At 52.3% G+C, this 106,389-nt stretch overlaps 5 protein-coding genes across 6 annotated transcripts in view; 3 read left to right on the forward strand and 2 right to left on the reverse strand.

The window, feature by feature from the left end:
- Positions 1-3,007, reverse strand: part of BCDIN3D (BCDIN3 domain containing RNA methyltransferase) — an 11,255-nt gene extending 8,248 nt beyond the window's left edge. For both annotated transcript variants that reach the window (XR_009521191.1, XM_060024740.1), the window contains exon 1: positions 2,591-3,007. Coding sequence is in view for 1 of the 2 variants with exons in the window: in XM_060024740.1 (XP_059880723.1) it covers positions 2,591-3,007 (417 nt within the window). In the remaining variant the exon portion in view is untranslated. The remainder of the gene's footprint in view (positions 1-2,590) is intronic.
- A 14,362-nt stretch (positions 3,008-17,369) lies between these two features.
- FAIM2 (Fas apoptotic inhibitory molecule 2) lies at positions 17,370-50,511 on the reverse strand. Its single transcript, XM_060024742.1, has 12 exons — positions 50,346-50,511; positions 46,862-47,057; positions 44,090-44,193; positions 43,608-43,672; positions 43,080-43,133; positions 36,932-36,982; positions 36,563-36,602; positions 36,036-36,073; positions 35,409-35,496; positions 35,039-35,134; positions 33,322-33,375; positions 17,370-20,956 (listed from the first exon to the last, which is right to left on the reverse strand). Exons 1-12 carry the CDS (start codon positions 50,358-50,360, stop codon positions 20,807-20,809), a joined length of 951 nt encoding a protein of 316 aa, XP_059880725.1. The 5' UTR covers positions 50,361-50,511; the 3' UTR covers positions 17,370-20,806.
- Positions 50,512-78,012: 27,501 nt separating this feature from the next.
- On the forward strand, positions 78,013-86,259 carry AQP2 (aquaporin 2). Its single transcript, XM_060024743.1, has 4 exons — positions 78,013-78,450; positions 81,559-81,723; positions 82,114-82,194; positions 82,825-86,259. Exons 1-4 carry the CDS (start codon positions 78,091-78,093, stop codon positions 83,032-83,034), a joined length of 816 nt encoding a protein of 271 aa, XP_059880726.1. The 5' UTR covers positions 78,013-78,090; the 3' UTR covers positions 83,035-86,259.
- Positions 86,260-90,284: 4,025 nt separating this feature from the next.
- Positions 90,285-93,994, forward strand: AQP5 (aquaporin 5). Its single transcript, XM_060024746.2, has 4 exons — positions 90,285-90,782; positions 91,901-92,065; positions 92,431-92,514; positions 93,302-93,994. The coding sequence occupies exons 1-4, from the start codon at positions 90,420-90,422 to the stop codon at positions 93,473-93,475; spliced, it is 786 nt and encodes a 261-aa protein (XP_059880729.1). The 5' UTR covers positions 90,285-90,419; the 3' UTR covers positions 93,476-93,994.
- Positions 93,995-100,447: 6,453 nt separating this feature from the next.
- AQP6 (aquaporin 6) lies at positions 100,448-103,214 on the forward strand. The gene is made up of 4 exons (XM_060024744.1): positions 100,448-101,007; positions 101,793-101,951; positions 102,212-102,292; positions 102,945-103,214. Exons 1-4 carry the CDS (start codon positions 100,615-100,617, stop codon positions 103,155-103,157), a joined length of 846 nt encoding a protein of 281 aa, XP_059880727.1. The 5' UTR covers positions 100,448-100,614; the 3' UTR covers positions 103,158-103,214.
- Positions 103,215-106,389: the final 3,175 nt, after the last annotated feature.

The raw sequence follows: 106,389 nt of genomic DNA on the forward strand, positions 1-106,389 counted from the left end.
ACTCTTAAACAAGTCACTATTTCCTTTCTCTAACTTTGACGTCTATAACCATTATAACTAACTCAAATTCATGTTCTGTTTTTTTAAGGCATTTTTCTATTCACTACCTCATTTGCTCTGCGCAACAATCCTGTGAGGAAAATATTTATGCCCTTTGCGCAGGTGAAGAAAGTGTGGCTGGAAACAATCCAGATGTCCAATAATAGTAGCATGGATTAAGACGGAATACCAGATAGCAATTAAAAAGGAAGGAATTCAGCTCAGTGCAGCAACATGGATGACTCACACAAATACATAATGCCGAGTAAAACAGCAAGACACAAAAGAAAATACATGGCAAGCATCCATTTATATGAAGTTAGAAAATGGACAAAATTAAACTACACTGTTTACGGATACAAAAATAGCAAGCTATAAAGAAAAGAAAGAAACAATAATAGTAAAAGTTGGGCTCTCTGGGTGGAGAGGGGCGTTTATGAGCAGGGAAAGGCATATGGGAGACTTCTTGGGGTGCTGACAATGTTTTATTCTTGATATAGACAGTAGTCATAAAGATGTCTGCTTTATAATAATTCATAAAGTGTGAATTTATGTTTTGTGCACTTTTCTCTATGTGTGGCATAGTTCACAAAAAACCTGTATTTTAAAAATTATGGTTCAGAGGCTAGTGACTTGTCCAATGTCACATGGTTACTACATGGCAGGATTTAGGCAACATTAAGTTCTTTCCTCCATACCAGGCTTCTCATACTTCCATAGGCATACACATCACCTAGGGATCTTATTAAAATAAAGATGTTGATTTAGTAGATCTGGGTTGGGGGCGGAGATCTGTATTTCTAATAAACTTCCAAGTCATGCTGATGCTGTAGCTCAAGGACCACATTTTGAGTAGGAAGATTATGCTGCTTAAAAATTTCTCCCCGTCTTTCTATTTATTTCTCTGCTGTCTTCCTCCTCCTATCTGATCTTGGGTGTGCTCCATGTTTGACCAGTCATTTCATCACATCAGTCCCTCCTCTACCACATCTCTTAATCCTCTCCATCCAATCCTAGAGACCCCTGGAAGCTTAAAAAAGAAAACACAGACTCAAGGGCTCAATCCCCAAGATCCTGATTCAGTAGGTCTAGAGTACAGCCTAGGAGTTTCTAAAATCTAAAATTCTAAAAACAAAGCACCCCAAATTATCACACATCTATATTATGAAGCTGCTAAAAAAGACTGTAGTGACATGAGTGATCTCCAAATTATTAAATGAAAAGCAAGGTGCAAAAGAGTGTGCTATTATTTGTAAGGTGTATACTCAAGAAATTATAAACAGCAGTTCCCATTGTGTAGGAGAAGAGGATTTAGGGTCAGGAGTAGAGACTTGCTTTTTACTATATGCCCCTTTGTATTTTGAATTTTTTTTTTTTTTTTTTGGTCTTATCAAGTGCAAGCATCTTTTCTTAAGTGCAAAATAAAAAACTCCCTAAAGGTACAGCCAGGTTTGGGAACCACTGCCCTAGTTAACTGCAACTATGTCCTGGCCCCCAAGGTACACGTATACTACTTTCAACTTTAAAATCTCCTGTAGTTTCCTAATGCCTTTCATGAAATCCCAAGTCTTAAACCAAGTCTCTTTACCCCTTTGATCTGCTATATCAACACAGTAGAGAAATGTTTGCAAGAGACAGCCAGACACCCACCCATCTGCTCATTCCAGCTTTTTAGCCTGTGTCCAAATGTCTCCCTCCCATTTACCAGCCCTGTGCCTACAGCCCTCAACCCTCTACCAAATTCTCTTCTGCCTAAGGCCAGAAGCACGATAAAATCTCCTCATCCCCTCCCACTCCGGGTCTGGAATGGAGTGAGGGTACTAACTTTTTGAAGCATTTGTAATCATGGGGTCAGAATGCCTGCTCCTCTAGGATATCCTAGTGGCTACAAATAGGTGTCAGAGAGACATTTCGCTATTTTGCTTGTGGTTTGACTATAAGCATTCTTACGCCTAAAAATACTTTGTGGTAAGAAAATGTGGCAATGCCTTCCTCCCACAGAATACTTTATTTTTCTTTCTCGATCTTCTTCCCTGTACTCAGCCAACTGATTGCTTTTAAAATAAATATCCACTTGGCTCCAGGGTCCATTCTGCACCGTTTCACACTAATCTTAATTCCAGGCATGATTCTGTCACCCTTGGCTCCCAGTAAACCAATCCCAACCCCACGCTCCCAAACTTGGGTCTCGGGAAGTCCCCTCTCCCCCAGCCAGGTCGCCAGCCACGCTGGACAGGAGGCAACCGCTGGAAGCCCAGGCACAGTGGCCCTTCCCACCCGGCGTTCTGCCAGGAGGCCGCAAGCGCGGAGGCGGGGACACAGGAATTCGGAACGTAGTTGAAAACGATTCCTCCCCAAGATTCCTAAAAGAGATGGTGCTGGGACCCTAGAGGTGAGGTAGCAGCAGCACGGGGTCGAACACTACGCCTTTAAACTCATTTTGGGAAAGTTGTGAGGGGTCTGGTGCCACGCCCTGGCCGGAACCCCAGAGGATGTGGAGGCTGCCAACCTCTCGGCTCGACCGACGTCCGATCCCTCCCCCGTCACTCACCCCGGAGTTACACCCCACGTCGAGCCCCAGGATCGGCCTTGTCTCTGGACTCTGAGGGAAGAGCCGGCGAAGCAGCTCTGGAGGCAGGAGGCGGAGCCGTTGCTCTGGAGGGTGGAAGCGGGAATAATGAGGGAAATTTCCGAATGGGGCGGCCCCGGGTTCCAGAACTCGCGGTTCCTCTTCCGCCGCGGTCTCTTCAACGCCCCCGGTTGCTTGCTTCATGGACGCCGCCATTAGTCTCAGTCTGGCCTCGGGGTCGCCTCGGAACCGGAAGTCGGGAACCTGCAGGCTCGGCGAGCGCGGTCCGGGCTCCAGCGCGCCTGCGCTGCATGGCAAAGGCGAGTGACTATAAAGGCGGCCTCCCCTGAGCCAGCGCAGAAGTTTGGGGTTTCCGTTGGCGTGAGGAACCCTCGCCATAACCTGGGAGGTGGTTAGTAATATTATCCCGTTTTTCTGGTGAAACAAGCTCAGAGAGGTTGAGTGACTTGCTCAAGCTGACATAGTTTCAACTTGGGCTACCCAGAACAAGGAGTTTGTTGGGATTTGGAAGTCACTTTTGGTCCACCGTCCTTCCTTTACAAATGCATGTGAGATCCAGAGAGTAGGAATTACTTGTCCAGGGTCACACGCGAATCTGTGACGCTGGAACTTCACCTGGTTCATCCTGTGATGCCAGGAACTATGGGTCACTCGAGGTGTCAGAAGACCCAGATGGCCCTGCCTGCCACATGGGTCAGGTGGACAGGGGCAACTGTAGAGTGTGAGCTCTTGAGAAGCAAGGACTATGCCTTAAGAGCCGGTGCTTAAGAGTGCTTACCAGGCGCTAGACACCTTGCTAAGACCTTTACATGTATTTATTTAATTCGCACACCAACCCTGTGAGGGAAGAACAGTAACTAATATCCCTTTTATATAGATGAGGACATTGGGGCACAGCAAAGTTAGTAACTTGCCCAAGGTGTTGCAGTTAGAAATGATAGTACCAGGATTTGACCCAGGCACTTTGGCTCCAGAGGACGTACTTGCAGCCATTGTGTTATTCTCAGCCTGAATCCCTTATACCTGCCATAATGCCTGACCCAAAGATGCTTAATAAGTACATGCTGAATGAAAACTCAATATCTACAAATGGTATTGGGAAAACTGGTTATTCATATGCAAAAGAATGAAAGTAGGCCCTTACACAAAAATCAACTCAAAATGGATTAAATGTAAGACCTGAAACTGTATATCTGCTAGAAAAAAAACCATAGGGGAAAGGCTTCAAGACTGATCTTGGCAATGATTTCATGGATGTGATGCCAAAAGCACAGACAACAAAAGCAAAAATAGACAAGTGGGACTACATCAAACTAAAAAGCTTCTACACAGCAACAGAAACCACTGACAGTAAAAAGGCAACCTGTGGAATGGGTGAAAATATTTGCAAGCCATTTACTGATAAGGGATTAATTTCCAAAATATATAAGGAACTCCTACAACTCAAAAGCACAACAACCAGTAACTTGATTTTTTTTTAGTGGGCAAAGGACTTGAATAGACAGTTTTCCAAAGGAAGGCATACAAATGACCAACAGGTATATGAAAAGATGTTCAGTGTCACTAATTATCAGGGAAATGCAAATCAAAACCACAATGAGATAGCATCTCACACCTGTTAGGGTGGCTATTATGAAAACAAAAACAAAAGACAAGAGGTATTGGCAAGGATGTGGAGAAAGTGGAACGCTTGTGCGTTGTTGGTGGAAATGTAAAATGGTGCAGCCTCTATGACAAACAGTATGGATGTTCCTCAAAAAATTAAAAATAGAACTAGTACATGATCCAGCAATCCCATTTCTGGGTATTATCCAAAAGAATTGAAATCAGGATCTCGGAGAGATATTAGTGCTCACATGTTCATTGTGACACTGTTCACAATAGTCAACATGTGGAAATGACTTAAATGTCCATCTGCAGATGAATAGATAAAAGAAATGTGGTATATACATAAGTAGAATATTATTCATCTTAAAAAAGAAGGAAACCCTACCATATGTGGCAAAATGGATGAACCTTGAGGACATTATGCTAAGTGAAATAAGCCAGTTACAGAAGGACAATTACTGCATGATTCCACTTATATAAGGTATCTAAAATAGTCAAACTCACAGAAGCAAAGACTAGAATGGTAGTTACCAGTGGCTGGGGTGAGGGGAAGGGGGACTTGCTAGTCAACTGGTATAAAGTTTCAGTTATGCAAGATGAATACATTCTAGAGATCTGCTGTACAACATTGTGTCTATAGATAACAGTACTATACTGTACACTTAAAAACTGGTTAAGGGCTTCCCTGGTGGCGCAGTGGTTGAGAGTCCGCCTGCCGATGCAGGGGACACGGGTTCGTGCCCCAGTCCGGGAAGATCCCACATGCCGCAGAGCGGCTGGGCCTGCAACGGGAGAGGCCACAACAGTGAGAGGCCCATGTACCGCAAAAAAAAAAAAAAAAACTGGTTAAGAGGGTAGATCTCATGTTAAGTATTCTTGTTGCAATGAAATAAAATTTTAAAAAAAACCCGAACTCCATACAGGATGCAAGTAGGCAACTAAAGCCAGGTCTGATTTGGGAAAACTGAAAAGGAAGAAAGAAGGGAACTGAACTGAAAGAGACCTGGTGGAGTGGAACTAGGCAAAATGTGGGCTGAGCCAGAGATAAGAAAAAAAACTGAGCTGGTAAGAAACTGTGCCGAGGTGGCAGGATGGGGCATGGCATCGGCCTAGGTAGCAGGTTCAAGTCAGCAGCCGGGATGGGCCAGAATATCCAGCAGCGTCAGCCAGGGGTCTGCAGAGTTGTGCTGACCTCTCCCCACCTGGCCAGCCATCTTCAAGGGGCCTCCAGCTTCATGAGGCCAGCGATTTGCTGAACTTCTTCCAAGGACTGAAGCATGACTCCTGCAGACAGTACCATCAGAAGTTAAAATAGGCCCTGTCCCTTTTCCTCTCAATTTTTACTTCATACTTTCATCTCTGTCTGATCTATCAGACAGAGAGGACATAAGTTAATGACCAAAAGTCACAGTGGGATTGAATTAACCACAATATTCTGCACAACTTCTAGAAAAAGGGGGGCAGGGGAGGGTGGGGGAACAGCAGCACCACCATTTCTCTCTCCAGTGTTTGACAGATTTTGGTGAGCTGAACTTACCCCGTTTTGTCACTAGATGATGCTAACACAAACACTTGGCAACCGTTAATTTCCAAAGAGCAGGAATCACCTTGCTTTTGTAGGCAGTTTTTTCTTTGCCTGTTTAAACACAGTATATATATATTTGCCAGTAAAGAGTTTAATTTCATCAAGGACATGGGCATGGTTTTTGAGTTCTCAAAACACTGTTCACCCGAAAAGAAATAGGCAACAGTCCTAGGTGGTGAATGGCAGGTTCCTCCTGACCCCGGGAGCCTCAAGAAGTAAAGATAGGAGTGGGCCTGGTAATGTTACTGGGGACCTGAAATGCCTTAGAGGTGAGCCCATAAAGAGGCATTAGAGTTTGACTCAGTCCGGGGACTTTTTGAACCTGTGCCCATTTTTCAGAGCCTGATCAGCCCAAGTGACCTGACAGTGCTCAGCTGGAGCCTGGGGCCTGAGTAACCAGCCCCAACACCTCAAATAGCTGTAGTAGCACCTAAGAGCATGCTCTGCACTGCAGTTGGCTAGATTTTGTGAAGCCTGATGCCTATACAATTGTGCGGGTGGGCAGTGCTTTAAAGAAAAAAATTACAAACAAAGATAGGTATGAAAGTGAATATTTACAATGAGAAAATAAATCACAACAAATTACAATTTTTAAAAAGCTGACAAATGCCACAAACATCGCAAAAAATCCCATAATTGATGAATCAAATGCCAGTCACATTTGAATATTACTATTTTCTTACATTTTTTGGCTGCATACGCTTTGATTGCTTCTTCACATGGTAATGATTTGAAAATACCATTTTACTAAGAGGACTAGAAAGATGATTCAGACTTATCAAATTTGCCTTTTTATTATTTAATCATTTAGAAAAGTTTCTTTCAGGTTCACAATTTGCTATTGGCAATGTCATGTAAATGTTTAGGTTTTTTATCAAATTGGGGAAAAACCTTGATCAAGTTTCTTTCATCTAGGAGCTATACAATCTCAGAGCGTTTCAAATTTTCTTGTGCAGGGACTGTGCTCTTCAAATTGACTCGTTTACTAGCCAATTTGTCTTTGAAAACCTCATTATAAATGGTGAATTATGAGTTTTTTATTATTTGCATTGATATCAGTAATTTGTGTCAAGTCATCAAAAGGTGTAAAGATAGGAGTTTTGATAATTTGTGTTTTGAACAGTTCTTATCAAAAGAGAAAAGAATGCATATATAATGATATTTACTGTGTTATTGAGTATATTGCTGACACAACAAAATTTGTTTTGACTGGATGTCAATAAGGACAGGATCCTCTGCTTATGTTTTTGTACAGCTGACAAGTGGAAGAGTTTTCTTCAGACTAGCTTCTGGCCTCATACATTTCTTTTCTTTTCTTTTTTTTTTTTTTAAAGAAAATGTGTTTATTTTTTCAATATATATTCTTTTTTTAAAATTAATTTTTATTGGAGTATAGTTGATTTACAACGTTAGTTTCAGGTGTACAGCAAAGTGAATCAGTTATACAAATACATATATCCACTCTTTTTAGAGTCTATTCCCATATAGGTCATTACAGAGTACTGAGTAGAGTTCCCTGTGCTATACAGTAGGTTCTTATTAGTTATCTATTATATATATAGTAGTGTGTATATGTTAATCCCAATCTCCCAATTTATCCCTCCCCCGCCTTTCCCTCTTGGTAACCATAAATTTGTTTGTTTTCTACATCTGTGACTCTATTTCTGTTTTGTTTAGGTTCATTTGTACCATTTTTGTAGATTCCACGTATAAGCGATATATGATATTTGCCTTTCTCTGTCTGACTTCAGCTTCATATATTTTCAAAACTTGATTTTCTTCTACTCCCATACAATTCTGGTGCCAGGTGCAGAAGGACACATTTAGACCTTGATTTGAACTCTGGCCTTGCACCTTCAGGTCACAACTTCAGGTGAGTCAGCCCGGTGGGCAGATAAGAGATTCCTGGAGCTAGTCCTTCATCTGGGCGTCAGGTAATAGCTGTAATAGGTCAACTATGCATGGAAGTGACTGTAAACCATGTGAATAGATCCCAAACAGAGCGTATCCCCAAGTAAACTTCCCCTTAGCTGGATTCCAAGAATGCCTGTGGCCATTCCAGTGCCATCTAACACAAGGGGAAATGTGAAGGAGGGTAAGTCAAAGTGGAAACAGCAGTCTTTTTTTTTTTTTTTTTTTCCCCCGGTTCGCGGGCCTCTCACTGTTGTGGCCTCTCCCGTTGCGGAGCACAGGCTCCGGACGCGCAGGCTCAGTGGCCATGGCTCACGGGCCCAGCCGCTCCGCGGCACGTGGGATCTTCCCGGACCGGGGCACGAACCCGCGTCCCCTGCATCGGCAGGCGGACTCAACCCCTGCGCCACCAGGGAAGCCCAGGAAACAGCAGTCTTAATCAACTGCAATTAAAATATCTTAACTTTTTCAAATTTTGTAAAATCAAATGACTTTGTAAACACTTAGAAAAATTTCTAAGGCCTTGGAAGGGTCCTGGGTATGAGTGAGGACCCTGAAGGTTGAGTTTCATTAGCTCCATGGTAAATCCATTTCTGTCCTGCACAGAACACGTATCCAAGCACAGTTAAAATGAAGAAGTATATGTAGAATTTGAAATAACCAAGTTAGGAACTATTCACATGCATAATGGCATCTATGGCCTCCCAAGGAACCTTGCGCAGCTGACATCCTGGCCCATGGTCCAGCTCATCCTACCCTCCCATCCTGTCCCTCTCTAATCACACCCCAGAGCCTCTGCTCAGTTCCTGCTCTCCCACCTCACTCACTACCTCCAGCTGGGGTTTGGGGGGGCCTCAGAACTGATGGTTAAGCAGGAATCTATGCATATTTTAAAATATTAAATCTCTTTTCTCCCAGAAACAATGTTCCAATAAGGGACTCATACCTGGACTTTTGGAACACAAACCATCTATAAATGGAGAATTTACTTTTTATTATGGTTGAGAAACTCTGCAATTAATCCTTGTAGATTTTTAAACCACTTGGAAATAATATTCATACAATTTATAAATGTATGGATATGCAAACCTCTCATTTTCAGATGAGGAAACTGAGACCCAGGAGGTAAAGGCAATTTCTCCAAAGCTGGAACCGAATTAGTGAGGGTAGGTTAAGTGCTGTAACAAACAACCCCCAAATCTCAGTGGCTTACCACAATAAAGGTTTATTTCTCCCTCATGTCTCAATTCAATGTGAGTCAAGGGTAGGGTGGAAGGGGCCTCTGCTTCTCAGAGACTTCATGGACCCATCTAGAAGCTTTAAAAAACATATGGAAACATTAAAAAACATCTGGAAACATTTCACTGGAGGCAAATAAACACATGAAGAGTTGTGAAACATCACTAGCCATTAAGGAAATGCAAACTAAAGCCACCATGAGCTATCCCTATATATCTATTAGAACATATTGAAACATATTGAAAATAGAAAATAGAAACATATTGACAACACCAAATGCTTGAATTCTTGGATGCAGAGAAATTAGATCTGTCATGTATTGTCGGTGAGAATGTCAAATGGCACAGGCATTCTGGAAAATAGTTTGGCAGATTGTTAAAAACAAACAAACAACAACTGGAATTGGGAGGAGTGAGGATTAACTGTTCATGGATATAGAGTTTCTTTTGGGGGGACAAAATGTTCTAAAATTAGATTGTGGTGATGGCTTATTCATACCTTCTAAATATACGAAAAAAATATTAAATTGTACCCTTTATTTATTTATGTTTAAATATTTATTTATTTATTGGCTGCGTTGGGTCTTAGTTGTGGTGCGCCGGCTCCAGAGCATGTGGGCTCAGTAGTTGCGGCATGCGAGATCTTAGTTTCCCGACCAGGGATTGACTGGTGTCCCCTGCGTTGCAAGATGGACTCTTAACCACTGGACCACCAGGGAAGTCCCTAAATTGTACACTTTGAATATGTGAATTATATCTCAATAAATCTGTTCTTAAAAAAATGAACATACACTTACCATATGACCCAGCAATCACACTCCTGGGTATTTATCCTAGAGAAATGAAAACTTATATCCACACAAAACCTTTATGAGACTGTTCATAGTGGCTTTATTTGTAGTAGCTAAAAATTGGAAAGAACCAATATGTCCTTCAGTAAGTGAATGGTTAAACAAACTGTGGTACATCTATAGCATGGACTATTACTCAGTGATAATACGGAATGAACTACTGATACCTGCAACAATTTGGATGGATGTTAAAGCATTATGCTGAGTGAAAAAAAATCTCAAAAAATACAAACTATATGGTTCCATTTATATAACATTTTCAAAATGAAAAAATCATAGAAAATGGAAAACAGATCAGTGGTTTGCTAGGGTTAGGGGGGTGGATGTGACCATAACATCGTGGCTTAATAGAGATGTTTGTGGTGGTGGAATGGTTCTGTATCTTGATTATAGCGGTGGCTACATGAATCTATGTGATAAAATGTCACAGAACTATTTACACGCGTTGTACCAATGTTAATTTCCCAGTTTAAGTAGTGTGGTATAATTATATAAGATGTAATCATTGAGGGAAACAGTGAAGGGTACAGGGGACCTCACCATACCTTTTTGTGACTTCCTGTACATCTATAATTGTTTCAAAATAAACAGTTAAAAGAATAAGAGGAATTATTAGAGAATCAATATAGGAAGCAGTTACACCCTCACCCTCTCCACCACCCAATGTAGCCATCTATGCCCCCGCCTGCCTCTAACCCCGGCAGCAAAGTGAACAGGGTAAAATAGAGAATCTCTGGTCTGGGGGACACCAGCCCACTGGAGGAAAGGATAACCTGCTGCAGGCTTAAGTGAAAGTTTACACAGTGAATGTTGAAAACCCCAGATTTCTCGCCCTACCACTTTCCAGATAACTGGCAGCCAGGGTTACACCCTTCAAGTGGGAGGTCTGGAGGACCTGCTTGGGGAAATTTTTTTTTTTAATTAATTTAGTTTTTGGCTGCATTGGGTCTTTGTTGCTGCGTGCAGCTTTCTCTAGTTGTGGGGAGCGGGGGCTCCTCTTCATTGAGGTGCGCGGGCTTCTCATTGCGGTGGCTTCTCTTGTTGCAGAGCACGGGCTCTAGGAGCACGGGCTTCAGTAGTTGTGGTGCACGGGCTCAGTAGTTGTGGCTCGTGGGCTCTAGAGCACAGGCTCAGTAGTTGTGGCACAAGGGCTTAGTTGCTCTGCAGCATGTGGGATCTTCCTTGACTAGGGCTTGAACCCTTGTCTCCTGCATTGACAGGCAGATTCTTAACCACTGTGCCACCAGGGAAGCCCTGCTTGGGGAAACTTACAGACATCTGGGGTTTCTCTAGGGAAACGGCCCAGCCAGAACTAGTGAAGCTCACAGAGACAACCCCACCACCAGCTCAGAGCTTTTTAGTGCCCCAGTCATTTTTTAAAAAAAATTTATTTATTTATTTATCTATTTATTTGGCTGTGTTGGGTCTTACTTGTGGCACATGGGATCTTCATTTACGCATGCGGGACCTTTCACCGCGGTGCGCAGGCTTCTCTCTAGTTGTGGTGTGTGGGTTTTTCTCTCTCTAATTGTGGCGCACGGGCTCCAGAGCGCATGGGCTCTGTAGTTTGCATCTCATGGGCTCTCTTGTTGAGGCGCGTGAGCTCAGTAGTTGTGGTGTGTGGACTCAGTAGTTGTAGCGTGTGGGCTTAGTTGCCCCGTGGCATGTGGGATCCTAGTTCTCTGACCAGGGATCAAACCCCCATTCCCTGCATTGGAAGGCAGATTCTTTACCACTGGACCACCAGGGAAGTCCCCATTCTTTTTTAAATAGATTCCAAGTGTATGTGAAAGTAGAGAGAATGGTATGATTTCCATGTACCTGCTACTCAGCTCCAAAAATTATCAAACATACAGCCAATCTTATTTCTTCCATACCTGTATACTTTCAATCTGTTGGTGCCCACCCTCTTTAAAAAATAAAACAAAACAAAAATAAAAACCTTACAGCTTATTTGTTGAAGAAATTAGATATTTCATCCTGTAGCATTTCCCATATTCTGGATTGTAGAAGTCATGTAATAATTTTCTCAACTTTTGTATTCTATATGAACTCTTGGTTAGCTCTAGAATCTTGTTCAGATTGAGATTTGATTTTTGGCAGGAAAACTACTAGGTGGGGATGTACTTCCTATTGTATCTCATCGGGGGGCCCACTCTTAAAGTAGAACAGATGACCCTAGATCATCAGACATTTGAGGAAAGTCTCTAACATGAAAAATAGAGTTCAAATAGCCTGGAAACAAGTAAGTCAGAGGAGCAAAAACCATGCAGGGAGAAGAAAAATATCCCCAAATCCTAAAATACTAACATTCTCTATGAATTAAGAGAGATATTACAACCATGAAACAAGCTAGAAAAAGAACATTGAATCCAAGTGATGGTTATGTTTATCATAAAATTCTTTCAACTTTTCTATATGTTTGGAAACTTCTCACAGCAAAATATTGGGGAAAAAGAACATTTAAAGAACAAACAGAAGCGTTGGGAATTAAAAATATGATAGCAGAAATGAAATACTCCATAGAGTAGCTGGAAGACAAAATTGAGGCAATCTTCTACAAAGTGGAGCAAAAAAGGCAAAGATGGAAAATAGAAGACAAAAGATATAGTCTGGGGACTTCCCTGGTGGTCCAGTGGTTAAGAGTTTGCCTTCCAATGCAGGGGGTGCAGGTTCAATCCCTGATCAGGGAGCTAGGATCCCACATGCCTTGCGGCCATAAAACAGAAGCAGTATTGTAACAAATTCAATAAAGACTTTAAAAAATTGTCCACATCAAAAAAATCTTTAAAAAAAAAAAAAAAGATATAGTCTGGCTTAGGTGGTCTGATATCCAAATAATAAGAGTTCCAGAAAGAGAAAGCTGAGGGAACTATCAAACTATCTGTCAAAGAATTAGCAAATAAATCAAAGAACTAGCAAAGAAATAATTCAAGAAAATTGCCCAGAACTGAAAGGCCTATCAGTTGTATAATGGATAAAAATAGTTTCCTTTCCATCCTCCCTCCCTTTCTCCTTTTTTCCTCTTATCATCCTTCTCTCCTTCCTTCCTTTTTTTCTCTATTTGTTTTATTTAACTTCCCTTTGCAGGATATTTTATTACACAATTATGTAATTTTTGGTATAGAAAAATTAGTAAATCCAGATAAAACAAATAATAAACAAATACAGGGACTTCCCTGGTGGTCCAGTGGTTAAGAATCCTCCTTCTAATGCAGGGGACGCAGGTTCAATCCCTGGTTGGGGAACTAAGATCCCACATGCTGCAGGGCAACTAAGCCTGCGCACTCTAGAGCCCACGCGCCACAACTAGAGAGAAGCCCATGTGCCACAACAAAAGATCCTGCATGCCACAACAAAGATCCCCCGTGCTGCAACTAAGACCCGACACAGCCCAATAAATAAATGAATATTAAAAGAAAACAAATACAGTAAAGTGACAGGGCACAGAGATCTGTTGTGTCTCTATACATTGACAGTGAGCTAGTAGAAACAGAAATTGAGAAAACAATTTCATTTACAATTGCAACAAAAAGAATAAAATAGCTAGGAATAAACTTAACCTAGGAGGTGAAAGACCTGTACGCTGAACACTGTAAGACGTTGAAAGAAGTTGAAGAAGACACAAACAAATGGAAAGGAATTCATGTTTATGGACTGGAAGAATTAGCATTGTTAAAATGTCCATATTGGGCTTCCCTGGTGGCACAGTGGTTGAGGGTCTGCCTGCCGATGCAGGGGACACGGGTTCGTGCCCTGGTCCGGGAGGATCCCACATGCCGCGGAGCGGCTGGGCCCGTGAGCCATGGCCACTGAGCCTGCGCGTCCGGAGCCTGTGCTCTGCAACAGGAGAGGCCACAACAGTGAGAGGCCCGTGTACAGCAAAAAAAAAAAAAAAAACAGCATGGTATTGGCAGAAAAACAGATACATAGATCAATGTAAGAGAATTGAGAGCCCAGAAATAAACCCATGCATGGGTTTACGGACAATTAATTTATGACAAAGGAGCAAAGACCATACAATGGAGAAAGTATAATCTCTTCAATAAATGGGGTTGAGAAAACTGGGCAGCTTAAACATGAAACTAGACTACTACCTCACACCATACACAAAAATCAACTCAAAGTAGATTTAAAGACTTAAATGTAAAACCTGAAACCATAAAACTCTTAGAAGAAAACGTGTATGTTTTCTGTATTTGTCCCTGTATTTGTTTATTATTTGTTTTATCTAGATTTACTAATTTTTCTATACCAAAAATTACATAAATTGTGTAAAAAGGCAGTATGTTCTTTGACATCAGTCTTAACAATATCTTCCTAGATATGTCTCCTCAGACGAAGGAAACAAAAGCAAAAATAAACAAATGGGACTACATAAAACTAAAAACTTCTGCACCCTCAATAAAACAAAAAGACAACCTATCAAATGGGAGAAGATATTTGCAAATGATATATCCATTAAGGGGTTGATATCCAAAATACATAAAGAACTCATACAACTCAGCAACAAAAAACCAAACAACCTGATTAAAAAATGGGCAGAGGAGCTAAATAGACATTTTTTCAAAGAAGACCTACAGATGGCCAACAGGCACATGAAAAGATGCTCAACATCACTAACTATTGGAGAAACGCAAATCAGAACCACAATGGATATCACTTCATGCCTGTTAGAATAAATAACAAGGCAAGAAATAAGTGTTGGCAAGGAGGAGAAAAGGAAGCCCTTGGGCACTGTTGGTGGGAATGTAAATTGGTGCAGCCACCATGGAAAACAGTATGGCAGTTCCTCAAAATATTAAAACTAGAAATGATCCAGCAATCCCACTTCTGGGTGTTTATCCAAAGAATAAGAAAATGCTAACTTGAAAAGATATAAGTACCCCTATGTTCATCACAGCATTATTTACAATAGCCAAGATATGGAAACAACCTAAGTGCCCACCAGTGGATGAATGGATAAAGATTCCCAGAGTGGAATACTACTCAGCTATAAAAGGATGAAATCTTGCCATTTGTGACAACATGGATGGATCTTGAGTGTGCTATGCTAAGTGAAATAAATCAGATGGAAAAAGAGAACTACCACATGACTTAACTCATATGTGGAATATAAAAAACAAGCAAACTGTTGGTGGGAATGTAAATTGATACAGCCACTATGGAGAACAGTATGGAGGTTCCTTAAAAAACTAAAAATAGAATTACCATATGACCCATCAATCCTGGGCATATACCTTGAGAAAACCATAATTCGAAAAGAGTCATGTACCACAATGTTCATTGCAGCACTATTTACAATAGCCAGGACATGGAAGCAACCTAAGTGTCAATCGACAGATGAATGGATAAAGAAGATGTGGCACATATATACAATGTGTGGGCCTTGGTCATGCTTCCCAGAATCCACTTGTCAAAGCCCTCCTCTTCCTAGGACAGTTTATGCAGAAGTTGGGGATTGAGAAGCTTGAGAAGGAATACAATATTCCTTTTTAGGTTTTCTCTCACTATCTGTTTCTTGTGATAAAAAGCCAAAACAAGCCAACTGACCCTTTCAGCGTTCTACCTGTAAATCATCTTAGCCAGATCCACCAGTTCATTAGGTATTTTTTTCTATTTTTCACATGAGTGTAGATTAAAGTTTTGCTCAACTTTCTACCATGACATAACAAGGGTCTGTGTCCCTCCGGGTTTCAATTCTATTTTCCTCAATTTCCTTTGAACCTTCATATGCAGTCTCCTGGAAGCCCTTCAAGCTTTCCTTAACAGTCTCATTGAGACTTGTCAGGCATCTCCTACCACCTGGTCCCAAAATCAATGCTGTGTGTTTGAAGTTTTGTCATGGCAGTGCCTCACTTCCAGGGAACAGATTCTGTTCCAGTTATCTGTTGCTGCATAGCAAACTACTTCAAACTTAGTGTCATAACACAACAACAATTTTGTTGTCCTCACAGATTCTGTTGATTAGGATTTGAACAGGGGACATAGGGGATGGTTTGTCTCTGCTCTATGATGTCTTGGGCCTCAACTGGGAAGACTCAAATGTCTGGGGGCTGGAGTGAGAGAATCTACTTCCAAATTGGCTTCCTCCCTCACATGGCTGCCACTTGGTGAGCATGGCTGGAAGACCGGGCTCAGCCTGGTCTCTTGGCTAGAGCACCCACACATGCCTCCCTAGCGTGGTGGAAAAAGGAGCTAACAAAGGGGCACAGAGCACCTACTGTGTACAAAGCACTTCCATAGCCGGCAGAAGATAGGAGAGGGAGAAATCACCAGGAGTGTTGCAGAAGAGAAACCATACCCAACAGCTCCGGACCATTTAGCTGCGAGTCCCAAGTGAATGTGCTTTAAAGTGGCCCCAGCAGGAAAGCAAGCGCTGAGGAGCTGTGGAGCTGTGGGAAGGGGAGGCCTCTGAGCGGGGTGGGGCCTCTGAATCGTTTTCTCAGCTTGCTTCCTGTCCACCGAAGTTCAGGAGTCCAAAGTCCTCTTCGTTTTGAGACAGGGTGAGGTTCGCTCCTTTTGGCAGAGTTTTCCCAGAAAAGAAAGCAGAGACCCCAGGAGGGGTTGGGGAGGGTGGGCTGGGGAGAGAGGATCTTAGCCGTCTGTGTGTGGGGATGGGGGTAGGGGACAATCAGTGAGCGGGCAAACACAGGTTCGCTGAGAGTCGCCAGACGTGAGTGAAGAAGATGGCAGGTGTAAGCCAGGTCAGGTCAGCTCAGCCCTGAGTTCCTCAGAGGAACTTGCTCAGAGGAACATGACCCCATGTGCCCTGTAATCCCACCCCTGGTCGCTCACTCGTGTATAAACTTGGACAAGTCACTGCACCCTCTGCTCCGGAGATTCCTCTTAGGTAAAATAAAAGGGTTGGAAGAGGTTCATTCATTAATTCCATTCATTCAAAGGCTGTGTATTGACGCCATTTGCCATAAGACCTATGAATTCAAGGGGGAACAAGACAGAGTTCATGCCTTCAAGCAGCTCAGGTCTTATACTAGGAGACAGAAGGAGAGGTTAAAACGCAGCTAGAGTGGTACAGAGCAGGAGGGGTCCGAGGAGGGAGTGGCCAGGGCACCTGGGGGAAGGATTGAGAAAGGCTTCATAGGAGAGGCAACTCTAAAAGCCGCTGTTCTTGGGGATCCTTCCAGGTATAACACAGGCTTTCCTTCTAGGGAACCAGATTTTGGGTCAAAATAAGGAAGACTCTTCTAACAGAACTGCGCACAAAAGAACAGGCTTCCATGGAAGGCTTCCTGTCGGGAGGAGCCTCTGTCAGGGCTGTCACAGGTGCAAGGATCCAAAGGGCCTCCGCCAAGGGTCTATATATATTGACAGGAGGGCCGGTGTGGAACGTGGAGGTTTAATTCTCACTGAGCTACACTAGGAGCAGCAGCTCTGGCGTGAACCCCTCACACTGCCACACACACACACACACACACACACACACACTCTCTCTCTCTCTCTCTCTCTCTCTCTCTCTCTCTCTCTCTCTCTCCCTGAGCCATCCGAGGGGACGAGCAAAAGGCAGGCAAAGGAGAAGATTCAGGTGTCATTATTACTTTTATTCTTATCTCCTGTCAGTCATGGACCAGGAAGGTGAGGCCAGGGAAAGAAACAGCGCAGATCCCAGGAAACTTGGAGGAGCTGAGGCCTGAAGGGCTTGTTTCTGGGGGTGTGTCTCTGCCCTCGGACACTCGAGAGAAAGCTCTGGGCCTGGGTGGCACAGGGGTGTTTCCAACAGACAGGTAAACAGCGTCTGAGATACGACAGTGGCTGGACTAAAGGGAACAGCAGGAGGCTGAGGCAGAGAGTGGTCTGGGGTGATCCGAGAAGAGCAGGGAATGAAGGCCAGTGGCCAGATCCGGCCCGCAAACCTCAGGCCGCACATCTTTCTGCTTCTCGCCTGCAGAACCAGGCCCTGCTTTTCCTCAGGCAGCCACTGAGGGGCAGCAAAGTGCTTGAGTGAAATCCCAGGTGGGCCAGGGAGGGGAGAGGTGGAGCCTTTTGGAACAAGGGTGTCTGTCTGATCCTGATGCCCCCAGGAGCAAAAGACGAGGATGGCAGAACCAAGATTCCAGGGGCTTCCCCAGGCGATACAGGCGCCACACCTGAGCCTGGGAATCGGTGCTAGAGGCCAGGGACCTGTGTGTACCTCCCTGGCCCCCCCATCTACAATCCCCAGGAGAGGATCTTTTGCTCTGTTTTCCCCTCAGTAAGAGACCTCTGACCTGCATCACAGATGGTCAGATTCTCGGCTGCCTGCAGTTTTATAAAATCCAACCCACCACTTCCTGGGCAGGGAAGCAGGCTCCTCTCCTCCTCGGCAGCTTGTGCCACCTGCCCAGCTTCGGTTTCTCTGTTTCTTGAAATCCTGCATTCCTGTTCCCCACCCTTCCTCCTTCCAAGGCCCATCCAGGTGTCCCTGGGGTGCCTCATGGCTTCAGTGCAGGTGGAACACAGGAGCCTCAGCCCTGGCTCTGCTGCCAGCTCAGCATGTCCTGGACCCCTCTCAGGACCCAGAATAAGGGACTCCGCAGCATACTCTGCTATGCGATGGCCCTGAGTTGCCCTGCCACATTGTATATTGCTGAGTGCTTGCTTTCCCCTTCACGCTTTTGGAGCTCAGCCTTGGAAAAGCTGCGTAAACGCCAAATTCTGCATAAACTGTCCTAGGAAGAGGAGGGCTTTGACAAGTGGATTCTGGGAAGCATGACCAAGGCCCAGGCTGAGAATTACAGGGCAAGGGGTGGGGGAAGTAACCCCTCTAGCACTGGAACTGGAGATTAGGAGAGGAATCGAGGGGACCTCGGAGGAGAGGTGGCAACTGGATAAGGAAGTCAGCGCAAATAAATGTTCTGGTGCCTGTCCCTGCGGCACTCTGGCCACGGTCTTCCATCTTGCTGACAGGAAAACTGAATCACAGTCAGTAAGAAACACTTGCTTAATACCATGAGCCCGTTGGCAATGAGGCTGGAAATCAGACACCAGAATCCTGCTTCCCAGCTTGTGTTTAGAAGGTGGAAACTACAGAGTACAAAATCTGGTGGTGGTAACTGGGGTGGGGTGGGGAGGGAAGGCCAGGGGTGGTAATGAGGACGACGAATCCCCCGAGCTGTCAGGGCCTGACCATCCAGTCTCATTCCAGCCCCCATCCAGTCTGTTAGCCTCTCCATCACCTCAGCTTTCCTCTCTGCAATGGGGATGCACTGAGTACTACCCTCGTAGGGTTGCCGTATGGATTAATTTAGACCAGCACGCGGGGCGCATCCCACCTGTGCTCCCAGTTGCCTTTATCTCACACACCAACACCGCCATCCATTATTGGTTCCCTCTCTCCTCATACCCGAGATGGAACAAAACTTCAAATGCTTCTGCAATATTTCTTACAAGTTGGAAATAGGAAGGGCGGAGAGGGAGGGATCAGGAGCACCTAGATAGCATACCTAGTTATCCCCCCACCCCCAGGGGCAAACAGAGCCACCGGCATATGGGGAGAGAGGCAACCCTGGAGGGAGAGGCCAAGGAAGGGTCCAGGTATCCACTCTGAACCTCCCCGACTCCACACAGTAACTTTCCACTGGCCCAGTTAGCCGCTAGCAAGGGCAGGCTGCACGCTTCCCCCAGGTGTGGCCCCCGGGTCCACTCCCCAGCAGACTTGCAGGGGGCTGGGTGGCTGACGCACACCCTGCGTGAGATCTCAGCCGCCCAGAGGCTGATAAGGAGACCCGACCCCATCACATGGGGACCAGCTGGAGGGACTTGCCCTGGTTGTTAACATCAGCTGGACGCCTTCCAAATTGGAGAGATGAGGAGATAAGGAGTGAAACGGCGACATGGGCACTGCCAATGGAGGCCTCAGGAGGCCTGACTGGGGATAAGCCAGCAACTGGCAGAGGATGGGGGGAGGCTTTAGGAAGTGAGATGGGCAGAAAGACCATGGGGAAGGGCTGGAGGCAGGGCCGGACTCCCTCCTGATGGGGCTGGCTCAGTTGCTAGATAAGCCTCCCTTCCCTAGAACACCCGGTCCTCCAGGGCCCAAGCCCTCACTCGGCCTCAGGTCTGTGGGAGCAGCCTGGGAGTTTAAGAGAAGAGGTGAGCAGATGTTGGTTTCAGTCCTGCCACGCCTCCCAGGAGGATGCAGGTCTGGGTGAGTTAGCGGTGCTGCAGAGCCCAGGCCTCCCAGTTGGTTGGCTGCCTGCTCCCACCTCCCATGGAGCCTCAGGACAGGTCCCCACTCAGTAGCAGGGCCCCTGCCCCCACCTCCTGCCCCAATAGCTCTGTGTCATGACCCAGGAGGGTAAACCAAGGCAAGCACAGATGGTACTGGCTTCCTGCCCCTCTCTCTGCTGCAGGGCTCTGGTGCCTAGAACAAGCCGCTGGTCCCAGAGCTGAGAGAAGATAGGCAGCCTGGAACAGCCATCCTGTTCACCCACTATCCCCATCCCCCCACTGCAGAGCACCCACATCTTGTCTCCCAGTTGTCCTCTCCACCCCTTTCTTACCGAATGTCAAAACCTAACCTGGAAGGAGGGAGAGGAGGCAGGGGGTGGGCACAGGACAGTGTGCCCCATAGTCCTACAGCTGTGGCAACTTCAGGAGGGATCATGGTGGGGCTGCAGGCCTCGGCCAGGCTTCCTGGGATCTTTTTCCCACCTCTGAAATCCTGCTGGGCTTCTCCCACTCATCCCTTGGGTCCTCAAACCCAGAGGAACTTCCAGCCTCGACTGTCTCAGTTTGGGAGATATAACTGGGGGGAAGGGGTGGCACAGGGGATGGTGTGACCTGGGTACCGCAGGGCCCCTGATGGCATGGGTACAAGCTGCAGAAGGTGAGGATGAGGGCTGGCTGAGGGAAGTGAGCAGGCTGGCCAAAGGCTGGGCTGGCAACTAGCTTTATATCTGGGCTGGCAGGAGCACGGGGTGGGGGTGTCAGAGGACCAGCAAGGGGGCATTCTCTGAAGGAAGGCGGGGGTGGGAAGGGCTCCTCATTCCCGGTTGGTGCCAAAAAGCTGCAGGAAGAAGGTGAAGATATAGATGATGTCTAGGTAAATGTTGAGGGCTCCAAAAATATACTCCTCAGGGCTCAGCGAGTGGCGTCGGCTACCCATCAGCAACTGGGTGTCAAATGCCAGGAACTGAGGGAAGGGGGAAGAGAGAGAGAGAGGTCAGAAGGTCTGGTCACTGTGACACTGGCCAAGGGAGCCCAGTGTCCCAGCCCAGGCCCACCCCCAATTTTGTTATCACGGGCTACCTGGCTGCTCAGTGACCCTCCTGTGACAGCCCGGAATATGGCACGTTCCCAACACCTTCCATCCCTAATTCAACACTTATTTACTGAGCACCTACTATGTGCCAGCCACCAATGCAGGAAAGAACAAGACAGACAAGATCCCCGACTTCGTAGAGCTTAGAGTCTAGCGGGAAAGTAACTGTTAGTATGGTGAGTAACAAAGAGAAACACAAAGTGCCACAGGGGGCTGATAACGGGAACCTGACCAATGTGAGTGTGTCAGCGGTCAGGGAAGGCTTCCTGGAGGAGGGGACCTTCAAGCAGAGGCATAGTCTTCTTGCATTCCCTCAGGGCCCTACTCAGAGGATGAACGAATGCTCCATGTAACAGTGAGCAGGGAGCAGGCACTTGTTAGGTGCTTTACAGACATTAGCCTACTTTGTCCTAATAACGTCCCTATTGAGTAGGGATTCTACCTTTCTTAGAGGAAACCAAGGCCCAGAGATGTTCAGTACTTAACCAAGGTTACAGGGCTGGGAAGTGGCAAAGCCAGGATCTGCACCCAAGCAGGCTGGCTCCAGAGCCCCCTCATTTAGCCATTCTGCTCTGCAGCTTATGGGCAGCACCCAGGGTTAATGTGTTTCCTACCAGGAAACAGGCTCCCCCGAGAGCCCCAGTGACTTGCTCAGAGCTGCAGAGACAACGAGGAACACCATGCCATGCCTGCTTTCGGGGGCTCACCACTTAGTGGGGGACACTTACAGATGATTACAATAAAACCTGGCAAATGCCATAATTAGTGCTGATTGGGCAGGAGGAAGGTGGCCCGGGAGAGGTGACACTTTCCCTGGGGCTTGAAGTATGAGTAGGAGTTTGCTAGACTAAGCAGGCCTGGGGAAGCCCTGGAGGTGAGGGTGGTGGTGTGCAGAATGAGGAATTCATTGTGGCAGGAGCAGTGGGGCAAAGGGATGGATGGACAGAGGCTGGAGCCCAGGGGCCAGAGGCTCCAACAGGGAGCAGCTCCAGCATGTGGGACATCAAGGCATCTCACCCTTGAGCGCGGGGAGGTGGGCATGATTACAAGTATGGGCTTGAAAGTCAGACCGACTTGGATTCCAGTCTCAGCTCTGCTACTCACTAGCTCTGGGATCCTGGGCCAGGTTATTTAGTCGTTGTGAGCCCGTGAGTCCACCTTGGCAGAAGGGAGGTGAGTGTGCGTGCCTCCTGAGGATGTTGTGAGAGTGAGATAATGCGTGCAAGGTGCCTGGCAAGGTGCCTGACACACGGTAAGCACTTAATAAATGGTGGCTGTTAGTGGAGTTTTATTGTTATATCTGCAGAAGGAGAGGTGCCCCCTTGAGAACTTGTGTGCGCTGCTGCTGAGACTCAGGTCTCCTGCCACTCAGCAAGGAGGCAGAAATGTCACTAGGGAAGCTGTGTAGCCTTAACAGCAGGCAAATGGAGAACCAGAGCCAGGGCTGAGGGGGCCCTGCTCCGGGCACGAGAACACAGGACCGGAGCCGGAACGCCTGGGTTTGGGCTTCTATAGCTTGGAGCCATCACCCACGTGACCTCAGTGTCCTCACCTGCAAAATGGGACAGTAATGACAACCACACCAGGGTGTGGTTTTGAGGGTAAAGGTATCACAGCATATGTGTCATCAACTATAGTTATTCTTTAGTGTCGTTTTACTCCACTCTACTCTGTTCCTTCTCAGTGTGATTTGGATTGCCAGGTAAAGTTTCCTTCTGTAGCAAGAACAGGCAAGGAGAGGGGCTGACTCAATGCTACCGGCTGCTTCGCAGTCACGGCTGCCAGCATAAGTTAATAAACTGCTGATCTGGCTTACCAATCAGTCACTTGCTTGGTTGATTTCCCAGAGCCCGGTCACCCCTGGGTGAGCTAATGAAATTGAATCTCTCAACTAGAAGGCTTGGACCTGACCCGGTCTGGGGGTGGCCTCTCCAAGGAGCCTCCTAGAACAGCCAGCTGGCTTTTCTCTTGGAGAAAAGAGGAATGAAATGGTTTCTGTCCCTGTCCTGGGCCAAGGGCCATGGACGCTTATCTACATGGGCTATCTGCGAGAGCCTGCCACAAATTTCAACCCACTGCCCAGGAACACCCATCACTGCGACCTCATGCCTGTGAGCCAGCTGAAGGCTTCCCATTCATTTATTCCCAGCAGCATTTGTTGAGCATCTACTATGTTGTAGGGAACATGAAAGCAAAAGACATGATCAGAGATTACATTACGAGCATGCATTCACATAGGGGAAAGTAACTTGATAATCTCCCTGGGTGACGAGCGCTGTTCCCTAACATGTTGGCTGAGAGCAGATATCTTGGTCATAGTTAACATTGTAGTTGGCAGCTAAGATCTCAGTTGAGAGCCAACAACCAGATTGACCACTGACACCTAAAAGGACAGCAGGGGACTTCCCTGGTGGCACAGTGGTTAAGAATCCGCCTGCCAATGTAGGGGACACGGGTTCGAGCCCTGGTCCGGGAAGATCCCACATGCCAAGGAGCAACTAAGTCCGTGCGCCACAACTACTGAGCCCGCACGCCTACAGCCCGTGCTCCGCAACAAGAGAGGCCACCATGATGAGAGGCCCGTGCACCGCAACAAGAGAAGCCACCATGATGAGAGGCCTGTGCACCGCAACCAAGAGTAGCCCCCGGTCGCCGCAACTAGAGAAAGCCCGCGCGCAGCAATGAAGACCCAATGTAGCCAAAAATAAATAAGTAAAATAAATAAATTAAAAAAAAATTCCCCAATCCTGCCAAAGTCATAAAAAAAAAAAAGAGGACAGCAGGTGCTTGAGTTGCGAGGCAACTGGATACAAGACCCTGAAGGAGGGGCACGTGGGTCAGGGGCAAGAGGCAGGAGCTGGGCGAGGATGCTACTAACTTACATCTGAACCGTCTTTTCACACGCTAGTCCTTTATCTCACTTGCCCAATTCACTCTAGGAGGTGGATATTCACCCTTATTATTTTAAATATGAGGAAAGGAGTCTCAGAGCAGGTGAGTGACTTGCTGATGGTCATTTATCTAGCTGGAACCAGATTACCTGTCTCCTACATTCCAACAGAGAAGGGGGGAGGGTGGGCTTGAAGGGAGGGAGGAAGCACGCACAGAGGGCAGAGGAGACAAAGGCAAACTTTCCTGGTTCACCTTATTGGCCAGGGCTGCACCTGGTCAGGGTCCCACGGCCATATACTCGGCCTGACCCTGCCTCGTCCAGGCTTATGTCTGCTGTCCTCCCAGAGATGAGGCTGAGAGGCTCTGGGGGAGCCATGCCATGGAAAGGGTGGCTCAGAGCCACCAACAAACAGGCACTGAATACGAAAAGCTGGGGTTGCAATGTGTTGAATCAGCATAAAAAATATACGTGGACCATGTCCATGCTACAGAAATGCCAGCATAAGGGCTCAAAGCAGCACACCCAAGGCTGTTCACGGCAGCTTAGGTTCTAACAGTGAAACCCTGGAAACAAACCCAAGCTCTATTAACCAGGGGATTGTTAAGTAAACTGTGGGCAGCAGTGCTGAAGCAGAAACATCTCTGATATACACTCTTATGAGAAAAGCACAACTTGCAGAAAAGTCCAAATCACATGAGCCCCTTTATGTAACAAAAAAACCTCACAAAACTATGTTATAGGGGGCCTACATAGCATATATCTATAAAATGCATATAGAGAGGTCTGGAAGGAGAGACAACTGACCACAGCTGTTATACAGCCAAATGACATTTGCTTTATCTATATCATTTAAGATTTAAAAAAATGAAATATATGAATAAGTGTATTCATACATTATATTAGAAAAAACTAAGAGAAGGGTTAAAGTAACACAAAAGAAGAGTTTGTGAACGCTGTCATTTAACTGTCCCCATAATCCCCTGGGACAGGTATTGCATGATCATCTCCATCATGGAGCTGAGACTGAGGCCCAGAGAGTATAAATGACTCGCCCACTTCACACAGCCGAGAGGACAGACAATCCTATTCTGTCTCCACCATGTGACTGACACTGCTTTGGGGTGTGGTGTGGGGGGTGTGTGTGTGTGTGTGTGTGTGTGTGTGTGTGTGTCTGTGTGTGTGTGTGTGTGTGTGTGTGTCTGTGCGACGCGCAGGTTCAGCGGCCATGGCTCATGGGCCCAGCCGCTCTGTGGCATGTGGGATCTTCCCGGACCGGAGCACGAACCCGTGTCCCCTGCATCGGCAGGCGGACTCTCAACCACTGCGCCACCAGGGAAGCCCTAAGCGTGGGCTTTGAGGATTCCAGAGAAAAGAGACTACCAGCTTTAAGCCCTTGTGCCCTCAGTTGGGTGCAGGACAAGGAGAGGGGAGCTGAGTGGAGACTCGTCTGGGGCCCATAGAAGATACTTCTCTTGTCTTCAGCAACCTGGGTGTCAAAAGTTGAAATGGCACAGACGACCTCTGCATGCAGCCCTGGGTCCTGGGGAGCACTCCCAGGTGGGTCACCACCACCAAAGGAACAGGGTCTGGCAGCCGTGTGAGCCAGAAAGTCTGGCCCAAGATAAAAGGGGAGCAGTGTGAAAAGGTATGTGAAAGAGGAAGGGCATGCGTGTGATACAGTGCTTAAGAGCACGGACTGGGAAGTCTCATAGACCTGGGTTCAAAGCTTGCCTATGACCTTAGGCAACTGACTACTACTAACAGGTAATATTGATCACTGATGACACGTCAGGCACTTTCTGACTGCTTTGCACATATTAATTCACTGAAAAGTCACAACCTACGAGGCGGGTACTATTATTATCTGCATTTTACGGATAAGGAAACAGAAGCACAGAGAGGTAACATGACTTGATCAGTCCACACAGCTCGAATGTGGCAGAGAATGGATTTGAACCCAGCTACTGTGCTCCAAAATCTGGTGTTCTGAATTATAAGGTTAACATTTACAATAAGGGTGAAAGCTACCATGGTAGTTGAGAGACTACCATGTTCCAGGTGCTAGGCTGTTTTCTTTTTTCTGTTCATATATTATCTTATAATGCATTACCACAGCCTTGTGAGATAGTTAATATTAGCCTCATTTTAAGATGTGGCACAGAGAGATCAAGTAACTTGCCCAAAGGCCACAGTGGTAAGATGAGCTAGGCCTTGACTGTGGTTTGGGTGGGGTGCACGTGGCCACCAGAAGAGCCCCCCTGGCCCTCCTGATAGCACCTTTCCCGGCTCTGCCCCTGCATGCCTGTGTAGAGGCTCCCCTGCCCTGCTCCCTACGGGGACTCTGAATCACCCCTCCCTCAGTCTACCAGCACTGGGGCTGGGGGCCTTCTTTCACCTTCTCCAGGTCAGGGTGTTGGTTTGAAAGGCTTGGTTTGAGCAGGGCGTTGGTTTCGGAGGATTAGTGTCTCAGGAACTGAGACTGAGGTGAGGTCCAGGAGGGGGACACGAGCGCACTTTCCCCCCGAAGGAGCAAGTACTGGTCAATCCACCCTCCCTCCTGCCACCCTCAGAGGAATCCACTCAATCTCGAGTGGGTTCAGATGAGGCCTCGGGTGGGCATCAGGGCTGTTGTGGTGGCAGAGGGTGGGCGGCAGGACAGAGAAGGTTCTCACTGGATATTTCAGGCTCATGTAAACCACTGAGGCAAAAGAGTCTCTAAACTCTGAATGAAATAAAGATGAGTCTAAAATAAAGTGATACCCCTGCCTTGGGTTTGTGTAGCCGTTTTTACTTTTCAAAGTGTTTCTCTAACTTTGAAGAAGGCAGGGCATCTATCACAGCCCCCGCTAGAAAAGCAGGGTAAGGGGTGGGGTGGGGGCAGACTGGAGTCTCTTCCCCAAATCCCTCACATGCCGTGGGAGGATTCACAGGACACACAGATTCCCTGTTGGGGCTGAATGGAAGTAACGGCCCAAAGCCTAGCCTCAGGGTGACAGAGGCTGAGAAGGCCTCTCTGGGCCCTCCTGCTGTGGGGGGACCTCTCTAGGCCTCTATCTTCCCATCTGTGAAATGGACAGGGAGACAGAGTAGAAAGAATGCTGGGCTGAGAGTCAGGAAAATGGGGCTTTCATCCAGCTTGGCGGCCAACAGTGCATGCAAGTGTGTGTGTGTGTGTGTGTGTGTGTGTGTGTGTGTGGTGTGTATGTAGTGTGTTTGTGATGTGTATATGGTGTGCATGTGTATATGTGTGTGTGATGTGTGTGTGAGTGTGTGGTATGTATGCATGTGTGGTGTGTATGTGTGTGTGGTGTGTATGTAATGTATATGTGATGTGTATATGGTGTGCACGTGTATACGTGTGTGTGGTGTGTGTATGTGGTGTGTGTGTGTATGATGTGTGTATGGTGTGTGTGTGGTGTGTGTGTGTATGATGTGTGTATGGTGTGTGTGTGGTGTGTGTGTGTGGTGTGTATGTGTGACGTGTGTATGGTATGCATGTGTGTGGTGTGTGTGTGGGTGTGTAGTATATATGTGTGTGTGGTGTGTGTGATGTGTATGGTGTCTGTGCGTGGTGTGTATGTGTGTGTGGTGTGTATGTGTGACGTGTGTATGGTATGTATGTGTGTGTGTGGTATGTGTGTAGTATGTATGTGTGTGGTGTGTGTACATGTGTGTGGTGTGTGTGTCTGGGTGTGCTCTCTCTGGGTCTCAGCGCAGGGAGGTCCCTGTCACTCTGAGGGCTCACAGTCTCAGTGTTCCTTTTCTTCTAGGAACTGAGAGCAGACGGTTGTGTGTGTCCCCTCAATGGTGAGAAGTCAATGCCCAGCACTGGAGGCCCAGCACCTCTACAAACAAAGCATCTTCCTATCCAAGCTTCACTCATCCGAACACCACAGGCCCTGATGCATCCAGTACTGACCACACAGGCTCTCCGTGCCACCCCATCCCTGACTCTGGGATACTGCAGTGGCCTCCTAACTAATCATCTCTCAGCCTCTCTCCTATTCATTAATCTGGCTTCTCACTAATCTTCCTTAAAGCATAGAGACTGATGTTTCCTGAGGTCCTCAAACTGGCCAGATGGGGCAGGCAGGAGAGAGTTCTGTTCCCACTGGGCCCATCACCTAGTTTCTAAAGTCCTATTCCTGGTTTCTTCCCTAGGTATCCAGGCTTGGCTTCCTGATTTAATTGGCTGGGAGGCTTAGCTTCCCCAAAGAAGGACCAACCCTGAGGCAGAGCAACCTGCCCAGAGTCATGCAGGCAAAGAGGCTCAGTCCCTGCAGGAAAGCAGCTGGCCAGGCCCTGGGCGCCACCTGTGCTCCCTCGCTCGCTCGCTCTCTCTCTCTCTCCCTCTCCCTGCCTCAACCCTCCTGCTCTGTCCAAACCCCTCCACCTTGCCTCATCACCCAGCCCAGCCCTCATGTTCCTCTGCCTCACTTTCCATGGGCTCCTACAGAAAAGCACTCCAGGAGAGGGCACTAGACGGGAGAGGAGGATGGGGCCAGCCTGAGGCCAGTACCTTTCGGCTGACTCACCCACTTCCGTTGGCATCTGAGTCTAGTGCCTAGAGGGGGGTTACGTGGTAGCGTGAGGGAGAAAACCCAAGCTTCTTGAGAACGTGCCAAGGCCAGTCGGGGTGAGGCCGAGGAGGGGCCCGTTCCTGCAGGCAGGACCACGGCCCTAAGAGGACTTGGCTCCCCACCTCCCCAGTCTCAGACTAGTCCATCTGGGTGGCCCTGCTCTCAAAGATGGCAGGGTCCTTCAGGGGAGGGGCTGAGGTCTCTAGGAGACAATCTTTTGCTGCTCACAGCCCTTCCAAGGCCCAGGCTGCTGGGGGTTGGGGTGGGTCTCACTGGGATCTGGGCCCTCCTCTGACACTTCTCTTCCCCCTTTTCTCACACATCCTCCTCGAGGCAGCAAGGAGGATAGGGATCGCTGAGTGACATTCTTGCCTAGCTGCAGTGCGGGAATGGCCCCTCATGGTGCTGAGAATTCTCCATCGGCTAGGGTAGGAGATGCCGGGATGGGCAGATGGAGAGACCAGGGGTGCTGGGCACTGATTCTGGGGATGGGTTGAAGCTACAGGACCACAGATTCTAAAGGACAGAAGTGATGCTGGAAGCAGGATCAGATTGAGGTCAAGGACCTTCTGACTTGAGCTCAACGGGGAGGAATGGGGACCTTAGTTCTCATGGGGCTGGGCCTCTGTGGGTCTCCATCCATCTGACACTGAGACGAGGGAGGGGAATGAGTCTAGCAGCCCCTCCTGAACTCTCCCCACGCCATGGGACCCAGGGGACGGCCTGCAGGTCGTCCCTCCTTTGAGCCAGGTGGCAGAGGGCAGGAGATGGGACTGGGGCATTGACACCACGTGCTCCCAACCATTGTTTACATAACCTGCAGGATGAGCCCCAAACTGTCAGAGCGTTGCTCTCCTAATGAGACATTAACAGGTAATTAGGCGCAGTGGTTCCTCCCCACCCCCCCGCCCCCCCGCCGTGACTCACAGAAAACTGATGCTTAAGTCAGCTACGCACCCATGCTTTCTTTGCCTCACTCTGACAGCGCCTCAGCCGGACCTGGCCTCTCAGGCATCTGTTCATTCTGCAAACATCCAGGGGTGCCTGCTGTGCGCCACGCACTGTTCTAGGCACCACGGATGCAGCGATGAGCAAGCCAGACCCAAATCCCTGCCTTCAAGGAACTTAAATTCTGCTGGACGGAGACAAACAATAAATAAACCAGAAAAATATGTAGTATGTCAGAGGATGAGACGTGCTATGGAGAAACGGGGGTGTAGGGAGCAACGTGTGTGCGTGCCTGCATGTGCGCGTGTACACACTCAGCACAAGAGATTGTAAATAAAGCAAACACTTGAAGGAGGGGAGAGAGGGAGCTGTGAGCAGATGGGAAGGAACAGACAGAGGCAACCTCGGGTGCAGGGGCCCCGGGCTGGGAGTGAGCCTGCCGTCCTCAGGAGCAGCAAGGATGCCAGCGTGGCTGCCACAGAGTGGGCGACGGGAGGCTGTGAGGTCAGGGAGGGCCTGCAGGCAGTGGAGAGCGATTGCTGGAGGCCAAGCGGAGGAATGACCTGACCTCATCAATGTTTAACAGGATCACTCTAGCTGCTGTGGTGTGGGACACAGACTGTCGGGGCAGCACCCGTGGGAGGCCATTTCAAGAATCCAGGTGGAAGGTGATGGCGACATGGACCAGGAAGTAGCCGTGAAGGTGGAGAGAAGCAATCAGATTCTAGATAGAAGGTGAGGCCAACCGGATTTGCTGCTGGGCCAGTTGTGGGGCGTGGGGAGAGTGAGGAGTCGAGGTGTCATCAAGGCATTTGGCCTGAGTGACTGAAAGGATGGAGCTGCCACTTACAGCACCAAGGAAGGCTGTGGGAGGAGCAGGGGTTCAGGGGAAGAGCAGGAGCTCAACTCTGTGCACATTAAGTTTGAGGTGCCCATTAGATTTCCAAGTGTGGACACGGAGTAGGCAATTGGCAAGTCTAGTGTGGGATTCCCAGCTAGCGATGTAAAATGTAGGGTCATCATCATAAAAGATGGTATTCGAAGTCTTGAGACAGTCTGAGATCCCCTAGGGAGTAAGTGTGGACGGTCCATGGCCCCAGAGTCCTCCAGTGCGACCCGGGAAGCAGGAGGAAAACCAGGAGAGCTGATGCCTAGATACCAAATGAAGAAGATGCTTCTAGGGGGAGGGAATGAGCAATTGTGTCAAATGCTGCTGAGAGTCGAGCAAGACAAGGACTGAGAAATGACAGCTGGATTCAGTCACAGGGAGGCCACTGTGGAGCTCGGAGAGAGCGTTAAGAGGGTAAGAGAGAATGGGAGAAGGACTGAGTAGGAAGAAGGGAGGAAGGGAGGAGAGGAATTGGAGAGAGTGTAGATTCCATTTTAAGGAGCTTTGCTCTAATTAGGGGGGCTAGAGGGAGATATGGGTTAAGAGTGTTTTGTGTGTTGTTGGTTTTTCAGTTGGGAGAAATTGCAGCCTGTTTCTACGCAGATGGAAATAATCCAGTAGCGAGGGCAACACTGATGGTGCGAGAGAGGGAGGGGGAACATTGCTGGAGAGATCACCCCAGCCTCTCCCCACTTCAAGCCAACAGAAGTTGTCCTCTTTGAGAGGGACAATGGGGGTTCTGGCAATGGCACCAGGCTGGGCACAGGACACCTGGGTCCTGTCCTAAATCGGCCCCTTCCTGGAGGTGGGACCCTGTGCCAGCCCCTTAACACCCGGGACTTCGGATGTGGAAAGCGGGTCTTCACATGTAGAAAGCAGGTCTAACAGCAGCACTACCTCCCTCCCTGGGTTGTGATGGAGATCCAGTGAGGTAATAGGTGTGAAAGTGCTTTGTAAAATGTAAAGGGTGGAACAGATGGTTGGGATTATTTTTATTATTCTAATAATGCAAGGGGTTATTAAACGAATTTAAAGGATTACTGTTCATCCAACCCAACTTGTACACACAGCCTCCCCGCATAGCTGACACACGTGCTGTGTCCTGATCGGCGCGAAGCCAAGTAAACTCCCTGACCCTCCATCAGCGCTCGCCCTCCTCCCGCTCTGCCCGGCACGGACCCCTCTTCTTCCATGTGTCCCTGGCAAACGCTGTCCTCTGAGGCCTCCCCAGTCTCCCTCCCCTCAGTCTGACCCTCCTTCCTTTCCTCCTAGCCGACACCCCACCCCCACCCCAACCTTTTCATCAAACTTTGTCTTTAGCAGGTACTGTGTGCAGGAAAGAGTGCTGACCAGGAGCCAGAGAAGTTAGTGCCACAGGATGACCAACCATCCTGGTTTGCCCAACCTTGGAGTTCCTAGGGCGTTCCCCCAAGAAGTGAGCCTTTCAGTGCTAAAACTGGGAAAGTTCTGGGTAAACTGGGATAAGTTGGTCACCCTAGTCTTGACCAAGGTCAATCATACTTAGTTGATTTACCATTATCTTGCAGGGAAACCTTAGAAAAATCACTTAACTTCTTTGGGGTTAAGTTTTCTCATCTCTAAAATGAGAGGCTTGAAGTTTCACTAGACCCCTTTTTCAGTCCTGTCCAGCCCTCAGCTTCTGAGCCTGGAGGCCATTTACTCCATAGGTATTTACTGAGTGCCACTGTGTGCCATGCACTGTGCCCTTCCTGCTGACTGTGGCATCCTGGGCACATAGCACACACCTCACACTTTGTAGGTGCTCAATAAAGACCTGTGGAAATGAATGAATGAATCTACCACACCTCCATTCCTGGCTCGATCCCTATCCACACCCCCACAGTCTCTGCTCATAGTTCTGACCCCCTATTTTCCCCCCATCTCTGCTCCCCCACTCTGTCAGCCATAAGCCTCTGGACCCTGTGATTAAGCCCAGAACTCTGACCAGACTGAGTTGAGCTGAAAACACCAGTGAGGGACAGGAGGGTCTGGTCACTGCTCCCACTGGCAGTGGACGTTTACCTTGGATGCCACCCCACCACATAAGAAGATGTCACCAACACAGGCTTGCCCTGGTGCACCGTCACATTCAGGTGCTGGGAGCCCACTGAGCGAAGGACCTGTGTTGGGCTGCTCTAGGCAGACATCTGCCCCTGGTCACCTGCATCTCCTGGGCATCTGCCTCCAGCCACCCCACTCCCTTCCCCACCTAGCCTCAGACCCTGAGTGGGGCTCTGGAGCCATCTGTGCGGATCCCCAGTCTAACCCTCCACTTCCAGGAGGCTGTCTGCTGTCTGCAAGTCATTTCAAGTCTCTGAGCTTCAGGCTCCTCATCTGAATCTGAGAACAGCAGAACCTAGTTTATAGAGTTATGGTGAGGATTCAGTACGTGTGCAGAGCTTGCTGTGGGAGAAGCAAGTGCTCAAAAAATACCAGCTATCATTGTTACCATAACCATAATCATCATCATTAACACTCTCAGTCTGGTGAGGACGGCCAAGGACAAGCTCAATCTAAGTGCATCTGTCACAGGGTACCTGGAATCTCCCTTCCTCCAAGAAGCCTTCCCAGATTACTCCCAGCAGAGCAAGGACTAACTTAGTCCATGCGGCTGGGACACCCTCACTCTCCCACCCCAACAAGCAGCACTGAACCTCCCCAGGAGTCAGGGGTACCTCTTCCCAGCTCTGTCTAAAGCGTCAATCCTGTTGTTACGACCTTCCTTGCCCCTCTGCCCAGGTCAGCTGGTCTGTCTTAGAGACCTGACAGCACTGAGCCCCTCTGCGCCCACTGGTACTTCACAAGGGTTCAGAGAAGAGGACTATGAGGAAGATGGGGATGGTGGAGGGACCTGAGGACATGGTGGGAGGCTGAGAAGGCAGGGCCCCCGGGAGGCCACACTCACCAACGTAAACACGCCTGCTCCCAGCACGGCATACACTGCATGGAGCCAGGGCACCTGCAGGGCAGACAAAAAGTGGGCTCAAGGATGGCGAGATGGGCAGTGCGGCAGAGGGGCAGGGAGAAGGGATCAGTCCAGGAATGGAGGGTGTGGCACAGACCTCCCCAGTGGGGGCCCTCTCTCACCCCCCCAACCCTGCCCCAGACTGAGAGGTCCTTAATCCCCTGCGTGCTCACGGTGGGTGGGGGAGCCCCAGGGTAACAGTGATCCTGGAGGGCTGGCAGGCGAGGTCCAGACGGGCCAGCACTTCTTTCCTCCACACACAGCCCCAGGCTCAGGCTGGCCCAGGGTGACTCATCCTATGGGGTCCCTGCCATCCTCCCAGCCTGGGTCTGGCCTGAGGCTGTGCCCTTCTCCCAGTGTGGACTCATCCCTGTGCCGTCTGTCCCCATGTCGGGAGCTTCCTGGCTCTGCCTGTGTGGGTAAAGGGGCTCAGGTAGAAGGGGACAAAGACTTAGGCCCAGGGGTTGGGGGGGCATCTGGCATCCCTGCCAGCTGTGCTTGCTGGGATCCCCTGCAGAGGCTGGAACAGCACCCCTTCCCAACCTCTGCTCCCCCCAGGCCTCAGGGGCACCCAGCTGAGTGCGGAAACCTTGCAAGAGGTGCCAAACGAACAGTGCCCTCTGAAGAGCCTTCCCGCAGAAGACTCCTGGAAACACAGGCATTCCATCAGCCTGACCCGGGTCGATAAAGGGTTCTTGGAAGCTCTGAGGCCCCTTCCTGTACCCCTCCCCCCATCCTAGATACACAGAGGGCCCCCAGGCCAGCTCCGGCTCCTCCCTTCGTCAACAGGATCCTGGGAAGAGCCAAGGAAATGCCAGAACCAATCCTGACGTTCTGGACTGGGAGGCAATAACCTGGGGCTGGGCAGGATGGGGTAGGGAGGGGGAGTGAGGAATACTGCTCTCAGCCTGGCAGCAAAGGGGCAGTGGGGGACCCCCGTACTAGAGGTAGCTAAGAGGAGGTAGCGGCAGGTACAAGCCCTGAGCCCTCAGCACGGGTCCAACAGCTGCTCTCTTGGGTTCCCAGGGTTCAAACCCCCTCCTGTGATGCCCTAAGTCCGCCCCTTCTCCACCTGCAGCAGCCTGAGTTCCTGGAATGGGTCACTGAGCCCTGAGCAGTCTTAGTGGGATTTCCCAGGCAGGCCGGACACTTCTTAAAGAGCTGAGATTCAGCTGTCGCCATGGACACCCTCATGGGGCAGGGGTATGCTCGGAGCCCCACTGTCCCATTTCCCGCCTGCCTGGACAGCCAGATCCTGCCTCCCTGCACTTGACTGATCCCCCAAGGGGCCCAGGAAGCCCTTCCTCAGGGCCCCTCTGGGCCTGGTGGCCCCAGGGAGCTCCGGAGCCCCCTCCCCGGCCTAGGGTTTAAATGATCTGAGCCCTCCCCCTCAGCCTCACCTCCCCGCTAGTGGAGAAGATGGGAAAGGTGAAGCGGATGTGGCTTGTGGAGTGGGCAGGTGCCCAGACCCGTCAAGAAAAGCCTCGCTTCATTGTTTGCTTACACTGCCAAGCAGCCCGGGGCAGGACAGGATGGCAGGCTGTGAGCCCTTGGCTCGCGGCCTTCCCTGGAGGGTGTAGGAGGAAACGGCACCCTCGGGCCGGCAGTCCCACCCCCGCCATCCCCACGGGGCCGGCTTGGAGACCTGGAGACTCACATATTGGAAGGGCAGGAGGATGGCCAGGATGAGTCCACTGAAGAAGAGAGTCATGAGCAGCACGAAGAGCACACCTTGGCAGGACGTGAAGTCAAACTGCAGGGGTAGGACGGGCGTCAGCTGCCGGGGCCCTCAGGCCTGCACAGAGCGGCCCAGCATGGCAGTGTGCTGGCCAGAAGGCTGAGGCCGAGGCAGCAGGCCACCTTCCCGTGCTCACCCCAGAACCCGCTGTTCCTCCCCCTCCCATCCCAGGCGGCCCCCCCAGACACTACGCATGCCTTTTACCTCCCCCAGCTGGGGAATCCGAGCTTGCAGCCCACCGCCCCCGCCCCCCACCAACCTTCCCCAGCCCGAAGGCCCCAGGGCTGACCTTGGTCTGGAAGCTAAAGACGGTGACCGAGAGGCAGACGAGGGCCGTGATGCCCAGGCACAGCAGCACAGATGTGGTATTGTAGTAGCTGCAGGACGGGCAGGCCAGGGGGTCGGCTTCAGGGCAGGGCTTCTGGTCTCCCCTTGCCCCCCTCCCAAGTCCTCCCCTTCTGCCAGGACCTGATCCCACGACCTCTGGCTCCCAGCCTCTCCCCTTTCCCAGGCTCCCCCTTCTCTCTGCCTCCTCATCCTTTCTACTGGGACCCACCCTCCCCAACATGCTCACACTCAGAATCCTGTTAGAAGGATCTCGAAGAGGTGGGAGTGGGGGTGGGGAGGGGTTGTGCTGGTGCCTGGAGGTGGCTTATAGAGAACTGTGTGATCATGAACCTGGGGTCTTTTCAGCTGCAGCTTGAGAGGTGTCACCTTGCTCTCCTCCGTCTCCCACCCCCACCCACCAGCCTGGCCAGGTCCTGGAGGCCGAGTGCGGGAGGAGCGCGCTCCAAGCCCACGTCTCCTGCCTGCCTGAACGCCCCACCCCACCCCGTCCAAACGCTCCCTGGAAGGACTGTGCTTGGGGCAGCTCCCCTCAGGGTGTGGCCAGCCCCCTTCACCCTGGCCCCTTTACCTGGACAACATCCCAGTGAGGTAGGCCATGGACAGGGTCTGAAAGGAGAAGCAGGATGAGGGAATGCTGGGGGCCCAGACACCTTCAAGGGCCAGCCTGGGTCTCCACCCCTTGTGTGTACCCCTCAACTCTGAGTCTGCTTTGCTCACACACACATTTACCTCCAGGATTTCTCCCGGTGAAGGAGGTCCCAGCCGTCCCTTTCTTTTTTCTGCAGCCCTGCTCGTCCCCCTTTCTAAGATTCACACCCTCCCCCCACCCCCAGCTCTTGTTATCCATAGCTCTGGGAGTCCCCATACAAACCTCTTAAAAACAAAATCACAACGGAAAGAGGGAGTGGATGGAGTGGGGAGAGAAAGGCTATTTGGAAAGAGAGGGTGGGGTGTCTTTGCAGAAGAAGTGGGGCGAAAATACCCCTGCCACCCCCAGTGACCTCACATCAGCTACCTCCAACTCCTAGCCCTGGAAGCTCACCCTTCACCCTCCTCCCCCCATCCCCACTCAGCATCTGTCCCCACATCACTTACAAAGATGGTCAGGAGGATCAGGTTCCAGGGGAAATGCCTCCTGTAAGGCAAGCCACCGAGTTCAGAGGAGAGAGGGGGCGTGCCTGCAGCACAGGCTGGGTCATGCTGTCCGAGGGCTCCCCCACAGACTCACCCCCACGCCTCGAAGCTTCTTCCTTCAGCCACATCCCCACGTGCCCCCATCTGTGCCTTCACCCTCCCCCCGCCCCGAGGTGCCAAGTAAAGGAGGGAGGGGCAGGCCTTGATGGAGCCCAGAGAAGGATGGGGCCGTCTCAGGGGTGCACTGGCGGCAAGCAGGACTGGGGCCAGGACTTCCAAGGTCCTGCTCACGTTCCCACAGCCATGCTGCTCCTCAAGCCGTCATCATACCTTGGTCCAGAACAGCAGGCCAGGGTCAGGTACGTCGCGAAGAAGACGGCGCTGTGAGAGACAGACGGATGCGAGAGCTGGCCGCCCCTGAAGGCCCTCCGCCCAGGCCCCTGCTCGTCCCACTCTCTGCCACCCCTGCCCACAGGGCACCAAGCAGGCTGCCACGGGCCAGGGGCAGGGGTTGGTTAAGCGCACGATCATCTCAGAACCTTGCAATGGGCAGGGTGATGGTGTAATTCCAAAAGAAAGGAAGGGGAGTAAGATGAGCCTGCTTCTAGAAATACTGAATCTTGGGTGCCATGTGGTAGCTGACCACCCAGTGCAAAGTGGTTCCCCCCAGACAATACCTTATTACTTATATATATTTTGAAAAGCTCATATACAGTGTTCTCCATATGCCAGGCAGAGGGCTACATGCTTTATGAGGATTAGCTAATATAACCCTCCTATCTTCTCTAGGAAGCACGTTCTTCACTTTATAACTGAGGCACAGTGAGGCCAGGTGCGCTGTCCAAGGTCATACAGCTACCACATGGCAGAGGCAGGGTTAGAACACAGGCTTCCTCCTCCAGAGTCCTAGCTTATAACCACTACCCCATACTGCCTCCTTTAGGCCTTTCCCTGGCTCTGTCACTACCTACAATGATCTTGTCTGTCCTGCCAGCACCTGGCACAGCAAGAAGTACCTGTGGCATGAATTTCTGGATCAGGTGGCCGTATCCATTGGGAGACTGGCAGGAAGCTCAGGTGGAACCCAGAGACAGGGGTCGAGGATTAAGGATTTTCTGGAGAGCAGTGGAGGTGGAGGCCAGTCCAGGAGGTGGGACATGAGGGCTGAAGACCCAAGGCTGGGGCATGCTCATGTCTACCTAGATTGGTGCCTACACCAATGCATGGTCTCCAGCTCTCAGTGTGCCCTCAACACACGGCACCTGTCATCCTTCCCCATCTCCCTCCTCGGTTCTCTCACGCATCCCCTACAGCAACAACGCCAACCATCCTCCTTCATCTGCAAACCTCCCAGGCTGCCTCACTCTCCTGCCTGGTCTGGCCTGATGTGTCCCAGAAAGATTCGAGATGAGGTGGGGGGCTCCACTGGCTCCCTGCCTGCCGCCTGCAAACATCGCATCATGCATCTATGTGTCCTTCCTCCTGTCCCTCCTCCCATCCCAGGTGAATCCCCCCAAGCCTCTGGGTCCCACACCCTCAACTGCCCTGCCATCGACTGCTACATCTTCTCCCTCACAAACCTCCTCAGCTGTTCTCCATCTTTAACCAACATCTTTCCCGGCTCCAGCTACTGCCACTTTACCCACCCTCACAGTCAAGCTTCTTCAGAAAGTTGTCTCCACTCACGGCACCTTCTCCAACTCACAATCACTCCTCAACTTAACAAACCAGCCCCTGTCCCACTTAATGAGAGCTGGCTTTGCCACATCACTATGACTTTGTTGAGTCCAACTGACACTTGTCCATCCTTATCTGACCTGGACATGCTGACACCTGATCTCTCTCGTTGTTTCCCTGGTCCCACAATGACACAGCCTTGGGTCCCCTCCTACCTCCCTGGTCACTCCTTCTCCATCTCCTTCAGCACAGGGTCTCCCTTCATGATCCTCCTGGGTGGGCTCACTCATTCCTAGGACTCCCTTTATCAGGCAGATGCTTATGACTCACACACCATATTTCTGATCTAGAATTTCCTTCTCAACCTCAGACCTGAATACCCAACTGCCTGCTGGGCAAACACGGCTGTTATGCAGCAGGTTAGAGCCGAACCTGCCCTCTTCCTTGCTCCTTCTCCTGCATCCCCTGTTGCAGAGGATGTCATGCAGCCTCCGAGTCACCCAACCAGCGACCTCGGTCAGCCTTGACTCTCACCCTGCCATGCCCAGCTAATCACTTGGACCTGCTGATCCTCTACCCAGGCAGTTCTCAAATCTGTCCCCTTCTCTCCATCCCCACGACCACCCTTTTAGGTCGGGTCATCTCTGTCTATCGGGTCCTTCTGCCTCCAGTCCTGCCTTCCACTCTCAAAGCTATAGGCAGATCCCATCATGTGACTCTCCTGTTTAAATTCCAAAGACCTGGTGATGCCCTGCCTGATCCGCCCCCCCCCCCCCCCCGCCTACCTCTGCAGCCCATCCCACACCGCACTCCGCCCCTCCATCTACCCTCATGGCCCTCTGCACCCTCACAGCGTGCCCACCACTCTCTGCCTCTACTGGAAAGGACCGACTGGCGAGGATGCCTGGGGCTGAGGTTGGAGGGGCTTCCTCTGTGCACCACGGGCATAACTCAACCAAAGCCTGCACCCCACACCCCACGGGTCTGCTCATCTGATCCCCACCCAGATGTAGCACCTGGAACAACCTATTGTCCAACCCGGGGCCTGGCACGGCTTAGGCAATCTTTATGTATTTCTGGGTGAAATGTGAAAGCACAGGGAAGGTAGGGGTTGAGACGAGCCTATTGCATTTGGTAAACAGGAGCCCTCCATCCTCACCCTCTCCTATTCTTCAGTGGTTCTCAAATGAGGCATCACTGCTGTCACAGTGATGGAGGGGTTCTCAGTGCCAGGGCCAGGGCTGCAGGCCATCCTGTTCCGTGAGGAACAGTGGAGTCGTCCTGCCCCAGTTGTTAAGAAATACCCCAGCATCTGCTCTCTTTCGGTCTCCCTTGAGTCACCAGTCACTTCGACAACAATAATAATAATAATACCCTTATCTATGTGTATCCTGGTTGTGGGGCCTGTCTCCCTGGCCAGACTGGAAGCTTCCTGAGGGCAGGGCCCAGCCTCCTTTTCTCTCTGGTCCAGAGCTCCTCAACCCTCAAGACGAGTGGTCGGGAGGAAGGGCAGAGGGACGGATGACCTGGAGCGTATGGGGCAGTTTGGGAGCCTGACCCTCATTTCACATCCCAGCTCTGCCACCACCATCGTGTGACCTTGAACAGCTACTTAATTGCAGAGCTCCAGCCTCCTGCTTTGTAAAACGGGAATGCTGGCACCAACTCACTGGGCTGTAGCGAGGACTGAATGAGAGCATGCAGTCCAGCCTTGAGCACAGAGCCTGGCACTGGGTAGGGACCTGAAGATGGGAGTTGTTATTATTATAACTAGAACCTGGCTAACTGACAGCTTCCTGGAGAGGCTCGGACCCACCTCCCCCAAGTCTGGTCTCACACTTTTCCTCCTCTGTCCGGTCCCCCCACCTCCACCCCACAGCCCTCACTCCTCCCCTGCACGGTAGGGAGGCCCGCAGTTCCCGCTGCCAAGGCTCAGAGGGAGCAATCAGACAATAAGGCGAGAGCCCACTGAGGGAGATGATTGCGGCCTGGAGAAAGAGTGGGCGGGGGGAGGGGGTGGTGCTGGAAGGCTGCCATCCCAGGGAGCGAAGAATAAATCACAGAAGAAGTGAAAGACAGACTTGCTTGTCAGAGCCTGGGCCTCAGGGCCTGAGCTAGAGCCGTGGTCTGTTTACAGAATGTCAAGACCAAGGCACGAGGCTCAGGTGGAGGCCAGGGTCCAAACCCAGTGTCCTCCCCCAACTTATGATGCTCCAGGACCAGTCCCAGGCTGTGGGGAGGCAGCAGAGCATGGAGGGGAAGTGCACGAGCTTCTCAATCAGAAAGACAGGGTTCAATCCTGGCTCTGCTGCTTAGGAAGAAACATCTTCTCTCTGAGCCTCAATTTTCTCATGTATAAAATGGGAATAATAGGGCTTCCCTGGTGGCGCAGTGGTTGAGAATCTGCCTGCTAATGCAAGGGACACGGGTTCGAGTCCTGGTCTGGGAGGAACCCACATGCCGCGGAGCAACTAGGCCCGTGAGCCACAACTACTGAGCCTGCGCGACTGGAGCCTGTGCTCTGCAACAAGAGAGGCCGCGATAGTGAGAGGCCCGCACACCGGGATGAAGAGTGGCCCCCGCTTGCCACAACTAGAGAAAGCCCTCGCACAGAAACGAAGACCCAACACAGCAAAAATAAAATAAATTAATTAATAAACTCCTACCCCCAACGTCTTCTTTAAAAAAAAAAAAATGGGGATAATAACTGTATCTGCCTCGTAGGGCTGTTGTTAAGGATCAAATGAAGAATATTTGCAAATCACATGGGACAGTGCTACATACATAGAAAAAGACCTGTTTTATTCTTACTGCTATTAAGGGCTTGGTATTTGGAGGACGTGAGACCCACTAGGTGTCAGACCTGCTAGGTCTCAGACCCAGAGGCAGACTCAGGACTGGATAGCGATGTGGGGAGGGGGCAGGATGGGGCAGAGCAACAGGCTGGCTTTCTAGAGAACAGGGCAGCATCTTGGTGGTGAATTCCCAAGCACCTTTAAGGCTTGGCGACGCTCCATGGAAAGCACACGGTCCATGCCCACTTCCGACTTCTCTCCACACCCACCCACCCCTGAGTCTGGGACAGCATCTGTTTTCTGCCTGGAGATGCTGAGGAGGAAGGACCTCTCACCATTCAGAGGTCAAATTCTCACACCATTCTCAGTGGGGTGGACCCTGCCCTCAATTCTAGAGCCTGCTTATTCTTGGATTGTCCCCCTGCCACCATCTGCTTAGGGCACAGAGTCCCAAAGACCCTCCCGCAGCAGGCCTGACGAGGGGCCTGGGGACCGCATTCCCGAGGTGGCAGGGCGCAGAGGCTGCCAGGCGGTGCTGATGTGCCGGGAGCCATGCCAACCCGCCACGGGGGCTGGCTGGGGTGGCAGTTCCTGGGGCCTCATCAGTTTTAGCCTACAGTGCCCCCCATCCCCCCAAATGCCCACCTCCCTGCCTGATCTGCAGACAGGCCCTCTGTCCTGTGCCCTAAGAAAGGCTCTGGGTGTGAATGTCTCCTCCCCTGGGATCCCCAACTTGGCTGAGCTCCTCCTCCACTCCTCCGGGGAGCCCCAGAGGCCAGGATGTCTCCTTCCTGTCGGGCTTTGGCTGGCTTTTGTTAACTTGAGGCCCACTCTGGGACTGTTCTGGGCTCGGGTGGTCCAGGAGGCTCTGGGCTGAGCCTACGTTCCCACCAGACCCCCATCCAGGAACAGGCCTGGGACAGCTGTAGTGTGCAAGCTCCTTGGGTGGACATTCAGAGCCTCCACCCCGGAAGGCCTCGCTTCTCTCTGGGATGTCCCGATTCCCCTCATGGAGGCTTGCAGTGCTCCGCCAGCCTGGTCCCTAATTTACCCAATGTACCACGTGTGCTCCCACTCCCAAGCTTCTACTTAAGTCACCCCAGTCCCCAGGCCCTTGGCTCATTCTTTGAGGCGCACCCGCTGACATGGACTGAGGGCTCCCCCTCCTCTGAATGCTGCTCTTTCACAGGTTGCCTTGTATGCCCACCACCTTCCCCTGCAGAGGCCTCCTCTCCACCAGCTCCAGTTCTGGCCTGGGCTCACAGTAGGTGCTGAAGGAGACTTTGCTGACAGTAGTTCTGCTTTGAACAGGGTGGTCTGGCCTGGAAGTATCCAGAATGACTCCTTAATTGCCCACATAGGAGGGTCAGAATAACCTCTAAAGTTCCCTGCCATGCTCCTTAAAGAGTAGAGTATATAAGCAGAAGCCAACTGCTCGAGGGGAAGGGAGTCTGCCAAGTAGAGGGGTTAAGAGTACAAGCCTCAACCTGAAGCTTGGGTTTGAATCCCAGCTCTACCACGGCCTACCTGTGTGACCTTGGGCAAATTACTCAACCTCTCTGAGACTTAGTTTTCTGAGGAGTGAATGCAACACTGCATATCAAGCACATAGAACAATGCCCAGCCCTTATTAGGCACTTTATAAGTGGTATCTCTTATGATTAATAATTCACAAGCATTAATAACAACTACGTTAATATTGAGTAGCAACATCATCATTAGTGTGGGCCAAGGTGTCCCAGCCCCCCTTCTCCTCCAGGCCAAGGTCTGGGTCTCCCTAGCCATGACCCCACTTCCACCCTTCCCTCCTTGGGCAGGCACCAGAACCAAGGCCCATCTCCTCCCCTCCCCCTCAGCTCTACACACCCCAGAAGGCCCCTTCTGGCCCTGCTCTTATGAGGCGGTTCCTATGGGATGGGGAGAGGTCATGGGCTGGGATTCTGTCAGTGGAGATTTCCCACCTTGGCTGTGGAGGGTGTTCTGGGAAGGGGCCTGGGTATACTTACTAGGATGCCCAGTACCAGCCTGGGTTGGCCTGGACATAGTCCTTAACGGGGTCACTGCAGAGAAGGGAGGGAGAGAGAATCAGAATTTACCCTCTGTCTCCATTTCTAGTTCAACCTCTGCACCTGCCCCCCCCACCACCCCCACCCCCCGCCCCACCCGCCAGTTCACAGGACTCGAGAGGAAGAAAGGAGAGACCACACCCCTGGTGGGGGAGGGAGCTCCAGCCACAGTCTCCCAGTCTCAGGCTGAGACTTGGGTGCGCCCAGGTGTAGGGCTGCTGCATCTGAGAGGAACAACTGCTTCACAGACACCTGCAGGCCCAGAAAGCACGGGGCCACCCCCAGCTGGACGGAGGACCCCTCCCTGTGCACGGTCTAAGGTTCTTCCCAGCATGAGGTGGGCCGCTGCCCTGCACCAGCATCTTCAGGCAGACGGTTCTAAGAACAGTCTGACTCTGGACCCTCCTCCCCAGGCCGAGACCTGGCGCCACCACCCGTGGAACGTGCTGCTCCACACAGCCAACTCACCAGAAGGTAAAGAGAGCCACGACACCCAAGGTCACCAGCAGCTGGATCAGCAGAATGGTATAGACCTGGGGGTGGGAGGGGGTTCCGCTCAGCTTGGGGGGCCCTGTTGGGGGCCAGAGAGGCTCAGGGCCCCAGCAAGGCTTAGGGAGACCCCAACTTCCCGGCGACTCCATCTACCCTCCAGACCCGCATCCTGGGCCTTCCACCCTCCTTCTTAGGGGGCATCGGAATGAATCCAGGACAAGGCGAAAGGACAGCAAAGACGCTCCAGAGCCCACACCCATGGCATCTGGAGAGAAGAGACCACGTGTTCAGCCGCAGCAGGGGGCAGTGGGCACCCCAACTTCCCAGTAGGTGCCGTCAGTTGGCATCACAAGGATGGGGAGAGGGATGGCCTCTGGGCAGGAGACTGGGCCAGCGGCTTCTCGAGAGGCTCCCCCCACCCAGCTTCCCAGTCTGGGAGAGTTGGGGGAGACAGTTACCTTTCTGATGAAGACTCTGCGAACGTTCTGGTCGTCCCAACTGAAGGTGGTGAAGAGCTCATGGTCTCCAGTGGGGAAACCACTCTCATAGCTAGAGCTGCTGCCTGGATGGGCAGGGGGAGGGCCGTGAGCGCTCCCACACACATAAACACCACCCGCAACGGCTCAGAGCTACCTTTTGTCAGACTGGCTTTCTGGACCAGGCAACGCCCTTCTCTCCGGCCCCATTCTCAAACCTCCTCCTGCCCCACCCCATCCCATCCCACAGAGATCCCAGATCTCTCCCAGGTTGCCCCTCACCTTTCCTGTTCTGAGTGTGAGAAGGAACTGTCATCTCCCCTTCCCACCCCAAGCGGGAGCTCCCTGGGGCCCAAGCTCTGCCATACAAATGTGGCCCTTCCCGCTTGTGCCCCCCCATCCCCCTTCCTGGACAGTCTGGCTCCCTTGTGGCTGAGAATCAGAGAAGGACAGCCACTCCCCCGGGGCTACCTCACACATCCCAGAGTCAAAGGTCCTACCCCGGCTTGCTCTGAGGTCCCGGGGGTGGGAACTGGGGACTCGTAGGTGGGGTGGACCTGCTGGTGCTCCAGCTGGGAACCAGAGCTGGGGGAGGCTGGAGGGGAAACAGAGCCAGGACAAGGGCAAGAAGTGGCATGTGGGTGTGGGTAAAGCTTGGGGGCCTGGTCCCAGAACTCAGGCTTTTGGAAGAGCATGGGCTCTGTAAGCAAACACGTGGATCCCTCCCCAGGACTGACTAGCTGTGCAGCCTTAAGCAAGTCACCAGCCTTCTTTGTCTTTTCCGGGATATGGGTTAGTGATACCCACCTCACGGGGATGAAACGGAGAAAAGTGAAAGCTCTGTGCCTGACGCTGACAACACCACCCTCTCTCTTCCATCCCTCGTCTGGGTCATTCCTAAGGCCTCAGATGTGTCCGCTCTGCTCTCCACCATCCCTGAAAGTTCTCCATGACCTTCCCCTCCACAGCAAGAGCCTGTCTTGGCCTTTCAAATCTGCCCTCGGCACTGTCCCGCTTTAAATTCTTTGATGGCTCCTCACTGCCTTTTACTCAAGTTCAAGTTCCTTAACAAAGCCTCCTCAGCCTCCCACGAGTCCTCCAGCCCCACTGCACACTACTCCCTTCTACTTTTCTCCAGCCTGACTATATTTTTTTCAGCAATGTGCTCTCTTGCCTCTGGGCCCCTGCACATTCTTTCTTTCAGCCTTGGACACTCATTTTCCTACCTCTTCACCAAGTTAATACATGCCATCCTTCAGGACTCCCCTCATGGATACCCCTTCCTCCAGGAAGTCTTCCCTGACTGTCAGGCGGGTTAGTTGAACTGCCAAGGCCTCCATCACTGCCTTTCACCATGTGGTAATCATCCATTTACTTGTCTACACTGTCAGCTCTGTGAGGGAAGGGCTTGCAAATCAATGCATCCCCAGAAATTAGCTCAGTGCCAGACACGGTGCCTGGTGCACGCTTAGTAAATGTTTGTCACGTGCTGACTGAAATGAGCTGCCTTCCTCTGCCCTGACAGTTCGTTGGAAAACATTCCTTAAGGCAGCCAGTCCTGGCAACCAGGATATGGGAAATGAGGAAGGGGGAGGGAGGTGGACCCACTGCCAACCTGGGGCTTGGAGACCCTCAACCTCTTATCCTTCACTCCTTCATGTTCTGTCCACGTCCCCCACCAAAGCCCAAATGGCCAGGCCACAGAGGGGGAGAAAAGGAGAGAAAAAGCAGTCCTGTGGGTGTCAGTGGCAGGAGGAAGGGCTCCCACGAACACCAGACCTTCAAAGGCCCTCCAGTAGATGACGGTGGGGTGGGTCTGCTTGGGTCTGGGCTGAAGGGCTCTGTGGTGGGAGGTGTGGACCATGGTGGCCGCTCCTCCTGAGTAGAGACCGTCTGAGGCATTGTCCCCAGGATCCCTTCTAGAATTCTGCTGGGGGTGGGGGTGGGGTGACAAGGTGGGGGAGGGGGCCGAGGGGGCCGAGGAAGACTTCCTTGCAGCTTGCGGGAGCTGTACATTCCCAGCCCTGAGGCAAAGCTCCCACAGGCTGCCAAACCGAACAGAGGGCCCCCTACCAGCCCGATTCTTAGTGTGCAAGGAGCTGGCGTCAGCCCGGGTGGGTCGGCCTAGGAATCGTGCCTGGCCCTGAGGGATGCTAAGGCTGGCATCCACACACCTTCCCCACATCCTGCTCTCCTGCCCCCAGTTAAGGCCTGGGGAAGGGTAGAGAGACAAGGAGAGTGATGAGTGAAGTGGATCCTCAGGCCCCCGCCCTAAACAACCCTGGGGCCTCCACGGGGACTGGTTTCAGATCAGCCAGCGTGTCAGCAAACTGCACCCACACTCACAGGGAGGCAGCCCCAGCTGAGGCCACAGTTAGCTGTAGCCTCGTACTGCTCCTTCCTGTGTCCACTCTGACCTCCCTCACTCCCTCTCTGCAACCCTTTCTTCTAGGACAGCCCCTGGTTTTTCTCCCCCATCTGTCCCCTCTTTTTGCCCTAGCTTGGTGACTTGAAAAAGCCCCTCTTCCCCATCCAAGGGAATTATGACTGCAGAAACTGTATCAGTCCTTCTTCATGGAGGTCTCCTTGACCTACCCTCAGAACAGTCCTCCAAATCCCAAACCTTTGACATCAGAGCCTCATACAACAACCATACAGTGCGTCTATTTCTGGGCAACTTCTTCCTATGCAGGTTTTCCATCTGGGCCCACCACTCCCCCTGATGCTCCAGCCTCCAGGAACTGAGAGACTTACTAGGGTCCACATAGGCCCAGCTGGGGTGGAGAGGCACAGCCGAGGGGGCTGGCGGGAAGACTCCTGCCTTCAGCCCCTCCCCAGAGGTGGCCTCCTCATAGGAGGGCGGGGCCGAAGGCACTGCTGGAGCCTCCTTCTTCTCACCATTCGCCTGCTGCTGCCCCTCTGTCCCGGGGGCCTTGTTAGCCACAGAGAGCTGTGGAGTAGAGGCAGAGAGAGACAGTCACCAGGGAGAGGGCACCTTCTAAGTCCTCTTCCCCAGCCCCTCAATTTCTGGAACTTCCATGGGTACTTTCTCACCTGCACTAGGAACGGCAGTGGTGCAGACAAGAACCTCCCTATTTTATGTGGGGTATATATACGGTGGAATATTATTCAGCCTTAAAAAAGGAGGAATTCCTGTCATTTGCAACAACATGGGTGAACCTGGAGGACATCATGCTAAGTGAAATAAGCCAGACACAGAAAGACAAAAACTGCAGGATCTCACTTATATGTGGAATCTAAAATTGTCGAAATCGTAGAAGTACAGAGTAGAATGGTGGTTGCCAGGGTCTGGGGGGTGGGGGGAATGGGGAGATACTGGTCAAAAGGGCACAAAGTTTCAGTTATGCACGACGAAAAAGTTCTGGAGATCTAATTGCAGCCTGGTGACTATAGTTAACAATACTGTATTGTGTACTCGAAATTCGCTGAGAGGGTAGATCATAAGTGTTCTTGCCACACACACACACACAGAAGGTAACTATGTGAAGTGATGGATGTGTTAACCAGGCTGATTGTGGTAATCATTCCGCAAGTTATATGTATATCAGAATATCACACACCTTAGATATATACAATTTCTATTTGTCAATTATACCCCAATAAATCTGGAAAAAAAAGAATCTCCCTATTTTACAGATGGGAGAACTGAGCTCCAGGGGGGTCAGGGCTGGCCAGGGGCACACACTGGAGCTGGGATAAGAACTGAGGAAGGAGAAAATTCTTAGGAGAGCCCACCATTGGTGGTCACCGTCCCCCGGGGCAGGGACTGGCGCTATATGGTTCCACCATTTCCCTGGGGTCCAGGGAAGGGCCTGGCACAGAGTAGTAGGCCCTTAAAAGTATTACTGAATGAAAGGTCCTCTCATTGAATCTCCCTGCTACCTTGCTCGTTGTATTTTGATCCCTGTTTTTAAAATGAAGGAACTGAGGATCAGAGAGGAAGAATGACTCAGAGTCACACATGGCCCACTGGGCTGCAGAGCCCAGGTACCGTCCACTGGGGCTGGCCTCCTTCTGCTGGGCTGGAGATGATCAAGGAGGGTGGGGATGGGAGAGCAGGGAAACAGAAAGGGTAGAGGAGAGGGAAAAAAAGAGGAAGAGGAGGACTTCCCTGGCAGTCCAGTGGTGAAGACTCCATGCTTCTACAGCAGGGGGCACGGGTTCAATCCCTGGTCAGGGAACTAAGATCCTGCATGCTGTGGGCAGTGCAGACAAAGAAAAAAAAAAAAAGAGGAAGAGGAATGGGGGGGCTGCAGGGGAGCGGAGGGGCAAGAGGCCCCTGGCTAAGAGTCCATTTTGGCCTCATGCTGTTGGAACCTCAGCCTCTCCCTCAAACCAGAACAGAATCTGACTGTCACTGATGGAAGGGGAAAGCACCTCCTCATTCAGCCCCTTCCTTCATCTTACAGATGAGGAAACTGAGGCCCAGTGGGAAATATCCCATGGCAGGTTGAAAATTCAAGTCTATTTACACTCAGATATGGCCCCGGTTCCACAATGTGCAAGTTTAGCTTTGGTGAGAAAATAGGGGCTGGGAGGGCCCGAATGATGCCGCCAGGGAAGGGAAGATTGGGGATGCGGGGATGGTATGAAAACTGAAACGTCACCAAAAGGACTGAACCTCAAAAAACAAACGGGATTTAGGTCTGGTTCCAAAAAGAATGAGTTAAACCTGCAGGGCCACTGAGGAAGGCTGCAAAGTTCCTTCTCTGCGAGCAGCATCTAGCTGAGGCAGCCCAGAGATGAACAAGCACCGGAACGTTTCTTCTTCCATCCAGCCCTGAGGATGACTGAACTGGAGGGGTCTTTTCCATCATCAGAAAGCCTGGGAGCAAGCTGGGGGTGAGGGGCCGAGGAGGCAGGGGCAATACATTCACCTCAGGACAGGAAGCAGCGTCAGCAAAGTGACTGGCGGAGGTGGAGGTGGGAAATGGAGGAAGAGAATCCGCAGAGCGGGGAGCTCTTCATTTTCACCATGGTGAACCCCACCCCTGCGTCCTTAGGGAAGGGCCTCAAAACCCAGGCCTGTGGGAGTAGGGCCCGGGCTCATCCCTCCCACTCCCCAGCCCCCTTCATCACCCAGATCAGAAGGGTCATGCCCAGGAGAATCCATTTCAGCCCACCGGAACCAAGGTTCTCTGAGCCCAGACCCAGGGCTTGTGCCTGGGAAAAGGATTATCACCTCTGACCTCAGTCCGGTCCAGATTCGTCCTCCTCACCAACAACCACCCTGCTGACCCTAGGCCCTGGACCCCCAATGTCCAGCATTACCAAGTGAAGTCTGTCCAAATGGCACGAGGTGGTATCACCCAATGACATCATTTTGAGGCCTGATGAGCTTAAAAAACAGTGAAAGGAGGGTCTGAGAGCCCAGGAAAGATGCCATTGGCTCTGAGGCTCATCTCTGAGAAAAGAAGGGGAGTGGAAGGGAGGCCCTTCTTCTGTTTTCTCTGCCCAAACCTTAGCACCCCCAAGCAGAGGGCCAGAGGACCCTCCTTCTTTGCCCCAGGCCCTGGTGGTTGTGTAATTCCACAGGCTATTGGTGTTACATAACCCTACTAGGCCAGCCAAGTCTCTGCCCCAGCCCCTCCCCTACACTTCAGGCCTAAAACAGGAATAAAAAGAGAAGATGTTTTATCCGATCCCATTCAGTCCTATGTCTGGCCAAAGCGAAAACAAAAATTAGAACATCCTGAAGCAGGGTTGCCATAGGAACCCCCCAACCACAGGGGCTGTATCCAGATATGGAATAATGACAGGGAGTTTGGTGGTGGTGGGGGGGTTCTGTGGAGGGTGTAAAAGATGAATATATGGTTGGGGTTGGGATTGGACAGAGTGGGGGTGCCCCATAGGGACTGCGCCTCAGGGCTCACCCTGGGGATGCGTGTGCACACACACACACACACACACACACACACACCAGACGCCTAAGCTGACTCCTTAAGGGGACATGGGCGTCTGTGAAGGCTCCTGTGATGCCAAAGCAATTGATGGAATGTAGATGGGAGGAGAGATGAACCTGGTGGGCAGGAAGAGGCCACAACCCATTCCTTGAAACAGGCCTTGTGGGCCTCTGACTTCGGCAAGGACCACGCAGGACCTTCGCATAAGAGCCGAGGGAGGATGCTTACAGTGGTCCTGAGAGTTTGCTTAGGATGACAGGGAGATGGGGGAACCAGAGGATGAAGGATGATGCAGGTGGGGGAGATGCCGATACCTTTCCCTGTGTCATGGTGCCGTCTCTCCGGGAAGGGGTCCCTGAGGCACGGGCGGCCGCTTGGGTCACCGCAGCCTGCCTGCGTCTCTTCCTTCCTCCGCGTGGGTTCTAGCAACATCCACTGCAGCCGGGCCAGGAGGACCGGAGCGTACCATCCAGACGCGGGGAGGGGGGCGGGAGATGGGGGGAGGAGGGGGCCAGGGCGGGCCTGTAGGCTGCGGCGGAGGCCTCTGCGGATTTGCAAGCGGAAGTGGAGGAGGCGGCGCACAGCCCTTTCCTCCCGCCCCCTCCTTCCTGGTATCCTCACCGCTCAGGAACCAGGCAGCGCTGCGCTGCGGAACTGCCCAAGTGGACGGGTCCAAGCGGGCGGGAGGAGGGGCCGGGAGTCCGTGACACCCGACCAGCTGATGCTGCCTGCCTGTAACTGGAGCTGGGTGTCAGGGCCTTATCTCTCCACCATCTTTGCCGCTGACAGGCTCCGTTGTACCTCTGCCTGTTTCCTCTCCCTCTTTGGATGCGGCCCTGCTTTCTCCATCACCACCTCCCCTCTCATCATCTCTATTTCGTCCTTCACGCTGGAGTGGGAAAAGTCTCCGATGTCTTGTCTACCCTACCGGCTTCCAAAAGGCCCCCTGGGCCCTGAGGTCCTGTGGGCCTTTGGGCAAGCCATGTGGGCACCTCTCCTTGCCTCCCTTTTCTCACCTGTGAAATGGGAGCAAGAGGCCCCTCCCTACCTTGTCACAGAGACATGGGGCTGGGAGGATGCAGCTTGTATTTTTTTCAACCCTGCTGGCACATTTTACCAGATCTTTCTGGAGGGGCCTCTAGGTCTGTCTCAAAACCTCTCCAACCCCCTACACTGCTCCCTTTTTGCCTCCATTCTCAGCCTCCACCACCCCTGTATCTGTCATCCTCCCCATTCCAGAGCCTGTCCCACCCCCTTTCCCAGTCTTATCCTTGGGACTCGGCCATCACCCGGCCTTGTTTTCTGCAGTTGCTGCAGTGTTGCCGTGGGATTTGCAATTTCAAGAACTGGGCTCGAGTCCCAACTTAGTCACCCACTGGCCGTGTGACTTTGACAAAGCCTTAACCTCTCTGAGCTGCAGCACCTCCTATGGAAAGGAGGCTAACAGCGGAGCTCTGTCCATCCTAGATTTACTGTGAGACACAGGGGTTATGATGGTGGAAGCACACTGAAGACCACAAAGGGTTGTGAGTATTTGAGTTATTATTATTTGAGGAATCTCCTGGAGCTGCCCCAGGGTGAGGACACAGAGATCTACCTAAAAGAAGGATCTGATCCTTGTAGGATGGGATGAGAAACCAAGATCTGGTGCAGGTGGGGGTGGCCCCCTACCTTCTGCTTCCCTGTCATCTCCCAGGTGGACCCACCTAATTGCCGGTGAGATAGCAGGGTTCTGGACCAGCAGGTAAATTGCTGAAGTCTTTTTATCACCTCTACTCACCTGGTATCTCCCACTCCATAACCACCAACTTCCAACACACTTGCTTAAACTTGGGCCTCCCTGTGCAGGTGCTCTGTCAGTCCCCACACACTCAAGCCCTTCCCCACCCCATCACTTTCCTCCCCAAGCCCTTCTCTTTGACCCCTTCCTCCCACAAGCTGCTCCCTGGCCCTGGCACTGCTGCTGAGGCTCTGCCCAGCATGCCAGGTTCTGGCCTTCCCCTCCCTCTCTGCGTCTGTGTTCTGGAGCATTCTCCTTTTCCTGCTTGGCAGCTCAAGTGCCGTCTCCTCCAGGAAGCCTCCTGGTCCCTAGTGTGGGTTAGATGTGCTCTTCTGTACTTTCATAGTGCCCTGACATAGCACCTGTCACGTGGCACTGTGGCATTTGTCTGTTTCCCCGTTAGACTCTAAGAGATCCTGTCTGTAGCAGTTTTTGTGTTGGCAGGACTGAGGACAGTGCCAGGCGTGTGGAATGAATGAATCCTATTACTGTTACCCAGACGTGCAGTGTTACACAGAGCCTGAATTTATGTAGGCCTTGGCGTTTTCCTGTGTTTGTGACTCTCGCTTACTCCTCTCCCCAGTCCCTCTGCTCCAGCCACGCGGGCTTCTTGGCTGTTCCTAGAATGGGCCAAGCATAGCTCAAGTCCTTTGCACTTGCCGGTCCTCTGCCTGAGATATCTACACGTCGCTGCATGGCTCACTCCCCCACTTACCTCACTGCTCTGCTCAGACTTCACCTTCTTGGGGGCGGGGGGCGGGCCTTCCTGATCCTATACAAGTAGCAGTGCCACCAATGTAACCCCACCCAGCTCACTGGACAGTCCCTTTTTCCTGACTCAGCTTTATTTTTTTCCATGGCAATTGTCACCTCTGACATATAATTTTTTTTTAACATCTTTACTGGAGTATAATTGCTTTACAGTGGTGTGTTAGTTTCTGCTTTATAACAGACTGAATCACCTATACATATACATATATCCCCATATCCCCTCCCTCTTGCGTCTCCCTCCCACCCTCCCTATCCCACCCGTCTAGGCGGTCACAAAGCACCGAGCTGATCTCCCTGTGCTATGCAGCTGCTTCCCACTAGCTAGCTATTTTACATTTGGTAGTGTATATATCTGACATATAATTTTTGTTTAGTTTTTTGGTCTCTCTCTCTCTCTCTCTCTCGCCCCACCGACTATATGAGAGGATGCATTTTTGCACTACGCCCTTGAGTTAAAATGATGCCTGGCATGGATGTAGTGGGTGCTTGGTAAATGTTTGGCTGAGCAAAGGGCAACATTATATACAATCCTTATATTCCTCAGACATTTTGACATTGTCAGTGCTATGATGTTTCTCAGATGTTGGACTCTATGACCTTGACATCACTTATATGTCCCGTTATGTGGTCTTGAGACAGCACCCAGATGTTGGAATGTCTGTCTATCACTTTGCTGGCCTCTGGAGGCAGTGAGGTCTGGTGATCAAGAGCACGGACTTAAGAGTCAGGTAGCCTCAGTTCTGATTCCAGCTTCTCTACTTGAAGGCTGTATGACTCCGGACAAGTTAGTTCCCCTCTCAGAGCCTCAGTTTCCTCATTTATAAAACGGGGGATAGTGATAAGACTGACTTCACAAGGCTGCAGAGAGGTTTAAATGGTAATATATGTGAAGGGCTTCACACAGTGACCAGCACATAATAAGCTCTCAGCGTAAGTGAGCTATTAGCCTTAGGGGTTCCACAAATGTTGTTTAATGAAATAATTAATTTCCACCGTCACAAAGCAGCTTGGCTCCACTGTTATTCATTCGTCACGTGTGTCGTGCCTATCTCTGTGCGACACACTGTGGTAGATGCTCTGGTGGTTCAAAGAGGAATCAGACCTGCAGACTCTCCTCAGGGAAGAACGATCCATCACACATTCAGAACTCACCCCCATGCAGTGCCAGGGTCGGAACCGGTGCCGTCAGGGAGGTTAGAAGACAGGGTGCCTGAGGGGAGCCAGGAACAGTGAGGGACTCCCCAGGGGAGTTGGGAGCTTGTTGGGGTCACATCCTTGAATCCTTAGCCCAGGAATGGGCTTTATTCTGTTAGCATGAAGTAGGGAAAGGGGCTGGGGGAGAAGGGGCCGGTTCCAAGGTTTTTTGAGCAGGGCATGCTCCAGAAAGACCACACTGCTGGAGTCAGCTTTGTCATTAAAGCATTTTCTTTTTTTTTTTTTTTTCTTTTTTTTTTGCGGTACGCGGGCGTCTCACTGTTGTGGCCTCTCCCATTGCGGAGCACAGGCTCCGGACGCGCAGGCTCAGCGGCCATGGCTCACGGGCCCAGCCGCTCCACGGCATGTGGGAACTTCCCGGACCGGGGCACGAACCCGTGTCCCCTGCATCGGCAGGCGGACTCTCAACCCCTGCGCCACCAGGGAAGCCCTAAAGCATTTTCTTAATCGAGAAGGGCAGAAGGATGCATCTGTGAGCAACACGTGGGAGGGACTGAATGAGGAAGAGACTGGAGGTGCAGCGACAAGCAAGGAGACTTCGGGAGAGGTCCCGTGAGGGGTGCTCAGAGCCCAGACTTGAGAGCAGGCTGCCTGGGCTCAAGTCCAGCCGCTGGGTAAAATGCTTCACTTCTCTGTGCCTCAGTTTCCTCTTCTGTGAAATGAAAGTTATGCGTTAGTATTGGTAAAGCACTCAGAACGGGACTCAGCATATAACAAGTGCTCCATATGTGTTTGGTGATTTTAAAGTGAGACAAACAATCCAGGGGCAGAAAAGATGGAGAGAGGCAATCGGCTTGGGGCAGGATTGACAGGACTAGAGAAGAGGCTGGACATAGATAAGGGGTGAAGGGACACCAGAAGAGATGGGGGCTTGGGGGCTGAGTCTCTAGGCGAATGGTGCCGTTATGAGAAGGGAGGAAGGTGCTGATGTGCTCAGATGGGGTCAGGTTGAGTTTGTGGTGCCCGTGTGACATCCAGGTGGAGAAGTCCCGTAGGCAGTCGGCCAGAGGTCCAGGCAGGGCCTTACACAGCTCAGGGGGCAGCATGCACTGGATTCTAGGGGAACACCACTGCCCCTTCTGCCCAGGAGCCCAGCCCTGGGGCCTCACGGAGTCAAGCAATGTGGGTGCCGGGGACTGAGAGGCCACGGGCCATTATTAGAATGTGGGCAGTGGCTGAATCACAGAGTATGTGAGGACATCCCTGGAGAGCGAGGCCAAGGAGGGAAGGGGGGTCGAGCCGGCCTGGAGCAGCACCTGGGGGATGGGGGAGATGGAAGGAAGTTCTTTCCTGCCTCCAGAATCCCCATCACCGTCTTCAACCACCAAGCTGAGGTGGGAGTGGAGAGATTCGGAGACCATGCCTGAGTGTCTTCAGGGCTGCTCCTCGGGCAGGGGAGCATGTGGGCTCCAGCTCACACTGTGGCGGCCCATCCCGATCTTTGTTCTGCTGTGATTGCCAGCTAGCTCCTTTTGGGGCAGGTGCCAGGGGAGGAAGCCGATGGTGTGGACCGAGGCATTGCTTCTCATTTTACAGCCGTAGAAGCAAAAGGCTAAAGAGGGTGAGTGACTAACCCAAAGTTACATGACATGTTGGGGGCCAAGCCAAGGTAAGAGGAATGAACGTACCCCAGCAGGGGACCATCAGCCCAAGAGTGATTCAGTGGCACCACTTAGACTGCGTGAAGGGGAGGAGTTGGGCGTTCCCAGGCTTCCTAGGTGGGCAGAATCAGGGCTAGCCAGTCATCTCTCCCCAGATCCTCCCCCGTGTCCCCCTTACACTCAAGCCTGCACACCCAGCTTGCAGCAGCACCTGCGCCCGAGGGTGAAGAGAGAACCGCAGAGGCAGGGTCTAGAGCCCGGTGGCTCGCAGTAGGCAGATTTCAGGCTGGGCTGCAAGAGGTGGTGGTCCGGGCCAGCTCTGGCGTATCAGTGCACCCCCTGTGTATACCTGGGCCTCAGCCATGGTTGCCTCCCACAGATTTCGAAGCCTGTCACTGCCCTGCAGGTCCCTGGCCCCCTACCCCTCTCATTGCTATCCTTACAGGCCCTTTCTACGTCCCCTCCCCCCTTCCCATCCCCTCCCCAGCCCTACAGCAAAGAGCCCGACATCCTGTCCTGGCCAGTCGTAAGCTGGTTGCACAACCCCTCTGTGCTGGGGTGTCCATTCCTGCCTTCCCCTCCCCTCACCCCAGGACACACTGCCTCCCCAGATACGGTCTCCGAAGCTCAGGGACATGAAATCTTTGGCAAGCACCAACACCCTGAATCACCCTTCTTCCCAGCTGCAAGGGCGGCTTATGGAGTGAAACCGCATTCTTGCTGCTCTCGGCAGTGTTGAGTGCCTTGAGAAGTCATTCCTTCCCCTGAGTCTTGGTGTGGGCGCCCGCCCTCCCTGATTCCTGGGATGGTCACAGGTTGTACAATCACTTGTTGTGTTCCGTGTGCTGCACGTGTGCATTTCTGCTTCTCCACCAGATGGAAAGCTCCTTAAAGGTAGGACTGTGTTATCTCGATCCTTTCAGCACCCAACCCGTCTCTTCCACCTGCTAGAGTTCAGTGGTGAAGAATACAGGTTTTGGATCCAGGTCCATCTGGGCACAAATTCTGACCTTGCCACTTATCACATGAGTGACCTTAGGCAAGTCATTAAACCTCTCGGAGCTTAGTAATGGACATCCATTAATTAATTCACTCATCCAACCAATATTTACTGAGGGCCTACTACATCTCAAGCACTCATGTATATATAGCAACGAACACAAAAGATGCAATTCTCAGCCCTGCGGGGTTTACTTCTTAGTGGGGAATATTAGTGCTTATCTCATAGGGCGATTGTGAGGACTCGATGAGCCGCCATATGGAAAAGCCTTAATTAGCACAGTGCCTGACACAGTAGGCATGACACACGGGAGCTGTTGTTGTGAACATGCATTCAGGACGATTTACCGAGAACTTACTGTGAGCCAGCTCCATGCTGGGTGTCAGGGAGACATAGGTGCAGAACAGCCATCCATGCCCTCGAGGAGCTCATAGTCTAACACACCTACTACGTAACAATGGGCAACGTCTCCATCATTGTTCAGAAGCCTGTAACCAACACCAGCTTATATTGCATACCACAAAGAAAGTTCTAGAATGTCAGGTATAGCGGAGACTGCTGTTTGTCCCCCAATATCCTTCAGACAAAGCCATGCATGACTGATTGTTATCAACACTATGGTTTGGGGAGGTTCAGAAAGAGGTGTGGTTATATTTGGTTGGGAGATCAGAAGGGATTGGAAGAGGTGGCTTTTCAACTGCATCTGGAACAAAAAAGTAAAATTTAATAGACAGAGACCGTGGTGGCAGAAATAGGAAGGGAGGCCCTTCAGCAGAGGAGAATAGCACACAAAGGCATGGAGAAAGGAAAATGTGAGGCACCAATTTTGTGCTAATCCCAAGATGGCCTAGCCTAGGGTGAGGTTGGAGGCTGATCTAGGGAAGGCAGCTGTATTCATTCACAGGCACAGAGACAACTGCCCTAGAGGTGGGGTTTGACGGACCCCCGTCCCAGCCTGCCCTTGGCCAAGAGGACACCAGGCTTAAGATTCCACCATTAGAAATTCATTTCTTTTGGTAAGCATTCAGCCTCCAGGAGGTTGCTAGCAGGAGGCAAATCATCCCCCACAGGAATAACATGGAAAGATGGTTCTGGGCCATGAGAGCAATGGTGGGGAAAAGAGACCTAGGAACAGTGGAGAACAGGGTGATGTGACTGCGGGAATAATAATAATAATAGCTAACTCTTATTGAGCACGTAAATGCTAGGCACTGAGCTAAGTGTGCTACATGGATTGTTTCATTTAGTCCTTGACAACAGAAGTAGCTCCTCTTATCTCCATTTTACAGATGAGGAAACTGAGACTTGGAGAGGTGAAGTGACTTGCCCAAGGTCTCCCACAGCTAGCAGTCAGCAGCCAGACCCCAGAGACCAGCTCTCAGCCACATGGGGTCCTGCCTCAGATACTGGTTTTCTAACCAGTTAGATGGGGTTAGTGGCAGCTCCTCCACTGAGCCAAAAGTAAAGCTCCCTGAGTGGTGTGCCATGCTGTAGGTCTTCACATGTGCCCTGTCCCTTCCCTTTCTCCTGAGTGGAAAGCTCTGTTTCATGAGCCAGGAGTCTCGTAAATATTTCAGTGGTGTCTGTGTGGTCGAGGCTGTGCAGCCTGTTCTCTGCAGCACTTGTGATAGTGAGGTCTGGGAGATGTCCCAGGCCTGCTGCAAGTATTTGATCAGCCTCAGTTAGAAAAAGGAAAAAAAAAAAGACCTTTTCCTGGAACAGCTGACAGAGATGATAGTCACTAGGACAAGACAGATCTGCAGACTTTTTCTGGAAAGAGTCAGGAGCATGAGCCGGCCCAGGGTCCCATTTCCCAAGCAGGGTCCCATTTCCCAGGCTGTCTGGCTGCCAAGCCTGACAGCCATCCGTGGGCCCCTCCTTCCAACCTGGACACTGTGCCGAGGGCTCTGTCACACTTGGGGGAAGGGCTGCAGCGAGCCCAGAAAAGAAAACAAGGGGCACAGGTGGTGCCCCTACAGCAGGGGTGGAAGCTAGAATTGAGGGCAAGTTGACCTGGGTCAGTGCCTCCGGAGCACTTTGACTTCTTTTTTTAAAAAAAAAAAAAAAAACCAAAAAACTTTGTTGTGGTAAGAACACTTAACCTGAGATCTACCTTCTTAACCAATTTTTAAGGGCACAATCCAGTGTTGTTAGCTGTAGGAACAATAGTATATAGGGGATGTCTAGAACTTATTCATCTTGCATAACTGAAACTTGGTACTCATTAAATAGCAACTCTCCACTGCCCCCTTCCCCCAGCTCCTGGCAGCCGCCATTCGACTCTGCTTCTATGAGTCTGACTTTTAGATACCTCACAAAAGGGAATTATGCAGCATTTCTCCTTCTGCAATTGGCTTATTTCATTTAACATAATGTCCTCAAGTTTCATCCATGTTGTCACATATAGCAGAATTTCCTTCTTTTTAAGGTCGAATAATACTTTACTATATATACATCACATTTTCTCTATCCATTTATGCATGGATGGACATTTAGGTTGTTTCCACAACTTGGCTACTGTGAATAATGCTGTAATGAACGTGGGAGTCTAAATATCTCTTTGAGGTCCTAATTTCAATTCTTTTGGATAAACACCCAGAAGTGGGATTGCTGGATCATATGGTAGTTCTAGTTTTAATTTTCTGAGGAATTGCCTTACTGTTTCCATAGTGGCTGCACCGTTTTACATTCCTCCCAACAGTGTACAAGGGTTCCAGGTTCTCAACATCCTAACCAACATTTGTTATCGGGTTTTTTTTTTTTTTAAAATAATAGCCCTCCTGACAGGTGTGATGTGGTATCTCATTGTATTTTTGATTTGCATTTCCCTGATGATTAGTGATATTGAGTATATTTTCATATGCTTTTTGGCCATTTGTATGTCTTCTTTGGAGAAATGTCTATTCAATTCCTCTGCCTATTTTTAAAAATGTTTTATTGAAGTATAGTTGATTTACAATGTTGTGTTATTTTCTGCTGTACAGCAAAGTGAATCAGTTATACATATACATATATCTACTATTTTTTAGATTCTTTTCCCATATAGGTCATTACAGAGTATTGAGTAGAGTTCCCTATGCTATATGGTAGGTTCTTATTAGTTATCTATTTTATATATAGTAGCGTGTATATGTCAATCCCAGTCTCGCAATTTATCCCTCCCCCCCTTTCCCCCCTACCTTTGCCTTTTTTTTTTTTTTTTTTTTTTTTTTTTTGAGGTACGCGGGCCTCTCACTGCTGTGGCCTCTCCGTTGCAGAGCACAGGCTCTGGACGTGCAGGCTCAGCGGCCATGGCTCACGAGCCCAGCCGCTCCGCGGCATGTGGGATCTTCCCAGACCGGGGCACGAACCCGTGTCCCCTGCATCGACAGGCGGACTCTCAACCACTGCGCCACCAGGGAAGCCCAGCAAACCACTTTTGAATCACTTTTGATCCATTGATAATACCTCCCACTGCCCCGGGTTCACTGAATTCTCCCAGGAATAATCAGAAAACTGACAAAATAGGATTTTCTCTCTACCATTTAATGTGAATTAATGTTTATCTTTATTCTTTTAAGTAATACATGTTCTTCATAGAAAAATAATTTTTAAACAGAAAACACAAGACTAAGAAAGTCAAGCTAGGTTTCCCTGGTGGCGCAGTGGTTGAGAGTCTGCCTGCCAATGCAGGGGACGCGGGTTCGTGCCCCGGTCCGGGAGGATCCCATGTGCCGCGGAGCGGCTGGGCCCGTGAGCCATGGCCGCTGAGCCTGCGTGTCCGGAGCCTGTGCTCCGCAACGGGACAGGCCACAACAGTGAGAGACCCGCGTACAGAAAAAAAAAAAAAGTCAAGCTAATTCCACCAATAACATTTTAGCCTATCCATCTCCACTCATATATAAAGAGGGGGGTTATGAGTAACTTTTTTTTTTTAACAAAATCAAGTTCTTATTGTGATTTTTTTTTTTTTTTTCTGCTTAAGGTACTTGGAACGTCTTTCCATGTGACATTCTCTCCCACAGCTGCAGGGACGCAAGTGCTGGACGCGTCCATTTTCTCTCCACTGTAAATAATACTGCCATCCTCATTCGTTACTTACTGTGCACGCACACTGTGCACACTTGCAGATTTACAGCAAATGAAATGAACACATTTTCAGTATTTGGTGGGATGGTGACCATTAATGGAGACTACTTCTTGCCCAGATTCTTACATGGCCTGCTAACTGGGGCCAGCCTGGTCTCCCCAGAACTCTTCATGATTCCTCCTTGTCCTACATGCGGTCTAACCTGGCATTCAGGCCCTCTGAAGGTCTGTGCCAGTCACCCTGGACACTGGCTACACTAACCCCACGCTTTCCCACCTTCTTTGCTGACGGCTCCCCCAGCCTGTGACAGCCTCCAGGTGAGAGTTTGGGGGACATTTTTTTCTTCTTTTTAAAAATATTTGTTTCCACACTTAACTATGACAAGCATGAACTACTTTTTACATTGACATATAATTCATATAACATAAAATTCACCCTTTAAAAAAAGTGTACAATTCAGTGGTTTTTAGTATATTCACAAGGCTGTACCACCATCACCACCATCTAATTCTAGAACGCTTTCATCATCCCCAAAAGAAGTCCCATACACATTAGCAGTCACTCCCCATTCTCCCTCTCCCTGGGCCCTGGCAACCACTAATCTATATACTTATTATCTCTGTGGATTTGCCTATTCAGGAAATTTCATATATGGGGATCATAAAATAGGTGGTCTTTTGTGATTGCCTTTACTTCACTTAGCATAATGACTTCAAGGTTCATCCATATTGTAGCATGTGTCAGAATTTCCTTCCTTTTTAAGGCTGCATGAAATTTCACTGTGTGGATATACCACACTGTGTTTATCAATTCCTCTGTTGATGGACACGTTGGTTGTTTCCACCTTTTGGCTATTGTGAATAATGCTGCTATGAACATTGGTGTACAATCACCTGTTTGAGTCCTTGATTTCAATTCTTTTAGGTATGGAGTGGAATTGCTGGATTGTATAGTAATTCTATGTTTAACGTTTTGAAGAACCACCACACCGTTTTCTACAACAATCTGTAGTCCCACCGGCTAGCTATGAGGATTTCAATTTCTTCACATCACTCTCAACACTTGTTATCGTCTGTGTTTTTTATTATAGTCATCTCAGTGGGTGTGAAGTAGCATCTTACTGTGGTTTTAATTTGCATTTTCCTAATAACTAATGATGTTGAGCACCTTTTCAATTGCTTTTGGCCATTTTCTATATATTTGTAGAGAAGTACCTATTCTCTCTCTCTCTCTCTCCATATTTTTAGAGAACTATCTATTCAAGTCCTCTTCCCATTTTAAATTGGGTTATTTGTCTTTTTATTGTTGAGTCCCAAGTATTCTTTACATATTTTGGATACCAGACTCTTATCAGATACATGATTTGCAAATATTGTCCTCCATTATATCAGTTGTGTTTTCAGTTTCTTGATAGCATCCTTTGCAGCACAAAGGTTTTAATTTTGATGACATCCAATTGATTATTATTTTTTCGTTGCTTGTGCGTTGTATGTCACATCTAAGAAACCATCACTCAATCGAACATCAAAGAGACTTATCCCTATGTTTTCTTCTGATGGTTTTATAGTTTAACTGTTACATTTAGGTCTTTGATCATTTTGACTTAATTTTAGTATAGGGCTCCAAATTCATTCTTTTGCATGTAGATATCCTGTTGTCCCAGCATCATTGGTTGAAAAGATGATTATTTCCTCATTGAATTGTCCTGGCACCTTTGCTGAAAATCAGCTGTTCATAAATATATGGGGTTATTTCTGGACTGTCAAGTCTATTTCATTGATCTATAATATCTCCCTTATGCCAGCCCTACACAGCCTTGATACTTGATACAGAGTGCCACTACAGCTTTGCAGTGAGTTTAAATCAGGAAGTATGACTCCTCCAACTTCTTTGTTCTTCTTTTTCTCAGAAGAAAAATATATATATATATATATTATTATTATTATTAACAAAATCCTACATATTCAGTTCATTCCAACCCAAAAGCCACCTTCTCCAGGGAACTTTTCCCAGACTTTCTATTCAGGATCTGCCTTCCTCTGGACGTTTCCTTTGTACTTGTCTTACAGCATCTTGTACTCTTGTGAGGTTGCTGGGATCACCAATCTCACTGGAAGAAGAGCTCGTTGAAGGCAGGGGTTGTGTCTTATTTACTTGAAAATATACCCCACGCTTCCTGGCATGGAGCCTAAGACTATGGTAGGGCTGAGTACATGCTGAATGAATGAATGAATGAATAAGTGCATAAATAAATGAATGGTATTGAGTCACTCATATAGTTCATATTCTGATCAGAACCTGGGCAAACGTCCTTAACAAAGAAGGGCTTAGGAAATGCATTCATTAAATTCATAGTTACACTTCTATTGACAAGTATAGTCATGTGTGTTTTCACCTGAGGTTTCCTTAGTTTATTATAGTCATTATAATGCTTATTAACGAGAGGAAAATGTGCCTGAATTAGTGGAGGAATTACATGTGAATTGCACACTTAGGCATTTCACAGTCAGGCCCAACCTCAATCAGTACTGTAACACAATGACAGGTCTTGTCAAAGCTTCAGACTTTGCTTAAACTAAAAGATTATTAGCCTTTGAATTAGTACTCCAAACAACTCTCTCAATTAATCTGCTAATGATTTTCTTTCTTTAGCGGGATTAGCCCTAATCGATTCTAATATATACTCCCAGAGCTACATACACACATTGGCCCCTTAAACAGTCCAGCGGAGATCTCAATTTGAGCCCCTGCCTTCAGTTGAGGTGTGGAGACAGCACACATGTGACTCTTCTGAGTCAGGGGGCCAAGTGCCGGGTCACACAGTAGGCCCAGAGCAGCTGGGCGGAACTAATTCTGCTTGGGAGGTAGGGAGGCATCAGGCCACCTCAGACTTTTGAACTGAGCCTGGAATCCTGCCCAGGATTCTGTCAGGTAGAGACAAGGACTAAAGGATTTTGGGCAGGGTGGAAAAGGTGTTCCAGGCAGATAGAACCGCTAGAGCAAAGGTGTGTTCACAGGCATACATCGTACCTATACACACATGTACACTCAGAAGCATCCTTCTCCCAAGAACAGGGCCAGTCAGAAACTGTCTGAAAGATGTCATTGTGTCCACCTGCGTCAGCCCACAGCCCAAAGTCCCACCGGGCTCTGGGTTCCAGCTGTCCTTTCCACCAGAGGTCCCTGAATGTCTGCCATGCCCAGCCTTCCTTCCCATCAGTGCAGGTCCTCTCTCTGGCACCAGGCTGGGCATTCCCCTCGGGGTCCTTACTCACTGCAAACTCCGGCACTAATCCCTGAAGGCCCAGCGTGAACTGGGCCAGAGGTTCTTGGTCCTGATGAAGCTAGGGTGTCACAAGATGCAGACTTTTCCACCCGCCCCTGTTGGGGCCTTTGGCTGCCTGGCGGAGCCATGGGGGCAGAGAGAGCCTCCACAGCACTGTGGACTGGTGATGGGGGTATAGGCTAGTCCACTAATTAAAAGTGCTTCGGAACAGTCCCAATGTACTTTCTTCCGTCAATCAATGGCAAGTATTTATTGATCACATACCTTTTAAATTTCGTAATTGACGTATTACTAACATATATTAAGATATACATGTCATCAGTATATGGCCTGATGCATTTTCACCAACGGAACACACCTGTGTAACCAGACCTGGATCAAGAGACAGAGCATGACCAGCAACCCAGAACTCCTCCCGTTCCCCTGTCATTCCCCACCTCCCCCGAGGATAACCAGCATCCTGACTTGTGATGGCAGAGATGAGTTTTGTCTGATTTTGTACTTTATAGATGGAATCACAGAGTATGGACTCTCTTGGCACTTTTTCTTGAACAAACAGATTGGTCAAAGATCTGAAGAGAGAAAGCAAAAAGAGTGTTTGAAAGACTGATCCTCCTGAGGAATAGGGAGTAAATCTCATGTATGGGGGTCTCTGCAGTCCGTCCGAGGGTAGAGAGGGCAGGTGGCCTGGTGGAAAGTGCTCTGATCTAGGACTCAGGGACTTGCGTTCAGATTTGATATCCGTCCACAGCTTGCTGTGCAACCTTGGAAAAATCTTTCCCTCTCTGGACCTCAGGTGCATCCTCTGCAGGGTTGGAGGGGAGAATAGTGTCCTGCCTTTTCCCCACCAAAGACACATTCTGTTATCTATCCCCACTCCCATCACTGCCATGGAGGACATGCTTTGAAAAATGTTGCTGACGGAGCAGACCACATGTAAGTAATGATTAATTTGTTTCCCCATTTCTTAACAGAAGACCTATGGAGCAGACTCAGATCTACAGCAGATAGCAAGCATGCCAACCAGGGTTGGTAGAATTCCAGAAAGAAGCTCTTTATGGCTCTTTATGGCTGAATTACTTGATGGCAACCTCGTGTCGGGGAAATGTTCAGAGCCTGATGCACCCATTGAATTATAGCGAATTACTTGAGAAGCCCCATCTCCGCCTTCATTCAGCCCTGGGCCCAGGAACCACCGACAAGACACACAGTCGCTAACTTCCCTTCCACCTCTGATAAGCCAAGGGTCTGGGGGTTGGCCAGCTCCCACCTGGAGTGACCACAGAGCTGTGGAGTGTGGACCCCTCCCCTGAGTAGGGCCTCCTTCTCAACCTGACCTCAGCCCCCAACCCCACCGTGTGCCTTTTACTCCAGCAGGCCCCCTGCCCAGCCCCCTGCTGGACAAATCCTCCCGGGCCCAGGGTTGGCTCACGTTGCTCTGGGGGGACTATTTGGGAACTGCTGATGGAACTTGAATTCCTGGAGCACTGTGATAATTGCCCTCTGCCACTCCAGGCAGCCCCCACCAGTGTGGGGACGTAACTCTACTATTCTCTTCAGGGACATGGCTTGAGGCCTCCTTCAGGGTCTGCCTCCTCCTCCAGTCTTGACTACTCAGAGCTCGGGCTCTGGGGTCTCACTCCCCTCCATGCAGCCCCAAGAGCTTTCTGCTTTTCAGCCCTGTCCCCGTTTCTGTCCATGACCAAGGATGGGATGAAGTCTGCTTGAAGAAAGGAATTGTGCTCGCTGTTGGGGAGAAGAACCACACAGAGAATAAGTCAGAATCCATTTAGAGCTGAGGGCAGGGAGGGAATGAGCTTGGGGTGGGGAAGGATTTGGTCAAAGAGAGCTTCTTGGTAAAGGGGACTCATGCATGGATGTGGGGGAGGAGGGGGCAGAGCTATACGGAATGAGGTGTGCTGGGGGGTGGCACACTGCAGACTGGACAGTCTCCATGCAGTGAGACAGTCTCCACGCACGCTCATATTCTGAGCAGTATGAGGGTGTGCGGGACCCCCAAGGGGTCACCTCTAGAGGGATGAAGTAACTGGAAATTCTCTAGGGTGAAGGGTTGGGTTGGGGGGAGAGGGATGGAACTAGGTAGGGGGTGGTGGGGAGTGGTGTGCTGAGAGCTTGGAACCTGATATGAAGACATCTAGAAGCCTTGGTTGGACATCTAGAAGCCTTGCCTGGGACAGATAACTAGATGGCCCATGTAGAACAACCCATCAATCCAGCATATGTTCCATTTCACTGTCTTTGAGACAAGGTGCTGAGCCTTTGTACCATGAGGTGTAGAGGGAATTGAGGTAAGGCCTGAGGTATCACCTTGAGATAAAGAAGTGCTTGCCTGCTAGTCCATCTGGGTAGGCTTCTTCATGTTTTTTTTTTTAATATTTATGTATTTATTTATTTGGCTGTGCCGGGTCTTAGTTGCGGCACGTGGGATCTTCATTGCTGTGTGCAGGATCTTTAGTTGCAGCATGTGGGATCTTTAGTTGCGGCACGTGAACTCTTAGTTGTGGCATGCATGTGGGATCTAGTTCCCTGACCAGGGATCGAAGCCAGGCCCCCTGCATTGAGAGTGTGGAGTCTTAGCCACTGGACCACCAGGGAAATCCCTGGGTAGGCTTTTTGAAAGAGAAGTAATTTCTGGAAGAGCATGACAGATTGTCTTGTTACAGGAAACCATTTGAGCATGTGTTGTGGGCTGGTGCAGCTCTAGGAAATAGGGGTGAATAGCTGTGACCCCTGCCCTCCGGGAGCTGACATTGTTGTGGAGAAGGCAGATCATGGAAAACTCAACCCAGTAAAGATATGGAGCTTGAGAAAGGCTCTGATGGGGGTGGGAGAGTGCCTAGATTCAGCTGTGTCTGAATTGCGCTTTGACAGATGAACAGTTCTCCAAAGGGTGAAGCATGCACATACTCAGAGACTCAAAACATCCCGTGAGAATCTGATGAAAGTTATGGACCTTTTCTCAGAAACATACACACATGCTTCATGGATCTTGGAGTGGAAATCCCCAGAAAAAGCCCTGAGGCCAGCCAGAGCATGGCAGTGATCAAGGACATTGATCTCTGGGGCAGAGATCAATCCCAAGGAGGACCCCAGCCAGGACACAGCCTGCCCTCGGTAGTGGATGCCAAGGCGTGGTTCTGGTAACATGGCCAGACCGCTGGTGGGAGAGGGAGCTGGGCTGCAGCAGGAGCTGGTTCCCTGAGACAGAGCTGTGTTGAGGGTATGGCCCAGGTGGCTGTGGGGTGATGGTGGCGAACACCTGAGAAGGTACTTGCTGGTATTTCGGATCATGAAGGTGGGGGTCATGGTTAGCGCAGCACGGTGTGGAGGTCAAGGGCAGTGCTTTCAGAGTCTAGCCCACCTTTGTTTGAAACCCACGGATGGCCTGGAACTCAGCCTTCAACAGTGGTCTCTGGGGGGCTGGGAGATGTGGAGAGTCAGCATCACCCAGGGAGTTTCTCAAAGTATATGTGGTGCTCCCACTGTCACCACTACATAATTCAGACGATATGACATCTGGGAAGGCTGGCAATTGCATTGTGAAAAGCTTTCCAGGTAATTCTGATCCATCCCTGACATTTTGTCCTTCTCCCCCCAAAAAACTACCCAGAGAGGTCATTGAAAAAAGAACATGACACTGTTCCAACTCCACACCCAGAGTCATTCTGTACCCCTCCCTCCCTTGAGGACACATTCCAGCGCCCACTGAGTCCCCTCCAGGCTCCTCTTTAATATCCTCAGAATCCATCGTTATGCTTCTGCGATGTGCCAGGCTCCTCCCATGCAAGTGCTTGGCCCATGATTCATTCGGGTATTTGCTCAAGACGCATTTCTTGGAAAGCTCATCTTGTGCAGCACTGACTTGACGCAAGTTCCAACTCAGACAGTGGTCCCGTGTGGTACCTGACCCCTGATCCCAATACTAGTAATTGACCTGAACTTCACCCTTTCTGACCAACTCTCTCACCTCCTGAGCTGCCTGAGAGTTTGGCTGCTTCTCCTCATGCTGCCACCCTGTTTCTGGCGACCTCATCCTGCCACCCTGTCAAGTGGCGATTATGATGGGGCATCATGGTGGTTATGAAGGCTCGGTGGTGGCAGTGGCAGTGATGGGAAAACCATCTGAGATGGGGTTGGTGGGGATAGTGACCCTATTAGAATTCCCTTAGGGACATTTACTGATTTATGCGCTCAATAAATATTTATTGAGCATCTACAATGTGCCAGGTACTGAGCTAGGCCCTAGGGATACAGCAAGGAGCAAAAACACATAGGTTCTGCCCTCTCTCCAGGAGCTTACAGTTTAGTGAGGGAGATATTCATCATATAAATGTCACGATTATGACGAAGACAAGTGCCTCACCAGGGTGGCACATGGTGCTCAAGTATGTTATAGGGGGGCTTGGTCCTCTCTGAGGAAGTGATGGTGAAGGTGAGATCTGAAGGATAAAGATGTGTTCACTGGGAGAAGAGAAAAGCGATGAGCAGCCCAGGTAGAAGGACCAGCATGTGCAAAGGCCCTGGGGGGAAGCAGAGACAATGCATGGGACAGGAAGTCCCGCACAGAACACACTTCTGGTTTTTTTTTTGGTTTTTTGTTTTGTTTTTTGCGGTACGCGGGCCTCACTGTTGTGGCTTCTCCCGTTGAGGAGCACAGGCTCCAGACGTGCAGGCCCAGCGGCCATGGCTCACGGGCCTAGCGGCTCCGCGGCATGTGGGATCTTCCCAGACCGGGGCACGAACCCGTGTCCCCTGCATCAGCAGGTGGACTCTCAACCACTGCGCCACCAGGGAAGCTCCACACGTTTGTTTTTTTATTTTTATTTATTTATTTATTTGCTGTATGCGGGCTTCTCACTGTTGTGGCCTCTCCCATTGTGGAGCACAGGAAGCCCCACACTTTTGTTTTTTAATCGTAAAATATTCACCATTCAGACTTCCCTGGTGGCGCAGTGGTTAAGAATCCGCCTACCAAAGCACGGGACGCGGGTTCGAGCCCTGGTCCGGGAAGATCCCACATGTCGCAGAGCAACTAAGCCCGTGTGCCACAACTACTGAGCCTGTGCTCTAGAGCCCACGAGCCACAACTACTGAGCCCGCGTGCCACAACTACTGAAGCCCACGCGCCTAGAGCCCATGCTCTGCAACAAGAGAAGCCACTGCAATGAGAAACCCGCACACCGCAACGGGAGAGTCTCCCCCGCTCACTGCAACTAGAGAAAGCCTGCACGCAGCAGCAGCAGCAGCAGCCGCGAAGACCCAACGCAGCCAAAAATAAATTAATTAATTAGAAAAAAACTCACCATTCGACCGTCTCAAAGTGTACAACTGAGTGGCATTTAGTCGATTCAAAATGTTGTGCAACCACCAGTCTCTCGTTCCAGAACATTCCACCGCCCCAAAAGTAAACCCTGTACCCATTAAGCAATCACTCTCCACTCCGCAGCCCCTGGCAACCACTCATCTACTTTCTGTCTCTGCAGATTTGCCTATTCCGGACATTCCATATAAATGGAATCACATACTTTGTGACCTTTTGTGCCTGGCTTCTTTCACTCAGCGTAACGTGTACAAGTTTCATCCACGTTGCAGCAGGTATCAGTACTTCATTCCTCGCTATGGCTAAATCATATGCCATTGTGTGGATACACTGCATTTTGTTTATCCATTCATCTGTTAATGGCCATGTGGGTCATTTCCCCCTTTTGGCTATTGTGGATCACGTTGCTATGAACATGTGGGTCCAAGTTTCTGTTTGAACACCTGACTCTTCAACTCTTTTGGGTCTAAACCCAGGAGTGGAACGTTGGGGTCATATGGTAACTCTGTGTTTAACTTTTTGAGGAAGAGCACACACTTCTTATTACGTTCGTCTGACGTGACAAATTCAAGCTGTGGTGGTAAGACAGGGGTGAAAGTAACATGGGAGAGTAAGCACTGTTATTTTCCAATATTGACAGTTTCCTTCCATCTCTTTTCAGGTTGCTTAAAGTGGAGGAGAACAGGCAGGGAGGTGCCATCTAATTAACTGCCCATACGGTCAGCCCTGCCAAGTCAAGGATCTCGGTCTGTTTTTTCCCTGACGTATCTCAGAGCCCAAAACACTGCTTGGCACATGACTGGTACTCAATAACTACTTGTTGCATGAATAATTAAATACAGTGAACTGCTTTAACTGCCCTAAAACCCTGAGAAGACAGACATTCATCAGCTAGAACCAAGGATGAGAAGCCCACGTTGCAGCCCAAGGCGGGTGGTTGGGTGAAGAAGGGATTGTCCAGAACCACAAGCCCTCAGACCCTGGGGAAACCTCAGCTGGTATTTTTGAACACTTGCCATGTGCAGGTACTTTTACATTTGTTTACCGAGAAGCTTGGAAAGCCTGAGTGGCTTTGGACTCCACAGACAGGCCACCTACGAGGTGGACCCAGAATCCACCCCAGGCCGCTGGACATAAGGTCTTGCTCCCTTGGTGCGCACAGTGGTCCCTCTGTCCCAAGGCCAACGTTCATCCCTGAGCAGGCCCGGGGCTGTGGTCCGCTGGGGGGACTCCCAAGGGTGTCTCAGGACCGCCACAGAGAGTACTCAGTTCTCCCTTCCCCCCGCTGAGGCTGGAGGGAGGAGGGAAGGATGGCAGCAGAGCGTGTAAATTGAAGACTGATATTGAATTGCAGCAAAATGAGCAGAGGCTTAGGTGCCCCACCTGGACCCACCCCGGGAGAATACCAAGACCTGGACCGGCTCTCACGAGAAGCTGGCAGGCCCAGTACCAGGCAGAATCGTGGTTGGATGAGCAGGAGTCATGAGGCAGGTGGCTGGGCCCACAGGCCGGAAGGTACCATTGGTTTGGCTGAGGCCTTCCTCTCCCGGGTCCTCCACCCCCAGGCTGGGCATCCTGCATTCACAGAGTTCTTCTTGAGTTCTGGGGCAGAGCTGGGGGATCAGAGCCAGGCTGAGATGTTATCCCAGGTCCCTGCCTTCAGGGAGAGCAGGGAGAAGGGGGATAGGAACACACGCAAATACCCAGGATTCTGGGGAGTAGGGTGGAGAAGGTGCCTTGACCGAGTAAGTCTGGGAAGGCTTCCTGGAGGAGGATGAAGGGTGTGGGACTGGGTTGGGATCCAGGAAGATCTGAATTTGAATTATGGCTTAGCTACTTCCTAGCTGTTTGACCTTGGGCAGACAGTTCATTCTACAAACATTTTTATGAGTGTTTACACCAGGCCAATCACGTATTAAGCATTGGGACTACAAAGATGAATTCGATACAGTTCCTGTTCTCGGAGCTTGACCAAATCATCCTGGACAGCATGATCCGTGACGTCACAGAGGTGAAGCAGAGCACTGTGGGGCGGGGGCAGAGGAAGTGGCAGCCAGCTTAATGTTCTTGAACCTCCCTCACTCTATTCTGTACAATGGGGTTGGTGCCCACTTGCTCACATAGCTGAGATGACTGGTTGAGAGAAGCTGTGTGAGCCTAGCTCAGTGCCTCGCACTGGATGGGCGGGTGAGTCCTCGAGGAGAGGTATGAGGCTGACAGAGGCCGAGGTCTGGGAGGGACACGAGGGGGTGTGACGCCAGGGTAGGAGGAAGGCAGGCATGACGACGAGCTGGTGGGGAGAGGGGCCCTGCCCAGAGCCCAAACAGGGCCCTGCAGTTCCCACAATTGCTGGAGCCATGGATGCTGGAGACAGGCACCATGGAGCCAGGGTGGCTTTGCTGCAGCTATTCTGAGTGGGAAGTCAAACAGGTTTGGGTGACCTTTGCAAGCAAGGCACTGCCCACAACACTTTCAGCTCGTTACTACTCCCTAATCTGGCAATGACCCCAGCACAGCCTGTCCCTGGCATTCTCCACTCCTCTCTCTCCCTGTAGGACAGAGACAGCAGCTCTCCTGGGTCTGCTGGCAAACCCTTCCCCCTCTGCCCTCCAGCCCTGCAGGGAGGACCCGCCCGCCCCCCCAGGGAGGGTGGTACCAAGGCACCCTTGGTTCTTTGGGGCCTCCAGCCTGGCCAGCCTTCCCCAGATGTGACGGGGGAGGCAGCCGGGGAGCGGGAGGAATTCAGTCAAGGGAGGAGCAGTAGGTTCTCCTCCTGGCTGGTCTCCCCTCCTGCTAGCGCCCACAGTGGCTCCCAGATGCCCAGCTACGCAGCAGCCTTATCAACATGGCTGCCGGGCTTCTCCATGCGGCAGAGCTGTACGCAACCCCATTCGTCATCTTCTCCAGCCCTCATCCTGGTGCGCCAGCTCCTGCCACAGCTTCCCCGGTGTTTGCTCAGCCTTCATTGGACTCCTCCAAGAGCTCAGGAACTCACTACCTCACCAGGCAGGGCTATTATTAGAAAGGTCTCCCTGCCCCTGTGCCCCTTATTCACACCTGATCCTCTTAAATGAGAATAAGCTGGTTCCTGACCCCTCCTCACCCCACCAATGCTCTCTTCCCCGTTGAGAAAGCTATTTTCAGCCAGGATCGAAAACAGTGTTTTGCAAACTGTGAGTGTCAACCCATTAGCGGGCCATGAAATCAGTTGAGTAGTTGTTACCTAAATGAGTTTTTTTAGTGACATAGAGTAGAGGAATTTAAAACATCACATTTAGGAAATATTGCTTTGTGAAATGTTAGTTTTAGTTATCTGTCTCTTTCTGTCTATTGAGATAATGTTTATGGGTTAGGATATAAAATGTATTTCTTCCTGCAGGTCTACAAAGGTTTGAAAGTCACTTGCCTGGAGGAAGAGTTAGCCACGAGAAAATGGTGGTGACACCTGTCCCAGGCAGAGGGAACAATGCGTCTCAGGGCCCCAAAATGAAGGAGCTGGTCTGGCCTTGTCTTATGGGCAGTGGGAGCCGTAGGGTGGTCAGGTAAGGTCCCATCTTCTTCATCTCTGGGTCCCACCGCACGGGCGCGGAAGACAGGAAGCTGTCTCTGTGTCTCCCCAGGAGCTTGATCCTGTGACCTTCCTGCCTCTAGCTGGGCCTCGGCTGTCAGGACTGCTTGGCCTTTGAGGACGAAGTCTGCCAACCATGGGGGCAAAAGCCTGAATTTCTGAATCAGACAGATATGTATTTATAGCTTGTCTCAGCTCTTTACCAGCTTTGCGATCTCAGGCAACTTTCATAACCTCTCTGTGCCTCAGTTTCCTCCAGTGTTAAATGAGGCTAATGAGACTCATCACCAAAAGTCCTTGTGAGAATTTAGTTGGAAACCCAGATGTTCCCAGGCCTTCAGTCCTCTGGGTTCCCTCTTTGCTTTCGCATAGAATAGGGTTGTCAGATTTAGCAAATAAAAATACAGGATACCCAGTTAGATTTCAATTTTACATAATGAGTAATTTTTCAATATGAGTGTGCTCCAACTATTGCTTTGAATATACTTACGCTAAACAATTCGTTATTTCTCTGAAATTCAAATGTATCCGGGCATCCTGCATTTTATCTGGCAACCCGACATAGAAATCCAAAGGTTCGCATTCCATCCCAGAACTGCGTGGATCTGACACCCTGCAATACTTTTCAGGCTTCCTGAAGCAGGCAGAGCTGCAGTCTCCCAACCCCTCCTGCCAGCTGCTGCCTGGGGTTGCTCGTTTCACTCTGTCCCACTTCGCCCGACTGCAGATCTGCCCTGTCCCTTCTCCCTCCTTCCCCAGAGTTCCAGCCTCACGGGCTGGGGTGTGTGACCCACTTTTACCGACCTCGTGGGGAGAATGGAGGGCACTTGCAGCTCGGCTCAGAGCAGGAAAAACACCTCACGTCATCTGTCAGACAGCACCGGTCCTGAATTCTGTCACTGTGCTCCCACATGGGGCACCCTCACTGGCCCAGCTCCCCACAGACACCCTCCTCCTACCTCTGCTTTTCCAGAGTCTAAGCCCCCTCCTTCAAGCCACCAGCAAACAACACACAAATCACCACTTCTTTAGGATACAGAGTCCTTTAGCCTTCTTTCTCATTTCTTTCCTATCTTGATTATTTCACAGGGTGGGTATGAGGTAGGGATTCACTTTCACAGCTAAAAAGTCCTCTTAGAGTCAGACTCCTGAGACTTCCCTGGCGGTCAAGTGGTTAGGACTGGGTGCTTCCACTGCAGGGGGCACGGGTTCGATCCCTGGTCAGGGAACTAAGATCCGCAAGCCATGTGGCGCAGCCAAAACAAAAACAAAAATAAAAGCAAAAAAAACCCGTCAGACTCCTGGGATTCTAATTCCGCCTCCCCACTTACTAGCTGTGTGGTCTCAGGAAAGTTACTGAACCTTGCTGTCTCATTTTCCTCATCTCATAAAAAATGAGATGATCATTTTACCTCAGGGACTTCCCTGATGGTGCAGTGGTTAAGAATCCACCTGCAAATGCAGGGGACACGGGTTCAATCCCTGGTCCGGGAAGATCTCACGTGCCGTGGAGCAACTAAGCCCATGGGCCACAACTACTGAGCCCGCGCTCTAGAGCCCACAAACCACAACTACTGAGCCCGCACATTGCAACTACTGAAGCCCGCAAGCCTAGAGACTGGGCTCCGCAACAAGAGAAGCCATCACAATGAGAAGCCCGCGCACTGCAACGAAGAGTAGCCCCTGCTCACCACAACTAGAGAAAAGCCCATGCGCAGCAATGAAGACCCAACGCAGCCAAAAAAAAAAAAATTTAGCTCATAGGATTCCTGTGAAGATTAAGAGCATTAATACATGTAGGAATGTCTAAAGCAGTTCATGAGAGAGTGAGCACTAAATGAGCATTTACTATTATAACTGCTATATTTCATCAGTTCTAAGGTGTGCCTTTTTCCCCTCATTCTAACGTCTTAACAATCATGGTGTCTTAACAGCAGCTGGGAGCAGTTGTCATTACCTGTGCATACTTAAACTTGGTCAGGTGAGTTTCATGCCTTCTCATTCCTACATCTGTTCCGTTTAATTGCTACTTAAAATGTCTTCAAAAAGTTACACTGTGGTTTAGCAGTTAAAGTTATTTTGCGTACAGAAGGACATGGAAACAGAGCAGCCTGGCAAGAATTTGACATTAGTGAAGCAAATAGTTCTCACTGAAGGATGACCGCAAGTCTGTCTTTTCTTGTGAAACAACTGCCAAGTGTTTCATGGGACCTAAGAAAGGAAGAGTCCCACAAACAGATGCAATTGTTATGTTTTACTACTGAGAAAAGTGCAAGATGATTGCCAGTCACATATGAAGCAAGAAAACACCTGCAGAAGCTTCCAGAAGGAGTATCAGAGGCTTGGAAAGAAATTCTGGAAACATAGCAAACAATCTTATAAGAAATGGTGGATGACCACACTGCGGAGAGGGCACAGAGGGTGATACTGTGTAGAGAGATATCAAGGACTCGACTCGGAATCGAAAAGGGATTTAGGAAAGTCGGACTCTGAATGTGAAGAAATTTTGGAACTATTTTAGCCAATTTGTTTTGCTTATAATTTCCTTTTTTTATGTGTGCATGAGTGACTTTTGACTAAAAGCTGATATCTACATAAATCCAAAAGACTTCTTTCAATATGTACAAAAACTGGGAAGAAAGAATTTTGGGGGCTGTTTTCCTCCTCTGACTTTTAAAAATTATTTTTAACATAACATAAAACCTACCATCCTAACCACCTGTAAGTGCACAGTTCAGTGGTGTCAGGCACATTCACAGCGCTGTTCAACCATCATCTCACCATCCATCTCCAAGAAAGCGTGTTTGTCACATTCAGTTATTAGTACATCACGCAGTTGACGGCACCTTGTTCCTCATAAGACACTGTGTCATGGTCACTGTAAACAAAATGCAACCTTCCCCCGGGGGAGCTCCTCGCCAGCCAGGAACCACAGCTGGAACCCTCCGGCTTCTCAGGAACACCTTCCACCCCGGCTCAAAGGTAAAGCACAGAGGACTGCCCTGGTGGTGCAGTGGTTAAGAATCCACCGGCCAGGGCTTCCCTTGTGGTGCAGTGGTTGAGAGTCCGCCTGCTGATGCAGGGGACACGGGTTCGTGCCCCGGTCCGGGAAGATCCCACATGCCGCGGACCGGCTGGGCCCGTGAGCCATGGCCGCTGAGCTTGCGCGTCCGGAGCCTGTGCTCTGCAACGGGAGAGGCCACAGCAGTGAGAGGCCCGCATACCACAAAAAAAAAAAAAAAGAATCCACCGGCCAATGCAGGAGACACGGGTCCGAGCCCTGGTCCGGGAAGATCCCACATGCTGCGGAGCAACTAAGTCCGTGCGCCACAACTACTGAGCCTGCGCTCTAGAGCCCGCGAGCCACAACTACAGAGCCCGCGTGCCACAACTACTGAAACCCGCGCGCCTGGAGCCCGTGCTCCGCAACAAGAGAAGCCACCACAATGAGAAGCCTGCGCACCGCAACGAAGAGTAGCCCCCGTTCGCCGCAACTAGACAAAGCCTGCGTGCAGCAACGAAGACCGGACGCAGCCATAAATAAATAAATAAGGGAAAGCACAGCCCAAGCAGGGGCCCAGTCATGGTTGGTGCCCTCCCCTCCTTCCACACTGGGGTCCAGACCAGAACGTGGGCAGGTCACAGTCTCTCTGGACTTCATGCTGTCATCTGTAAAGTGGGATCCATAGGCTAGATGACCTCTAAGATCCTGCTGGGTTCTAAATGTATGACCATGTGACTGAATGACCAACATACACATACACAAATTTGGGCTGGGGGTTAATGGGCTACAGAGAGAAGTCATGACACTGCTTTTGGGTATATCGGGAGGTAAGAGATTTTACACTGGACCAGGTTAGGGGAGATCCTGCCCAGAATCAAGGGTCAGTGGGCCACTTTCTCTCTCAAGATCATGAACACTTTGACCAAAGAGGAAAGACAAGAAAGGCTGTGTGGCCCATCCAAGGGCACACAGCAACACAAGGGGCTCCACTCTTCAGTCTCCAGTCACTCTCAGATTTCCATTCCTGGGACTGTGACTTGTCCAGGGACCTGCTGGACAGGAGATAGAGCAGGGCCCAGAGCCAGTCCTCTTAGTCACACTCTGAGCTTGACCCTGCCTTTGGGTCCCAGGAGAGGGAGCAGGGCTGGCGGGATTAGAGAAGTGCGATGGAATGGGGCAGGGGGGACTCCCAGACCTAAATGTCTCTAGACCTTGGGCCAGAGTGGCATTGATGGCAGGAGGTGGCATTGGCCAGATGCTGAGCTGAGTAGGCTCTGAGGCTGGAGGGTTGCTTATTGCAGCCTCCCTGAGCCTGCACAGCTCACTGCCCCACAGAAAATGTCCTCCCCCTGTGGCCTGGGTGGCTCTGAGCTCCAGGGTGTGCCTACAGCCTGTCACAGCTTCTGGGACCCTGACGTGTGAGTTTGGGGAGTCGTGGTCTCCACCTCAGAGTATTAATAATGTTATTAATAACAGATGATACCGATTGATAGCTTGCTGTGGGCCAGGCGCAGATCTGAGCACTTTCTATGCATGAATTCATTTACTCCAAACCCTAAGCCCATGTACGTTTATTATCCCTTTTAAATCACAGAGATGGACCGCGGAATGGAAGCCCACAGCTTGCTCAGTCGACCCCAGGTTGACTCCATCACCCAAGGCCAGGGTCCCAATGCCTCTGACATCACCCCCAGCCTCCAGGCTATGGGAACCACTCTTTGGCTGGGGTTTCAGGGAGCGAGTGAAGCTTAATGACTTATGGGTGACTGACTGCAAGAAAGCAAGCACAGAAGATACACAAAACATTTATGCCTTGGAAGGTTCACATCACATCAACCAGTTATTTTCCACTCCCTGCAAGAAAGAATAATTGGAGGTCAGACAGCAGGAAGAACTTCCCAATCACCAGAAGGGGTAGCGTTGACACCCTGTCTCATGGTCAGTTTTGTAAGGTGTTGCCCCTGCCTTGGCCAACAGTTTGAATCAGAGAGAGGGGTTTGGCGGTGCAATCCCCTAGAGAATTCCGCTAAGACGGGGGCGGTGGGGGCAGGGGAGGCCCTGGGGCAGCAGCCATGGGGTAACCAAGGGAACAAACATGGAAAACTAGGGGACGTCAGTCCTTATCTGGAGCTCATTAATGGGGAACATTATTCAGCTGTGAAGTCCAAGATGGGGTGATAGGCATGCTGCAGGCAGGGGTGGAGAGGGGGGGCAGGAGGCAGCCATCGGGGAGAAGAGGTATTGGCCCAAAGTCCACCTCCATCTCACGTGTCCAAAACCAGGCTGGAAAAACCCTATAAATGCCCATGACCAGCCTCCCCAGAGACCCTGAGAGAGAAAGACGGAGAGAGAGAGAGAGAGAGAGAGAGCCGCAAGCTTCCTGTCCCTGAGACCACTGGGCTAGCCCACAGAAGTCTTCACAGCATGTGGGAACTCCGGTCCATAGCCTTCTCCAGGGCGGTGTTTGCAGAGTTCCTGGCCACACTCGTCTTCGTCTTCTTTGGCCTCGGCTCAGCCCTCAACTGGCCACAGGCCTTGCCCTCTGTACTGCAGATTGCCATGGCCTTTGGCCTGGCTATCGGTACCCTGGTGCAGGCTCTGGGTCACGTCAGCGGGGCCCACATCAACCCTGCCGTGACCGTGGCCTGCCTGGTGGGCTGCCACATCTCCTTTCTCCGAGCTGCCTTCTACGTGGCTGCCCAGCTGCTGGGGGCCGTGGCCGGGGCCGCCCTGCTCTCTGAGATCACACCACCAGACATCCGGGGGGACCTGGCAGTCAATGCTGTGAGTAGCCAGAACTTTGTCCTTTCCACAGGGGCAGATCCGGGGGAGTCTCTTATAAAGGATGAGAGGGGAGGGACCAGATCAGAGGGTCCGGGTGGGGAGAGAGAGAGAGAGAGAGAGACAGAAAGAGAGGGAGGGTGGCTGTATGGGGGAGGGGCAGAAATTCGAGAGCCAGGAACACAGCTGCCATAGGAGAGTCAGGGTAGAGGGAACAGTCATGTCAGAGCAGAGGCTGGAATACACACGGGTCTCCTGTACTTTCTGTCCTGAGCCTCCTGGAGGAAGAGCAGCATCAAGGTTTCTGTTGACTTGGTACCTGCATTACAGGGAGGGCTGCGCTAGGACCCGGCAGAGGACAGGGTCCCAGAGCAGACATGCTTTACGAGCTGGGAGGAACCTCAGAGGGCTAGTGCCCAGCATCTTCTCGAGGGAAGAAGACCCAACATTTCTTCAGCATCTACTGTGTGCAGGCCTCACAGCAGGGGCTCCTCATGCGCCACAGGTTGATACCTCACACCAGCCTGAGAGGCAGGGGTGAGAAGATCCATTTCTTAAGGTCATGGAAGCTGAGGCTCAAAAAGGGGAAGTACCAGAGCCAGGCTTCAAACCCAGGCTTGACTGCAAAACCCAGGATCTTTCCACCCCACCAACGTCCCCTCCCTGAGCCGCCACTGAAGCCTTGTTTTGCAAACAAGGAAACTGAGGCTCAGAGAAGGGAAGCGACAGTCTAAAAGTCCTACAGTTTGTCAATACCAGAATAAGCACCAGAACCCAGGACAAAGCTAAAGGGGCAAGGTCTCTCCAGACCTCGGAGAAGGTCCCCAGAGCCCACGAGCTAACTGCTGATTCCATGAACAGTGGCTAATCAGGAGCCTTGGGCCCTTTGGGAGCTGAGGGTGACGCCGCAGCCCCTTCCCCCTCCCCACCCTCCCCCTCCCCCGGGTCTGTGAAAGGCCTGGGCATCTGAGGGCATGGGTGGGAAGGGACAGTCTGTGTTCCCTCAACACAGCTTTTGCTCCATCCCCCATCCCAAGCCTCAGTCTCCTGCATTTCTTGGCCTTCTCTATCCCTGGGCCACTGGGTAAGAGCTCTGATGTCTCTGAAGAGTCCTGCACAGTCTCTGTGGCCATCCCCTCCTCGGCACAGGTGGCCTTCCTCATGCAAGGGGCAGGGGTATCCCAACTGGAGAACTCGTCTCTTCTTCAAAATGGAAAATATCATTAGGCTGGGGGCTCAAGGTGGAGAAAAGGCGAGAGTAGCCATGGCGGTGAACAGGCTGAGAAACCTGACCATTTCCATTGAGAATGAAATTAGTTCAGTCTGCAGCAAGATGAGGTATAGTTAGACTGAGAGAGGAACTTCCAGAGAGCATGGCCAAGAAAGTCTCAAGAATGTGTGGTTGGGGAACCTCCTCTAATAGCAGGGCAATGGGAGTGCTAAGGGGCCATGAGGACATGGCCTCCTGCTCTCCCATCATCTCACAGTTGACTAGGGCCCTCAGAAGGGAAGGGTCTGAGGAGGCCCCCCCAAGTTACTGCTCAGCACTTACCATCTTGAGGGACTAGGGAGAACCTTCCTGGCTGGAATGGGGCAGCAGCGGGATTGACTTGTCCTGAGGCTAGTGAGAGCTAGTTGACCCCCATGGGTGTCCCAAGTGTCCTGTGAGGTCACTGGAAAAGCCAGTCTGTCCACCAAGAAGTTACCATTGATGCACATCTGCTTCGTGCTAGGCCAGATTTCATCTCGTTCTAGGTACAACACTGTAAGGTGAATTCTGTGATTCTGTAAACTGAGGTTCAGCATTTAATTGGCTCAAATCACAGAACCAGTGTCAGTACCTGGAAGTGGACCCAGAGCTGTCTGACACCAAACCCACATCCACAGTGTCTCCCTCCCTTAGATCCACTGTTTACCAGTGGGAATGGAGCTGGGGTTCTGCCCTTGTCATTTCTGATTCCCAGACAGTCCTCCAGGATCCATTCTATGATCCCAGTTTTACAGAAAGACAAACTGAGGCTGAAATAAGTAGGGCCCCACAGCAAGTCAAAAGCGCCAAAGTGTCTGCCTTCAAAGCTCTTCACTGCTGCCCACTATAGGCTCTGACATTGGAAGACCTGGAGGGGAGGGGGGAATGGGGGGTGGTTGAAGTTAGACTCTAGAGAGACCCAAGGGTGCCAGCTTGAGGGCTAGGACCCAGGGCTGGGGTTCAGGGCCTGGAGAAGGATCGTGGGAGCTCAGAACTATCACAGCTCCACCCAGTGCAGTGCCCAGAGAGGGCAGGATGTAGGGCATAAGATGACAAAACCCAGAAAGAAATCCAGCACTGGGTGGATGAAATCACCTCTTTGCTCAGCCCCAAGTTCTCTTGTTACCCAACGCAAGGTGTGCTGGGACCATGGGCACCCCACATGGGGTGAGGAGGCACCAAAGTACAGGGCTCCAGCACCCCAACCTCAACCTCTGGAGGATGTGCGGGGAGCCAGTCCACAGGGCAAAATTGAGGCCTGAAATGCAGTATGGAACAGGCAAGGTCAAAGGGGAACAGGCAAAGGTTAGAGGAAAGAGTTGCACAATGCAGTCACAGAGGGAAGGGGCACACTAACGCCATCCCCAGAGCCAAGTCCCTAGATCCTGTTCCTGGGAGCCCCTTGACCACAGGAGGAAAGACCGCAGGCCTCTCGTTACACCAGTATCTTATGGCTTAAATAGAGAGGAAGGTCTTCCTATTACCTGGCCTAAAGCTTCCTGCTGCAATGAAAACCTCTTCCTTCTTTGTTCTCCAGGAAGCAGAAATGATGGATCTCAGTATCCTTTTCCTTTCACACTGCAGGCGCACAACCCCAGCTCCCAAATCTAATGGGCTATGGAGTCAGGTTCCCTACCTCTGGCCTGGGGACCGCAAGCAGTTGTAGGGTCCATCCCCCTGCCTTTGTGCCATGGCCCAGGAAGAAGCCATCAGTAGTCTGGACTAAGGTGGCTGGGGAGCCCTGATGTTCTGGATTGCTGCCCGGAAGCCTATCTGGAGCTGTGACTGCAGGTGGGCAGGAAGAGGGCACCAGTGTGGGGAGCATGCTCAGTGTGTCCCCCCCACCCCCTCTCTGTCCCCAGCTCAGCAACAACTCGACAGCTGGCCAGGCCGTTACTGTGGAGCTTTTCCTGACCCTGCAGCTGGTGCTCTGCATCTTCGCCTCCACGGATGAGCGCCGTGGAGACAACCTGGGTACCCCCGCCCTCTCCATTGGTTTCTCTGTGGTCCTGGGCCATCTCCTCGGGGTAGGTCATGGCCACTGGTTCCAGCCTCCCTGGAGGGACAGACACACAGACCTACTGCAAGGAAACAGACACACAGACCACTCTAGAGACGGACACACAGAACGCCCAAAAGTGAGAGCCACAAAGACCCCAGAGGGACAGATACACAGAACTCCCAAGAGGGAAAGACACATGGACACACCCCAGAGGGTTTGACTCCCATATACCACAAAGGGACAGATATCACTCCAGCTTCAAATGAATAGCGAACCCTGTAAATATAACATGAACTCCATTGTCCATCGCATGGATTCCCTTTAGGCTGAGGTCAAGGACGGCGAGAGGCACAGAGACTCCCCCCCGCCCCTTCCTCACCTCCGTCCCCTCCCTGACCCCTGCCTCCCATTGCAGATCCATTACACTGGCTGCTCCATGAATCCTGCCCGCTCTCTGGCTCCAGCTGTGGTCACTGGCAAGTTTGACAACCACTGGGTAATGGCTGAAACCTCCCTGCCTTCCCCTCCCCCAGAAACCCATCTGGCTGGAAGAGCTTGGGGTGGGATCAGCAAACCCTCCACAGTCCTCCTCTTGGGGCCCCCGTGGAGTCTTGGGTCCACCCTTCAGGTCTGACGCCAAAGACTCTGTTTCCACATCTGTAAATGAGGATAAGAGCAGTGGTTGCTTTGGCTTTTTGTAAAGATTAAGCGAGGTAACTGGTATAAAACAGATGACGCAGTGCCTTAGAACTCGATAAATGGCAATGTTTATACTATGTAACACATTTCTATTATTTAGCACTTATCTAGTACTTAGTATGTGCCAGGACTTCTTCTAAGTGCTTTGCAAATATTGACTCATTTAGTTTTGCACAAGAACTCCAGAAATTACGTCTTATTATAGTGAGGAAACAGGCACAGAGAGGGTAAGTAACTTGACCAAGTTCACCCGGGCAGTCGGCTCCAATTCGCACCATTAGCCCCCATTACCAAGTCTTCCCAATTGCTCACTAGTCGTTGATAACTACATGCATACGCGTTTGATTACCTTCACCGCGTGAGGCTCCCTTTCAACGGGAAGGGGGAGAGGAGCACTCCCGCGAGCCGCCCTCTCGCTCGCCCCCAGGTCTTCTGGGTCGGACCCTTGGTCGGCGCCATCCTGGCCTCCCTCCTCTACAACTACATCCTGTTCCCGCCCGCCAAGAGCCTGTCGGAGCGCCTGGCCGTGCTGAAGGGGCTGGAGCCCGACACTGACTGGGAGGAACGCGAGGTGCGGCGGCGGCAGTCGGTGGAGCTGCACTCGCCGCAGAGCCTGCCTCGGGGCAGCAAGGCCTGAGCGCCTGGGCCGGGCTCGAGGGAGCTCGGGGGAGCGCCCGCCACCCCCGCCGGAGTCCCTCTCCCCAGGTGCAAAGCCGGCCCCCAGTGCAGAGTAGCTGCTTCCAGGACGTGCCGAGGCCAGGGCGGGGATAGCGGTGAGCGTGGCAGATCCCTTGCCTTGAGGCGGCGGGCAGCGAGTAGTCGAGTAGTCGACCCCGTGGCGCCTTGCAGGGAGCTGGGGACTTGGGCACCGAGCAGGGGAGGAAGGGCAGAGGAAGGCTCTGGAGAGCCTGCGCAGTGTACTGGGTGGGCTGCGGGGGACGGGGTCTGGGAATGGGGCATCAGGTTTTGTGCGTTCATCCCCCAGTGCCCCTCTGTCCCCAGGTGCAGGGTTGTTCATGCTCCTGAGTGTAAGCAGGTGTGCCTGTGGTGATGCAAGTGTGCAATGGCTGGCCACCTCTTACTCCCCTCTTGACCCCTCCCTCCCCCACCTGCAATAAATCCACTTCCGCTGCAGTGGATGAGTCCTTCCGGCCATTCATCCCCAGGAGCTCTAAGTGTGCTTCCCAGCAGAAGGGAAGAGGAGGGTATGGAGGCCACTTTGAGAGAGCTGAAGGGGGGCACTGATATCCCCCCCCCGACCCTGCCCCTTCTGGAAAATTTCCCCAAGCGGCAGCACTGGGTCCTAAGACTTGCCAGGACCCATTGCTAGACGTAGTGAGGTATCAACCAGGGAACAGCTCCCGAAGTGGCCTTCGGCCGTCGCCGGTGTGGGGGGGGGGGAGTGGCCAAGGACCTCCTTCCTGCCCTAAGAGGGGACCTCGCCCAGGGAGGCTCGCCCAGGGAGGAAGCAGGCATGTGCGTGTGTGCGTGCCGCACAAGTGTACATGCGTGCGACCTCATCTCCAGGGGGGGCTCCAGACTCCGAGATTAGCCTCCCACTGTGGCAGAGAAAACAAAAGGCCTTTGTAGGCCCCTGGCCTTTGTCTTGGGAGAGGGGGAGATTTGCAACTAGACACTTCTTGAAAGGAGACACTCAGTTTCACAAGTGAGTCCTCTCGCCCAGCACACACCTATGGCTGGCTGGGCAAGGCACTCAGGCACGCAACCACAAGCACCAGGCAACACGCCTCCATCACCCATCTCACCGCCAGCCCGCCTCCCCAGGCAGCGCTCTTCTTCCCCTCTCTCCCTTCCACCCCCCAGCCCTGGTGCTCCCTCCCTTCTGGCTCCCACCAGAACATTACTGTGCAGAGAGCACCCTAGTGCTCTCAGGACCAAAGAAGGGAGATGACTTGTCCAGGCAGAGGCAGGACTGTGTCTAGAGCTGGGCTTCTAAATTTCCAGGTCAATGCAATGGTTCTCAAATGAGATTAACTAGGATTAAGTGACATGATGCCTGTATAGATGCTGAGTGAACTGTATTCCTCATACCATTATCAGGCATTATTGGGATCATTTCATTATTTCTGATTCCTGGGGGGAGAATGCAGAAGGGGTCTGACCTTTGGCCTCCTTTATCTCCTTTAGTTGGTGGTCAAAGCAAAGGAGAGCCCTGGGGCCCCAAGGTGCAGGCAGGAGATGGGTTTGGGGCTGGCCCCATCTGGTCCAGTCCCTTAACCTCTCCCAACCCTGAGCACACACTGGCTGTTCTCCCCTCCCCTCTCCCCACCACCCAGACCGTCCATTCTACCCTCCCTCTCCAGCCTGCTGCATAGCTAACCTAAGAATCACACCTTGAGCCCCCTTCTCCATGCTCTGTTGCCTCCATGCTTTCAAGGGTTTTATCTGTGTCTGTCCCACACTGCACCAAGCACCACTGTGCACCAGTTTCCAGCCCCTTTGGGCCCTCCGCTCCCTTCAGAGACTGACTGTGTATGAGGAACACATCTCTGTAATTATGCCCACTACCTCCTCCATGCTCTTGCCTGTCTTCCTTGACCAAACCTCCCTTCGGGTTAGAAGGTCATAGGTGCTATGGAGATGATTCTCCCAATCCCCGACAGCTGATGACAGTCGCTTAGCCTCACTACCGGGGGAGGGGTTGAGTCAGAGACCAAAGTGACTTCTGGGGCTGTACTCCTGGCAGCTGAGTGTCTTTGCTCTGGAAGTTCAAGGGCAGCACGGCACTGAGCTGTGAGCCAAGGCTGGATGTGTCTCAGGTATTTCATCCTCACCTCACCTCTACCCAACAGATCCCTCTAGAAGTTGCCAAGAATTTCTCTCTAGTCTGTTCTTCTTCCAAGATTGCATCTTCCCCCCAAACTAAATGTGAGATCCCCACCACTTCCAGCCCCGATTGCCCCGTTTGGGGTCACTGAGGTCAGAGGTCAAAGCAGGATTCAAGTGATGGGGGTGGAGGGGAACTGACACCTATTAAGCATCTCTTGTGTCCCAATTTCTGTGCTGGGTGCTTTACCTGTGTTAGCTCATCTAATCCTCCTAAAACTTCAGGCAGGTTAGGGAAGGACAGCAGCCAGCAGTCATGCTGGGTTTTACTTTTTCCAAAGCACTCCCTTATCATCTCCTGTAATTATCTCCCAACCCCTTGGGACAGGGCAAGCAAATACTGTCCTTCCCATTTCAGGCTGAGGCTAAAAGACTGGTCTAAAGTTACACAGCTGTATATAGAGCTAAGACTTGAACTCAGGACTTCTTATGCAAAATCTCATGATCTTTCCACTCGAAAGTCAGACGAGACGAGGTCTGTGCTGAGGCCAATCCCAGGCCCCTCCTGGGAGCCCCTGGCAGAAACCAGCGCACACAACCCGGCCTGTCCAGCCCAGCCTGCTGCCTTGTGGTAGACATGGGGCCCTGGGGAGGGCCATGGCCAGGGAGGGAGAAAATGACAAAGGCACGAGCTGGTTTCTGCCCTTGAAGAGCACCCAGTCTGGAGGAGGGTGGAGGTTAAACACATGCCCAACCAGACAGAGGCAGGGAAGCATGGAGGCAGATGAACAGAACTTCAGGTCCCCAAGCTGGAGACTGAGAGGATTCTGAGCTGAGGGCAGGAGTGTCTGACCACGGGGTCCCAGCTGCCTCCACCTCCGCGCTCCCACTTTGTGCCAGATGACTTTGCACCTGCACATGTTGCTTCCATATTGTTTTGTATCTTTTAAGCTGTGATTCTGTATCTAGGCAGTGCCTCCCAGCTAGACTGTGAGCCCGTTGGGGGCAGGGCTCCTTCCGTTTCTTGGGTGGCACCCGTCTCTCTATCTTCCCTCCGCACACAGTAAACACTCAATAAATGCTCATTTGTCAATAAATGCTGTTTCTTTCACAACTTAGAAATGGTCCGTGCAGTCCAAGGTGCCAGAAGACAGACTGGGGTCTGTGGCATGTCATGAGCTTCCCAGAGCTGCTGCTAGGGACGGTGCAGAGGGGATTTCAGTGCTGAATCAGCTCAGCTAGGAGAACTCTGGTGGCCAGTTCCCACTGTCAGCCTGGCCAAAATGTGCATGTTGGGCTCTGTCACCCAGGTGGTACCACAGGGAGGCCACCAGGACATGGGCCGGCTGTGGGTCCTCCAGAGAGAGCGAAGGACAGCCCCTTTCGGTGCCCTCGTGCTGGCTGTAGCACCGTGTTGGGAAGTCAGGGCAGGGACCCTAGGGCCTAGGACAATGCCTAACACTCAACATGTCCAAAACTGGCCTTCTGCTCGTCTCCCCAAACCTGCTTCTGCCACAGTCCTCCCCATCCCAACTGATGGCAACTCCATCTCTCCAACTGCTCCGGCCAAAAGGCTTGAGTCATCTTTGACTCCTTCTCACACCCAGCCCCGACTCCACCAGGGAACCTTGTCAGTTCTACCTCCAAGGGATCCAGATCCCATCGCTCTCACCTTCAGCACCCGCACTCAGCGCCAGGCCACCGCCTCCCGGCTTCCATTCCTGCCCCTCCCATCTCTTCTCTATACAGCAACAGAGGCGTTTGTGTTAAAACTCTGTCAGCCCATACTAGTCCCCGTGCAATGACTCCCTCACTCTTTCGAGTGAAGCCTGCGGTCCTTCAGGTGACACACAAGGTCTGCCCACTGCCACCACTCTCTGCCCTCCCTTTCTCCTGCTTCAGCAACATGGGCTGCTCCCTCTGCCTGGAAGGTTCTTCCCCAGATACGTGCACAGTTCTTTCCCTCTCCTCTTGAAACCAAGCAGGACCCTGTGGGGCTCCTGGGCACAAAAGCCTTTCTGTGTCCCCTTCTCTGAGTTCCAAAGGGCAGGTTCAAACAGTTGCTAATCAGGGAAGGGAGGGGATATGGAGACAAGGAAGAAGCAGTCAAGAAACAGTAGTACAGCCTTGGGGGCAGGGTCCTGGTTCCCCCTCAAGGGATATATACATAATGTTGTCTTTGAGCTCTTCTGAAGAACTAAAACCCTCACCAAATGGAAGATGTGATGAAGCACTCTTCATTCCAGAGAAGGTCACAGTTCACCCATCATAACCTGACACCAGATGATCTCTGGATTGAAGGAATGCGGTCCCTGCATGTACCCTGATCCTTATCGGCAACCCTGCCCCTGGACTATAAGACTTCTCACAGGCCCCCCCAGGGCGGAACACACAGTTTTGAGGGCATTAGCCTACTGTGTCCCCCTTTACCTGGCAAAACAATAGAGCTATTCTTTTCTACTTCACCCAAAACTCTGTCTCTGAGATTTAATTTGACGTTGGGGTACAGAGGCCAGATTCCGCTTCACTCTTCAAGTCTTTGCTCAGATGTCACCTTCTCAATAAGACCCACATGACAACCATTTAAAATGCAAAGAACCAGTTTCCCATAACATATTCTATTTTTCCATAGCACTTAACCACATTCTATTGTACTATATAATTTCAATATGTCCATTGTTTATTGTCTGTCTCCTTTCACTAGAATATTAGCTCCACAACGCAGAGACATTGTCTGCTGGCTCATGGCTCTATCCCCACTGCCTAGAACAGTGCCTGGTACATAGTAAGTGCTCAGTAAGTCTTTGTGGAATGAATGAATGACCCTCCCCCAAACCTGGGGATATGTGGAGTCCTGGCAGCATCACCCGCTGCCAATTACCTACCATTTCTACCCTCAGCCAGAAACTGCTCCCAAAGAACCAAGGGGGCCCAATATCAGGAGAGGAAGAAGGGGTTCCCCCCGAGAGATTCTAACTTTCTGTGCCACACACGGGAAGATCCATCTCCCGGCCCAGATTGGTCCCAGGGAAGCATTCCTCTGGGTCTGTGGCAGGGAAGGGTCCAAGTGCTCAGGGCAAAGATAATTCCAGCATATAGGCGCTCTTGTGACAGCCTGGGGACAGAGTAACCCTGATGGTTAGAGAGAGGCAGAAGGGCTTTAAGCACAGGCCTAGGAGATATAACCAGCTGCCCTCACTTGAGCAATCTGGACAGATATGGTCTCCTTCTTCAGCCACACCAGGCCACTTCTGACGACGCCGTGGGTCCCATCTCAGGTCACGTGTGACCCTGGGCAAGGCAGAACCTCTCAGTCTGATCTTCCTCACAGGCAGCTCGGAATTTAATCACACAGTGGAGGCCAAAGCCATTTGTTGGCTCTAAAGGACTGGTCTCAAATCCTCAAGCAGGAGCTTCCTTCCCCTGGTGACACTGCCGAGTCCTTCCCACTCCACGTGTGGATTCAACAGTGCCTGAAGAGAGAGGATGAAAAAGAAGGTGGAAGGGGGCAGACTGGAGGCAAGTTCAGCAGTGAAAGGGCTTAGTCCCCAAAGGCCTCTGGGGTCATGAGCGTCATTGTTCCAGTCTGTTCCAGTCTGAACCAGGCCCGCAGAGCCCTGAGCCCTAAGCCCAGATGAAGATCCTGAATACAGCTGCCATGCTCTGCCAGGGGCAGGGCCCCAGGACCCATGGCAGAAGGGACAGATGGGCCTCCTGCCTTAAGAGGAGAGACCTGGGGGAGGAGCTGCTCCAGCAGGAAACCGGGGCAGAGCAGGAACAATAGCGAGGTTTCTTCCTTCCCTGTTTTCTTTGGCATCTTAGCTGCCAGAGCCCACATCCCGCTCCTCCAGGTCCTTGGCTTCCCTCCACGCCCCTCCCTTCAGCCCCCTGACAGAGGAGCACCTGTCCTCTCCCTCTGCTGCACCTTCTCACTTTGCTCCACACAGAGCCCTCAGGGGGGTTTTAACATTACAGTCACAACTTGAGGAAACTTTATTGAGCCTTACTCTGTGCCAAGCACTGTGCTGAGTGTTTCCCAACGACACGTCATGGTAGTGGTGGTGGGGTCATTAGTGCATCTCCACTCCTGGAATCCTGGCGGTGGGTCCCTGCCCCTCTTCCAAGCCCTCAAGGACCCTCCAGCCTCATTCCCCACATGCCTAACCTGGGAGTGGGAAGAGGGAAGGGTGGGAGGGGTGGGTGGAAAGCAGCTGGGAGCTCAGAGGGAAGGGGCAAGGGGGGGGGGCAGCGAGGAATGGGACCGAAAGGAAGTGTCACCGAGTCCAGGGGTAGGAGGACTTGACTTTGGGGGAACTAAAAAAGACCAAATGTAAGAGAGACAGACATGGAAAAGGATGTAGAGACAAAGTCATAGAGACTAAAATCACATAGAGAGGAAAGGTGAAACAGAGTAGATAGGACGGCTGAGTCCCGGCGCAGGCTGGCACGGTGCCCACTTATCTCAAAACGCCCCCTCTCCAACCCTGGAGGCCTGCCGGGCCGAGTTGGGGAGAGGCCCACGATGGCCGCCCGCCCCTGCCACCGGCCGGTAGGGAGCTGGATGGCGGCGGCGCTGTCTTCAAGGAAGCGCATCATTCCAACCTTGCCGGGCGCGAAGCCCGGTCAGGATGCCCAGGTCGCAGGAGGAAAAGGAGGAGCTGGACCCAGCGCCCGAAGAGAAGAAAAGGGGAAGACCAAGGCCAGAGATAAAGGTCCAGCGGAGGCAGACGGCCGGAGGTCGGTAGGACGGGAGAGCCCGGACCCGACAAAGTCTCCCGGGGGGCCCGGGACAGGCAGCGCGGAGTAGAGCACGGGAGCCGCGCGGAGTAGAGCACGGGAGCCGTCCGAAGCGCACCATGCGCGGGTCCCAGGCAGCCCGACGGGTCTACAACCGCCAGCCGGGTCACGTGGCCCGAGCGGGCGGGCTGCTGCCCGGGCGCGGGGGAGGGGAGCGGGGGCCGGGGTCAGCGGCGAGACCGCGGCGGCCTGAAGTTCCCTCCCAGCGCGCAGTGCTGGCCGCCTGGTGCGGGAGCCGCCCACTGCCCCCGCCCTCGCGCCCGCCCGCCCCGCCGCGGGGCGCCCGCCTTGTATATAGCGCGCCCCGCAGGGCCCGCGCCAGGAGACGAGCCACGCCGCGGGCGCCGGAGAGCGCTCGGCGCCGGGGAGCCAGCCCCCGCGGCCCGCTACACTGCCGCCCCGACGTGCGACCCCTGCGGGGGCTGCTGTCTTGAGACCATGAAGAAGGAGGTGTGCTCCGCGGCCTTTCTCAAGGCAGTGTTCGCAGAGTTCCTGGCCACCCTCATCCTCGTCTTCTTCGGCCTCGGCTCGGCCCTCAAGTGGCCGTCGGCGCTGCCCACCATCCTGCAGATCTCGCTGGCCTTCGGCCTGGCCATAGGCACCATGGCCCAGGCCCTGGGGCCCGTGAGCGGTGGCCACATGAACCCCGCCATCACGCTGGCCCTCCTACTGGGCAACCAGATCTCCCTGCTCCGGGCAGCCTTCTACATGGTGGCCCAGCTGGTGGGCGCCATTGCCGGGGCTGGCATCCTCTATGGGGTGGCACCACGCGATGCCCGAGGCAATCTGGCCGTCAACGCGGTGAGTGTCAATGGGGCTGGTTGTGGGGCAGGGACCCTGTGGTGGGCTCTGGACCTGGCCCCCAAACCCCATCTCCAGAATGGGTGCCACAGAGTGGTCCAGTGCACACCTCTGCCAGGAAGGTCACAGCCTCCTAAGGCCGGGAGGATGGATCTCCAGGTGTGCCCCTCAGCCCACTGCTGTGGTTCATATTCGCCTCCTCCGCCTGACGCCCTCATGCTGCCCCATCCTGGCCTCTCTCCTGGTGCCTGCCTGCTGCCCCTCTTTTCTTACCCAAAACTTCTCTCTCTTCTGTCTTACCTCTGAGCTCTTCTGTCCTCTTGGGCGCCTCATTGCTCCTGTGTGCTCCTCAGTGGAGTGCTCTCATGGAACCATCAGAGAGAGGTGGGTTGTGGTACTGTCTTCTGTGGCCCTGGCCTCTCCCGGTCTCGTTTTTCTCACTCACACTACGTGGGAATGGCCATAACAGCAGGGACTATTATGTGGGACTCCTGCATAACAGCAGGAGTCAGGGACTTATGTTTAGAAACCGTGCTTGTGAACTCCCTGATGTGAGGCCAGTGCATACAGTCTCTGATGAGTATTGGTTCCTGCTCCTGGCCCCCTGCTGCCTCCCCCTCACGCAGCCCCAGATTCAGCCTCCATGTCCCATGCAAACTGGGTTCATTAATCAAACACAGAGGAGGATTTTCTCGGCCATTGTCAAGCGGTGAGTCAGCCCCACCAGAGAGACGGGTTTGAGGTTGGAACTGGCAGCGGGTCAGGCACAGGCGGGAGGCTGGCTTGGGGGGGTGCCGTAAGCAAACTGGGCAGCTGCCCATAGGAGGGAGGGTAAATGCCAGCTTGTGGGGACTGGGGACTGGGCAGAACGCGTGACAGGCCTGTGTCCGGGAAGCGCTCCCCTCACACTTGCCCTTTAGCCACAGCTTTGCGCTCCAAGCTTTGTGCTCACTGCGAAGTATGTGCTCTCTTCAGCAGATGACCTCCCTGATGTGACAGGGCTTGGCTTCCAGGTGCTCAGGCTCTAGATGTCCCTGGAGGCCAAAAGCCCATCCCCCCAAGTCCCTGGCCATAGAGCCAGAAGAAAGCAGGGCCCCTAACACACCCTTCCCTTACAGCTCAACAACAACACAACTCCGGGCCAGGCCGTTGTGGTGGAAATGATTCTGACCTTCCAGCTGGCGCTCTGTATCTTCTCCTCCACCGACTGCCGCCGCATCAGCCCTGTGGGCTCCCCAGCCCTGTCTATTGGCTTGTCCGTCACACTGGGCCACCTAGTGGGGGTGAGCAGTGCTGCCCCTTGGGGCAGATAATGGGGAGTACCTTCTGGACCTATGAGCCTGGCAGTTAAGGCCTGGAGTGGAGCTGCTCTACTCTGGCCCAGACTTGATCCCCTCAAACCTTCTCCAGTCCGAGGAAAGATGGAAGTGAGTGGGAGTTGGGATGGGGGCAGGAAGCCAAGCCCAAGCGCAAGACAGAGAGGAGAGGAGGGGTCCGTAGGAACCTGTGGAGGGAGAGGGCACCAGCCTAGGAACTGGGAGACAGTTGGAGACCTGGCTGAGCCCCTGAACTGCTGGGGGACCCGGGGAGACTCCGGGCCGGGTGGGAGTAGACAAGCCCTCCTCACCACCTCCCTCTCTCTGTCCAGATCTACTTCACCGGCTGCTCCATGAACCCGGCCCGCTCTCTGGGCCCCGCAGTGATCATGAAGCAGTTCAGCCCCTCGCACTGGGTGAGTCTGGGCCTCCCCTGGCTCCCTGGCAATGAGGGCCTGGAAACCCGGCCTTAGCAGCTGACAGCTAACAGGACTTCCCGGATGATGGGGGCCTAGGGCTTGGGGGTGGCTGGAGAGAGAAGGGGATACAGCCAGAACAAGGACAGGGGCACGGTAGGTTTTTCAGGCAGGGGACCCTGGAATGAGGGGAGGGGCTGCCTATGTGTGTCTGTCCCTCTAGGGAAGGGAAAAGGATCTGTACTCCAGTGTCACGCTCTGAGGATTTTGCTTCCATCTTTCTGGATGGTGGGGGGCAGGGGGTCCGTGTGTCTGTCCTCTTTGATGTTTTATTTATCTGTCCCTGCTGGGGGAATGGGGAGAGTCTTCCTTCCTGTGGGTCTGTCCCTCTGGACAATCTGTCATCTCCTTTGAGAGCTCTCCAAAGCCTGTCTCTATCCCTGTGTGGAAGAGAGAGGCATTCTGTTCATCTCTCTGAGGATCTCCACGTCTGTTCCCTCTGAAGGTTCATTGGTCTCTCTTTAGGGTGGGGTTGGCGGGGCCCTGTCCCTCTGGAGATGTCTGTCTCCTCTGAGGATCTGGGTGTCTGTGGTCCATGTCCCTGTCATTGGGGAGTGGGGTGTCAGTGTATCTGCCCCTGAAGCGGAGAGAAGTCTTTCCTTCGGGAGGTCTGGAAGTCTGTCTGTCTGTCTCCTCTGAGAGGCCCATGGGTCTGTCCTCTGGAGGGGGAGGTCTTGGTCTCTGAGGCCTGGGGCTCAGCCAACTGACACGGCTCTGTCTCCACCAGGTGTTCTGGGTGGGGCCCATCATGGGGGCTGCTTTGGCTGCTATCCTCTACTTCTACCTGTTCTCCCCCAACTCCCTGAGGCTAAGTGAGCGTGTGGCCATCATCAAGGGCACGTCTGAGCCCGAGGAGGACGGAGAGGAGCGGAGGAAGACCATGGAGCTGACTGCCCAGTGACCAGCATCACGCAGGGGCCAGCCTCTCAGCCCCTGAACCGCAGGGGGAAAAAAGAGAAATACACGATGGCAAAGCTGCCTTCCCCCGCAGCTGGGGAGGAGGTGCTGGCTCCCCAGGCTGAACGGTTAGAGTTGGAGCAGGAACACATGATGGGGCTCTTGAGGTGGGGGCCAGGGGCTGGGGTCTGGTGGGGAAGGGGTGTCTCTGGCACAGGGCAGACTGCTGCAGCGAGGTCAGACCTCAGGGATCGTGAACGCAGTGCTAAGCTTGCAGGCTGCCCCAGGCCACGCCAGGAAGGGGTGGCTGGCAGTCTGTGCCCCCTCCCTCTCCCCAGCCCCTCCTCAAGAGCCAGGGGGATCCCAGCCCCCGGGACAGCAGAGGCTGGCCCTCCCCAGAGCTCTTTAGGAGGGAGGCAACCTGGTTCATTACATGCCACCTTATTTATTTCTGCTCAAGGATGCATGGGGTAGGGCTGCTGGTGTTAGGGGCGGAGGCTTCCCAATAAACCACTGACATTCATGTTCGGCCTCGTTTCTCTCCAGAAGCCTCACCTCAGGGTACTCTGGCTCATCACCTCTCCTCCTCATCATCCCACACCCTCTTCCACCGTCTCCACAATCCTCTGTGGAGAGACAGGGAAGCTGAGGCCAGGGGAGGCTTAGAGAGTCAGAGGGGGGTTGGGAGGAGAGAGAGAAAGAGACCAAATGTAGCCACAGAGCTAGAGGTCAGGAGGGGGCAGTGGGAGCAGAGAAGGAGGGGTCCTCACCGAGCCCAGCCTCTACCAGCCATGGTTCCCACTGTCTTCCCCTCTGGGCCTGTAGCTCTGCCCTTACCTGCCCTTGTCCCCTTGCCACTGACACTCCTTAGGAAACCCCCTTAAACTCACTAAGCCTCCCATCTCTTAAGCTATAAAGTGAGGCTAAAAAATGCTTTCCTCACAGGGTCGTCGTGGGGTCAGATGAAGGGAGGGAGTGAGATTCCTGGGACTGGGCTGCTCTCTGTGGCGAAAGGGGCACACAACAGCTCAGGACACAACTCTTCATCAGAGTTACTCTGACTTTGAGTTCAAACCTGGTTGTGCAACTTTGGATAACACAAGCTCTCTGAGTTTTAATTACCTCATCTGTAAAATGGGGATACTTGTACCCATTTCATGGATTGTTACGGGGATAAAATGAAACAATGGATAAAAGGGAAACACTTGTGCAAACAGGGACAGGCACCTCAGATCGAGGGCTCGATTTGCTAGTGTGAAGAAAAACGTCTACAGCTGGGACCCCAGCCACACCGCAGTTCTGGACCTCTGCTCTCCCGAGAGTGTTTAAACCTGAGCTCGCGCTTCTCTCTGGTGTGGGAACCTCTCCCCCGTGGTTTTCAGTTTTGCCTCAGAAGAGGAGGGCCCAGCAGGGCCAGGAGATGGACTGAGAAGCGATGGGAGAAGCTATAGACAGTGGCTGGCCAGGGTCAGTCCCAGGGGCTGGGGGTGAGGAGGGGCAGACTCCCCAGCCCTCCTCCAAACTTGAGTCTAGTATATGTAAATGGTAGCGGCAGCCGGCACCCTGCCCTGCCTGCCTGGCGGCTTGCAGTTAACACCAAATGGCAGTGTGTGTGAAGCCCCGGTAAAGGAGCAGTCCCCCACCCGCTGCCTCCACCCCTGCCCCTACCCAAGAGACCGGCGCAAGTGCCAGCTCCGACCAGCAGGGGGCGACCTCGTCCACCGAATCCACCGCTGCCGCGCTTCCTCTTCCCCGAGTCCCGGGTCTGGGCCAGATGCGGCGTGGAGGAGAGGGGACCCTGGGGAGTCTTTCAGGTCTGGGTCCCCTGGGCCACCAGGAAGCAGATACCCCAAGCCCCCCCCCGCCACCCCACTGTCTGGGAGTGGGTACAGAAGAGAGGGGATTCCTCTGCCCGCCCCGGGGGCTGCCAGTTTCACCTGGTAGGAAAGTGGACAAGGTAACAGGATGGGGAGATGGAGGAGGACTAGGGGTCAAGGCCAGGAATAGACAGAGGGTTGGCTGCCTAGATGGCTGGGCAGGAGGAGGGGTTGCTGGGAGGGTCGGCTCTCTCAACCCCAATCTGAGCCTCAGCTTCCTCCTCCGGCGGTTGTGGACGAGAATATCAGACCTCCTCGCAAGACTTCCACACAAGACTCAAGTGAGGCACAGCCGTGACTGGGAGGCAGCCCTCTGCATCCAGCCCAGCAACTTGGTTCCTTTCTCCGACGGGCCCCACGGGGAGCATGACGGGGTGAACGGTGGGCCTATGAGGGACAGGCCCTCAGGGATGGGCGGGGCACCCAGTCCGAGGGAGGTACTGGCCAGTCCGAGGGCAAGGGTCCGCCGAGGGCCTGGGGCTGACTAGGTGCCGCGGGCCGGGCAGTTTGGCCAGCAGAGGGCGCTGCGCTCTCTGGTGTCGGATCCTCCCCGCGCGGCTCGAGTCTGGCGCTCACAAAGACCTGCGCACGCACGAGCCCGCACACGCTAGCGCCGCTCCACAAGGCTCTTCGGTTGTACCCAGCGGGCTCCGTGTTTCGGCATAGACCGCTCACTCCGCGTGTGTGCAGAGCCACATCGCCCGTCCCCTATTCCCTGTCACAGGGCCGCTCGGGACCAGACCCAGCTGCCTGGCTCCACGTGTTATCAGCGAGGTATACGTGTGTGTCATATCCAAGCACACACATGCTCAGTCATCCCTCTGACCCTCTGCTCCACCTGAAGACAGAACCCAAAAGAGCTTTGATTCTCCTGTAGGAGGCTTCCTCCCCTTCCCTTCCCCGGGGCTGCCAGTTTCACCAGGTAGGAAGGTGGACATGGTGACATGATGGAAAGATGGAGGAGGACTAGGGGTCATGCAGAGAACAGACAGAGGGTTTGCTGTCTAGATGGATGGACAGGAGGAGGGGTTGCCGGGAGGGTCGGCTCTGTCAGCCTCCCTCTGAGCCTCGGCTTCCTCTTTCCACCATTTTGTGGGGATGGGTGAGGGGATACAAGGGAAACTACCTTGAATCTTTCCCTTTCTGTCATGTTTTTATTGTCCTTTCTCATCTCTTCCAGTTCCCTCCTCCTTCCCCTCCTTCTTGCTCCCCCATCCTCTCCAAGCCCTGAGAGAGAACCTCAATCAGAGCTCACCTTGCCCCTCGGGCCAAGCACACACCACACACACATCTCCCCACAGAGACGCCCACCCCGCTAGTCTGGGGAGCCCAGAGACAGGCCTCTGAGAGGTTCAGAGCACACAGCCACCTGACAGGCAGCTGTAGGCAGCCAGGTGTGGGGCTTGAAAAAAGCTCTTGGACCAAGAGTGACCTCAAAAGCGTACTACTAGGGCCCAGGACTGGCTGGGCCCAGGGACACGCTGGCTGGAGCTGGAGCAAGTCCTGGCCCATGTCCACCTGTCCTCAGGGGGTGAAGGACCTTGTTCCAGGCCAGGCAGGGCCCCAGGAGGTTCTTCTCTAGGCCAGCTAGAGACAAGGGCTGCCACTACCCTTAAGGCTCTCAATCTCCAGGGCCCAGAGCAGGGGCCTCAGGTGCTGCTTGTCCTGGACTCTTCCCACCCCAGCACGGCCCTCACAGCTGTCTCGCTGGAGTGGGAAGGGAGGTGACAGTCCTAATAACCAACATCTTCTGACTGGGGGGTGCTCTCCTAGGGAGGTGGGAATTATCATCTCCACTTTTTTTTTTGGCCATACCACGTGGCTTGCGGGATCTTAGTTCCCCAACCAGGGATCGAACCTGGACTCCTGAGAGTGAAAGCTCAGAATCCTAACCACTGGACCACCATGGAATTCCCAACATCTCCACTTTAAAAGTGGGAAAGCTGAGGTCACAGGAGTTAAGCACTGGTCAGGGGTACAGAATATGTGGCAGTGTTCAAATGCTTTCACTTTCTTTTCAAAGCTTCTCAACAGACAGGCATTACTGCTGTTTGTTGCCTGTGTACAGGTGCAGAAACTGAGGCTAGGTAAGATGTAGGGACTGGCAAGTGTCTGTCCCCAGGTCCTGTATGACCCTGTGTGAGGGGAGGGAAGGAGATAGATGCCCGTGAGATTCCCTGGGACAGCCAGGGAAATCCCCCCACCCTCACCCCCCAACCCCAGGGCCAGAGAGGAATGTCACTCACACTACATTCCTTCAATCTTGAGCATTTCTTGAAAGACTCCTTCATGCCAGACAAGACTGGGAGTCTGCACTGGAACAGTGGAGGCACCGAGGAAGTCAAAGCCGGAAGTAGCCCCTGGCTTTGCCCAAGCCCAGCTTCTCTACAAAGTTTGCCCTGACTCTCCTGGAGGCGAAAATTAGGGCAGGCTTCATAGAGGAATTGAACTTGAGCAAAGTCTTGAAAGAGAAACAAAGAGGAAAGGCATTCCAAACCCATGGTCTCTCCACTACTCCATGATTACCCAGGCACATTATAAAGAAGCAGCCAGGAGAGGGAGAAGTGAAAATCGTAGATGAGGCTGGGAATGGCCAAGAGAGGGCCCCAGTTGCTCAAAGGGAGCCAAGAACACAAGGAGGGGCCCCCTGACGCAGACACAGGAGGAGGGCTGCCTCTTCTTCAGGGCCAAAGGGAAGCTGGTGAGGGCATGGGGCAGCTGCAGGTGAGTTTGCGGCTGGGGGAGGGTGGGGTGGAGGGATGGGAAGAAGTCTTGCCAGCTGGTTTCACTTTCTAGGTAGGACAGGAGGCAAGTAGATCTGCTGGAGGAAAGCCAGAGCAAGGTAGGGTATTTGAAGAGAGTACAGAAGGTTTGAAGTAGGGCTTACAAGAATGGGGAGAGAGCCGCCTGGCGACGGTGTGGTGTAAGGATTGCTGAGCAGAGCTGTGACCCCTACTGTGGCCAGAGACCATGGACTTGTCATGGCGGCAGTCTGCATGGCTGGGCGAGTTTCTCCAGCAGCGCTCAGCAGGGCAGATGGGGGCAGAGGGGTGTGGAGAAGAATGAGGATGGAGGGACACGGCTGGGGGGGGCGGGGTTCAGAGAACAGGGTGCTGGGACAGAGGGCACTGAGGTGAGATGCCAGGGGATCTGGCTGGAGAAGGTAGAGTCAAGCCAGGATGGCTGGATGAACAGAAAGGGGCTGGGGGAGACATTGGGGGAGGAATGTGACTGGGACTGAAATGGGGGAGGGTGGATGGACAGAGCCTGTGGTCAGAGTTGGGATGTTTCACTTGAAGATTTCAGAAGACCCAGCCCCAGGTGAGGACAGGTATAAGGCTATAAGGAGAGCCAGCTGAAATGAAGCAGACATGAAAGTCACCTGCCTCCAGGAGGCCAAGAAGCTTTTATGCACTCATTCGTTCATTCAACAAATATTTATTGAGGACCTTACTGCAGCAGTGAGCAAATAAATCCCTGTGCAAGACGTTACATGTAGGGATGAACAAAACTTGGTTCCTGCCCCCTCACCCAGGAAAGGGGAGGTGACATCAAAGCTGAGCCTTAGGAACAGGACTCACCCAAGCAAAGGGCGTGGGATGGGCTTTCCAGGGAGAGGAGAGAGTATCCCGCAAGGGGAGAGCAGCATGGAGTGTTCTAGAACCATTGGCCTTCTGGTGAGGCCAGAGGGTAAAGGACAAGGCAAAAGGTGGGGAGAGGTGAGGTGGGAGGTGCAGGAGCCAAGAGGACCTTGTAGGCCCAGCACGGAGCTCACAGAGGGGACAGGAGGCTTCAAGTGATTTTAGCAGGGGGCAGCAGCATCCGCTTTGCATTTTCGAGAGATCACTCAGGCTGCAGTGTGGGTAATTGATTGGAGCGGAGCAAGGGAGGAGACAGAGAGAATGGTTAAAGGCTGCAGGGCAGCAGGCCTGGCAGGAAGAGGGCACAGGCAAGAAATATTTAGGATTCAGTATCACTAGGACTCGCTGCCTTCGCTGGATGGGGGCGGGAGGGTGAGGTCAAGGATGCCTCCCAGGTGCCTCCAACTGAGCTGGGACAACAGAAGGAGTGCTTTTGGGGTCACAGGGAGAGACGAGGATCTCGTTGTGGGACAGGTGGCATCTGGGGAGCCTGAGGACACCAGGGGACAACCACTGGGCAGGGAGCTAGGGCGGGGGGTGAGGTCAGGGCACCCAGATGTGGTGAACAGGTGAAGAGTGTACTATTTTAACAGCTCGGCAGGTTCTTCTTAGGGAAGGAACACTTTTATTTGAGAAAATACCTTGGTATATTGCTGGGGGTTAAAGGGCAGAGCCTAGGGCGCAGGTAACCTTAGGGCCAGCATAGCCACAAAAATGGTAAGCTACGCTGTGTGGCATGAGGGATTGTTTTGGCCCCTGAGAAGGAGGAGGTCAGAGAAGTAAGGGGAAGGGCTGAGCTGGGGGAGGGGAGGCAGAAAGAGGCAGAAGTGGGTGAAGGGCCAGCGGAAACTGGTGTGTGGCTGGTGTGTGGCTGGCGGGCAGCAGAGGTGCCCATTGCCACAGGTGTCACTGATCAGCTGTGGAATAAACACCCCCTCCATCTGCCCCCCTGCACCCACACAGGCCCGCGTCCTCAGTAAGGCTGACTCCGTTCACATCAGCTTCCAGTGAGTGGGGTTCTAGGTGGGAATGGAGGACACAGCTCCATTCACATCTGGGTTTATGGGGCTCAGAACAGCATGAGCCCACTTGGAGGCCGAGCCTGCAGGCAAAGGGGGCCGGGGGAACAGGTGCTGCGGAGCGTGCGCAGGGCCCCCCGAAGCAGGCCTTGGACCTGGGGATCTCAGGGATCTTGCTCTAAGCTGACATCGGGGGTGGGAGCGCCCTGGAATCCCATGGCCCGCGCTACTCCGGCACCTGTGGCCCCCAAGGCTGGGCGTCTGCCCGCAGCGGAGTTAGGCCTGTTCAGCTTGGAAAACTCCTGGGAGGTTCCAGCTCAGTGCCCGGGGAGGGCCCCCCTCCTCCGGCCGTCAGGTGAGCTTAGGGTGGAGCGGGCATGTGAGAGCCACCCGTCATGCCACCCCTACTCCCACCCACCCAGACGCACATAACCCTGTCAGCCCGCCCCCTGCCAGTCTGACCACACAGTCCTCAGGGCAGCAGCACTGTGGAAGAGCTGCAGGCTGGGGCCGGAGCAGCCCGGAGACAGGAGACCAGGGGACGCAGAGGAGATCAGAGGGAAGAGAAACAGGCCCCGGGAGCAAAGGCACCAGGACCCGGATGCCATGGAGTCAGGCAGGCGCAGCTTGGCCAAGACGCTGGTGTGCCGGCTCTGCACGACCATCAGCAAGGCTGTGTTTGCCGAGTTCCTGGCCACGGGGCTGTACGTGTTCTTTGGCGTGGGCTCGGCTCTGAGATGGCCCTTGGCGCTTCCCTCTATGCTGCAGGTTGCCATCACCTTCAACCTGGCCACGGCCGTGATCGTGCAGATCACCTGGAAGGCTAGTGGGGCCCACGTCAACCCTGCTGTGACGCTGGCCTTCCTCGTGGGCTCCCAAATCTCCCTGCCCCGTGCTGTGGCCTACGTGGCTGCCCAGCTGGCAGGGGCCACGGTGGGGGCTGCTCTGCTTTACGGGGTCACACCCGGGGACATCCGAGACACCTTTGGGGTCAACGTGGTAGGTGCGGGGAGGGGGAGGGGGCAGGTCCATACAGGTGGAAAGGGGGGAGGGCCAGGCTGGAGGAGAGGGGACAGGGAGGTAACAGAGCAACACCTGCTCTGGACTGGGACCCGGGACCCAGGGGAGTGACTGTGGCCTTAGTGCAGGGAGAGCAGGAATGGGACTGTGGTGCAAGGCACAGGGGGAGCAGGAAGAAGCCACACTAAGGGACAGGAGTCGGAAAAGGACCAGGCATTTAAGGGTGGGGGTAGGTGGGGAGAGGTGGAGCTGTGGGTAGCGGCAGGGGACCCTGCACGCACTTCACCTCCCCGGGTCCACCCCACGTCCCCCGCTCCTCTGTTGTCCCATGTTCCTCCCTCCCCAGCACCCTGAGGCCTGTCTCACTCCCCCAGATTCCTGTAATCATCTGTGTTCCACTTACTTCCCTGAGTCCCCACCTTCCACTCCTACCCAGGGCCCCTCCCAGGCAGCTTGCAGACATGCATCGTGCATCTTAGCTTCCCCAGCCTTCCTGCTCCCACCAGTCCTGAGCCCCCGCCTCCCCTTGAACCACAGGCCCCAACCGAGCCGTGTAGTGGGTGGGGTGCCACTCGCTTCTGCAGGGAGCAAGTGTCTGGGGCTCACCTGAACCCCACCACACAGCTCTCCTCAGCCCATTAGCTCCTTAAGTCCTGGGACTGGCGGTGGTGAGGCCTCTCACCCCTTACAGTGAGGAAATGAGGCCCAAGGGGTCACCAGCCCCGGGCAGAGCCCGCTGGCTCCAGTGTAACCCCCTTGCACAGGTCCAGAGCAGCGTCTCCACGGGCCAGGCGGTGGCAGTGGAGCTAGTCCTGACCCTGCAGCTTGTGCTCTGCGTTTTTGCTTCCACCGACAGCAGACAGACTACTGGCTCCCCAGCTGCCACGATTGGAGCCTCTGTGGCAGTGGGCCACCTCATTGGGGTAAGGGGCAAAGGGGACACCGGGCCCATGTACCCACTGGTCCCTCCCTGGGGAGGCTGCAGGGGCCCTGAAGGCGAGGAGGTGTCCTTCCCTGAGCCCTCGAGTCTTGGGGCCAAGGCTGTGTCCCGCACTCCAGGCCCCGGATAGGGTGCTACAGAGGCCAAGCCCGGGGCTGGGGCTCTGAGCCATGGTGGAGGGCACTGTCCCCTCCCAGGCCTGCCTTCAGCCTCCTCACACCCTGACCTGCACTCACTCCCCAGATCTACTTCACCGGCTGCTCCATGAACCCAGCCCGCTCCTTTGGTTCTGCTGTCATCGTCGGGAAGTTCGCAGTCCACTGGGTGAGACCCTCTGCTGGCAGCCAGGGGAAGGGAGAGGGCCCCAGTGGCAATAGGGACTTTCACCAGCAGGAGGACCACAGACACTTGGGGAGACAAGTCCCCCTGCCACAGACCATCTTGACCCTCTGTGGAGGTTTCCCGAAGCTCAGAAGACCGGAGCCAGCATCCTTTCTTTACAGCTTCAAAAAGTCCGGGGTACCCAGTGGACTGGCAAGAAATGAGCCAGGGCAGGAGCTGCAGCCTTGGCCCAGGCCTCAAGTCCTGGCTGTTTCCTTATTCACTCCTTCCAGCTGGACCACTTTCCAAACTTGGATAAAGAAAAAGACAAACAGAAATAGACACACACACACACACACACACCAGCAGGGACAGGAAGAGCACTAGCCAGGGTTCTGGGCTGGAATGGGGAAGGCGAGAAGAGAGAGGCAGAGGGGTGGCGGGGAGCCTGGCCCAGCCCCGTGGGAGGCAAGGTCCCTTCACCTGCGGGGACTCAGAGTGGGAGGTCAGGACTTGTGCTTCTCAAATTTGCCACTTCGTGGATGGCTCCAGGGTTCCTGGGAGACCAAGTCAACACTGGGAAGCAGGTGGGGTCCCAAAACCACCCTATGGTCCTGACGGCTCACGAGCAGGGTACCCACTTCTGCCTCCTCAGATCTTCTGGGTGGGACCCCTGACGGGGGCTGTCCTGGCTTCGCTGATCTACAACTTTATCCTGTTCCCTGACACCAAGACCCTGGCCCAGCGACTTGCCATCCTCACAGGCACTGCGGAGGTGCAGGAGGTAGAAGGGGTGGAGCCCCAGAAGGAAGAATCTCAGTCCAGTTCAGAGGACACTGAAATGGAGAATGTGTGTCAGGTGGCATAGAACCTGGCCCCTGCCCTCACACTTCTGAAAAGAGCCCTGAAAGTGGGCAGCATGCTTCGTGTAACCAGACTTCAGGTTTTCCTGGGGGGCGTGGGGCTTGCGAGGTGGGGTAGGGAGGCTTGGCCTCTTGTCCTAACAGGGTGGGCGGGGGATCCCCGGCATTACATTTCTAGATGGAATCGGGGAAGCAAATCTGCTCAGTTTCCTCCTCCTACCTCTCTTTTAATGGGACAGAGCAGAGCAAGGCAGGGGGAATTCATGATTGCTCTCCCTGTCTCTCATCTATCTGGACCCCAGTGGGGGTCCTGGGCTTCCAGGTCCCCATGTCTTGGAGAAAAGGGAATTTGAGCCCAGACAGACACTCTGCTTAGAGACTGAGGGCTATGGGGACCTCTGGGAATCCCAACTTCTTACCCCACCCTTGGGGAGGAGGGACCAGACTTCCCAGAAGAATCAAACCCTAGGGCAGCCTCTGCACTCCTCAGAGGGATGTCTCTGCTCTTGGATGAGGACGGGGGCTGTGGCTCCCCCCTCACATGGGGGGCTTCCTGAGGCCAGAGACTGCCCTCCCAATAGATCTTCATTCCTTTCTCCTCCAAACGCTCAGCAGAGAGCCCCTCCCTTGGGAAGAGCTGACACAGAGAGGAACCTTTTCTCCGGCCAGCAGAGGGGCATGATATAGGCAAGGGAGGTTCAGGCCGGACAGGCCTTTCTCCCCAGGTGCTCTCCTGCCTTCCACTCCACAGCCCCATTCACAAGAGCAATCCTGAGAGGGGAAATGTCCTATCCCAGCACTTGGTCCCTGACCTGGGCCTGAAGAAGCCATCTCCAGCCTCATTCTCAGCTCTGCCAGGATCCCCAAAAAGCTGTTGAATACGTCCCAAGGATGGTAGGAACTCAGGAATGACGCAGGAAACCAAGATTTGCAATTCAGTGCCTCTGAAGTATTATCTGAGTCTCACCTTGTTTGTTAATATTTACAAGCTGTGGTAAATCTACTCTGCCTGTGATTTGGGGTCCTGTCTGGATCTCAGCTTCCTCAGCTATAAAATCTCCCCCAGAGATTGATGTTAAAACAAACAAGAGGTTGGAAAATGTTTTTGGAGGTTAAAATGCTAGAAAAACAAACCTAATAAATGATGATTATTGTTGCTGTTACTGTAATTATTGGGCTTGAATACAATTGCTGTTGGTAATGGGAGGAAGGAGGCCAAGAAGGGAGAGGGAGATGACTGAGAGGGAGGGAAAACAGAGTAGGCTTTTCTTTTCATCTGCTTTACTTACCAAGGGTCCTGCCTTCTTCTCTCCTGGGCCTACTGACCTGGGAGCTTTGTGAGTGTGTGTGGGGGGTGACTGGGGGAACAGGAGTCAGGCTGGGGAGGGACCCTGGAATGAAGAGACAAGCCAATAAAAGTCAGTTCTTCTCATCTCTATCGTGCCTGTCATTATGGTACCCTGCGATAGAGCAGCCAAAATGCACAAAAAAGATAGGTCCTTTTCCACAATGTCTCCAAAGGGGCTGGAGATAGGGGAGGGGCTGCCAAAGTCTCCCAAGGACAGGGCCCAGCCTGTGACAGTGCAGTGGCTGAGTCCTAAATGCTCGTGGCCACAGCAGCTGTGTTCTGTAATATCGTCAGTGCAGAGTACTACTCACATCTCTCCAAGCTGGGCCCCACTCGTCCATCTTCAAGAGCTCTCAGAGCCCAGGGCTTCCTGTGCACTTTTATGAGCAGGGACAGCTGGGCACGCGTGCGCACACGTGTCTGTGTGTGTGTGATTGACTTGCTAAAGGTCACCCAGCTCGGTACCACAGCCCCCCAAGGTCTCCCCAGCTCCCAGCTTAGAATTTTCCAAAATAGAGCTCCAGGAGTGCTTATACAAACTGCAGCCCGAGGAAGGAAGGAAGCAGGAACTAGGAGGTTGAAGAGGGCAGGGGGGTGGAGCTCCCACAGTAGGCTCTTAGGCTCCTAGACAAATCATCTCCACATCCCCAGAGCCAAGCACGCAGTGGGTGCTCAATAAAAGTTTGATGAATGAACGAATGAGGCTGGGCGGCTGGGGAGGGGAGGTGGTAATTGATCAAGAGGAGAACTCAGGAGTCATAGCTCTAAATGAGCCAAGATGACAGAAGCTGAGAAGCCTATGCTCACAGGTCAGGGGAGCTGGGAAGAGGGTGCACAGCCACACTTGAGCCCCGCCCCTACACCAGAGGAGACTGGGAAACCTCTGTCCCAGGGACTTCCGGGACAAGAGGGTAAGGGTGATTGCCTGAAGAGAAAGCTGGGGGCTATTTTCACAAATAGTTCTTTAAAGCTGTTTTCTGTCATAACAGACTAGAGCAAGAGGAGACAAGCTTCATGAGAGGTGAGGAATTAGGTTAGAATCTGAAGAGTATCCAAAGTTAGACACAGGAATGAGTAACCAAAGGTTAGCTTCTCCTTCTCTGGAGCCCTTTAATAGGACAGCCGGCCATCTGCTTGGATGTGGGAAGGGTTGGCCTTGGGGGGGCGGGGGCAGAGCTCAGCGGTGCCAGCCAGGGGCTTCGCTTCACAGGCACAACCCCTGAGCCTGGATGGGGGGCGGGAGCCTGGGGAGGGCAGAGACCCAACCAGGCAGACCCCTGGTGTGCACTCCCTTCCTCCCTTTTGTCAGGGGAAGTTTTTAATTAATGGTGTGTAATCTGATCTGGCCCTTCTCCCCGCTGAGCGCTGCCTTCAATCAGCAGAGCCATCTGCAATTGCAATTCATAATTCTCCCAAAAGGGAGGGGGGCCCGGGGCGGGCGCCTTGGTGATTAATACAATTAGCCTTTTATGTTGATGATTGTCTTAGCAGGAGCAGATGATGGGAGCACAGAGCCATGGCTGTCGCATCCCCATTGGCTGGCAGGAAGCCCCTCTCCGCTCCCCCCACCACCACTGCCTCCTCCGGGTGTAAAGAGGACAGGTCTAATCTGGGACCACGCTGCACAGTGGAGGCGGCTCCACGGAGGGGCCAGGCTCCAGGACACATTCGGGCTCCATGGACTGAGAGGAGAAGAGAAGCACGACGACGATCCGGAGACTTTCACTTTCCAGAGAAAATCACTTTGACCTGAAGGAATTCTGTGCACCAAGGTTTTTTTTTAAAAAGGCCATGTAAAGATAGAATAGGGGTTGAGAGGGTTGAAAGAGTTTAAATACAGGCTCAGGCACTTACAGCTGCATGAACTTAAGCAAGTCACTTCAGGATCC

The sequence above is a fragment of the Delphinus delphis genome, chromosome 11, assembly GCF_949987515.2.
Source record: "Delphinus delphis chromosome 11, mDelDel1.2, whole genome shotgun sequence".
Lineage (NCBI taxonomy): Eukaryota > Metazoa > Chordata > Mammalia > Artiodactyla > Delphinidae > Delphinus > Delphinus delphis.

Excerpts from the sequence above, each read along its gene's own strand:
- FAIM2 (XM_060024742.1), bottom strand. Across the intron at positions 36,074-36,562 it reads TGATCCTCCTGACCATCTTT|ACCCTGTCCATGGCCTACCT; the intron begins GTAAGTGATGTG and ends TTCTCCTTTCAG. Across the intron at positions 20,957-33,321 it reads GAGCAGGCGTGTTTACGTTG|TTCCTGGCATTTGACACCCA; the intron begins GTGAGTGTGGCC and ends CCCTTCCCTCAG.
- AQP2 (XM_060024743.1), top strand. The coding sequence starts at position 78,091 with ATGTGGGAACTCCGGTCCATAGCCTTCTCCAGGGCGGTGTTTGCAGAG. Across the intron at positions 78,451-81,558 it reads GGGACCTGGCAGTCAATGCT|CTCAGCAACAACTCGACAGC; the intron begins GTGAGTAGCCAG and ends CTCTGTCCCCAG. Across the intron at positions 82,195-82,824 it reads GCAAGTTTGACAACCACTGG|GTCTTCTGGGTCGGACCCTT; the intron begins GTAATGGCTGAA and ends GCTCGCCCCCAG.
- AQP5 (XM_060024746.2), top strand. The coding sequence starts at position 90,420 with ATGAAGAAGGAGGTGTGCTCCGCGGCCTTTCTCAAGGCAGTGTTCGCA. Across the intron at positions 90,783-91,900 it reads GCAATCTGGCCGTCAACGCG|CTCAACAACAACACAACTCC; the intron begins GTGAGTGTCAAT and ends CTTCCCTTACAG. Across the intron at positions 92,515-93,301 it reads AGTTCAGCCCCTCGCACTGG|GTGTTCTGGGTGGGGCCCAT; the intron begins GTGAGTCTGGGC and ends TGTCTCCACCAG.
- AQP6 (XM_060024744.1), top strand. The coding sequence starts at position 100,615 with ATGGAGTCAGGCAGGCGCAGCTTGGCCAAGACGCTGGTGTGCCGGCTC. Across the intron at positions 101,008-101,792 it reads ACACCTTTGGGGTCAACGTG|GTCCAGAGCAGCGTCTCCAC; the intron begins GTAGGTGCGGGG and ends CCCCTTGCACAG. Across the intron at positions 102,293-102,944 it reads GGAAGTTCGCAGTCCACTGG|ATCTTCTGGGTGGGACCCCT; the intron begins GTGAGACCCTCT and ends CTGCCTCCTCAG.